Source organism: Oncorhynchus gorbuscha, linkage group LG21, assembly GCF_021184085.1.
Source record: "Oncorhynchus gorbuscha isolate QuinsamMale2020 ecotype Even-year linkage group LG21, OgorEven_v1.0, whole genome shotgun sequence".
NCBI classification, from domain to species: domain Eukaryota; kingdom Metazoa; phylum Chordata; class Actinopteri; order Salmoniformes; family Salmonidae; genus Oncorhynchus; species Oncorhynchus gorbuscha.
In genome coordinates this window covers 24,768,541-24,896,958 of record NC_060193.1, presented here as the reverse complement: position 1 = coordinate 24,896,958, position 128,418 = coordinate 24,768,541, and the positions used below count along the sequence as shown (strand labels likewise).

General features: G+C 44.8%; 1 protein-coding gene and 2 long non-coding RNA genes across 11 annotated transcripts; 2 read left to right on the top strand and 1 right to left on the bottom strand.

Annotated features, from left to right (window-relative positions):
* Nucleotides 1-6,965: 6,965 nt before the first annotated feature.
* LOC124008107 lies at nucleotides 6,966-70,952 on the bottom strand. Of its 2 annotated transcripts, none has more exons than XR_006834054.1 (3): nucleotides 70,745-70,952; nucleotides 59,518-59,624; nucleotides 6,966-7,054 (listed from the first exon to the last, which is right to left on the bottom strand). It is a non-coding gene; the product is annotated as an uncharacterized LOC124008107 (long non-coding RNA). The 2 variants fall into 2 exon arrangements; XR_006834055.1 differs by having other exon boundaries at nucleotides 70,761-70,952.
* LOC124008106 lies at nucleotides 53,494-54,474 on the top strand. Its single transcript, XR_006834053.1, has 3 exons — nucleotides 53,494-53,710; nucleotides 54,076-54,157; nucleotides 54,305-54,474. It is a non-coding gene; the product is annotated as an uncharacterized LOC124008106 (long non-coding RNA).
* On the top strand, nucleotides 67,328-116,259 carry ppargc1a (peroxisome proliferator-activated receptor gamma, coactivator 1 alpha). Of its 8 annotated transcripts, none has more exons than XM_046319087.1 (13): nucleotides 67,328-67,516; nucleotides 70,813-70,992; nucleotides 91,122-91,313; nucleotides 92,291-92,413; nucleotides 93,234-93,567; nucleotides 95,418-95,463; nucleotides 95,653-95,726; nucleotides 99,625-100,849; nucleotides 102,961-103,065; nucleotides 103,727-103,847; nucleotides 111,478-111,599; nucleotides 111,954-112,105; nucleotides 115,432-116,259. In XM_046319087.1, exons 1-13 carry the CDS (start codon nucleotides 67,469-67,471, stop codon nucleotides 115,533-115,535), a joined length of 2,826 nt encoding a protein of 941 aa, XP_046175043.1. In that variant the 5' UTR covers nucleotides 67,328-67,468; the 3' UTR covers nucleotides 115,536-116,259. The 8 variants fall into 8 exon arrangements, with proteins under 8 accessions (XP_046175043.1, XP_046175042.1, XP_046175038.1 ...); XM_046319086.1 differs by having other exon boundaries at nucleotides 111,475-111,599; XM_046319082.1 differs by having other exon boundaries at nucleotides 93,234-94,557; nucleotides 111,475-111,599.
* The last annotated feature ends 12,159 nt before the right edge of the window (nucleotides 116,260-128,418 follow it).

Genomic DNA, 128,418 nt, shown 5'->3' with positions numbered 1-128,418 from the left:
TTGAACTACCTACTCTGCGGCCATGAACGCCGAGTTCATCTCATCCTATGCTGCTCTTCAGTCCATAGACAGTCCCTAGTGTTCTCTGAGGAGACATGATCACCCCAGAGAACACTGCTACTCCAGCTGCTCTCTCTACATCTGACCTCGTTTTCTCTCATAGTCCAAGAGCATCTGGTCATCGCATTGGTGGCATAGGTCTGTCCATCTCCTCAATTGAATTCGATAATGTCACTGACACTTGTCCACTCACTGCTTAACATTGTTGTCATGCCTTCAGAGAGGTCCTCAATTTGCATGACACCTTGATAAGCTAATTTCCACGGTGGCTCACCTTCAACCGCCTGACTTCTGCCTTCAATTAATGTCTTTCCCACTTTCTATCCACTGCGTACCTCTTTTTACCATTCCCAGTCCCCTCCCACTCACAAGGCTGGCAATACACTTGACCTCATCTTTACTAGGGGCAGTTTGCCTACTAATCTCCCGGCAACCTCCCCCCTCCAAGTCTCTAATCACTACTTTCTTTCCTTTTCTGTCTGCCTCTCCTCCAAACCTAGCCACTCAGCCCCTACCCAGATGGCAACGCGTTGTCGCAATCTTCGCTCTCTCTCTCTCCCACTATTCTCTCCTCTTCTATCCTATCATCTCTCCCTTCTGCTAAATCTTTCTCTTTCCCGATTGTGCCTCTTCTACCCTACTATCTGCCCTTTACGCATCCTATGACTCACACTGCCCCCTTTCTTCACGGCCGGCTCGGCCCTCCCATCCTGCTTCGTGGCTTAGTGACTCATTGCGAGCTTACAGAACTGGGCTGCGGGCAGCTGAGCGAAAATAGAGGAAAACTAAACTTCCTGAGGACCTATCATCCTTTCACTTTCTCCTCTCTAACTTCTTTTTTCTCTGTATCTGCTGCTAAAGCCTCTTTCTATCACCCTAATTTTCAAGCTTCTGCCTTTCACCCAAGGAAAATCTTAATCTTCCACCCCTCTTCCTCCCTCCTCTCTCTTCGCGGATGACTTTGTCAACCAATTTGAAGAAGGTTGGCGACATCCGCTCCTCATTCACTCAGCCTATTGAATCCTCTAGTCCCACTCACAGAGAACTACCCCACGCCTTAACCTTTGTCTCCCCTCTCTCCAAATAAAATCCTGCGACTAGTGAGGTCTGGCCACCCGACAACCTGCTGGCTCAATCCAATCCCTCCTTCCTTGTTCAGACCATTTCTGGAGACCTTCTCCCATTCCTCACTTCCCTCATTAATTTATCCCTGACCACTGGCTGCCTCTCCCCTGACTTCAAAATGGGCCGAGTTGCTCCCCTCCTCAAGAAACCAAGGAAAAAAAAAAAGAAAAAAAATTTTGTTCTTCCTCCCTGGGAAGTCTGCTCCAAGACCTCTCCATCACGGTTGACAACTTCACAGTGTTCTCCTCCCAGAGTGCGAAGAACCTTGGCGTGACTCTGGACAACATAATATTCTCCTCTGCAAGCATCAAAGCAGTGACTCGCTCCTGAAGGTTCATGGTCTACAACATCCGTAGGGTACAACCCTACCTCACGCAGGAAGCGGTGCAGGTCCTACTCCGTCAGTTGGCTGGACTCCCGCTTATGCCATCAAACCCCTGAAATGTATCCAGAACGCTGCATCCTACCTGGTGGTCAACCTTCCCAAATTCTCCCATGTCCCCCTGCTCCTCTGCACACTCCACTGGCTTCCAGTCAAAGCTCACATCCACTACAAGACCATGGTACTTGCCTATGGAACTGCCCCTCTCTACCTTCAGGCTCTGCTCAAACCCTACACCCCAAACAGAGTACTCCATTCTGCCACCTCTGATCTCTTGGCCCTCCCACCCCTACGGGAGGACAGCTCCCGCTCACCCCAGTACAAAGTTCTTGTCTGTGCTGGCACCCCAATGGCGGAGCCAGTTTCCCCTTGAAGCTAGGAGAACAGAGTCCCTGCCCATCTTCCAGAAACATCTGAAACCCTACCTATCTTAAGTAATCCAACCCCGCACAATAGCTATCTTAAGATGAATGCACTAACTGTAAGTCACTCTGGATAAGAGTGTCTGATAAATTACAAAAATGTATATGTGTGTGTGCATGCTGGATATACAGTTGAAGTCAGAAGTTTACATACACTTAGGTTGGAGTCATTAAAACTCGTTTTTCAACCACTCCACAAATTTCTTGTTTACAAACTATAGTTTTGGCAAGTCGGTTAGGACATCTACTGTGTTCATGACACAAGCATTTTTCCAACAGTTGTTTACAGACAGATTATTTAACTTATAATTCATTGTTTCACAATTTCAGTGGGTCATAGGTTTACATACACTAAGTTGACTATCCCTTTAAACAGGTTGGAAAATTCCAGAAAATTATGTCAGAAGCTTCTGATAGGCTAATTGACAGAATTTGAGTCAGTTGGAGGTGTACCTGTGGATGTATTTCAAGGCCTACCTTCAAACTCAGTGCCTCTTTGCTAGATTTTCATGGGAAAATCAAAGGAAATCAAGACCTCAGAAAATAAATTGTAGACCTCCACAAGTCTGTTCCATCCTTGGTAGCAATTTCCAAATGCCTGAAGGGACCACGTTCATCTCTACAAACAATAGTACGCAAGTATAAACACCATGGGACCATCTCCTACAGATGAACGAACGTTGGTCGAAAAGTGCAAATTAATCCCAGAACAACAGCAAAGGACCTTGTGAAGATGCTGGAGGAAACAGGTACAAAAGTATCTATATCCACAGTAAAACAAGTCCTATATCGACATATCCTGAACGTCCGCTCAGCAAGGAAGAAGCCACTGCTCCAAAACCGCCATAAAGAAGCCAGACTACAGTTTGCAACTGCACATGGGGACAAAGATCGTACTTTTTGGAGAAATGTCCTCTGGTCTGATGAAACAAAAATAGAACTGTTTGGCCAAAAAGACCATCGTTATGTTTGGAGGATAAAGGGGGAGGCTTGCAAGCTGAAGAACACCATCCCAACCGTGAAGCACGGGGGTGGCACCATCATGTTGTGGGGGTGGTTTGCTGCAGGAGGGACTGGTGCACTTCACAAAATAGATGGCATTGTGAGAAAGGAAAATTATGTGGATATATTGAAGCACCTGAAACATCTCAAGACATCAGTCAGGAAGTTAAAGCTTGGTTGCAAATTGTCTTCCAAATGGACAATGACCCCAAGCATACTTCCAAAGTTTTGGCAAAATGGTTTAAGGACAACAAAGTCAAGGTATTGGAGTGGCCATCACAAAGCCCTGACCTCAATCCTATAGAAATGTGTGGGCAGAACTGAAAAAGTGTTACACCAGCTCTGTCAAGAGGAATGGGCCAAAATTCACCCAACTTATTGTGGGAAGCTTGTGGTAGGCTACCCGAAACGTTTGACCCAAGTTAAACTATTTAAAGGCAACGCTACCAAATACTAATTGAGTGTTTGTAAACTTCTGACCCACTGGGAATGTGATGAAAGAAATAAAAGCTGAAATAAATCATTTTCTCTTCTATTATTCTGTCATGTCACATTCTTAAAATAAATTGGTGATCCTAAATGACCTAAAACATGGATATTTTACTTGGATTAAAAGGAATTGTGAAAAACTGAGTTTAAATGTATTTGGCTAAGGTGTATGTAAACTTCCGACTTCAACTGCATGTGCCTGTGTGGTTGGGGGGATGTGTGCAGGTGTGGATGAAAACTTTGATTCATCCATGTACTGTGGGTTATTATATGGACGGAATATAGTCCTTTCCCACCTCTTCCCATATCTCGTTCCTTCTCTCTCTCTTTAAACTGCGGGCAGATGAGAGAGTCAGTGAGAGCATTTAATCTTTCATGGTGCTGCAGTCTCGGGTCCTGTCCCGACCCACCCCTCCCACTCCCACAGAGTGAAAGAATAGCTTTTCTCTCTCTCCTCTCCTCTGTCATCCTGAATCATGGGAAGGGTGTGTGTGTGGAACTAATGTCTGTAAGCACGAGCAGCGCTGTGTGTCAGACAGAGAGATGGAAAAACTGTCTGTGGGAGGATGATACTACAGCACCTTAGTGTGGAGAGACTTCACACACATACACACACCATAGATCTTTCTCCTCACACACACTACAAGCTTTTCACTACAGTATACTAGTATGGGGAATTGTCACCTTGATATTCTGAGAATTCACCCTGATCTTTTTTAGCAAAGCAAAATATGTGCTGCTACTACCAATGAGGAAGGAATGCATCAGGGTTACATGTACATATTCCCACTCAGGAGTTCCACCGCAGGAGTTCCACCGCAGGAGTTCCACCATGAAACGAGATGTCAGAGCAGGTTTAACTAGTTAGAATGTCCAGTCGTTGTGCCTGCATGTGGTGCCAGTCCTGGATACACACACAGACACAAACTCATTTAGCACAAATGGAAACCCACACGCGCAAGCAGACAAACCCTTTAGCCCAGTTCCTCACTCATTCAAAGCCTCGTGACAGAGGGTCACTCCACTAACGCACACAGAGACACGTCGGCATGGGGGTTGCAGCAGGTGACAATGACGCTAGTGCCACCACTTCTCCCCTATTCCCCATTGGACTTGGCCAGACTACTCTGGCTAACCCCTTCTCTCTCGCACGCCCTCCCTCTCTCCTTCCCTCTCTCAGAGGAAAGAATGGTATGTGTGTGCCTGCCCCTCTCTCCCTCTACCCCTGGTGCTTTAGCACAACTAAGCCAAAGTTCAGCTGAAGGGCAAACTTTGACTTACAGTAGCTAGTCATGTGTCTTGGGTAGCTGGGCTGGCGGGTAGTGGAGGGTAGATGGTGGACGACAGTGGCAGACTTCACTCACTTGGCTCGGCTCTGGTTCCCCCCCCCCCATCTTATCTGATTCAATTCTCCCAAAGCTGCTGTTGACAGCTACAGGGGGTCAGGTTATGGGAACAGCACGTCCATTCTTCCCAGACGCCTTCTAATCACTGCAAGGCATTTCTCCTGTCGTGAGAGAGCGAGAGAGAGAGAGAGGGAGAGAGAGAGAGAGAGAGAGAGAGTGAGCAGGGAGGGAGATGGTTGGGGAGGAGGGACGGAGGGGGGAGATAGAGAGAAAGGAGTGACAGAAAAGTAGCAGAGAGGGAGCCTTCTCTTTTTAATATCCTTCACTTATTCAAGGATATAAAGGCGGCTTGGCTTTGGAGTGACTGTTTTCTATTTGCCCGTGTTGGTGAAGGGAAAACAATCAACCTCTGAGTGAATGGGCCTCTATCTCTCTCTCCCTATCTATCTCCCCTGCCTGGGTGTAAAACAAAACCCCAATCAATCAAAACAGAGAGCTGCAGGCCAAAACAGAGAGCCGAGGAGCCGACAGGAGGCACAACAAAGATCACGGCGAGACAACGCGAGACGGAGGCCCACGCGCCAGACAGCGGGAGGTGTGTCTGCTGAGACTCATGCACACACACAGAAGAGTGACACACGCACGTACTCATACTGACGTGCACATGCTACTGATGCATAAAACCACGCTGTTCAGTGGTATGTATACTGTACACAAACTCCTGCATGTTTGAAGGTGGTACCATAGAGAGACACTAAAACACACCTCTAATTGCACACTAATAATGCTTCCCCCTCCCCTTGTGTATTGATAGTGATACATAAACATGCCAACTAAAGTTAAATAAACACACATAATCACAGGCCAGATACAACATACGCATCTGCCTCCTCATCATCACCACCACAGACGCACATACTGGCACCCGGATGCTGCAAACCATCTTGACACAACCAACATACAGTAATATCTGTAAAAACAATATTTTTTTACAATTGTAATACTACAGTATTTTCTTTGCATCTACCCAGCCCATTCCCCTCCCCATATCTCAATTTGTGGCACGCATACAGTGCCTTCAGAAAGTATTCAAACCCCTTGACTTTTTCCACATTTTGTTATTTTACAGCCTGAATTTGAAATGGATTAAATGTAGTTTTTGTTGTCACTGGCATAGACACAATACCACATAATATCAAAGTGCAAGTATGTTTTTTTTTGTAATGTTTACAAATTAAAAGCTGAAATATCTTGAATCATAGAGTATTCAACCCCTTTGTTATGGCAAGCCTAAATAATTTCAGGAGTAAAAATGTGTATAACAAGTCACATAATAATAATAATAATGATTTTTGAATGACTACCTCATCTCTGGACCCCACACATACAATTATCTGTAAGGTCCCTCAGTCGAACACAGATTCATCCACAAAGACCTGGGAGGTTTTCCAATGCCTCGCAAAGAAGGGTACCTATTGGTGGATGAAAAAAATGATAAAGCAGACAGTGAATATCCCTTTGAGCATGGTGAAGTCACTACAAAGAAACAGGCATCCTTCCTAAATCAGTTGCCGGAGAGGAAGGAAACAGCTCAGGGATTTCACCATGAGGCCAATGGTGACTTTAAAACAGTTACAGAGTGTAATGGCTGTGATAGGAGAAAACTGAGGATTGATCAACAACAATACTAACCTAATTGACCGAGTGAAAATAAGGAAGCCTGTACAGAATAAAAAATATTCAGAAACATGCATTCTATTTGCAACCAGGCACTAAAGTAATACTGCAAAAAATGTGGCAAAGCAATTAACTTGTGTGTTAAGTTATGTTTAGGGCAAATCCAATACAACACATTGCGTATGGAGAGTTGCGTACATCTCTCCATATTTTCAAGCATAGTGGTAGCTGCACCATGTTGTGGATATTGCGTGTAATCATTAAGGATTGGGGGCTTTGCAGGATTAGAAGAAATGGAAGGGAGCTAAGTAAGCACAGGCAAAATCCTAGAGGAAAACCTGGTTCAGTCTGCTTTCCAGACACGAAAACTAAATAATATAAAACATAATTGAAATATAATAGAAATAAAAAATAAAATAGAAATGAAAAAACAACTATAATTACCTTGCAACTTATTCATGAGTGATTAAAGAAAAGCCGGGCGATGTGGCTTCTCTGTTCTCATTTGAAAGCATTGCGAGACAACAGCAAGTTAATTGAGATAAGAGGCCCTGTAAAGAAAGAGAGAGAGAGAGAGAGAGAGAGAGAGAGAGAGAGAGAGAGAGAGAGAGAGAGAGAGAGAGAGAGAGAGAGAGAGAGAGAGAGAGAGAGAGAGAGAGAGAGAGAGAGAGAGAGAGAGAGAGAGAGAGAGAGAGAGAGAGAGAGAGAGAGAGAGAGAGAGAGAGAGAGAGAGAGAGAGAGAGAGAGAGAGAGAGAGAGAGAGAGAGAGAGAGAGAGAGAGAGAGAGAGAGAGAGAGAGAGAGAGAGAGAGAGAGAGAGAGAGAGAGAGAGAGAGAGAGAGAGAGAGAGAGAGAGAGAGAGAGAGAGAGAGAGATGTAAAAAGACACAGATCACCATACAGTATCAAGACCCTTGATTGCACAGCGTGAAGTCATGAAATGGAGGGTTGCAGCAACTTTGACAACATTGACGATTACATCGGGGTATAGGATTACGCTACAAAGGATTGCGTTATGATTGACGGTTGCCACTGGAGATCAATATGACTGAAAATTATGAAACTATCACTAATGAACGCCAATATCTGTAAGAAAGCCGAGACAAAATCTGACTTTCTCCTCCCTAACAAGCCAGGCGTTACTTTGGCTGCCTATCTCACTGATTTAATCTCACTTCTATAAGTCTCATAATTGATTAGCTCGCCTAATAGCACACAGGCCTGTGTTTTTAGATATTAATCTCAAAGTTGACTGAATACATTATTAATAATATCTTAATATTGCATATAAAGCACTAATAACTGAGATACCAAGAGTAGAACTGAGGGAAATAAACAATATAAAATATGGTCTAATGTGGGCGGCTTGTTTGCTTGTGTGACCGCTCAGCCATCAATTATTCAAACGAACAAATGGCCTAGGGCCTCACCGTGTTTTGCCAATTACAAACAGGCAACATGGACCGTTTTTCGCCTCTGGATTCTCCCTCGCCACCTCACTCAGTATGACACCTTCAGGGCCTCAAACACAGGCATCGTGTCCACAGGTGGGGCTGCTGTGGTGTCGAAAACAACCAAATTAAATGACAGCCAAATGTCAGAGCTAGCTTGTCTGACCCATAGCATGTGCAGGCGTTGGATAACGTAACATTTCAGTAACAGGCATAGAGTTGTGAGTATTGTGTTCACTCAGTTATTTCTGTAGTGAAATGTCCCTCCTTCCCCCACGCCTACCCCGGAGAGCACCAACCTGCCACCTCACACACGTCATGTCAAAGATATTGTTGTTCGATCAGGATATTTTCAATACATCAGGGCTTGTATTTACATCGATGGCTGCTTTGTCTGACAAGGAAATTCCAATAGATCAAAACCATTGGCTCTCATATGCCGCAACAAACAGAGATGCCTAAAAAGTCCAGGTAGCAGATCATGAACTCTATCAGATGTCTATGTACTGTAGTCTATGTACTGTAGTATATTATATTGGGTTCGAACTTCAAAAATTCTTTGTCACTTTACAATTGTACAAGTTATGCTCCCTGAAAGTAAAAACCACGAAGACTGCCGGAAAGGCCCGAGCGCAAGATGGTAATGTTGATGACTCACACGGTGAGCCTAGCTTTGCCTACTGTACAAGCCGGTGCACACCAAGTTGTGTTTCACGTTTTAGTGTGGGCAACAGCTGTGAAGAGTTTTCTACACATTTTTACAACATATTGACAAAATTACAATCTTCATAGAATAAAAATCTAATTTAAACAATTACATGTGGGATAATGTATTTGAGTGAACATTCTCAAGCCAGCAGCAGATGAAACAGGAAGTGAATTCTCCCTCCCTCTCTTCCTGGTTTTAGCTAGCGGCTATCACTGCCTAGCAGGCTAGCTTCAGGATATTTACTAGCCATTACCTGTGACAAACTTGACTATATTATCGACATATGGCAGTACACCAACAAATTATAGCTCACTTATTTTGCCAGTTAGAAAGAGAAATGCAATCGCTAACTAGCTCCATACTACTAACCCACAAGTTATTATTATGATTATGTTATGACGGGTGAGCATGACATTTATTTCTTCACTGTGTGACAGTGACTGAGGGGCTTTGTGGGATTGTTTCTGAAGTTAGAACTGATTTGGAGAGAACCTCAAACCCAACTTTTAGAACAATATTACTGTATTATAAAAATGTATTTAAGAGTGTGTAATTTGGGAATGTTTTCTTGTGGTGCTCTAGGTTACTGGCATTGAGAAATAGCTACTACATGGCCTTTAAATAGAGTTAATATCCTATACTGTATCTTTTGCCCAATTATCCTGTCTTTGTCTCTAATGACATCGCCTCCCAGTTTACATCGGCCTGTCTTGCCCGGGGATGTCCTTGGGTGGGCTCGTGTGATAGGCCCATTGCATCGGTAATGTGTCGGCTGTGTGGACATGCAAATGACCAGGGGGCCGGATCAGTTTGCTAATTTGTGAAGGGACATTCTCATCATTTCAGACCCTGGGAATGAGAGGGAGATGGAGGGAGGGAGACTGGGGGGGGGTGAATGAGAGAGGGATAGAGGGAGAGAAAGAGAGGGATTCATCACTCATTCCGTGAGGTGTTGGAGTGTGTGAGCAGAGCTACTATGAATCACTTCACATTCGGATACATAACAGAGGGATGGGACTAAAACAGCTGGCCCTATGATCACTATTGATTTCCTGTGTGTGTGTGTGTGTGTGTGTGGGAGAGAGAAAGTGTGTGTCTGTGTTTGTTTATGCAGGTCATACGGTATATACTAGAGCAGTGGTAATGTCTGTGGGAGCCTCGTGCTCCAAGGAAAACGTATTTATGGAGTTCATACGGTACATACTAGAGCTGCTGTAACGTCTGTGCTCCAAGGCGAACTCAGTGTTTAGCCAATAGTCCCAGTCGGTATTAGATAGAAAGTCGTGGCCCCGCCCTCCTGTGGGGAAAATAACCTATGGTTACATAGGCTACCCCATTGGCTCAGCAAAAACATTTTTCAAGGCGCGAGTGAGTGCTACTGACCAGAACATTAAGCTAGCCAAGACCAAAAACACAGACTATACAGCTACAAGTAGTGAGGGGTTAAATGTTACATGTTTTACCTGTGCTAAAAGGTTTTCCACACATAACTACGTGTAGCCTACTTTGACACTGGGTCCCCACCGAATAGCTTGAAGTAACAGGGCTCTTCTCACAGGATCTATTTCCCTACGTGGGAGCATTACGAACCGTAGGTTGGGATTTTTGACAACACATTGAAAAACACAGCAGCTTTTTGGCATGTTTTGCTATTTCTGTATAAAAAAAATCTATAAAAAAGTTGGCTCTTTTGCACTGGAGATCAATGGGAAAGAATTTGTGGGCACGGTCGGGGGGAATTCCTTATTATTACGTGAATATCGGCTTGGACTACAACCCAGTCTTCTTTCATGGACTTTTACCAGGAGACAGACAGACACCCTCGCTTTACACATAAACATGACCACACAACTCAAATCATTGACACTTGGACTTCTAGTTAAACCCTTAGTTAGACCGTATTGTACAGTCCTTCATTCACTGGTACTAACTTAGAAAGCACATCATGACTTCATAGATCCTGATTTAACAATGGCTTTGTACCATTTGCCAGTTGTGTTGTATTTGTCCAGGTTAGCAGGCCACCAGTTAGTATTGTTAATCAACATTATTTTCCTTAGTCAATTCTCGTTTAGTAGAACAGGTCAGTAAAGTAAAGCCTTTGTCGGAGGCTCAACCTACTGCTTCCGGGTCAGGTCTGACTACTGACTCGAGTAGTGGGATAGGGGTGCGCAGGCTGGTGGAGATGCAGTGCAGGCTTTTGTTTCCTGCCAAGCAATAACACACAAGATGACTAAGTGGTAGAATCAAAGATGATTAGTTGTAGATTAGTTAGTAGAACCAGGTGTGTCACTGCTGGGCTGGAGCAAAAGCCTCCACCCACACCAGCCCACCCCTGTCCTAGACCAGAGGTTCCCAAACTTTTTCTCTCAGGCCCCCCTTCCATCATTGGGGAACACCCCGCACCCCTGTGCCCGCCACGTCTATATCTAAAGGGCACAAGCACTGTTCATGACACAAACTGTTCACACCCCTCTTGTTGCCGGAGAGAAACATTTGCGGGTTTAAAGCTAATCACCTGCAATTCTATACATATTGCCATGTCTCGTGTATTCATGTGATATTTGAGTGACTCAAACGTCGCAACAAAATCTACGGGCTAAAAAAAACTAGCAAAAAAATGTTAGCTGACATGGGCTAATTGATCTGTACAAGTTATAAATAGCTCTCTATTATGAAGAAAACGGATGATGCACGACCAAATTTCGAAATTGCACCTTGTACATTCCACTATTACAACATTCAAGGGTAAGGGGTCGACCCCCCCCCCCCGTGTTTAGTCTTTGTCACGTTCCATACATACTCTTGTCTTAATGATGGTGTTACTGCTTTTAAGTGAAGTGTGTGTTTTAAGGGAACACACAGATCAGGCAGACAACCCGGATGTTTTTTTTTGTAGAACCAGTGTAGGTTAAGCTGAGTGAACGAACGCGACACAGCTACGGCTGGAAATAAGATGGACCTCCTGCCTTCAGGGGACAGCTGATCTGTTGAACAGAATAGCAATGGGCTCTTGATAATGCCACTGCACCCAGGCCTACGGCACAGGCACATTAGTGGCTGCTATTGCACTGCCAAGTGGCACATTCTCTTCCCAGCCTCCTCAATGGCTTTCTATGGGCCCTTCCACTACAATGGCCGCTGTTGTCATGGGAGCATCTGACCAGGGGCGATCTCCAACGCAGTCCGAACGTTCCGAGTCACAGCGAGAGCCTTTGAACCGGCGACCTCCGAATTCAAGAGCTGTGAGTGGGCCGAGATAGCGACAACTAAAAAGCCAAAGACCAAGCCATTATTGTTAGCCGTCCGTTTTTTGATCACTTTTATGTTTTTTTTCCCCCTCAGTTCGTTTGTTTTTCTGCCTACGCGCCCAAACATTTCCAGATATTTCTCTGATAAAACGGCTCAATCTTGTGGCTTATCTCCCTCTTCCGATAAAGAGCTTCGACACACTTCAAGATGCTTCAATCTGATGGAGTACTTTTCTCACCCTCTCTTCTTTTTTTTCTTCAAACAAATCAATAGCCAGCCCATAGTTTAGCCTTTCATAGGAAAGATTACAGAGAAATAGCTATTAGGGGCTTAGCGCTATCAATTCTTATATCGCAAAGCCACTTAAGGGCCTTGGCACTCTTGGTTGGGATTCTGGACCTGGTGCGCCACTGCACTGCAGAGAGGCAATGTTATCAAGTCCAGAGATTCACCGTGCATCACACATCCGAGAGCATTGCTCCGAGCGCCCCTATAGAAGGAGACTTCCTTGAAACAACAATGCGGCTAGACAAGAAAAGGACAGAAAAACAACCAGCCCCAAAAAGCACTCCAATTGGCTTTTCACTGTTATTACAGCCCATCATCAAGACAATGGCCGCCTCTCTTGATACCTTCCCAGATTGAAGCTTCCTTCAAAATGGCCTCTTATGTCGGAGCATATGTGTGTGATTGGAGCGAGCAGCAGGATGCCTGGCTCGGGCACCCGAGGAATCAAAATAGCCAGTGTAATCAGTGAAATATAAAAAGCAAGCCACCGCCGCTGCTCCCTTTTTAAAGACACCACACTGTGGGGATGGAATTCAGGCAGGCAGCCCCATGACCCGAGCACCACATAGCTAATGCTAAGAGGCTAAGCGCTCACGTTGTCAAGGGTCACACCATTGGCTTTCAACTCGGCTGCTCAGCTATGCAGCTTTTCAGCACAGCACACATGACTGCTAGCGCTCGTAGCAGGGGTGGCAATAGAGGCACAGCGAGTCATTATGTGGAACACATGCATTGGCAAAGCTTGTTGCTATCCCTAGCACAATTATCTGCCCAGCGAAATGGCCACCTCAGCTTTCATTAGCTTGCAGAGTGATGAAAGGAAACCTGAATAGCATATATTGGGGGAATATTGGCATCAGTTCCTCCCTCTTTAAAGAGTTTTCTTTTGTCAACTATTTGGTAGACTTAAAACCGTAAGTTCATTAGGATGCTTGTTGTTGTTATTCTGAGGAACTATTTACCAAGGCTTATTTGTTCTGTATTTCAGGCACTGAAGCTTTGAATAGAATAGACTTCAAGTATTGGGATAGGTTTTCTGTCTCTCTCTCTCTCTCTCTCTCTCTCTCTCTCTCTCTCTCTCTCTCTCTCTCTCTCTCTCGTTTTAAAATGATGTTGAGTTAAATATTAGACCAAAACGATCACCAAGAAAAACAAATTGTGAGGGGTGAAATGAGGTTCCCTGAACCGCACGGTGGGCGGGATTACCATGCACTGTCAATCATTTACAGATTTACCCCAATGAACACTCTCCCAACATGGACGAAGTAGAGCCTCTATTGGTTTAAACAGATCAATAACTTGCCACGCGTGGTAATCCTACTGAAGGAAGGTTTCATACAAAAGGCAAGTGAAACGATCATCAAACGTAGCCCTGCATTTCTACCTCAATACCCGTGTGTTCCTCTTCCTTTGGCTGATATCTCATTCAATTACTGTATTCTCACATTCTTCACTCATGTTGATTGTCGTCAAAGTCTTTGGCACTCAGGTGGTGATTGGCTGTACTGATCACCTCATCCGCTGGCCCGTTGACTTGCTCACTTGCTCTCATGTGGGCAGGGGGACGATGACTTCCTGCTGACAGGGAGACCGCGTCGGCACTCGGATGGGGGTCATGGTTGTGTGGTCGACAAAACGAGGTCGTCACCCCATCCCCTCTCTCATAAACACATACGGTGACAGGTCATGCTGTTGCTGGGTAGGATTTCTATCTAGCTATGCACAGTATTCCCCTCACTATTTGATTTTTATTTCACCTTTATTTAACCAGGTAGGCTAGTTGAGAACAAGTTCTCATTTGCAACTGCGACCTGGCCAAGATAAAGCATAGCAGTGTGAATGACAACACAGAGTTACACATGGAGTAAACAATTAACAAGTCAATAACACAGTAGAAAAAAAGGGGAGTCTATATACAATGTGTGCAAAAGGCATGAGGAGGTAGGCGAATAATTACAATTTAGCAGATTAACACTGGAGTGATAAATGATCAGATGGTCATGTACAGGTAGAGATATAGGTGTGCAAAAGAGCAGAAAAGTAAATCAATAAAAACAGTGTGGGGATGAGGTAGGTGAAAATGGGTGGGCTATTTACCAATAGACTATGTACAGCTGCAGCGATCGGTTAGCTGCTCAGATAGCTGATGTTTGAAGTTGGTGAGGGAGATAAAAGTCTCCAACTTCAGCGATTTTTGCAATTCGTTCCAGTCACAGGCAGCAGAGTACTGGAATGAAAGGCGGCCAAATGAGGTGTTGGCTTTAGGGATGATCAGTGTGATACACCTGCTGGTGCACGTGCTACGGATGGGTGTTGCCATCGTGACCAGTGAAATGCGATAAGGCGGAGCTTTACCTAGCATGGACTTGTAGATGACCTGGAGCCAGTGGGTCTGGCGACGAATATGTAGCGAGGGCCAGCCGACTAGAGCATACAAGTCGCAGTGGTGGGTGGTATAAGGTGCTTTAGTGACAAAACGGATGGCACTGTGATAAACTGCATCCAGTTTGCTGAGTAGATGACATTGCCGAAGTCGAGGATCGGTAGGATAGTCAGTTTTACTAGGGTAAGCTTGGCGGCGTGACTATGCCCCTTTGAGAAAATAAGTGCAGATTATACTTCAGTTACTTTGTCTTACTTCCGAAGGCAGCCACAATATGGTACTCAGCAGGAACTCCATGGTCTCAGGTACAGAATACATTGACAGAGGAGCAATAATAAAGACCAGTATAGGCCTTGTTACTCTAAAATGAATAGGCTACTCAGACAGTAGCCACCAACTTGTGCCATCAGTGAGCTCTCTGGATAGCAATATTCCAGGTTTGCAATTTAAATCTCTCCGTTTTGATAGAGCTCTCATTATACAGTAGAGAATGGCAATATCAAGGAAGTCTATGGAAAATGATGCCCTAGAGCAATATACCACGCTAGCATCATGGCACTGGCACAAGATTGGTGTGTTTGGTGTAGGGGGAGAAGGGAAGAAAAAAGCCCAGTCTTTTCCCAACAGGTCTATAAATGAAATTAGATGTTTGAAAGACTTCAAAGGGGTGTCGAGGTGTTGTGATCCATGATATTGGGAGATTTAATGCTATCTCTGGGATGCTTAGGCTGCTGCATTCTGCAATCCTGGCTGAACTGACCCCTCGGGAGCAACCATGGCATGTGTGTGCGTGTGTGTGCTTGTGGTCTTACTGGACTATCATACACTCCACTGCCCAGTGGACAGTGAACCTGGCTATAGCTGCACATTTTCTTTCCCCTCCCACCCCCATCACCCACCCACCCATCCTCTCATCACACCCACCTCCCTCCCCCAAGAGACTACCCCGTTGAAGGAGCTTTTTGGATTTTGAAGCAGGCATCCAGCTGGCCGGCCCTCTCTTTCTCTCATTCCGCCCGCCTGCCCATCACTTTCTCTGGCTGGGGATAGACAGCAACACCCGTGCTGTGATAAGGACAGCTGGTCCGCGCTCTCTCAAGGCTCCAGAAGGTGAGAAATCTGCGATACCTTTCATAGCACATTAGCCTCATTTTGGTGGCAGAGAGAAAGGGGGAGGCGGAAAAGGAGGCCATTATTTTCATTAGGTTGAGGTGATCTCCCTCCTCTCCAAGTCTTCCAACCCAACCCCCCTTTTTTGGTTTCTTATTCCCATTGATGGAGGGGGCGTGCAAATATTTGTCACTGCGATATGTCAATTACAGTGATGGGGTTGTCCACTCGAGCCTTCCCTCTGTCAATAGATGACAGTAAATCTGTGGCCAAGTGATTAGGCTGTATTTCTACTTCTCTTATTCGGGGGAATGCACCCACAAACACTGCCATCGGTGTACGATACTGTGCATTTCTATGCAGTAGCGTGCAGTAGCATCTGTTCACTGTTGACGATCCATCTCTCCTTTAGAAGTCTCAATGTTTACCCCCATATCCCTACTTTATCTCTGGATTGATGTATTTCACATGATCCACGCAAACACAGAGAGTCAAAGCAGATGTTGTTCCATATACAATAGCAGGCAATCAAACTGTGTCCTTATCCCAACACCCACTGGCTCCAAGCAGCACCAACGGCTTTCAATGCAGAGCAAAACGCAGTCTAATACAGACACATTCAGCAGGGGGGAGGGGAACGATGAAGTCCATTGCAAATACAGATGACATATTTCTCTCAGCGTTTAGTTGCTTGTTCCGTCCAGCAAGATGTCACAGAGACAGCAGTCGGAGACAGCTAAATGGGGAAACCGAGGGCTATAGCAAGGTCTGCTGATGTGAAGAATGAAAAAAAAACAGATCAACTTGGGCGAGGAAAACGACAACTTTCTTATCTGACGGCAAGACTTTTTAAAACGTTGTCGACAAGGAGACCGGTCAATGGCTCGCCGTTTGAGTGAATCACTGTGAGTTTCTCCCGTCAATATCGTGTCAAAGCTCATTTGATTATCCTCCTGACGCCGGTAGCATCACAGCTAATCCCTTCACCATGTCTCCGCCGGCGCCGGGCCCTTGGCATTCCAACGACGGTTGTCAGTATGCGCAGGACGTCTCGGATCAGTGTTGATTGAATCATTTTCCAAACGGGAAATGATAATTACAAGAACTGGTGGCTTTGCACATTACACAAGTGCTGCTTCATGACTTCGGAGCCAAACGGGTGGTGCCATTATTTAAGCAGGCTGGCCAGCTCTTAATCTATTTCCAGGATTTCCGAGGCTTCAGCAATCCAGGGATTAGACGTTTTTGCACAGATTTAGCCCCCCAAACCCTTCACGCGCGCACACACACACACACACACACACACACACACACACACACACACACACACACACACACACACACACACACACACACACACACACACACACACACACACACACACACACACACACACACACACACACACACACACACACACACACACACACTGTACCACTATAACACACTACTAACAGTATGGGACTGGTGCAAGCACAGAGATGCACATATACACATACGAACACACTCAGAGGTTACACTATGTGGCAAACACAACTTTGTGTGTCAGAGGCATGTGCCTTTTGCTAACTGTTTTTCGGGGTTTTAAAATGGTTGGTTTAGTCTCTAGACGCACATGCATATTGTTAAATGCTGTATATAGTGTGTTTTTGGTAAACAACAACGGGATTAACCAAACAGTTCAGTCCAGACTTGGAGACTCCCCACAGGCTTTCTCGCCTTCTCACACACCCTCTCACACACACACCCCGTGTCCGTGAGGCCGTGTCCATGTTCCTTGAAAACCCACTGTTGAGCTCCACCAGTTTTCTGGCTCGGATAACGAGATGTTTCGATCCATAGTTCTTCCTTGCTAACTGGAAGAAAATGCAAGTCCAATTGTAAAAGATCAACAATTAGTGCAAAAGGAGATATCATAGCGTGGCCAAGATTCCCAATGTTATCAGACCATGACAATCCAAGATGCTTTGGTGTTATTTCTAGACAGGGTAAAAAAAATGTTTTAAATAAAAATATTTAACCTTTATTTAACCAGGTAAGCTTGTTGAGAACAAGCTCTCATTTACAACTGCGACCTGGCCAAGATAAAGCAAAGCGGTGCGACAGAAACAACAGCACAGAGTTAGACATGGAATAAACAAGCGTACAGTCAATAACACAATAGGAAAAAAAGAAAGTCTATATACAGTGTGTATATGGATAAAATCCCATATAGTTGATCACCAAACACTGCACCAATACCCACAATCACCTTGTTTAAGATATTAGATGTTGAGACATCCCCTTAATGGTATTTTTCGAAGCAGGATTTCAGGGGGATGATGTAGGTGTCAATACGCGGTCTATTACACAGGAATATATGGGGGTTTATGAGCCAACAGCTGCCATGACTAGGGGCAGTGCTAGGGGTCAGGGGTCAGGGAATGTGACATATCCATGAGGGTGACAACAGGCCTTAAGGCTGTATGCCATAAAGAGGACAGAAGAGGAAGGCTGAATACGCTTTGTACTAGAGGTTGACAATGGAACAGGACTCCTGTGTGTCTTGCAGGTCCCGCGGGATTCTTGCAGGAATGGGAGGGAAATTCGAGAGTCAAGTTCACGACAGGATGGGACAAGAATAAAATGTCCACATTTCTTTGTGTGTTATAAGCAGTTTCAGAAGGACACATTGTTTTTAATGTTTTTTTTCGCCCTGCCCCTCCTCCCAACAGAAATACATGTTCTTCAGTATTCATTTACTATTCAAAAAAAAGCTGGGCAGGCAACGAAAGGTAGCTAGCTAATGTGAGAATGCAGCCCAAAATGGGGTCGTTGCTATAGAAACTCAACGCAGCAGAGTGCATGAAGCGGGGACAGACAGACGAGCGGCTGACGGAAGAAGTTATTTCAGATTTCTGCGCTTTAAAATGAACAAGGGACCGGAGTTATTTTTATCAGGGCAGGACAGGAAAGTTGTCGGGGTTGTAGAACTTTTGCAGTATCGGGACAGTACAGGAAAATAATTGCCAGGACAAGACAGGACAACCTCTGCTTTGTACTATCTGTAATTACCTGCTCTGGCCCTACCGCCACCCCAAACCATCACCTTGAGCGCTACAGATCTGCTATCTTAATATGACCCTGTTTCTCACAACCGGAAAATAATCCTGCAGAAACAGGAAATGGGAATTATTATGTGAATTATAATTAATCAACATTTTTGTAGGGGTTGATACTTTTTTCGTTCGGGGCAAATCAAGTCTGACATTTTAAAGTTGAAATTACAATCTTTAGAAGCCTTTTTTAAACCTTAAATACACTACCATTAGAAAACATTAAGAACACCTGCTCTTTCCATCACATAGACTGACCAGGTGAATCCAGGTGAAAGCTATGATCCCCTATCGATGTCACTTGTTAAATACACTTCAATCAGTGGATTTTTAAGCCTTGAGACAATTGAAACATGGCTGGGGGGGGGGCAGCATGTAAATGCACTCATTTACACTCGGTTGCCCTCAATCTCTCTCTCTTTCATTCTCTTTTTCGCTCTCACTCTCCTTCTCATCACACACACACACACATATATATATATATATATATATATATATATATATATATATATATACACACACACACACACACACACACACACACACACACACACACACACACACACACACACACACACACACACACACACACACACACACACACACACACACACACACACACACGCGCACATGCACACGTACACGTTGGTGGTACATTTAAGTGCCAGGTGGATCAGATTTCCAGTCGGGCAGCTTTCTGGGCAGTCCTCACCTCTGGGGGTTCACACAACACTGTCAACAAGGTCAGGGTGTCCAAAACATAATTACACCTTGCCAGGGGGACAGGGACAGGACTGCCATAACCTTCCCTCTCCAAGCTAATCATGGAACAGCTCATGCTTGTGGCTGTCCCCTCTCTGAGAGATATCCTCTCAGCCGGCCGCAGAGACACCGAAGGCCTTGGAGGGGTCATCAACATCAGAGCCAGACGCATGAAAAGGACTCTCTTCTGTTGGCTCTGGAGGGTGGACGGTGGAGTGTTCGATGTCACATTTGCGCCCGTATAGGAATCATCACTCAGGGATGTGGAGATTCAAAATGGAAGGGGACATAATTGTGTTGCACTGAACAGAGATAAAGTAGCTAGGATGTTGAATTCAAAAGAGTCTGTCCCTCGAATCAAGTCGAAACCACAATGCTCCGTTTTTTTCTCAATAAAACAATTGAATAAAACAAGCATTTACATGGGGCAGTGTTGAGGGATTCAATACTTATCACACACTGATATTGTGTATACTTGAATTAAACCTCCAGGGAAGCAAATTTAATGCAAACCGATAATACAGTGAAAATCCTTGTCGAATCAAACCTCTGTATCCGGCAAGCTCAAATGGGAGGCGATCTCTATCTGAACATGTAATGACTTGCCTGATGGGATCCTCAGAGTGGAATAATGTGCTCCGACAAAGAGTCCCCCAGCAACACTCCTATTTCCCATGTCTCCAGACCTACCTGGTGGTGAACAGGGAAAGTTTGAGTTTGACCGTGATCTGTTCGGGCTGGGGCACGTGCCCGAGAAAAAGTGAAGAAGCGCCAAAGGCGTGGTTATCAGGGCATTAAACCAAGATTTAGATAAGCTTATGCGATTAAAAGGGGAAGAAAGACGGCATCAATTAACAAATCCCTTCCGGCTTCTTTTGCCAATATTTGTTTAAGTATGTTGTGTTTGGGAGGTAAGCCGCTTGGTACCATTTGCAAATATTTGCACTTTCGTCATTGTAATTTCTCATTGAGGAATATTGCATGTTCTATCACTAAGGGTGGCATGTGTTTACATGTATTAAATATTTGAAGTCATTTGAATTTTACAGTTGAAGTCAGAAGTTTACATACTCTTAGGTTGGAGTCATTAAAACTTGTATTTCAACCACTCCAAAAAAATCTCGTTAACAAACTAGAGTTTTGGCAAGTCGATCAGGACATTGTGCAAGTAATTTTTTCAACAATTATTTCACTTATAATTCACTGTATCACAATTCCAGTGGGTTACATACACTAAATTGACCATGCCTCTAAACAGTTTGGAAAATTCCAGAACATGATGTCATGGCTTTAGAAGCTTCTGATAGGCTAATTGACATCATTTGAGTCAATTGGAGGTGTACCTGTGGATGTATTTCAAGGCCTACCTTCAAACTCAGTGCCTCTTTGCTTGACATCATGGGACAATCTAATGAAAATAGCCAAGACCTCAGAAAAAAAATTATAGACCTCCACAAGCCTGGTTCATCCTTGGGAGCCATTTCCAAACACCTGAAGGTACCACGTTCATCTGTACAAACCATAGTAAGCAAGTATAAACACCATGGGACCATGCAGCCGTCATACTGCTCAGGAAGGAGTCGTGTTCTGTCTCCTAGAGATGAACGAACTTTGGTGCGAAAAGTGCAAATCAATCCCAGAACAACAGCAAAGGACCCTGTGAAGATGCTGGAGGAAACAGGTACAAAAGTATCTATATCCACAGTAAAACGAGTCCTACATTGACATAACCTCAAAGGCCACTCAGCAAGGAAGAAGCCACTGCTCCAAAACTGGCATAAAAAAGTCAGACTACTGTTTGCAACTGCACATGGGGACAAAGATCGTACTTTTAGGAGAAATGTCCACTGGTCTGATGAAACAAAAATAGAACTGCTTGGCCATAATGACCATCATTATGTTTGGAGGAAAAAGGGGGAGGCTCGCAAGCTGAAGAACACCATCGCAACCGTGAAGCGCGGGGGTGACAGCATCATGTTGTGGGGGTCCTTTGCTGCAGGAGGGACTGGTGCACTTCACAAAATAGATGGCATCATGAGGGGGGAAAATTATGTGGATATATTGAAGACAATATATAGTAGACAAACGACACGGGCTTTCCCGCTTTGCCTCTTTAGAAAGTTGAGGGAAAATACGAACCACGGATACATTTTGTTTATGTCTTAGGCATGTAATGTTCCAATAAGTTCAATATATTTAGTTGATTTCCTACTAAGTTCCAATAAAAAAATATAATATTATTGAATTCTGTTTTAATGTCTGGATTTCACGATTCCGTTTACGTTCTCCACATTGTGGATTTTATAGGATAATAGTGTTTCTCCAAGCACAATGAATTGTCTGATTAGTGATACCACAAATCATTCTAAAGCTTTAAATTGCTTTCAGAAACCACAAAGACAGTTATTTCATGCTAATATTCTTTAGAAGGTGAGCTAATGTGAACGAGCTAGCCATCCTCTATCACCTCAATATGACCCGTGCTGAAATGTCACCCAAGGCCACCCCGAGCTATCAGTCTGAAATGAGTTTACAACACTTTTGTGTACAGTGCGTCGGTATCTTATTAGCCTGCCAATATGGTGATGCTCAGTCTCCTGGGGCTATGCTTCTCCCACAGACGTTTGTAATCTCCACTGACACAGTCCCTGTCCATTGTTTTCTCCCAGCATTGTTTGGCTGCCACATCATCGATGAGATAGACCATGGACATGCCACTTACAATGGGCCTCTCCTGATTAGCCTAGCACAACACTACCCGCATGCACCCTTCCCCGACACACACACACACACACACACACACACACACACACACACACACACACACACACACACACACACACACACACACACACACACACACACACACACACACACACACACACACACACACACACACACACACACACACACACACAAAGAATAGTGGGCCATATACCCCAGCCTACAGTCTCGCTGCCTGCCTTGCTTTAGGAGTGCATCTCAAGAGTTGCTTTTCAGACTATTAAAGCCTAATTAACTGGCCTGCTGTTGAAGGGTGATAACCACTAAACAGCAATCATCGGCTAGCGTGACACTCAATAAAGGGCCACTCTACACTATAGCCTCCTCTCACACTGACCATAGATCATAGACACAGAGATAGAGAGAGACAGACAGAGGGGGACACTCATCCTTGTCCCCGAGTCAGGCCTGGACTTGAGAGGACCCCAGTCAGAAGATCAGAAGACCCTGTCTGTTTTCATGGGGTACCAGTGAGTGTCTCCAAAGCAGGGCACACAGAGGCCCCTCGGCGTATCCTGGAAGTGAGATGTTAGAGAAACAGGTTTTTGGCACCGGCCTAAAAGCACTGAGCCTCCGCCAACAAGCCTTTGTGATGGCTTTCTCTCTCTCTTTCCCCCTTTCTCTTTCCATCCATCCCTCACGATGAATAAAGGCTAGAGGCTCAGTGGCAGAGTGGTGGCGGGTGCCGTGATTCCAATCCATTTAGGATTGATCGGTTGTCTGTTCCTTTGTTGAGCTGGAGGGAAGAGAGGTGTCGATATCGGCAGCCCTTTTTAATCGCGTTGAGGGTTCGCCCTTAAGTGAACCGCCACACAAAAGGGACAAAACAACAATCATTGTCACTGTTACATTTTGCCCGGATCACAATAGCAGCAAGTTACTTTTCTCTGGCAATTTCATGCATCGCGGGTTTCATTCTAGTTGTTTAATCGCGAACCATGTGTAGGCATGCATAGATCTTCGTTTGCGTTTACCACACTTATCCGCCATAACCCTGTGTCTTACGCAATAACATACCAGGGTGTGTACGCCAGTGAAAAAGAGAATGTCAGTTACTGCAGGCTACTGCCACGTCATAGTTGTTGTATTTGTAATACACAGATACACCGGCATTATGTTTTAGTTGAGTTTATTAGTATCCCCATTAGCAACTGCAGTAGCAGAAACGACTCTTTCTGGGGTCCACATAAAACGTAATAAATACATGACAAGGTACAAAACAGTTATAGACAAGGATATAAAAATATATACACTCCCGTTCAAAAGTTTGGGGTCACTTAGAAATGCCCTTGATTTTGAAAGAAAAGCACATTTTTTTGTCCATTAAAATAACATAAAATTGATCAGAAATACAGTGTAGACATTGTTAATGTTGTAAATGACTATTGAAGCTGGAAATGGCAGATTTTTTATGGAATATCTACATAGGCGTGCAGAGGAACACACTCCTGTGGAACACACTCTTGTGTTCCAATGGCACGTTGTGTTAGCTAATCCAAGTTTATCATTTTAAAAGGCTAATTGGTCATTAGAAAACCCTTTTGCAATTATGTTAGCACAGCTGAAAACTGTTCTGATAAAAGCAATAAAGCTGTCCTTAAGCAATACAACTGGCCTTCTTTAGACTAGTTGAGTATCTGGAGCATCAGCATTTGTGGGTTCAATTACAGGCTCAAAATGTACAACGCTGTGTACTACTCCATTCACAGAACAGAATACAAAGAGGTGTGGGAGGCCCTGGTGCACAACTGAGCAAGAGGACAAGTACATTAGTGTCTAGTTTGAGAAACAGACGCCTCACAAGTCCTCAACTGGCAGCTTCATTAAATAGTACCTGCAAAACACCAGTCTCAACGTCAACAGTGAAGAGGCGACTCTGGGATGCTGGCCTTCTAGGCAGAGTTGCAAAGAAAAAGCCATATCTCTGTCCAGTCACTGTGTTATTTTGCCCATCTTAATCTTTTCAGTTTATTGGCTAGTCTGAGATTTGTATTTTTCTTTGCAACTCTGCCGAGAAGGCCAGGATCCCGGAGTTGCCTCTTCACTGTTGACGTCGAGACTTGTGTTTTGCAGGTACGATTTAATTAAGCTGCAAAGTACAGAGAGATCCTTGATGAAAACCTGCTTTTTCAATTCATCATCGATCCAGGGGGCTCTAACAGTTCTCACAGTTAGTTTCTTAACAGGTGCATGCTTGTCAACAATTGGCTAAAATAATTTAACAAATTCTCCAACGTGCTGAATCTGGATTCTCCTCCTTATACACATCAGATCAACATACATTTTTTAAACATTTTCAATAAAAGAGTCCTGAGAAAACATTTTGTATGATCTCTTATAAATAACTTTAGGCCCCACTTTTGGTACTTTGGCTGTCCTTGTTATTGCCACAATGGGAACTGATATAGCGTTGGAGCAAAGCTCTGCAGCATTAGTGATGATATTATCAATACAAGTGAATGTCACAGATCCAACTCCATTGGTATACACTGTAGTTGGTTGACTGATAACCTGCGTCATGTTACAGGCATTACATTACATGACAACTAGATGATAACCAGTCAATGGTCAGGCCACCAAGAAAATACATGTCTCTGTTAGCATCAGAGACCTTATCTAACACCACACACATATTCTCCAGATACTGCCATTTTGCACTTGGTGGCCCATAGCAGCACCCAAAAGAAGAGGCTTCAGATGAGGCAGGTGATGTTAGAAGATCTTTAGTTGGATCCCTGCCACGTTCTGTTTACATCTCAAGCCAGGGCATTGTAATCTTCCTAAAGTGTGAAAATTAGGACGCAACAACTGAAATTAGCCTCATGAGAGAGAGGTTCCTATCCATCTGAGAGGGTCATTAGTAAGGGGAGGATCTGCCGATTGGGGATGTCACACTTTACTGCCAACCAGAAGTGACACCTGATGAGGCCTATAGTGGAGGATGCTTAGAGGGGGGGGGGGGGGATCCTACAGGCAGGGCCCTGTCAAGTTTGTGGTCCCGGGGGATATGGATCTTTCATCTTCCCCTCTCAGAGTAGGGGGCCCACAGATCTCCATGTGAGACTTCCTTGCCATTTTGTTTGGCTAAAATGTGCTTTGTACTTTGGGACCTGTGAAATAGGTTTGGTGTTGTCACATTCAGAGTAATCTTGCTAACCCTGTTAATGTTGAGATCCTACTCTCACTTTGTGGCATTCATGTTTGGTGAAGGGCGTTTGTACACATTTGTGCATCATGGGCTGCGTTTACACAGGTAAAAAATACCAATTAGTGGAACAAATATCACTATTTGGGCTGCATGTGTAAATGCAGCCTAAGCTGTGTGGAGTTAATCAAATTTCAGATTTCTCTCTTTCTGATGTAGACATTGGGGGGACTGATATGCGCCTAAATAGGAACGCAGTGGCTGTTATAGTAACATGCTATAAATGACTTTAGAGCTCAGCTCAGTATGGGTTTTGACTTACAGCTGTTCTGAACTTCAGCACCACACGCTAAAGAAGCTTCCCCATCCCTCCCTTTAATTTGGCAACTTTTGCAAATGTTTTGATGTCTGAGAGAGGGAAATGTTGTAAATTACGAGAATATATTATGAAAGATGAGAGGTTGAGGATTATATTAAATAATGCTTTGATGTCATACAGGCAAACCCATTAGTCCAAATGTGCACTTCACATTTTCATATCATTAAACACCTCAATTTGCTTACCGCCCCAATAGATCCACAGACTATGCAATCACCATCGTACTGCACACTGGCCTATCCCATCTGGACAAGAGGAATACCTATGTAAGAATACTCTTCATTGACTATAGCTCAGCATTCAACACCAGAGTACCCTCCAAGCTAATCATTAAGCTTGAGGCCCTGGGTCTGAACTTCGCCCTGTGCAACTGGGTCCTGGACTTCCTGAAAGGCCGCCCCAGCTAGTGAAGGTAGGTAACAACATCTCCACTTCGCTGATCCTCAACACAGGGGCCCCGCAAGGGTGTGTGCTCAGTCCCCTCCTGTATTCCCTGTTCACTCATGACTGTGTGGCCACGCACGCCTCCAACTCAATCATTAGGTTTGCAGACGACACAACAGCCTACAGGGAGCCTACAGGGAGGAGGTGAGGGCCCTGGGAAATTGGTGCCAGGAAAAGAACCTTGCACTCAACATCAACAAAGCTGATTGTAGACTTCAAGAAACAGCAAAAGGAGCACACCCCTATCTACATCGACGTGACCGCATTGGAGTAGGTGAAAAGATTCAAGTTCCTCAGCGTACACATAACTGACGATCTGAAAATGGTTCACACAGTGTGGGTGGAGGCAACAGCGCCTCTTCAACATCAGGAGCCTGAAGAAATTTGCATTGGCCCCTAAAACCCTCACAAACTTTTACAGATGCACAATTGAGAGCATCCAGTCGGGCTGTTTCACCAGCTGGTATGGAAACTTCACCGCCCACAACCGCAGAGCTCTCCAGAGGGTGATGTGGTCTGCCCAACGCATCACTTGGAGCAAACTATCTGCCCTCCAGGACACCTACAGCATCCGATGTCACAGGAAGGCCAAAAAGGATATCAACCACCCGAGCCGTGGCCTGTTCACCATGCAGTCATCCAGAAGGTGAGGTCAGTACAGGTGCATCAAAGCTGGGACTGAGAGACTGAAAAACAGCTTCTATCTTAAGGCCATCAGACTGTTAAACAGCCATCTCTAGCCGGCTTCCACCCGGTTACCCAGCCCTGCACCTTAGAGTCTGCTGTACTATACACAGTTGAAGTCGGAAGTTTACATACACCTTAGTCAAATACATTTAAACTCAGTTTTTCACAATTCCTGACATTTAATCTGAGTAAAAATTCCCTGTCTTAGGGCTGTTAGGATCACCACTTTATTTTAAGAATGTGAAATGTCAGAATAATAGTAGAGAGAATGATTTCTTTCAGCTTTTATTTCTTTCATCACATGGTCAGAAGTTTACATACAATCAATTAGTCAGAAGTTTGGTCAGAAGTTTACATACACTCAATTAGTATTTGGTAACATTGCCTGTAAATGGTTTAACTTGGGTCAAATGTTTCGGGTAGCCTTCCACAAGCTTCCCACATTAAGTTGGATACATTTTTGCCCATTCCTCCTGACAGAGCTGGTGTAACTGAGTCAGGTTTATAGGCCTCCTTGCTCGCACACACTTTTTCAGTTCTGCCCACAACTTTTTTATAGGATTGAGGTCAGGGCTTTGCGATGGCCACTCCAATACCTTGACTTTGTTGTCCTTAAGCCATTTTGCCACAACTTTGGAAGTATGCTTTGGTTATTTGTCCATTTGGAAGACCCATTTGCGACCAAGCTTTAACTTCCTGACTGATGTCTTGAGATGTTGCTTCAATATATCCACATAATTTCCCCTCCTCGTTATGCCATCTATTTTGTGAAGTGCACCAGTCCATCCTGCAGCAAAGCACCCCCACAACATGATGCTGCCATCCCCGTGCTTCACGTTTGGGATAGTGTTTTTCAGCTTGCAAGCCTCCCCCTTTTTCCTCCAAACATAATGATGGTCATTATGGCCAAGCAGTTCTATTTTGGTTTCATCAGACTATGGACATTTCTCCAAAAAGTATGATCTTTGTCCCTATATGCAGTTGCAAACCGTAGTCTGTTTTTTTTATGGCGGTTTTGGAGCAGTGGCTTCTTCCTTGCTGAGCGGCCTTTCAGGTTATGTCGATATGGGGCTTGTTTTACTGTGGATATCGATACTTTTGTACCTGTTTCCTCCAGCATCTTCACATGGTCCTTTGCTGATGTTCTGTGATTGATTTGCACTTTTCGCACCAAAGTACGTTCATCTCTAGGAGACAGAACACGACTCCTTCCTGAGCGATATGACGGCTGCGTGGTCCCATGGTGTTTATACTTGCATACTATTGTTTGTACAGCTGAACGTGGTACCTTCAGGCATTTGGAAATTTCTACCTGTAACGGCGTTCGTCTGTTGAATGAAGAGAGTCGGACCGAAGCGCAGCGTGTAGGTTACTCATGACTTTAATGAAAGATATGACGGTACATGAAATAACTGAAGTTCGAAAACAACAAACGAAACGTGAAACTAATGTAAGTCGCTCTGGATAAGAGCGTCTGCTAAATGACTTAAATGTAAATGTAAATTACAGCCTATCTGGTGAATACTACACAAAGACAGGAACAAACACCCACAAATTACAAAGTGAACTCAGGCTACCTAAATACGGTTCCCAATCCGAGACAATGAGAATCACCTGACTCCAATTGAGAACCGCCTCAGGCAGCCAAGCCTAACTAGACACACCCCTAATCATACACAATCCCAATGCTAATAAAACCCCAATACGAACCCAACACATAAACCCATGTCACACCCTGGCCTGACCAAAATATATAACGAAAAACACAAATTACAATGACCAAGGCGTGACACTACCAATGATGTACCAGGCTTGTGGAGGTGTAAAAAAAATCTGATATTTTGGCTGATTTCTTTTGATTTTCCCATGATGTCAAGCAAAGGGACACTGAGTTGGAAGGTTGGCTTTGAAATACATCCACAGGTACACCTCCAATTGAATCAAATTATGTCAATTAGTCTATCAGAAGCTTCTAAAGCCATGACATCATGTTCTGGAGTTTTCCAAGCTGTTTAAAGGCACAGTCAACTTAGTGTATGTAAACTTCTGACCCACTGGAATTGTGATACAATTGTCGGAAAAATGACTTGTGTCATGCACAAAGTAGATGTCCTAACAGACTTGCCAAAACTTTAGTTTGTTAAAAAGACATTTGTGGAGTGGTTGAAAATCAAGTTTTAATGACTCCAACCTAAATGTATGTAAACTTCTGACTTCAACTGTATACAGACTTGGAATCACTGGCCACTGTAATAATGTTTACACACTGCTTTAGTCATCTCATATGTATATACTGTATTCTGTTCTACTGTATTTTAGTCAATGCCACTCCAGCATTGCCCAATCTAATATTTATATATTTCTTAATTCCCTTATTTAATTTTTTATATTTGTGTGTATTGTTTTTAGATACTACTGCACTGTTGGAGCTAGGAACACAAGCATTTCGCTACACCCACAATAACATCTGCTAAATATGTGAATGTGACCAATACAATTAGATTTAATTGAAATGGATTTGATCGTGACTCCTTTCTATGTGCACCAAAATGATGATATCTTTTTCTGAACTGCCTTGTGAAAGCTGAACACTGTAAGATCCTATTTAATAACTTAGCATTTCAATTGATCCCTATCCACATTGGCAAATTCCCACAAGTTAACATATATACCTATTTGACTATATTAATAATAACTTAGTGAAATTACCTCTACACAGCAATTAATGATTTACAAAACAATGTAGCTGACATTTCCTGGTTCAGAGGGGGGCTGTGCATTTTGCCCAATGGGCTCCAGCCTTGTAGTCTTGGTTGCCGGTGGTTGATAACATGCTCATTGCAGCCTAAATCAATGTTAACTCTCACATGACGTCCGGGGTCCCCTATCAGCAAAAAGCACGGTCCTTGCCAATGCAAGTTCCCAGTTCCCCTCTAGCATCCCTGGGTTAAAGCTATGTCCGACAGTGTCGTTACCCTGTCCTGTATTTATTATTTCTGATGTGCGCGAGCCTGTGTGCCACACGACCAGCCGGCCACTAGCGTGGTGGACGCAAACCATGCTCGACGTCGCCATCTCACGTGGAAGGTGAGGGTAGATAAGATTCCAGTGGGGAGAAAAACACACAATCATTACCTCGGAGCCAGGTTGTCATGAGAATCCATGCAAACTCAAGCCTGCTCTGGCTCTCGCTGTCTATGAAGGTTGAGATACCACCGGCTGGCTGGTTAACCATTCACAGTGTTTAGGTTTCTCTCTGTTTTCTCCCCCTGGTCTAAGAACTGACTGTATGAAGGTGTGGGCCCCCTTTAGCACTAGGCTTGGGTTAGTTTACGGCATTACAGTTTATGCATGAGAATCCACACAATCCACCTTCCTCCTTTATCAATGTCGATCCCCTGCATGTCTTTTCCCGTACAGAAATGCTACACTTCCTTCCGAGTCCTTCCAGGGAGAGAGACATAGTACAGGGAAAACACACTTATCAATAAAGAAGCCCTGTGTTATTATACTACTGTGTGGTGCTCAAGTACACAGGGATAACATCATCTTCATGAGAGCAAATCATGTTTGGGGATGAGTGGGATTTGTTTTTTTTGCATGTGTGAATAGTGATTTTAATAGGGACTTAAAATGAGGTTACTTGATATTGGACAAGTCTGCAAATCCGGTTTCCCAGAAATCAAGCATGCATGGACTTAAAATAGCCACCTGGAGGGAGCCAATCATAATACTTTATTTTGAGAATGTAATTTTCTCATACCTAGCCAGTAATTAACCTTGGGTACATAAAGGTATTGGAAACTGCCACAGAGAAATTACACAGCTATAGTTTGTTAAAGGACTGGCTATATGATAGGGGGGAAGGAATGAGAAGGAATGGAGGAAAAAAAGAGACTATATTCAACTTTATCGAGCGCCAGCGAGCGTCTCCTTAGACTTTCTTTGCATTCTCTTCCCCGTCTTATTTAAAACTGCTGTTTCTTCATTTTTTGCTGAATTGGGTTTTGTTCTGAGCTAATTCAAGCCGGCTCATTCCCGGGTCCTGTGGGAACCGACAGCATCGCTTACAACCACGGCCGTCCAACACCTGGGAGATAATTGACTGTGCCACGGTCAAACTTGTTTTTCCAAAAGTCCTCACAATGTAGACAAAGAGCACAGCAGAACACACATACAAAAAGACATATTGGAATCTCAGAATTCATATCCAGGCTGAACTGTACTGAACAGACGAACCATGGCTCCAAATACATTTGCTGCAGTGTGTGGAGACATTGTCAGTTGGTTTGGGAACAGTGGTTTGATTCTTACTTGGGTTTCAAGCAGCTATAATGTTCCGGTCTGTGATAGATGAAGGCAAATGGATACGTCTAGTGTCTTTCTCAGACTAGAATGAATGCTATCTTCGACTCCAGACTGATATCTGAAGGTTGTACTTCGAAGAAGACACTTGTAGTGAGAATTTCATTCATAAGATACGGTGGACATCTTTACAGGCCTTTATGAATCAATAATATAGCCACCATTCCTGACTAAAAGGGGATGTCAAACAACCTAAACCTCCATTTCTCGACACACAAAGTTAACAACCAATTTACAGCACCTTGATGTTAGGAAATAAGTAGGTAGCTCATTGGCTGTAATTGTATTTCAGTAATTCTTAGCTGAAGTCAACACTTCCCTTAGTAATTAACAAGAAGGTGTGAAATACTTTTCCTGAGCTTTCCGAGTAAACCCGGAAACATTCCCAGGACATTAGATAACATTCCCATTAAGTTCTAGTTATGGTACATTCAAGTAATGTTTTTGATAACATTTTATGTTCTTCAGAATGAAAAAAAAGGTAAAAATAACTTTGAATGTTCTCCAAACATTCACTAACATTTTGTGCACAACATCTGTAAAATAAAACACAACAGTGGACATGTCTGTATATAGTGAGCGCCCGTGTTTCTGAAGGTCATGCTAGGCAGTTGTTATAATATATTTAGAATATTATTTTTATTTGGTATCAATGTGTCAGTCTCCTGCTGAGACATCACCTACAATATTTTTAGCATGCCCGTGGTCATGTCTATGACCTGTTTACAATGAGCTATACTGAAGGTAAATTAAGGGCAAATGGGTGGGATTATTGAAGGGTTACAGGCCTGGCATACATTCACTCACACACCTGCATGCACACATGCGAACGCACACACACACACACACACACACACACACACACACACACACACACACACACACACACACACACACACACACACACACACACACACACACACACACACACACACACACACACACACACACACACACACACACACACACACACACACACACACACACACACACACACACACACACACACACCTCTGTTTATGTGGAGGAGTGCTTCAACTGAGATTGAGGTCTCTGGAGCGATTTCACGAGATTTTGGAAGCCTGCCTCCCTCCCTCCTTCCCTTCATCTCTCCTCCCCGCTCGGACCACAGCGCTGCCTCGTGAAACACGCGTCCCATTAAAAACCCAAGCTCTCTCATCATTATGTATGCATTTCGCCAACATTGTTAACCAGCGTGACTCACCACGACCATGAAACATGAATAGCTTGTAGGTTATTGTGACATTACCCCTGGCTGTGACATGTTACACATATGGCTTCGCTAGTATGCCACTCCTCTGTAATACTAGCTCTGGTATACATAAATCTATACCACGTCAATCTCTCCCTGGTCTAGATGGAAGGCGTGCCGGCATGTGCTATTGGAAGGTTATGCCCGGACTTTTCCCATGCGGTCGCTAGCTCTTAGTGTCCTAACAGGTGGGCTTGGGGAAAAGGGCACTGGATAGGGTGTTGTCAATTGCACCACCGCCCCCCCCCCCTTGTGACCGACATAGCTTTGAAAATCTTTAGAAACATCGACTGCCCCCACCCCCCGCCCCTGTGTGGGCGCCTTCAGGGGACGGTTGCTGTAAAGGAGTGTTAGGGGTGTGTGAGAAAAGGGTTTGTTGCTAGGGACCGAAAGGAATGTGCCATTCTGCCTGAACCTATGGGTCAGTCTGATCTTCAGAACTTTCCCGTTCGAGTTGCCGTTTGTGTGTGATAACCGACTCGAGATAAAAACATGCCTTAATACAAACCTCATCCCATGCTAATGTGGTTGGCACTTGACTTACATAAAGCTGTCATGATGATGCCATAACAGATGTCATAACAGGTGAAATCAGCCTATGACACCTGATGTTATACAAATCCATGAATGTGGATGAGCTCGATTGCTAACAGCTAGCAGTTTGTGTCACAGCTGTGGATTAAGCTTCACCTTTATCAGTCGTCATGACTGTATGGCACCTTGCATGTCATCGTTTTGACAGCGTTGAGTAGCCATCGTGTCAAAGGGTTCTACTCAAGCATTACCCGAACGTGTTAGCATTATCATGGAGGTCCAATGCCCTCGCATATTGCTGATATGCTACTTTCATCCCGATAGCGCGACGCCTCATATTCTAATACACATTTGGATGATTGATGTCTCAAAAATAGGAAGTGAATTCAGAATGGATTATCTGCAGCATTGTAGATATGACATTAACATATAGCTACTCTTCTTTCCATTGTCAAGACTTGACCAAAAATCTTTTGAATGAATCAAATCATGCCATCATCCAATTTCATATCTTGCCTCTTCTATAGGCCACACACTGTCCTCGGTTTTTAGCCACATTGGCTATCTATAAAATGTAATATTCTAAATCCTACGTTTAGAACACAGTGTGCTTGGCTGAAGCCCCACAAAGCCAGAAGTACGCCTGTTTAATTGCTCTGTTTTATAGACTGTACACAAGGCTACCCATACTAAATGCAGGCAGGGCTAGATTAATGGAAGCGTGCAGCGTTAGTGCATTTTTAATGAGCGCTGGAGGCTGCCAGGCTACATTTCTATATGATGTGGCTCCATTTCGTTTCTCCTGCTCGCCGTTTGTGACACTGGCATGGGGCGAAACGGTGCCCGTGCCCAGCCAGCTGGCACCCACGTGAAGCCAGCTAGGCTGGCTGGTGTGCCCAGCTAAGTGTGCCCTGCTACAAACCCCAAACAAACAAACAGACAAATGTATATCTCTGACTCGTCGTTTGTTGTCAGGCAAGCACAGACTGGTAAACAGACAGACAGACATATTTGGGCCAGCGCGATAAATTGTGCACATGGATAAGCTGGCATTCGCCACCTCTGCACAGAGCGCTGCTCCTGTTGGAGGTGTGAAGAAATGCACACAAACACACAGAGAGAGAGAGCTTATCGAAGAAAAACAAGAGTTTACAAGATGATACGGAGGGGCAGAAGGTGTGACCCTATTCTGCATTTGCATATTGAGTGCAACAGAGTACAGATGGCAGACATGGCAGCCAGGCAGCAGAGAAGATAACCCCACATGCCTGGGTCTCATCTCTTCTATCTGAATGAATACCTCAATCTGTGTGTGTGTGTGCCTTTCACTTTCTTGGTGTCTGTGTGTGTGTGTGTGTGTGTGTGTGTGTGTGTGTGTGTGTGTGTGTGTGTGTGTGTGTGTGTGTGTGTGTGTGTGTGTGTGTGTGTGTGTGTGTGTGTGTGTGTGTGTGTGTGTGTGTGTGTGTGTGTGTGTGTCTCACACTGTATTCAAGTTAACACTGTTTCAGTAGTTGATTTGGAATTGAATTTGTCCATAGTCTTAGATACTGCACCCATTGCCATTTCAATATTCTCCCCATTCAAAGAGTCAAACCAATAGTACCCATCAGTTCTGCTGTCTGTGCATTTCTTTTTCACTGAGGAATGGCTAGTATTCTTTAATGGAAGATTACGTTTAGATTCAAGGTTAAAGATTATGCTCTTTCATATATGTCTCTGTGGGCCATTATTTGATGCCACTTTGTATAGAATAGAGTGAACCCTCTCCCTCACTTCCTCCATCCCTCCTATCTATTTCTCTCTCAATTCTTAACTAATTGATCAGTCTATCTTTAATTCAGGCTATTCAAACACAGTGTAAGCCCACCACCCACCACTATGCATGTATTGTCAGTTGACACTTTTCACCAAAAGTGTCAAACACGTGACTTTTAATGGTGGCCATATTTGATCCATGCAGCTTACTTTACATGCAATAGCACCAGCGCATCCCATCCGCTGACAGGCCACATACATAATTTAATCCTTTATAATATGAAAAATCTAATCTATGCAGGGGGAATATTCATTTTATATCCCCCCTCCACTGTTGGTACCATCTGACTCGTTGCTTTATGAATTATTCCAGAGATTGGTCCTGATGTCCTGTGTTGGTAGGCCATTACAGGAGGGGGAACTTAATTCGCCCATCGCTAATTGCTTGTATACTTACCGGGAGTAATAAAAATGCTATTAAGTAAAATACCTCTATCATTAACCTAACTCTGTTAATATGGGAATCAGCGGGGCACGATAAACAAAAGCTGTAGTGGCCCTTTGTCGCATGGGGGCAATTAAAAAAGCGCTGTCATTAATTATGTCAAAGCGAGAGATCATCCAATGAGTTATGGGCACATCGCTGGTTTAGTTTTACCCATTGGTTGCGACACAGCGAGAGAACTAAGTGTTTCGAGTCACAATATGGTTCGACCGCCTTATAGTTTCCAGTTTCCGTATGCTAGTCTTTGTCTGCCGTTGGTCTTTAGAATGCCAAGGTTAGCCCCAAAGCATCCCTATTTCTGAAGGTCCACTAAGTCCCTCTTTGTCATTGAGAAATCTGTGAAGATAGAAGTTACCTTTTTGCCAAAGTTATAATTGATCTTGAATGCAATTGATTTCCGTGGGGTTAAAAAGTTCATCGTCAAACATAATGTCTTAGCACCTCAAAGCTAACATTGCGAAGTATCTGAACACGTTTGGACAAAATGACGTCAACGCTCATTGACAGGTCACGTTGCTTTATTAGGATGAATCTGTGTGTATAAATTCCAAAGCTCACAACAAGATAACCACTCTTTACAGAAAGTCTTGTTCACCAATTGTTGATCCAGGGTCCAATAAAACACCTTCAGGTCAAGAACGAATAAAACGTAGTCAGGTTAAATATTCCCCATTTTGCAAACATAATGGTGCTCTTAGATCGTGGTAGTGATATTAATCTTTGTGCAAACAAGCCGATCGCCAGTTAACTGTGCCATTCACAAAGAGTCAGTGAAAGGGATTTTTTTTTGTGGCAATAAGCTTCCCTTGAAGACAGAAATGGCAACTAAGATATTCCTTCAGATATGAAATACCTATGCAACAACTGAAATCTGAGGAAATATGCCCTCATGTGAAAGAACGTTTCTTTCCATACTATCAAGGCATTACTGTGTTTTTTCACACACCAAAATGTTCATGTATAAAAATGATTCTCAAGCTAATTCTGAGAATACCTAAAGCTTGTTTTACATAAGAATGCAGGTAAAACCCTCACCTACTTTATGCAGTCCATATGTAGATACATTCCCACTGTGTACACACCCACACCTCCTGTGCACACACACACACACCTCCTGTGCACACACACACACACACACACACACACACACACACACACACACACACACACACACACACACACACACACACACACACACACACACACACACACACACACACACACACACACACACACACACACACACACACACACACACACACACACCTCCAAAGAGCCACTAAAAGGACCACTTCTATCTCGCTCTCCATTTCTTCCTTTAATCTCCTTTCTCTCTCTCTCTCTCTCTCTCTCTCTCCGTCTGTCTGTCCTCACCTTGTCACGTTCCTCAGAAACCCGGCGGCGCCGGTGTGAAATTGATGTGATGAAAAAACAACTGGGATATCTCTATGAGCCATTTGCTTTGCCATTATGGCAGCCCTCTCTCCCCTCAGCATGACACCGGGGCGTCCGCTGTGATAGGGAACACACAGAAAATTACCCAGCAGCTATCTCAGGTTATCAGGCCTGCCCACCGCCGACCCCCTCCCGGCAAACTTCTCCCCCATCTGGTAACCAGCGGACGCTCCGGCTGTGGCTGCAGCTCCAGCAGAACTTCACTAGAAGGCTGAGCTGTCCTGCTCCTTCCTCTCAGAATGCTTTGGCATCCATTGACTGGCTCGGTGGAGAGTAGTGGATAGCATTGGTTTGATTGCTAACGATACCAAAGCGTATGATTGATTGAGTTTGGTGGTTGTTACTGTGGTTGTTTTTAGTACCGAGACATTACATTGGGATAAAGGGTCTCTTTGTGAGATCAGAATCTGATTCATTAAAACACAGACCGTGATCAAATCAAAACCTCCACCGATTACTTTATAAAACACTGAAACATGACTCTGTGATGCATGAGCTCACAGTACCACCGGGGGCGGCAGGTAGCCTAGTGGCCACTTTGTTTACTTTGTCTACATACTCATCTCATATGTATATACTGTACTCGATAACATCTACTGTATGCTGCCCCGTACCATCACTCATTCATATATCCTTATGTACATATTCTTTATCCCCTTACACTGTGTATAAGACAGTAGTTTTGGAATTGTTAGTTAGATTACTTGTTGGTTATTACTGCATTGTCGGAACTAGAAGCACAAGCATTTCGCTAAACTCGCATTAACATCTGCTAACCATGTGTATGTGACAAATAAAATTTGATTTGATTTGGCTAGAGCATTGGGCTAGTAACCGAAAGGTTGCTGGATCGAATCTCAGAGCTGACAAGGGAAAAATCTGTCTTTCTGCCCCTGAGCAAGGCAGTTAACCCACTGTTCACTGAAGACATGGATGTCGATTAAGTCAGCCCCCCCGCACCTTTCTGGTTCAGAGGGTTTGAGTTAAATGCGCGGAGACACATTTCATTTGAAGGCATTCAGTTGTGCAACTGACTAGGTATCCCCCATTCCCTAGAACACAGCAATACCATTGTCCTTTAAACCCCCAGCCATACAGCTAGTTAGAAGATGTCCCATTAGAACATTACATCATTCAGGCCATCTCCATTTTGAAGTAGTCCAAACTGAAATGGTGCATACTGCCACCTGGAATGTGTTGTTTGAATCGTTATCAAGCCAAGGTTGGCGATTAACTGGGACCTGCAGTTATGGAATGTTTGCTCATGAGTATAATTCATTGGCTGATCCCTCCTGATAACCTGGATTAAATTATGTGATCCTTCCTTAACCCATAGGAAGTCCCACCCAATATACCACTTGAAAATGGTGAAAGTCCACAATGGCACTGCCCATATTAAAACAGGATTTTGGGCACTACAGTCTGCTATGTATCTCTATGGTTTCACCCTGTCATCTCCTAGCTGAGCCATGCAATGGGGCCCTGACATTATCCCGCGGCTCCAAGTTTAGAAGCAGATATAAGAGCAGAGCAGCCCAATGTGTTGGCCAGAGTAACCCCAAACATCGAAGCGCATCTCAACCATCTCACATTGTGGTGCGACAGTATATTGAGCCATTTAAAACCCTCTTCTTTGTGTCTAAAAGAAAAAACAGGTCGAAGCAATGAAGCGAGCATGAATGCGAGTGACTTCCATAAATGAATACGCAAAGCGACCGACTGTGTCATCTCGGGATGTGGATAAATGAATAAGTTAGAAAATTAGTGCGTAAGCGAGTTAGTGGGGAAATAAATGAATCAGTGAGCGAATTACAATGCCACGGAGTGAGTTAGTCGAGTAAATAAAGACATTGGAGAAGTGTTCCTCAGTAAAAAGGAAGTAGGAAGTTAGGCTCTTCAGTGGGCTCCCGAGTGGTGCAGTGGTCTAAGGCACTGCGTCTCAGTGCTTGAGGCGTCACTACAGACCCTGGTTCGATTCCAGGCTGTATCACAACCGGCTGTGATTGGGAGACCCAGCGTCGTCCGGGTTAGTTTTTGACCGGGGCAGGCCGTTATTGTAAGTAAGAATTTGTTCTTGACTGACTTGCCTCGTTAAATAAATAATAAAATCATTAAAGTGGAGTGGTTATGGCCACCGCCGCTGCCAGTTGCCAGTTTTCCACTCATGTCATCTTTCCTCATTTACAGATGACGTGACAATTATTCCGTAATTACACACGTCATCTGGACCAGAGTGCCTGTCGCCAGCGCTGATTAATCCTGTTTACAGTGGCGACGGCAACGAGTCCCTGTTGTTACGGCTGGCCACCAGAGAGACAGACGGGCTACGGGTGTGCTGGTAATGAAGGTGCAAATAGGTGTAACTGACTAGCCACCAGTAAACAGATAGCTGACACACAGTGGTGTCGTCTCAACGGTTGGCGACCTTTAAGGCATTGACGGATTGATGCTATGATGATTCAAAGTGGTTTCATGTCAATCATTTGACCCTTCCACCATGGGAATCGCACTAGGGGGTGAGGCAACAGAGGCTAGAGAAAACCACCAAAGTGTCAGTGCCAACGACTCTGAGGTTGCCCACTCACGGGGAAAGGGCCAAACATCGATGCTTAGACACACACAAAGCGGCGGGACGCTTGCCAAGGCATTTGAATACTATGTACAGTAGTCTAGGTCTTACCACCTCTGTCAGCATCGGACGCCAACCCCGATGTGCCATCCATGAATAAGACTCTCAATTCATTACCTAGTGCCAGTAGATATTAACAAAGGAGATGGCAAGACTGCAAATGAGAATTGTATTTTCCTCATTGGGCAGTGAGGTCATGTGAGCGTTGGAAGCGGAGGGGCGTGTGAATCACTCTGCAGGCTGTGTTTGTGTGTATGCGCGTGCGCATGTTTGTTGTGCACATGCATGGAAATATAGATTTTCCTGTAAATGAATACACAGCACATGTGAGCCAGAAACCCAGTAAACAGGAAGATCTTGTCCCATGACGGGAATGTGGGGAGGGGATGGGAGAGGCGTGGATGGCAGTCTGGCTGGTCCTCGGTCGGTGGGGGCCTGAGTCAGGCCCTTGGAGGGGTGAGGGTGGGCAGACAGGGGTTTATCTGAAGATGAGGTATGGGGGCAATGGGTTGGAGGGGGGTTGTGAAGCACTCTGTCATCTCAGGTTTATTCAGTTGGGGGGGGGTTCTCTATCCATCCATTACCATCACCTTTTCTTTCTTTCTCTTTCTCTCTGTGACAGTGGAATGCCTCAGTGAGAATGTGAATCGACTGTGCCTTCTTTTCCCAGTAGTCCCCACACTCCCCCCCCCTTCTTTTCCTTAACAGTGTGCTCATTTAGGGAGCGGGTAAAAAGAGTCGAGTAGAAATGTACCCTGTAAGGGGAAAAAAGGTGATGATACAATCAGTTTTATTGTGCTGTAAGGATTTTCATGCACTTGTGGTTACACACCCCGTATACATGCTCTATGCAGGCCACAATGAAAGAATTGCAATTCACATGCTTTTCCCCCCTCCTTCCAACTTTTCATTGCTCCAAATAATCAGGCCAGTGTTTGGACTCATGGGCGGAACTTCTCTGCTCACGTTTCTGTGAAACGCGACGAAAAGAAGAAAATAATGTGGCCAATTTGTGCTGCTCTAGAAATTGATACCTGTGTGTGACACCTCCTCTCCTCCCCTGGTGTGGTTTTAGCATGGAGATGCACAAGGTACACTGCACTTCGTCTGACCTAATTCTTGTCTGGCACACTTCCAATGCTACGAGTGCATAAGGAGCACGAGACTCGCTGTCAAGGTATTCCAAGAGGTGCCGTTCTAGTATTTGGCAATTAAATGACATCTGTTATGTTTTTGGGCAATTATAGTGATCCCGTAGAATTGAAGTCTGAAACTATTCTACAAAATTCATAGAGATTGCCTACATTTTCCAGACGTCTTTGTAACAGTCTGGAGAGACAACAGTCTGGAGAGGCAGTTTGAATCTCTATTTTGCTCTTTCAAGCAAATTATTTTGGTCAGCCATTGTCACATTTGAGGTATGTTGCATCATTTGACATCTGCCGGAATTTTACAACCGTCTTAAAATGTAAGTTTATGGAAATGTATTCGTGTGTGTGTGTGTGTTTGTGCACGTGTGTGTGTGTGTCAGTCCCACCCCTTATGGTCCATCAGTTTTAGCATTCCTCTCAAGTCCCACCAAGGCAAAACCCAAAGCTCCCATACGGGTGCCTGCCCAGAGAGTTAGCTTACCACAGCTCTCTATAACCAGAGCATTACACGCCATGCCTGCGTTGGCTCCTTGCCCTCTTCCTCTGCTGCCACTTTCTCCCATGCATCTTTCATGACTCGCGGTGGTTTTAAACAGGTCCAATAACAGCCCTTACAACAGGGAGCACCGACGGGGGACAACAACTCGATTCGCCGAGCGACCATGATATTATTCGTCGGCGGGAGAGCAAGGCTCGCCGCTGCGCCCTCCGCTCCTCGAAAGCAAGGACGGGGGGTAGGGGGGGGGGGGTATGGGGCGCCCTGCCGCGTCCCTTTTGTGTTTACCCGCCTCTGCGTGGGACTGATGTTATTTTCAATTTCAAGGCACAGACCCGGCTAACTCGGCCCCAGCCCCCGTCATGCCATTTGCCTTAATAACGTGTGCTGGACTCTCAACGGGGAGAATCGCCGCCACCCTGATACCTGCTTTATGCCACATTGAAGTTCATTGATGGAAAGGATTACATGCTTTTGCACGCAGGGCGCGTGGCGAAGTGACCCTCTTCATATTTCTCTCTCTCTCTCTCTACCACACCTGTCTCGACCTCCGAATGCTCAGCTATGAAAAGCCAACTGACATTTACTCCTGAGGTACTGACCTGTTGCACCCTGAACAACCACCGTGATTATTATTTGACCCTGCTGGTCATCTATAAACGTTTGAACATCTCGAAGAACGATTTGGCCTTAATGGCCGTACACTCTTATAATATCCGTCCCGCACAGCCAGAAGAGGATAGCCCCCCCTCCCGGAGCATGGTTCCTCTCTAGGTTTCTTCCCAGGTTCCTGCCTTTCTAGACAGATTTTCTGAGCCACTGTGCTTCTACGTCTGCACTGCTTGCTCCCTGGGGTGTTAGGCTGGGTTTCTATATAAGCGCTTTGTGACATCTGCTGATGTAAATAAAAATGGCTTTATAACTGCATTGGACTGATTGATTGACTTGTTCTATGAAGGGCACTAAACAAAGGTGATGGATCGTGTTTGAAGGGAAGAGGCGGCTCACCGAGATGTCAAAGAGAGTGAGCTGATTTACTTATCCATGTGTAATGCGCTCCTTATGTAGTGCTCCTCACAGAAAAAGCCTATGGGAGCCTATGGGATCCCATGGGAGGTTGGTCACCTGCCCTCTCACTTATTTTTGAATTCATTCCATTTTGTAGGTTATGTGTTCCATCCTTTCAATAACACGTGTATGATGGATTGCTTGTCATGCTTTGATAGGTATTACAATCTTGTGTCCAAAATATGACATACCACATCATGCACAGCCGATATAGAATGTGGTGGTCTCTACATTGGTAGCGTTGCCTCATTGTGATTTCTCCATGGTGTATCTTACGTCTAAGGAAGCCATGTGCTATCGACACAATTGTCTTGCGCGTTCAGAGCACATGTATCCCTTTACATTTCCTGTGGTCAACGCTGTGTCGAAGCGTGGCATTGCCAGGGACGCGACCCATCCTGAAACGTGAGGCACTCTCTTACTTTGTCCCCCAATCTTTGCTCCGGAGCGGACGACACATTTATCAAAGGAAAAATGACCGGGGCTCTGGAGCGTCTGAAAGGACGTCAAACGATGATCAAATGAAGAGATAGTGTATCTTATTGTGTTCCTGTGCAATACGCGGATAGATATTTATTCTCCTGCCAACACTGCTCGCGATTAATTCATATAAATGCATCTGTTATGCCTCAAACTGGCCAGATGCTTGGATAGATTCTGTTGGGAGGGTGTGACATACGACAAAGTGATATGAATCACCTTCCAAAAGCGTGAGCCCCATGAAACATATTCTCATAGGCTCCTATTTTCTGGATTAATGGTCACTTTTGCCAAAATGATTAACATAGTACTTAAACTTCCCTAAAGGGACTGTTTCCTGTAACAAATGATGATGAAAAGGGTAGCAATAGTCTCAAACTAAGCCTCCTGATCATAGGGGGTGCAGAACATTGGATTAGAACAACTTTCCAGTTCAGAATATATGAGCAATTCAGGGGTAAACAATTTGCCTGGGTTTCCTGTCATGTAATAGCTGTAAGTGGGGCAGGGCACCAAGTACTGTGGGACCAGGCCAACCTCTATGCAGCTAATTCATCAAGGGTAAACATTTTATATAGGCATATTTGACTATAACTGCCTCCTCAGATGAAGGCTTAAATGCAGTAATAGATTCAAAGTTCAAAGTTCATAACTGAGATGAATGTGGATTTTCGCATTTCGGTTATGAGAAATCCAGATGACACCCCTGTCCGCTAATTCTCAGACAAATCACTCAACCATTTAGGGCATTCCATTTCTGGGAAATGCCATCAGCGGAGTAAAATCCTGGTAAAGGATTTAAACAATGGCGCTAGCGAGTGACGAGTTTGCCATGAAAACTGACAATCTACTAATCTACTTGAATAATCTACTAAATGACGTACAAATGCCGAACTACGAATGGAGGCTTCACAACCATCTAATTGTCGGATTGGGGTCATCATCATGCGGGGTAAATCAATGCTCAAAGCTTCTGCTTCGTAGTGACCAAGTCCATCACACCAAATGAACAAATGTTCACACATCTCCCACTATCGGTTGATCCTTTGGAAGCATGATGTATGTCCATGAGGAGGCCTTAATGTAAAGACTGTGTGAAAGCAAGACTTGTGGCCATCTTTTTATATAAGAGTAGCTGTGATATTGCCACAAGCATTGCTTTCAGTGCGCCGCCCACCAATGTCCCTTCCAATGTTGGCCAATACATGTTTCAAATGCATTAGTCACCCTGTGAGTGGGATAGTCCTACACACAGACCACTGATAGGCCACTTCATTAAATAGACTACCTATACCTTGAACACAATACCCAATAGTACTTTAAATAAGGCTGGACAGACTCCATCTTCAAAGATTAGCCTTAAATCTGTCAACCACCGCGATACTAAACAAAACAAAAATCTATATGCTGCATCTACCAGACAAAAAGGGTAGAAAAACCAACCAATCAGAAACAAAAGCAATCCAAAATTCAAATCACAACACAGTCTATTTTTAAGCTCGGCCGTCTTAATTGGCATGAAGAACACAATCAGATAAGCCTGGGTATGTGAATCAGACGCTACCCAGGAGCCTGGGTATGCTTCCAGAGCCCCTACTATCGTGTTCTGTGTCACTTCCATAGGTCCCCTGCTCTATGTGTGTGTATGTATGTGTGTGGGGGGGGGTCCATCTGGGCCCAGTGAGGTCATTGCACACCGGCTGCTCGAGTAAGGTTTCACCATGGCTTCTGGGTAGCGTCTGTGGCCACTGGGCATGCATGGCGAAGCAGATGTGTAGGTTTACTGGTAGAAAAGGCCCTGGGATGGCAATAATCATCAAGCAGACACAATGTCACCACCGCTTACAAAGCATGTCCCCAGCTCCAGGTTTCAGAAGCCTTTTTACAGGTTTCTGTGCAATTTCATGTTTAATGAGACCTATGTGGCTTGCTAATTTAGGGAGACAATTGCTCCTTGCATGCTCAGGTGGAGTTAATAGGCCCTTGAAAACTGGACTGAGCCCAGTTTATTCCATAGAGTGAAATGTTATTCCTTGTTTGGGTTGTGTGTGTTGTGTTGTATGTAGTTATCTATGTGTACCTCTAAAGAATACATTGGTAAAACTTAACATTACGTTTCTCTTATACTTGTGTACTAATGGTGCATTTATATTAACAACAAATGTATGAATTTTGTTACATTGTAATTTAATAGTGGTATTACACAATACAAAATCTTCCTTGAATTATTCTAACAGATGTTTAATACCATCACAACCCATTGGGCACAAACTGGTTGAATAAACGTTCAATCAACAATTGTCAACGTATTTTGATGAGGAATCTACATAGAAAATGCACTAGATTTGAAAAAAGTAATCAACTGTTGTTTTGAGGGTGAAACTTCAACCACAGGTTTATTTCGTCATGTTAACCAAATTTCAATTTAGACCAACCATGTATAAAATATGTTGAATTTGAACCTTTAAAACAGCGTTATATCAACTATCAGACGAACAAAAAACAATAGGCTGGGGAATTGACATCTCTACAACTACCCTTTGGTCTCCGATACAGGGTTTTAACCAAGCCCAGCCCTGCTTAGGTATGATATTTGTCACTGACTATTACCAATGTGCTATCGTGAGAATGAAGGTTGAGAGATCTTCACTTAAAAATGAAATACATTCACTGTTGCTATCAAAGTCATTCCAACGGGTAGGTTTAACAGAGCAAACAAATTGGGACCATACTTTCTCACTCATACATAATTAATGATGCTATTTAGGACTATATACAGTTGAAGTCGGAGGTTTACATACACTTAGAAGTCATTAAAACTTGTTTTTTAACCACTCTACAAATGTATTGTTAACAAACTATAGTTTTGGCAAGTCGGTTAGGACATCTACTTTGTGCATGACACAAGTAATTTTTCCAACAGTTGTTTACAGACAGATTATTTCACTTATAATTCACTGTATCACAATTCCAGTGGGTCAGAAGTTTACATACGCTAAGTTGACTGTGCCTTTAAACAGCTTGGAAAAGTCCAGAAAATTATGTCATGGCTTTAGAAGTGTCTGATGGCCTAATTGACATCATTTGAGTCAATTGGAGGTGTACATATGGATGTATTTCATGGCCTACCTTCAAAGTCAGTGCCTCTTTGCTTGATATCATGGGAAAATCCAAGACCTCAGCCAAGACCTCAGAAAAAAAATTGTAGACCTCCACAAGTCTGGTTCATCCTTGGGAGCAATTTCCAAACGCCTGAAGGTACCACGTTCATCTGTACAAACAATAGTACGCAAGTATAAACTCCATGGGACCACACAGCTCAGGAAGGAGACGCGTTCTGTCTACTAGAGATCAACGTACTTTGGTGCAAACAGTGCAAATCAATCCCAGAACAGCAGCAAAGGACCTTGTGAAGATGCTGGAGGAAACAGGTACAAAAGTATCTATATCCACAGTAAAACGAGTCCTATATTGACATAACATGAAAGGCTGCTCAGCAAGGAAGAAGCCACTGCTCCAAAACCGGCATAAAAAAGCCAGACTACGGTTTGCAACTGCACATTAGGACAAAGATTGTACTTTTTCGATAAATGTCCTCTAGTCTGATGAAACCAAAATAGAACTGTTTGGCCATAATGACCATCGTTATGTTTGGAGGAAAAAGGGGAGGCTTGCAAGCCAAAGAACACCATCCCAACCCTGAAGCGCTGGGGTGGCAGCATCATGTTGTGGGGGTGCTTTCCTGAAGGAGGGACTGGTGCAAAATAGATGGCATCATGAGGTAGGAAAATTATGTGAATATATTAAATCAACATCTCAAGATATCAGTCAGAAAGTTAAAGCTTGGTCGCAAATGGGTCTTCCAAATGGACAATGACCCCAAGCATACTTCCAAAGTTGTGGCAAAATGACTTAAGGACAACAAAGTCCAGGTATTGGAGTGGCCATCACAAAGCCCTGACCTCAATCCTATAGAAAATGTGTGGGCAGTACTGAAAAAGTGTGTGAGAGCAAGGAGGCCTACATACCTTACTCAGTTACACCAGCTCTGTCAGGAGGAATGAGCCAAAATTCACCCAACTTATTGTGGGAAGTTTGTGAAACGCTACCCGAAACATTTGAGCCAAGATAAACCATTTAAAGGCAATGCTACCAAATAATATGTAATCTTCTGACCCACTGGGAATGTGATGAAGGAAATAAAATTCTGACATTTCACATTCTTAAAATAAAGTGGTGATCCTAGCTTCCCTAAAACAGTTAATATTTACTCAGTTTAAATGTCAGGAATTGTGAAAAACTGAGTTTGAATGTATTTGGCTAAGGTGTATGTAAACTTCCGACTTCAACTGTAGCATTTGCAAAATGATCAACAGCTATTGTTTAATCTCAACCCAGGGGTTCCCAAACATTTTTGGCCCGCGACCCAGTTTTGATATAAAAAAACTCCACCGTGTAAAAAAAGTTATAATTTTTTGGGCCTTCCTCTGACACTGCCTAGTATATAGGTCCTGGATGTCAGGGAGCTTGGCCCCGTGATGTACTGGGCCGTACGCACTACCCTTTGTAGCACCTTACGCTCAGATGCAGAGCAGTTGCCATACCAGGCAGTGATGCAACCGGTAAGGATGCTCTCGATCGTGCAGCTGTATAACTTTTTGAGGATCTGGGGACCCATGCCAAATCCTTTCAGTCTCCTGAGGGGGAAAAGGTGCTGTCGTGCCCTCTTCACAACTGTCTCAATGTGTTTGGACCATGATAGTTTGTTGGTGATGTGGACACCAAGGAACTTGAAACTCTTGACCTGTTCCACTTCAGCCCTGTTGATGTTAATGGGACCTGTTCGGTCCTCCTTTTCCTATAGTCTACGATCAGCTACTTTGTCTTGCTCACATTGAGTGAGAGGTTGTTGTCCTGGCACCACACAGCCAGGTCTCTGACCTCCTCCCTGTAGGCTGTCTCATCGTTGTTGGTGATCAGGCCTACCACTGTGGTGTCGTCAGCAAACTTAATGTTGGTGTTGATGTCGTGCTTGGCCACGCAGTCGTGGGTGATCAGGGAGTTACGGAGGGGACTAAGCACGCACCCCTGAGGGGTCCCAGTGTTGAGGATCAGCATGGCAGATGTGTTGTTGCCTACCTTCATTACCTGGGGGTGGTCCGTCAGGAAGTCCAGGATCCAGTTGCAGGGGGAGGTGTTTAGTCCCAGGTTCCTTAGCTTAGTGATGAGCTTTGTGGGCACTATGGTGTTGAACGCTGAGCTGTAGTCAACAAACAGCATTTCCAAATAGGTGTTCCTTTTGTCCAGGTGGGAAAGGGCAGTGTGGAGTGCCCTTCAAAGCACTCCATGGCTATCGACATGAGTGCTACGGGGCAGTAATCATTTAGGCAGGTTACCTCTGCTTTCTTGGGCACAGGGCCAATGGTGGTCTGTTTGAAACATGTAGGTATTACAGACTCGTTCAGGGGGAGGTTGAAAATGTCAGTGAATACCCTTTCCAGTTGGTCCGCCCGTGCTTTGAGTACATGTCCTGGTAATCCGTCTGGCCCTGCGGCTTTGTGAATGTTGACCTGTTTAAAGGTCTTGCTAGCAATGGCTACAGAGAGTGTGATTACACAGTCGTCTGGAACAGCTGGTGCTCTTGTTCATGGTTCAGTGTTGCTTGGCTCGAAGCGAGCATAAAAGGCATTTAGCTCGTTTGGGCAACTCGCGTCACTGGGCAGCTGACAGCTGGGTTTCCCTTTGTAGGCCATAATATTTTTCAAACCCTGCCACATCTGACGAGCGTCAGAGCCGGTGTCGTAGGATTCAATCGTAGTCCTGTATTGGCACTTTACCTGTTTGATGTTTCGTCTGAGGGTATAGCGGGATTTCTTATAAGTGTCCGGATTAGTGTCCCGTTCCTTGAAAGCGGCAGCTCTAGCCTTTAGCTTTCTGCGGACATTGCATGTAATCCATGGCTTCTGGTTAGGGAAATGTACATATGGTCACTGTGGGGAAGACGTCGTCGATTAACTTATTGATGAATCCGGTGACTGAGGTGGTGTACTCCTCAATGCCATTGGATGAATCCCGGAACATATTCCAGTCTGTGCTAGCAAAACAGTCCTGTAGCGTAGCATCCATGTAATTTGTCCACTTCCGTATTGATAGAGTCACTGGTACTTCCTGCCTTAGTTTTTGATTGTAAGCAGGAATCAGGAGGACAGAATTATGGTCAGATTTGCTAAATGGTTTAGAGTTTTTTTCCCTCTGGTTGCACATGTGACATGCTGGTAGATAGTGTGGTCTACAGCTTATCAGAGGGTATTCTACCTCAGGTGAGCAATACCTCGAGACTTCTTTAATATTAGACTTTGCACACTTGCAGTTATTGACAAATAGACACACTCCCCCGCCCTCGGCTTACCAGATGTAGCTGCTCTGTCCTGCTGATTCATGGAGAAGCCAGCCAGCTCTATATTATCTGTGTCATCGTTCAGCCACGTCTCGTGGAACTTAAGACATTACAGTTTTCCAATGATTGCAAGTTGGCCAATAATATGGAGGGAAGTGGTGGTTTACCTACTCGTCGACAAATTCTTACAATGCACCCCGCCCTCCTCCCCCTTTTCCTCCGTCTTTTCTTCACGCTGGTAACCATTCCTGATGATGGGGATTTGGGCCTTGTCTTGACAAAGCAGTAAATCCTTTGAGTCGGATTCATTAAAGAAAATATCTTCATCCAGTTCGAGGTGAGTAATAGCTGTTCTGATGTCCAAAAGCTATTTTCGGTCATAAGAAACAGTAGCAGCAACATTATGTACAAAATGTGTTACAAACAATGCGGAAAAAACAAAAAACAAAGTAGCACAGTTGGTTAGGAGCTCATAAAGCGACAGCTCTCCCCTCCGGTGCCATTATCTCAGTTTCTCTCATAACCCCTAGTTTGGGAAAAGCTACCCTAGAGTTTCAAGCTCTGTTTGATTTAAAATGTGATTATATTTAGTGATAATGAATTGTGTTTGGTTGTCAACGTAACCAAATATCAACATTTGAAGGAGATGTACAGTGCATTCAGAAAGTATTCAGACCCCTTGACTTTTTTCAAATTTTGTTACAATTATTCTAAAATTGATTAAATATATATTTTGTTCTCATCCACCTACATACAATACCCCATAATGACAAAGCAAAAACAGGTTTTTAGAAATGTTTGTGAAAACTGAAATAGTACATTTACATTAGTATTCAGACCCTTTACTCAGTACTTTGTTGAAACACGTTTGGCAGTGATTACAGCCTCGAGTCTTCTTGGTTATGACGCTACAAGCTTGGCACACCTGTACTTGTGGACTTTCTCCCATTCTTCTCTGCAGATCCTCTCAAGCTCTGTCAGGTTGGAGGGGAGCGTCGCTGCACAGCTATTTTCAGGTCTCGGGTTCAAGTCCGGGCTTTAGCTGGGCCACGCAAGGACATTCAGAGACTTTTCTTGAAGCCACTCCTGCATTGTCTTGGCTGTGTGCATAGGGTCATTGTCCTGTTGGAAGGTGAACCTTCGCCCCAGTCTGAGGTCCTGAGCGCTCTGGAGGTTTTCATCTAGGATCTCTCTGTACTTTGCACCACTCATCTTTCCTTCGATTCTGATTAGTTTCCCAGGTCCTGCTGCTGAAACGTCCCCACAGCATGATGCTGCCACCACCTTGCTTCACCGTAGTGATGGTGCCAGGTTTCCTCCAGACGTGACGCTTGGCATTCAGGCCAAAGAGTTCAATCGTGTTTTCATTAGACCAGAGAATCTTGTTTCTCATGGCTCTGAGAGTCAAATCAAATCAAAGTTTATTTGTCACGTGCGCCTAATACAACAGGTGAAATGCTTACTTACAGGCTCTAACCAATGGTGCGAAAAAAAGGTATGTGTGTGTGTGTAGGTAAGTAAAGAAATAAAACAACAGTAAAAATACATTTGAAAAAAGAGTAGCAAGCTATATACAGACACCTGTTAGTCAGGCTTATTGAGGTAGTATGTACGTTAAAGTGACTATGCATATATGATGAACAGAGAGTAGCAGAAGCGTAGAAAGAGGGGTTGGCTGGTGGTGGGACACAATCCAGATAGCCCGGTTAGCCAATGTGCGGGAGCGCTGGTTGGTCAGGCCATTTAGGTAGTATGTACATAAATGTATAGTTGAAGTGACTATGCATATAAGATAAACACAGAATAGCAGCAGCATAAAAGAGGGGTTGGGTGGGGCACACGGTGCAAATAGTCCGGGTAACCATTTGATTACCTGTTCAGGAGTCTTATGGCTTGGGGGTAAAAACTGTCGAGAAGCCTTTTTATCCTAGACTTGGTACTCCGGTACCGCTTGCCATGCGGTAGTAGAGAGAGCAGTCTATGACGGGTGGCTTGGGTCTTTGACAATTTTTAGGGCCTTCCTCTGACACTGCCTGGCATAGAGGTCCTGGAAGGCAGGCAGCTTAGCCCCAGTGATGTACTGGGCCGTACACACTACCCTATGAAGTCCCTTGCGGTCGGAGGCCGAGCAATTGCCGTACCAGGCAGTGATGCAACCGGTCAGGATGCTCTCGATGTTGCAGCTGTAGAACCCTTTGAGGATCTCAGGACCCATGTCAAATCTTTTTAGTTTCCTAAGGGGGAATAGGCTTTGTCGTGCCCTCTTCACGACTGTCTTGGAGTGTTTGGACCAATCTAGTTTGTTGTTGATGTGGACACCAAGGAATTTGAAGCTCTCAACCTGCTCCACTACAGCTCCGTCGATGAGACTGGGGACATGCTCGGTGCTCCTTTGTCTGTAGTCCACAATCATCTCCTTAGTCTTGGTTACGTTGAAGGATAGGTTGTTATTCTGGCACCACCCGGCCAGGTGTCTGACCGCCTCCCTATAGGCTCATCGTTGTCGGTGATCAGGCCTACCACTGTTGTGTCGTCAGCAAACTTAATGATGGTGTTGGAGTCGTGCCTGGCCATGCAGTCGTGGGTGAACAGGGAGTACAGGAGGGGACTGAGCACGCACCCCTGGGGAGCTTCAGTGTTGACAATCTTCAAGACAGATGTGTTGCTACCTACCCTCACCACCTGGGGGCGGCATGTCAGGAAGTCCAGGATCCAGTTGCAGAGGGAGGTGTTTAGTCCCAGGATCCTTAGCTTGGTGATGAGCTTTGAGGGTTCTATGGTGTTGAACGCTGAGCTGTGGTCAATGAACAGCATTCTCACATAGGTGTTCCTTTTATCCAGGTGGGAAAAGGCAGTGTGGAGTGCAATAGAGATTGCATCATCTGTGGATCTGTTTGGGAGGTATGCAAATTGGAGTGGGTCTAGGGTTTCTGGGATAATGGTGTTGATGTGAGCCATTACCAGCCTTTCAAAGCACTTCATGGCTACGGACGTGAGTGCTACGGGTCAGTAGTCATTTAGGCAGGTTGCGTTCTTGGGCACAGGGACTATGGTGGTCTACTTGAAGCATGTTGATATTACAGACTCAATCAGGGACATATTGAAAATGTCAGTGAAGACACCTGCCAGTTGGTCAGCACATGTCCGGAGCACATGTCCTGGTAATCAGTCTGGCCCCGCAGCCTTTTGTATGTTGACCTGTTTAAATGTCTTACTCACGTCGGCTACGGAGAGTGTGATCACACAGTCGTCTGGAACAGCTGATGCTCTCATGCATGTCTCAGTGTTGCTTGCCTAGAAGCGAGCATAGAAGTGATTTAGTTTGTCTGGTAGGCTCATGTCACTGGGCAGCTCGCGGCTGTGCTTCCCTTTGTAGTCTGTAATAGTTTGCAAGCACTGCCACATCCGACGAGCATAGTATGATTCAATCTTAGCCCTGTATTGACGCTTGCCTGTTTGATGGTTCGTCGCAGGGCATAGCGGGATTTCTTGTATGCTTCCGGGTTAGAGTCCCGCACCTTGAAAGCAGCAGCTCTACCCTTTAGCTCAGTGCGAATGTTGCCTGTAATCCATGGCTCCTGGTTGGGGTATGTACGTACAGTCACTGTGGGGACGACGTCCTCAATGCACTTATTGATAAAGCCAGTGACTGATGTGGTGTACTCCTCAATGCCATCGGAGGAATCCCGGAACATGATCCAGTCTGTGATAGCAAAGCAGTCCTGTAGTGTAGCATCTGCTTCATCTGACCATTTTTTTATAGACTGAATCACTGGTGCTTCCTGCGTTAATTTTTGCTTGTAAGCAGGAATCAGGAGGATAGAGTTGTGGTCGGATTTACCAAATGGAGTGTGATGGTGAGCTTTGTACGCGTCACTGTGTGTGGAGTACAGGTGATCTAGATTTTTTCCCTCTGGTTGCACATTTAACATGTTGATAGATTTGGTAGAACTAATTTAAGTTTCCCTGCATTAAAGTCTCCGGCCACTAGGAGCGCCACCTCTGGGTGAGTGGTTTCCTGTTTTCTTATTTCCTTATACAGTTGACTGAGTGCGGTCTTAGTGTCAGCATCTGCCTGTGGTGGTAAATAAACAGCCACAAAAAGTATAGCTGAGAACTCTCTAGGCAAGTAGTGTGGCCTGCAGTTTATCACAATATACTCTACTTCAGGCGAGCAAAATCTAGAGACTTCCTTAGATTTCATGCACCAGCTGTTGATTACAAATATGCACAGACCCCCCCCCCCCCTGTCTTACCGGAGTGTGTTGTTCTGTCCTGCCGGTGCAGGGTGTATCCCCCTAGCTGAATATCCATGTCGTCATTCAGCCACGATTCCGTGAAGCATAGGATATTACAGTTTTTGATGTCCCATTGATATTCGTGATCGTACCTCGTCTAGTTTATTGTCCAATGATTGCACGTTGGCGAGAAATATTGACGGTAACAGCAGCTTTCCTAGTTGTCTTCTGCGGATCCGGATGAGGCATCCAGCTCTTCATCCTCTGCGTCGCTTCCTTTTGCGAATAATTGGGATGTCTGCCCTGTGGGGTGTTTGGAGAATATAGTGTGAGTCCTGCTTGTTGTTGTTGAAGAAATCTTCGTCTAATCCGAGGTGAGTGATCGCTGTCCTGATATCCAGAAGCTCTTTTCTTCCGTAAGACATGGTTGCAGAAACATTATGTACAAAATCATTTACAAATATCGCGAAAAAACCCCCCACATAATAGCACAATTGGTTAGGAGACCGTAAAATGGCGGCCATCTCCTCCGGCGGCGCGGAGTCCTTTAGATTCCTTTTGGCAAACTCCAAGCGGGCTGTCATGTGCCTTTTACTGAGGTTGCGTTGAACACCAAACACAATTCAATATCACTTTATAAATCAAATAAAAAGCCTAGTAACTTGTCAGGAAGTTAACAAATTATATGTTGTATTCACGTCTCCAACTCAACCTAAAATTCCTACTTCCTACTCTGAAGACGCGTTGTGAAATCCTGCCCTGGAATAAAGCTTGTTGTCCAATAACTTGCACAGTGGTCGTTTGACCACAGGACTCTAGAGGTATTATAGTCAATGCTTATGAACTGAATATAAGTGAATTTCCATATATCAATGACACTAAAAAATATGTTGAATTTTTCAGCAACTTGAAGTAAATGCTAGCATGGCTTTGGTGATGAAATGTGTTTATTGTTGTCTCCCTATCAGGCCACTACATGCTGTGACAAGGGCCTGGATGGTGACACATTTTCTTCAAGCTACCTGACTAAATACTGGGGACTTCAGTGCTACTGGAAGCAAGGGCCTTACCTGGGAGCACAGGAACAGTCTCTCTCTCTCTCTCTCTCTCTCTCTCTCTCTCTCTCTCTCTCTCTCTCTCTCTCTCTCTCTGTGTCTTGCGCTCTGTCTCACACAGCCATTCTGTCAACATGTCAGTGCTTTCAGAAATTATTCATACCACTTGACTTATTCCACATTTTGTTGTGTTAAGGCCTGAATTCAAAATTGATCAAATTTATACTTTTTCTCATCTATCTACACACAATACCCCCAATACCCCATAAAACTGAAAACATGTTTTTAGAAATCTTGGCAAATATATTGAAAATAAAATAGACAAATATATAATTTACATAAATGTTAACACCCCTGAGTCAATACATGTCAGAATCACATTTGGCAGTGTTTACAGCTGTGAGTTTTCTGGGTAAGTCTCTAAGAGCTTTGCACACTTGGATTGTACAATATTTTCCAAGTTCTGTCAACTTGGTTGTTGCTAGACAACCATTTTCAAGACTTGCCATAGGTTTTCAAGCAGATTTAAGTCAAAACTGTAACTTGGCCACTCAAGAACATTCACTTTCTTCTTGATAAGCAACTCCAGTGTAGATTTGGCCTTGTGTTTTATGTTTATTGTCCTGCTGAAAGGTGAATTAATCTGCCAGTGTCTGGTGGAAAGCAGACTGAACCAGGTTTTCCTCTAGGATTTTGCCTGTACCTAGCTCCATTCCGTTTATTTATTGTCCTGAAAAACTCCCTGGTTTTAACAATTACATGCATACCCAAAACATGATGCAGCGACCACTGTGCTTGAAAATATGGAGAGTGGTACTCAGTAATGTGTTGCCCCAAACATAACACTTTGTATTCAGGACAAATGGTTAATTGCTTTGCCACATTTTTTGCAGTATTACTTTAGTGCCTTGATGCAAACAGGATGCATGTTTTGGAATGTTTTTATTCTGTATAGGCTTCTTCTTTTTTGCTCATTCAATTGGTTATTATTGTGGAGTAATTACAACATTCTTCATACATCTTCCGTTTTCTTCTGTCACAGCCATTAAACATTGTAACTGTTTTAAAGTCACCAATCCCTGAGCGGTTTCCTTCCTCTCCGGCAACTGAGTTAGGAAGGACGCCTGTATCTTTGTAGTTACTGTGTTTATTTATACACCATCGAAAGCGTAAATAATAACTTCACCATGCTCAAAGGGATATTCAATTTCATCTTTTTTTTGACCCATGTACCAATAGGTGCCCTACTTTGGAGTCATTGGAAAACCTCCCTGGTCTTTGTGGTTGAATCTGTGTTTGAAATTCACTGCTCGACTGAGGGACCTTACAGATCATTGTATGTGTTGTGTACAGAGATGAGGTATTCATTAAAAAAATCATGTTGAACACTATTATTGTACAGAGAGTGAGTCCATTCAAGTTATTATCTGGCTTGTTAGGCACATTTTTACTCCTGAATTAAATACTTATTGACTCAAGACATTTCAGCTTTTCATTTCTAATTCATTCGTTAAAAAAACTCCAAGAACATAATTCTATTTTGTCATTATGGGGTATTGTGTGTAGGCGAGTGACAAAACAAATCTCAATTTAATTCATTTCAAATCCAGCCTGTAACACAACAAAATGTGGAAAATGTCAAGGGATGTGAATACTTTCTGAAGGCACTGTATTGTATGTATCCACTCAAATTCATACGAAGTAATACGGGCAAAAGCACTGACTTGTATTCACTACTTGTCCCATTCTTTAATCTTGACTGGGATATATATTTTAGTTGACTGACCTGTGTGATATACAGTACCAGTGAAACGTTTGGACACACCTACTCATTCCAGGCTTTTTCTGTATTTTTACTATTTTCTAAATTGTAGAATAATAGTGAAGACATCAAAACTATGAAATAACAAATCAAAATATATTTGATGTTTGAGATTTCTCAAAGTAGCCACCGTTCGACTTGATGACAGCTTTGCACACTCTTGGCATTCTCTCAACCAGGTTCATGAGGTAGTAACCTGGAATGCATTTCAGTTTACAGGAGTGCCTTGATAGGGGGCAGTATTCGGAAGTTCAGATGACTGAGGTGCCCAAAGTAAACTGCCTGTTACTCAGGCCCAGAAGCTATGATATGCATATGATTGGTAGTATTGGATAGAAAATACTCTGAAGTTTCTAAAACTGTTAAAATAATGTCTGTGAGTATAACCGAACTGATATGGCAGGCGGAAATCCGTGGAGAATCCATCCAGGATTTTTTTTTGAGGTCTCCTGCCCATTGAAATGGCTGTCTATGGGAAAATCAAAGGAAATCCTCCCAGATTGCAGTTCCTATGGCTTCCACTAGATGTCAACAGTCTTTAGAAAGGGTTTCAGGCTTGTTTTTTGAAAAATTAGCTATAATTTGTAGTTTTTCTAGGTGGCTCTCATTTTGACTGTAGTCTTGTGGAGTGAGTGGATGAGGGCACACACTTCGTTATTTATCTCCGGTAATGAACATACTATTCTCAGTCTTAAATTTGATTGTTTATTTACATATTAGGGTACCTGAAGATTGATTAGAAATGTTGTTTGACTTGTTTGGACGAAGTTTATTGATAACTTTAGGAATTCCTTTGTATTCATTTTGAATGAGGGGAACAGGTAGTATACTGAATCAAGCGCGCCAACTAAACTGACTTTTTGGGCTATAAAGAAGGACTTTATCGAACAAAACGACCATTTGTTATATAGCTGAGACCCTTGGGATTGCAAACAGAGGACGATCTTCAAAGGTAAATGATTTATGTGATCACTATTTCTGACGTTCGTGACACCTCTGCTGGTTTGGAAAATGTTTTTAATGCTTTTGTATGCAGGGCGCTGTCCTCAGATAATCACATGGTGTAATTTCGCCATAAAGCCTTTTTGAAATCTGGATTAACAAGAAGTGAAGCTTTTAAACGATGTAAGACAATTGTATTTTCTTGAATATTTAATATTACGATTCTTGTATTTTGAATTTCGCGCTCTGCAATTTCACCGGATGTTGTCGAGGTGTGCCGCTAGCAGCACGTCTAGCCCAAAGTGGTTTTAACCCTTTCAATGGCCACATTTTGTGGATGACCAAATGCACTTTTTTTCCTGTGGTAAAGTCATTGAGACAGCACTTATGATTCAAAAGGTCTAAAATCAGGGCAAGTCTCATGTCCAGGTGAATACTACTTTATTAATGTACAGTACCAGTCAAAAGTTTAGACACACCTATTCATTCAAGTTTGTTTTAATTTTTACTATTTTCTACATTATAGAATAATAGTGAAGACATCAAAACCATTAAATAACACATATGGAATCAAGTAGTAACTCAAAATAGTGTTATACAAGTTCAAATATATTTTAGATTCTTCAAAGTATCCAACCTTTGCTTTGATAACAGCTTTGCACACGCATGGCGTTCTCTCAACCAGTTTCATGAGATAGTCACATGGAATGATATTCCAACAGTCTTGAAGGAGTTCCCACATATGCTGAACACTTATTGGCGTATTTTTCTTCACTCCGCGGTCCAACTCATCCCAAACCATCTCAATTGGGTTGTGGTCAGATGATTGTGGAGGCCAGGTCATCTGATGCAGCACTCCATCACTCTCCTTCTTGGTCAAATAGCCCTTACACTGCCTGGAGGTGTGTTTTGGGTCATTGTCCTGTTGAAAAACAAATGATAGTCCCACTAAGCGCAAACCAAATGGGATGGCATATTGCTGCAGAATGCTGTTTTAGTCATGCAGGTTAACTTTGCCTTGAATACCAATTAAATCACTGAGAGTGTCACTAGCAAAGCACCCCCACACCATCACACCTCCTCCTCCATGCTTCACGGTGGGAACCACACATGCGGAGATCATCCGTTCACCTATTCTGCGTCTCACAAAGACACAGCGGTTGGAAACAAAAATCTCAAATTTGGACTCATCAGACCAAATGACAGATTTCCACTGGTCTAATGTCCATTGCTTGTGTTTCTTGGCCCAAGCAAATCTCTTCTTATTATTGGTGTCCTTTAGTAGTGGTTTCTTTGCGGCAATTCGACCATGAAGGCCTGACTCACGCAGTCTCCTCTGAACAGTTGATGTTGAGATGTGTCTGTTTACTTGAACTCTGTGAAGCATTTATTTGGGCTGCAATCTGAGGTGCAGTTAATTGCTGATTTCCAAGGCTGGAAACTCTGGGTCTTCCTTTCCTGTGGCGGTCCTCATGAGAGCCAGTTTCATCATAGTGCTTGATGTTTTTTGCGATTGCACTTGAAGAAACTTTCAAAGTTCTTGAAATTTTCCGGATTGACTGACATTCATGTCTTAAAGTAATGATGGACTCTCATTTCTCTTTGCCTATTTGAGCTGTTCTTGCCATAATATGGACTTGGTCTTTTACCAAATAGGGCTATATTCTGTATACCACCCCTAAATTGTCACAACACAACTAATTGGCTCGAATGCATTAACAAGGAAAAAAATCCACAAATTAACATTTAGTTAGTTAGTTGCATCTTTCCTCAGGGAACTGTCTGCAGATAGCTGACAACAGAGTGGCAGGTTTTTTTTTAATGCGCTGTTCTTGAGTTCCATAACCCAGAAGACTCACCTGCAGATAGGGGGATGGACACGTTACTTTTTATAATAGTCTGGGAGACCATAAATTTTAGTGAGTACATTAAATCCAATCCAACCAGTGGCCCTGGATAATATGCTATGCAATCACACAGGCAGACTGCCATAGTAAAATACATTTTACAGAGTGCATCAAGTGTACTATTATGAGTGGAGCTTACTTCTCTGTGCTCTGGAGAGATTGCAGGAAGTTGGTCAGAAGGCTCTGGAGGTCATTGAACCATTCTGTCTCTGTAGCACGTGGAGAGACTGATAGACGTAGTGAGTGTGCTTGAAATAGAACCCTCACCCCTGACCTCCCCATTGGCCTCCTGCCTAATCCTCTAATCACAGTCTCACTGACAGTGAGTTACTCTAGGATTATACAGGTGTATGGTGCCTAGCGCTTCTCCACCCATATGAGTGGAGTATTAGTACTCTTGATACTATTGTAATAGTACCATGCGATGTAAAGAAAACAATAACATCATGACTTACTGACACAGAGTGCTGCATGTTCCTGCTGGGAGCAAGCCTCCACCTGGATGCCTTGTAGACTGGTGGCATCTATCTCTACCAGGCTCCCAAGAAATCAGATGACAAACCTGAAGAGATTAACAAAGGTAAATGGTACCTGTATTTAGGATTCATCTGTCAGTTGGCCTATTTCATGACTAACGTCTGTAAATGACAACAATAGAGCTGATAAAAAAAATGTGACATGCCATCCAAGTGAATTATATTATGGCACCACGTCTCATCTCACTAATTGCTACCTCCATCATGACAACATCATGCTCCTCCTTATTTTACTGTAGTTAGCAGGCTTACAACTTAGATTCCTGTGATTGTTGAGGCCTAATTTAGCATCCAAACAGCTTCATAGACGATGTCTGAAAAATGAGTAACACTTTACTTGACACCCAGCGTCATAACATGTCACGTCATAACAGCTGACATAACCTGTCATAATATGGTCAGAACACTGTCATGATATATATTTAGACCTGTTGTGGCATATATTGCGTTATTTTATAGCTGGTTTTGACACCTACATAAGTGTCAAAACCCACTAAACCTACCACAGTAGTTATTTTATGGTTGGATTTGGTCTGCACATTAGAGTATCAAAACCCACTAAACCTACCACATTAGTTATTTTATGGTTGGATATGGTCTGCACATTAGAGTGTCAAAACCCACTAAACCTACCACATTAGTTATTTTATGGTTGATATGGTCTGCACATTAGAGTATCAAAACCCACTAAACCTACCACAGTAGTTATTTTATGGTTTGATATGGTCTGTACATTAGAGTGTTCAAACCCACCACAGTAGTTATTTTATGGTTGGATTTGATCCATACATAAGTGTCAAAACCCACTAAACCTACCACAGTAGTTATTTTATGGTTGGATATGGTCCATACATAAGAGTGTCAAACCCCACTAAACCTACCACAGTAGTTATTTTATGGTTGGATATGGTCCATACATAAGAGTGTCAAAACCCACTAAACCTACCACAGAAGGCAAAACATTCCATTACACCATAGCCTACTTGTCAATTGTATGTTTATGTCAAATGAAAGTTTCTGAAATTATAATTGTAATTGCGCACACATCAATGTCCGGCTTGCACCTACCCCAATGCTCTGTTTCTGATGACTGGGATGAATGCAGGATCAGATTTCAGGAGCAGGACAAGACACCCTCTTTGTGACTGATGTCTGACATAAGGGCATGTATGTGATATGTATATGATTATGATGGTCATAATGCTTCATAACAGTGCCATAAAGTGTACTTTCTTAGTCCAAATAAAGTGACAGGATAGTCATAATGCTTCATGACAGTGCCATAAAGTGAACTTTCTTAGTCCAAATAAAGTGACAGGATGGTCATAATGCTTCATGACAGTGTCATAAAGTGTACTTTCTTCTTCCAAATAATGTGATAGGATGGTCATAATGCTTCATGACAGCGCCATAGTGTATTTTCTTTGTCCAAGTAAAGTGACACAGGATGGTATTAATATTTTATGACAGTGTCGTAAAGTGTATTTTCTATAAGTTATTTTCTATTTTCTACAACAATTCATTACAACAACAACAAAGAACTTAAGAACCAAACTTTCAAATGAAAGGAAACTTCTTGGCAGGGAAAAACACATTTGAATAAATGGGAGTTTTGACACTTATGTAGGTGTCATAACCAGCCATTAAAACATAATAATATATGTCACAACAGGTGTAAATATATGGGTCATGACAGTGTTATGACCATATTATGACAGGTTATGACAAGTTATGTCAGCTGTTATGACATATTATACAATGGGTTGGTCTAATCCTGAATGCTGATTGGTTAAAACCGCATTCCAGCCGGTGTCTATTCCACGAGTTACCACCGGCAAAATCTATGACGTTAAAATGCCTATTTACGCTGTTCCATCTGACTGCGAAATCCACTATCTCATCAGCCCAGCCAGGCAATTTATGAACTTGATCTCGATAAAGCATATAGAGCATATAGACATTATCTCACATTTCTTTTAGACTAACATTTAGTTTTCAACAGTGGAGATTTATTATAAACCGTGCTGTCTGTCTCACCGACATTTGCAACACTTTCAATATTCAAATTCGATCTCCAGCTATCGCATAGTAAGGAACGTGTCAGGAGTCGGGATGAAACAGACAGGCAAATCAGCCTGGATTTATACAAAGAAATATCAATAGAAAAAGGTAAACTTAAATGAAGTGCAGCAAGTTTGCAGTTTTTCCAACTTCAGTTTGAAGTGATTGTGTTAGCTGTTGGCTTGCTTCTCTGAACAACAGTGTCCTGACGAGAAAGCACATTTTCTATGCCAGGTGAAATCACACATCATTAACTCATTGATATGAATGTATCCAAATAAATGTAACTATAAAACAGCATAAACAAATGCAAACACAGATACTTTGTTGTTATTCTAGCTGCACTGTTTGACGTGACTGTAAGTTAGCCAAAGTTGGCTAACTAGCAAGGGATAAGAACGTTACCAGCCTGTCACGCCCTGGTCTTAGTATTTTGTGTTTTCTTTATTATTTTGGTCAGGCCAGGGTGTGACATGGGTTATTTATCTTGGTTTTTTTTTATAGGTTATGGGATTGTGGTGTAGTATAGTAGTCTAGGAAAGTCTATGGTTGCCTGGAGTCGTTCTCAATCAGAGGCAGGTGTTTATCGTTGTCTCTGATTGGGAACCATATTTAGGCAGCCATATTCTTTGAGTGTTTTGTGGGTGATTGTTCCTGTCTCTGTGTTTGTTTGCACCAGATAGGGCTGTTTCGGTTTTTCACGTTACGTTTAGTGTTTTTGTATTGTTCGTTTTTCATCTTTATTAAATAACCACGCTGCATTTTGGTCCTCCTCTCATTCGACAGAAGAAAACCGTAACACAGCCAGTATGGCAATAAAACATTTAGAACGAACGACTAGACGAACGATTTAGAACGAATGTCCATAGATACAGAACAAAAAGACTTAATGACTGGGACGCGTCTCTGGCAACCGAAACCGATAAAACGAATGAATAGCCGGCTTGGGTAGCAAGCCTAGATTTGTCTTGGACTATAACTTGTAAAATGATGAAATAGTATCAATAAATTAATCAAAGTAATGTTTTTAATTAAAATATGTAAATCATTATTTGAATATGTTGGTAACCCGTTGTATAAAAGGGATAATGTTTCCAGACCTCGACTTCATCTCAGGCCTAACAACAGCTGTGCCAATATATCCTCCAAACACCTGCTTCTCTGGCATTACCACTTAAGTATGACATGTAAAACACAGCTAGTTAGCTAGCTAGCTTGACACACTGTAAGGTTAGCTTATCATGCTTTTCAGGACAACTCGACATTCCTCTTGCCAATCTTGGTCGACTGTCACGCCCTGACAATAGTCTTTTTATTCTCTATTTTGATTAGGTCGGGGTGTGACTAGGATGGGTAATCTAGGTTGTTTTATTTCTATGTTGGCCTGGTATGGTTCCCAATCAGAGGCAGCTATTTATCTGATTGGGGATCATATTTAGGCAGCCATTTCCCACTGGTTTTTTGTGGGATCTTGTTTTGAGTTAGTGCATGTGGCACCTCTGATGTCACGGTTTGTTGTTTGGTTCTTTTTTTGTTTGGAAGTTTCGAGTAAATAAATTATGTGGAACTTTAATCATGCTGCACCTTGGTCAGTCTCTCCACACAACCGTGACACGAAGACCTCCTATGAAGGTCCACAGTCCGGAACCTCCTATGAAGGTCCACAGTCCGGAACCTCCTACGACGGTCCACAGTCCAGAACCTCCTGCGATGGTCCACGGTCCGGAGCTTCTAGGCAAGGCATCCAGTCCTGCTACATGGCAGGAGCCTCCCTCTGCGCCAGTGCCCAGTCCAGGCACGGCGTCCAGTCCCGCTCCAAGGCAGGGGCATTCCTCTGCGCCTGTGCCCAGTCCAGGCATGGTGTCCAGTCCTGCTCCATGGCCGGAGCCTTCTTCTGCGCCGGGGCCCAGTCCAGGCATGACGTCCAGTCCCGTTCCATGGCAGGGGCCTCCCTCTGTGCCGGTGCCCAGTCCAGGCACGGTGTCCAGTCCAGCTCCAAGGCCGGAGCCTTCCTCTGCACCGGTTTCTGGTCCAGGCACAACGTCCAGTCCCACGCCAAGGCCGGAGACTTCCTCTGCACCGGTTCCCGTTCCAGGCACGGTGTCCAGTCCCGCTCCTTGGCAGGAGCCATCATCTGTGCCAATGTCCAGTCCAGGCACGGTGTCCAGTCCCGCTCCAAGGCCCGGAGCCTTACTCTGCGCCGGTTCCCGTTCCAGGCACGGTGTCCAGTCCCACTCCTTGGCAGGAGCCTTCGTCTGCGCCAATGTCCAGTCCAGGCACGGCGTCCAGTCCTGCTTCATGGCCGAAGCCTTCCTCTGTGCCGGTGCCCAATCCGGGTGCGGCATTCAACCCAGCTCCATGGCTGGGGTCCTCCTCTGCGCCGAGGCCCAGTCCGGGCACGGTGTTCTACCCGGCTCCATGGCTGGACCCGTGGTCTGGGCAGGGGCAAATTCCCACACCAGAGCCGCCACCGATGCTGGAGCCGTGGGATGAGCGGGTTCTTTGACCCGCACCAGAGCCGCCACCGATGCTGGTGGATCCGTGAGCGAAGTGGGTACTTCGCCCCGCACCGGCGCCGCCACCAAAGCTAGATGCCCACCCGGACCCTCCCCTATAGAGTCAGGTACTCTAAAGGGGGGCGGGGGCTTTTTATAGTCTTTTTATTCTCTATTTTGATTAGGTCGGGTGTGACTAGGATGGGTAATCTAGGTTGTTTTATTTCTATGTTGACCTGGTATGGTTCCCAATCAGAGGCAGTTGTTTAGCGTTGTCTCTGATTGGGGATCATATTTAGGCAGCCATTTTCCCACTGTTTTTTTGGATCTTGTTTTGAGTTAGTGCATGTGGCACCTCTGATGTCACAGTTCGTTGTTTGTTTCTTTTTTTGTTTGGAGGTTTCGGGTAAATAAATTATGTGGAGCTTTAATCACACTGCGACCTGGTCCGTCTCTCCACACAACCGTGACATCGACTCCTTCTTGCCTACTCCCGTCTCTCGGTCTTCTTCTAGATTCAAAACGTTATGACTGTAGACAGTCTGGTGCCTTATTGTCAAAAAGCAACCCACTGACACAGCATCACTTTTATCTCAAATTTCCAATGTTGAATGAAAAAACAAAGTGACAAATCATATTGATGCATACACTGTGTATACATAACATTAAGAACACCTGCTCTTTCCATGACATAGACTGACCAGGTGAATCCAGGTTAAAGCTATGATCCCTTATTGATGTCACTTACATCAGTGTAAATCTACTTCAATCAGCGTGGATGAAGGGCTGGAGGCAGGTTAAAGGATTTTTAAAAATCCTTGAGACAATTGAGACATGGATTGTGTATGTGTGCCATTCAGAGGGTGAATGGGCAAGACAAAAGATTGAAGTGCCTTTGAACGGGGTGTGGTTGTAGGTGCCAGGCACAACGGTTCGTGTCAAGAACTGCAACACTGCTGTTTTTTTTTAACGCTCAACAGTTTCCCATGTGCATCAAGAATGGTCCAACACCCAAAGACATCCAGCCAACTTGACAACTGTGGGAGGCATTGAAGTCAACATGGGCCAGCATCCCTGTAGAATGTTTTCGACATCTTGTAGAGTCCACGCCCTGTTGAATTGAGGCTGTTCTTAGGGCAAGGGGGGGGGGGGTGCAACTCAATATTAAGAAGGTATTCCTAATGTTTGGTATACTCAGTGTTTTTGCACTACACATACTTTTTTTGGGGGGGTGCTATTGTGAGACATGGTATTTAATGAAAATATAAATGTAGAATGAACGGTCCACCTTTAGTGTTTCCACTGGGGTACAATAACTACTGCGCTCGCACATGGCTTGAAATCACCTCCCCAGTTTAAGCACCTCCTTCCACGTTGAAATGACATAGTGTGCCCAGTGAGAAGGGCCCTTTAAACTTGAAAAAGATTCAACTTGAAAAATACTATCACTGACGCCTCAGAGGCTACATTCACATTTGGTTTAGTTTTTTACCTGATAAAATATCTTAATTAAATTGTTGGAATTATATCAGATTTATCCTAGGTAATAACGTTAATTTGTATTTGTGAATTTAGCAAAAATGGGACTAGATTAATTTCCTTAGATGAGAATTGTATCTCTTTTCATACCTATAGGGTTTTACATCAAGTGGATTTTCTGTGGAAAGGAATACCACGACCAAAAGGTGTGTGTGCCCAGGCACAACCCACTGATGACCTGCTTGTTTGAAATGTCTACACAGAGCTTGTGTTTTTGGTTGTCTGTGCTGCTGTTTCGTATACATGCACTGTTGACACTGTACACATGGTTGATACTTGTCACCTGCTGCACCATGTCTTCTAAAATGTAAATCTCCAGTTTTGAAACAGATAGAAACCTAATGGGGGGGGGGTAGGTATTAGGTTTTTGTCTTGTAATTATAATTACAGCCTAGGCTAAAATGTCTAAAGCTGTAATGTACTTTGAGATGGGGGGGACTAATCATGTCCAAACTTGCACAATTTCCTTTCATTCTGCTGTTATTAGGAAATAATAATGGAAATTCAAAAGTGTCTAACATTAGTTTTGGAGTAGCCTAGCATGCAGGCAGGCTGTCAGCGTGGACATGGCGCCTTATGTCAACCAGATGCATCAAACGCATCAAGTGGAAGTCATTCATTGTCAATGGAGCAGTCTGCAACGCTACGTTGGGGATAACGCACTAGGATAACGCACTAGGCTGTAGTGCCTTCTGTGTACCACGTGCATTTAATATCTTCAACTAGTGCGGTTGCTTTACTGTGCACTGGTACATGGAAGTACACAGACTCCAACTAGCTAGCTTTTAGCAACTTGAAAAGCGAAGCACGTGCATCAAGTACGAAAAATGCGGGCTACACATCCAACAAACAAAACGCATACACATATGGTGGAGATTGAGCGTTATGTAAACGGTATAGACTTTATACACAAGCCTCGCGTCGCCCAGGCGATTCTGAAACCTATACCCCAGTTGGAAATGCAGTAGCCTAGCCTTGAGATATTGGAAAACTTCACAGTAACATAGTTGGAACATCTGGGAAATGTTATTGAAGTCAGACCAATAGGCTACACTTTGTTTGTATAACCTTATGTTTTGTTTCTCGCCATGTTCTTCACATGATCCGTTATTTCCTTATAATATATGGGAACTCACAGCGCACCCCTTCACTAGATGAGCATCAGTAATTGTCTACTATGTGTTTAACTAAACAGGGTGCGTGGTGTCATAGTAGCCTACCGTGTTACTATATTTAATAGGTTACGGGAAATAATATGCTTATGGCGCAATGTGCAACGTAGACACGTTCAACAAGACAGAGATGTTTCATTGATATCACTGTGCATTTTGATATCTTGAAATGCTGCATGCATGGTGGTGATTCGAGTGTCAAACGTGTGTAGGCCTATAGACCAGTGAGCGGTCTGGGCATAGCAGTGACTTGATAAGCAAAGCAACAATAGATGTGGGCTGCGCTAGAAATATATTTTATTTCTCCGTGTCATTAGAATTGACCGATTTTTTTAGTTGGAACATATTTGACAATGCGCGTTCCAGACCCCGCCTGCTTCATAGCACGTCATTGGCGAGTAGTAGGGAGGGGGCGAAGGGACTCACTTCCCTGCCTACTTTTAATAGCTTTGTCATGTGATGGAAGCAGTTGTAAGACAGGTACCCTCAGTTCATTCTCGGTAAGGGGCAGTAGCCTGTGCGAGAGCGAGTGGAGCGCGAGTGGAATTCTTTTTGCCTGATTTCTTTTTTTTTGTTTCTTTCGGACCGTCATTCAGTGCCTGGATGGCGTGGGACAGGTGTAACCAGGACTCGGTCTGGAGAGAATTAGAGGTGAGCAGTTCTAAAATATCCAACTTATTGTCAACTGTACCGTTCTGGAACGTTGTGGGTGATGGACCTCACAGAACATCCAAACACGGTGATATCCGATAACGGCTTTTCCTTTGCTGGTGTTGGCACGGGATGCGTAATATCGCCGCTATTGCGCTGAGGATACGATAATATCGCCGCTATTGCGCTGAGGATACGATACGGGGAAATGCACTGGAATACGTGACAAGTGGAGGGGATAAAGCAAAATTGGTGCTTTTACTTCATAGTGTCGCGTTTAAGTCGTTGTATGTAATGTTGTAGGCTGCATGAGCGGTGCGTCTCTTGCAGCCCTGGAGTTTGCTGCTGGTCGCGTCTCCCTAGGATGTCGTGCAGTCGGAAAGAATGTTTACATGCGTATGGAGATCTTTCCAGTCAAAGTCTGTATTCGCTCTTGTGCTGATGTGAGAAGGGTCCGCTCTTGAAGTCCGAATGACAGAAATGTTTCTAAGTCAGGTATTGTACAGTGACAAAGAACACTCACGACGATATACGTGTCTTTTTATCGGGATTTTACGTGATTTGTTCAGTGGGATTTGTTCAGTGGAAAGTGCAGGGGTGATAACAGACACGGAGGGTTCGATATTACGGAGGAGCATCTTCTCTTACATGTATCGGGCGCGTCTTGACATTTCTGCCAACAACATCCGTTTGGAGGAGTAAACACATATCTGTAGCCTAGTTGCATATTACAAAATAGGCTATGAGAATGTTTTGACCGGTTAATGAAAATATTTGCGTAATTGCCATCGGTAATGTTTTTCCCACAGCATACTTTGTAAGCTCTTGGTTTAAAACGCACGGGGTATATTGTCGACTCAATGCAATGATTTTTACTTGAATAACTGGAAATAATGCAAATAGTGATTTGGAGATGGACGATAGACTAGAACTCTGATATTAGTGTTATGCATGTCTATGCAGTTTGTTTTAGGCATTGAGCTGTAGGCTATAGTCTGCAGTTACCGTCGACTTTAACGCATTCATGGGATAGAAGCTCATCTTCGATATGAAGCTGCTGTCGGTTTATCAGCTTTTCTCCATCTGTCTATTATCACCACTCGAGGCAAGATTGAATGACAATTATTCGCTTGACAAAACGCCTTGAAATGTCAGTTTAACCCACTACTTATTGACCAAGACCATTGACCTACGCATGTATTTGCTTTCCTTGACAGCCTGACAGCGAATTATTTTATGCACCAGTAACACTTCTTTACACTTTAACTTCAATTATTCATATCGATAGATGGATGCTCGGTCGTCTGGGCCAGCCTGTCAAATTATTATAATAAAAATAAAAATATATATATATTTTTTTCGTATCGGTATTTTCGAGTGTATCAACGTAGTGATATCTGCTGCCTATCTATTGTGTTGTCCCCCCCCCCTCCATTAAAAAGGTGCGTGTATTTCAAGAACCTGTCCTGCTTGTGACAGACATGCTAACTTTATTCTTTATTTTCTAAGTGTGTCAATTCATTCTGAGTTGAGTATAAATCATGCCGTGAAATTTCCAAAGACCGCCCCTTTACAACCAGGGAATTTCACTCAACATTCCCAGTCATATTCCTAATAATCTCACCATAGCAGGTGCTTGTATGTGTTCTGTGTGTGTAAATCACGTTGGCTCGCAGTGGCGGTTAGCGCACTCCCCCCTCGCTCTGTCTGGCGGCGCTATTTCATTAACACCCTTGGAAGTCGATGAGAAGATTGAGAGGAAATGTCAGATCTCTCTTTGATTTCTTTTTTTCGTATATCTTGATAAAGTGGGGCATTTTACAGGGCTAGGAGGGATAGAGACTATGATGAATTTGCATATTTATCCTAGTTTATGGGCAAAGGAGAGGGAGTTGTGTCGTAAATATAGCCTATGACCATGTCATCTCATGAGCGCAACCAGAGGCCGGATCGACTATGGCACGTGTTAGCCGGGGCGTTTTTCTTTTTTTGAAGCCTACCTCCCACATGGTATAGTAGGCTATCTGTCTCTCTGTTGCCCTGAGTCGAACCCTAGGCTCATCTCTCTCCATTCAGACGCCCTCTCCCTCTCTCTGGCTCCTGGGTATCACCATTAACTCTCCCTTAAGTCTGCATACATTGAATCCTGACAACTCTCTAGCCAACATTTATGACATTTGCCAAACTTAAGACGCCTGTTTATCTATGCATAACGAGGGTGTCAGTGAGAAGACGCGAGAGTAAATTTGGGATAAAAAAAAATACCTGCATTTGGCTCACTCGAGCTGATATCTCCTTGCTTGCCTAGGGGTTTCTCTCGCTGTCGAGTAGAAGTGACTGCCATGTTCCAGAACAAGATGCATTGCGTGCAGTGCTGGCATAACCTTGCCTCAAAGCAAGCACGGGCCGCTGAAGCAATTAACATTTGTAACATATTGGCACCTGAATAAGAAATGTAGGTTAGCAAAGCGCCTTCCTGGAACGTGTTTACATTGAGCTTGCAACCGTTGGCGCAGAGTCAAACTTCATTGCCCCATCTTCCTCCTCTCTTCACACCACACGTATTTAAAAGTCTGTGGATCCCCTCAACGCAGTTCGATGAAGCGATGATTTGTGTCTGGAGAGCGGCGGAGCAGCTGTCGCATAGGCCCCTATATAAAAGCGGACAGTGACGAATGAAATGGCAGCATTTAGCATCACCGCGGCCCGCTGTATCACATGTACGGGGTGGAAAACGACTGTTGGGTCAGAGTGAAATTTGTGCCATGGCTACCGCTGCCATTGTGTTAACGCGCCCAGGTCAGCCAGTCAGGTGGCAAGTCTAGCCATGCTGTCATTCAAATGAGGTTGACCCCGAGAGTTCAGCCTATCAGTGACATGGACATAAAACCATAGGAAGAATACCCATGGAACACGATGTTGACTGAATTATCAGGCTTTATGAATGTCTGACCTATTAGGCCAATAGGCCTAGCAGGATTTCCTAGTCTACTAAAATGAACCATGCAGTATGAGAAATGTAAAAAGGTAGGCCTATCAATAAAGATAACTTGTTATCATCAAATACATAATGAATGTCCTCAAGGCCAGGATGTAGTGTACAGATATTGCATAATAACCATAAAATAATACCTGTGGGGGTAACGGCTTGTGAATTAATGTGAAAAAGTAGCTTCCATCATTTGCCTCAGTGTGCGTGTGTGTTTGTGTGTGTGCGTTGGTACGTACGTGTGTGTCTGCGCACCTTTGTGTGTGTTGATGGGTTTTTGACACCTTCCGTCTTCTCGTCTCCCCAGTGTGCTGCCTTGGTTGGCGAAGACCAACCCCTCTGTCCGGACCTCCCGGAACTCGACCTCTCAGAGCTTGATGTCAGTGACCTGGATGCGGACAGCTTCCTGGGCGGGCTCAAGTGGTACAGTGACCAATCAGAGATCATTTCCAGTCAATATGGCAACGAGGCTTCCAACCTCTTTGAGGTAAGAGAGCATATCATACTACAGCTTGTTTTTATTTCCCCAAGTCTCTCTGCTCCCCTTTGCCCCAGTATCACACAATTTATGACACGGTCGTTAACTATTTACGGATATTTTGGTAGCCTGGACTCTTGTTCAGTATGTATTTTTCCATCTAGGAAGTGGATGCGAGGTAAATGAACTCTTCAGAGGTCACCAGCCTGAGCTCAGTCAGCGATAGAAACAGACGCGTCACACATGCTGAGTTTGCTATCTGTTGAAAGCCTTCCAGGTACATGATAAAAACCCCCGCCTCGTACAGTATGTAGTAGTACCGACTGTATTGAGAGAGGGACTTTATATCCCCCTGAAAAGTACGAAGTCAAGATAACAGGGGTTTGGCGATAAGCCTGGAGACCTTTGTACTGTCCTTTGGCTTCTCTCCCTGACAGTACCTTATCAATCCCCCAAGTCATTTATTACAGTCCAGCCACTGCTCTACTCTGCTGCGGCAGGCATCTAAAGGAGCAGAGGAAATTAAACCCAGCTCTTGGCCCTTTGGCCCCCATATTATGGCCATATTGCGAAAGCCCCCTTTTCCAAAAGGTTTGGGAGGGAAGTGTTCAACTTTCAACCTGCGGCACTCTCTCTCTCATTCAGGGAGGCAAAGTCCACTGAAAGTAGCATGCTGGGGGGAAGTAAAGTCATTTGGGACAAGTAAGCTAGGAGAGACAGTTCATTACTGGTTTATCAGTGGGGAGATAGGCGAGGAACATGGAGATTGGTGCTGGCTTGGCTGGAGAGAGGAGAATGCTGGAGGGGAATGCCACTGTTGGTCTGTGGCTTGTCATGCTGTCACGTTTTCGGAGGCGGAAAGTGTGTGTCTCAATGGCCCCAGTAGGGGAGAGGTTGATAGCGGACAGAATTCTTTCCACACACACACACACACACACACACACACACACACACACACACACACACACACACACACACACACACACACACACACACACACACACACACACACACACACACACACACACACACACACACACACACACACACACACACACACACACGCACGCCTCCCTCCCTCCCTCCCTCTGGTCCTTCAACCTAGTGCCAGTGAGGGGCCCCGAGACAGTCCCTTGTGCTCCGGGGTCCTAAAGTGCTAGTCGTGTGACTCCGGACCCTCAGAGTGATATGGCCTGCGGCCGATGAGGGGATGGATAAAAATACAAGCTAGCATGTCTGTCAAGTGTGTGTGTGTCACATTTTAAAACACAATGCACTCTTTGAGGTAGCCAGCATAGAGAAACCAGCACTGTACGAAGTGTGTGTGTAGGATACTACATTATTTCAACACACATACTACACAGCTACGATCAGAAAACAGCTGTAACGTTCGAAAAACATCTGAGCACTAATGAATGTGATGCATTTCAAATGAGCTGGCTTTACAGTCAATGAATGTATTCCTTGTGCTTGTGGTTGCCATCTGGAATTGGAAAGTGGAAAGTTTTCAAGTTGCCATACGAAGTGCTCAGTACATCATACTGCAACGCTGGGAGTTGGCTCGTGTTATTAGTAATCCTTACTAATCTGACAGGGGAAAAATGGTTGGTTCTCTCTCTGTGTTTGTGTGTGTGTGCGTGCACGCTCACAGATCAGAGGCTTGGGGCTGGGGGTTGCCGCACAAACTTTCTGCGCTTCCCTGATTGGCCTGTGTGGGGCACTGCAGTGCCCAATCACAACGTCAGGTTTTAGAACTGGTTAATGATTGGCCAGCTGTTATGTGAAACAAGTTGGCACAGGGGACTTTGTGTTCTTCCTCTCTCACAATCTACTGCCAATGTTTTCTTAAACTACCTGACTAGAGGTTAATGGGTGTTCGTGGTAGGTCGTCTCTACCCTAACCTTAACCTTAAACAATGCACAAACGAATGAATACACACGCACACACACAAACCTCATAGACATACAAATCCACACACATACTTACATAACTACTGCACACACAAATGCGCATAGTCTCTCTCTCAGTCTCTCTCACTAATACTCTCTCTTTTTCCACACACACACACACACACACACACACACACACACACACACACACACACACACACACACACACACACACACACACACACACACACACACACACACACACACACACACACACACACACACACACACACACACACACACACACACACACACACACACACACACACACACACACACAGAGTGCTGAAGGGCCCGTTGCTCAGTTTTTTTTTATCCCGCATGTGTGATTTGCCATGGAGTTCTTCTAGTGTGCACAGAACAAAACAGGCCCTGGCTGGCAGGCAGATGAGCAGAGAGATCGAAAGCGAGACAGAGAGATAGGATCGGGGAGCAGTAGCAGGAAAGGCACAGTGGATTGTTGTGAACTTGACGGTTGATGCCCTTCAGTGTCAGTTCGCTTGGCCATGATTCATCTGGAGCATCTCCGGGGCTAAAATGGTGGAGTTGAGTCTGGAGGTGGTAGGGGAGTGGAGGCCGCTTCCCAGGGAGGGTGCCTGGAAGCTGGGTGCAGCTGTCACCGTGGGGCCCCGCTCTGGAGGGTGGGCGGTAGGGAGGGGGAACCAAGACGGGGAGATGTGTGCTAGGCTGGGCTCCCTCTGGCTACTGCACACAACTGGAGGGAGGGGGAGGGCGTGAGAGATAAAGAGAGAGATAAAGAGAGAGAGAAACAGATATAAAGAGACAGAGTGAGAGTGATAGAGGCAGAGTGAGAGTGATAGAGGCAGAGAGAGACTGAGACCGCAAGAGAGAGACACCCTCTGATGCCAGAGAAAGAAAGCTTTGTCTTTCCTTCTTTAAGAACAGCCTCTGAGAATCCTTCCTAAAATGGACCCCCTACCCTGGTTGTGTTTTAATGAACTTCAGTCTCGGTCCAACGCTACTTGGGGAAGAAGAACAAGTCTTGTTTTTGTAGCGTTGGCACTGATGTAGATGCTGCCGGCCGCGTGACTGGCGGTGGCAAATGTGTAAGCAGCTTTATTATTATACACCCAGAATTTTGTTTTTTTTAAAGTCGCTGGCTGTCGATAATGTGAACATCTAGCGTGAAGTTGGTTTGATCATTAATGGACCAGGGTGATTGTTCACATCCTGCACATGGGCTATTCGTGTGTGTGTTTGGTGTGTGCGACTACTATCAAGTGTTTGATATAGAGTGTGTGTGTGTGTGTGTGTGTGACTGTCTGCTTGTGGGTGCACGTTTTTGTGTGTGTGTGTGTGTGTGTGTGTGTGTGTGTGTGTGTGTGTGTGTGTGTGTGTGTGTGTGTGTGTGTGTGTGTGTGTGTGTGTGTGTGTGTGTGTGTGTGTGTGTGTGTGTGTGTGTGTGTGTGTGTGTGCTTGTCCATGTGCATTGTGTGTGTTCTTTCCCTTGGATGGCCTATTTTACAGTACTCTGCCAGTGTTCTTCAGCGGGATCCGGACAACACTGAGAGTGGCACACAGCCTCTTACAAGGCCAGCTATCAGTCTGGACCACAGTGTGCTCTCACACCTCTTCAACACGCCCCGGCTACTAAGCCAACACTTTCTATATCGGGCTGTGGTTGTTGGGTCTGCCAGTGAGATTATGTCCAGAACTCCCCAACCGGTTGCCAATGTGGACTCAGAATCACTCCAGGATACTCAAACAACATATCTCGATTCAGATTACGCTGTCTTCAATCCCTACCATAAACCTTATGCAGATTAAGCGAGATCTAATCCTAAATCAGTGGTTAGGAGCAACTTTATCCCCACTCCATCAAATATGGCTGCCGTCTCCTTGTAAGGAACGAGTGGAAATGACATTTGCCCAATGACAGCCGGTCCTCAAACACTCTGATCAAGCCATTTATAATAATAATAATAATAATATATGCCATTTAGCAGACGCTTTTATCCAAAGCGACTTACAGTCATGTGTGCATACATTCTACGTATGGGTGGTCCCGGGGATCGAACCCACTACCCTGGCGTTACAAGCACCATGCTCTACCAACTGAGCTAAAGGACCACATTTAAAGATGACTCTATCCCCAGCTGTCAATCTCTCAACATTACGCAGTAAAGATATCAGACCATTAACAGAGTCTCTTATTAACAAAGATAGTGAGGTAGTTAACATCGCTAGAGGTAAAACAAGATGTCGATTGCGTGCCTCTGTCTGAAACAAGTCGCTGATCCCGCGGATTGAGTGATTGGCGTCATTTTCGCGGCGAGGATAGAATCCCGCCGTGGAGTGCCAGCGGAAATCCCCCAACTGATGAATTAAAAACAAGAGAGTCTGGTGAGAGAGGGAGTGGAGGATTTAGGGCATTAGCCAGGTACTGTATATGCAATGGCTTTTTCTGTGTTGGTCGCACACAAACACACGCTAGATTAGTCATCGGAGGTGGGCGATCTTGCTTACGGCGGGTTTGGGATTGTTAAAGGAAGAAGGTATTATGCCTCCGAGACAGAGGTCCCTCCTCTGTTTGTTTCATTTTTGTTTGTTTATGTGTTGTTCAAATGTTTCCCTGGGCAGATGCAGTGCTTACGCATAGCGGGCCGAGGAAGAGGAAGACAGCCCGGATTGATTAGGGGGGTGTGTGTGTGTGTGTACGTTTGGAAGTGCTGAATGTGTCGCGATCAAAATGTTTGTTTAATAGTCTCCCCTCCCTCACCCTAGACACTCACAAGTAGTAAATTTACACACACACACACACACACACACACACACACACACACACACACACACACACACACACACACACACACACACACACACACACACACACACACACACACACACACACACACACACACACACACACACACACACACACACACACACACACACACACACACACCTTCATCACCCCCTTTTACCAGTCCCCGCTGAACGCTGGCTGCGTTTACTTTGCAAATTTATGCTGACATTTGAGAGCACAGCACACGCACCCTTTCTGCAGTTCAGCAAGGGTGGCTAAATTATCATACTGTTCTGTATAATATGATTCTCTCAAGTGAGCCCTATTAAAATAAAACACACTTCCCATAATTGTTAGGACCCCTACTTTGTGCACAAACAATGTAGTTTGATAAAAGCTAGGCTCCCCTTCTTCTGATAAACAGAGGCAATCTCTGTAACAGTGTAACAGACTCACAGATCTGCCATTCTGGCTGTAATGTAGTCTTGTGGTTTTTTGGGGGGAGGGGTGTTGCAAGTGTGCTGATCAAAATGTTATGTTCCAATACCCCTTTCTTCCAACACACACAGGCACACTCAAGTGTACACGTATAGGCACTCACTCACACGTGAACACACACACGTCAGCACACACACACGGTTGAGTCGGAGCGTTATCTCTGAGCGTCTGTCAGATTCATTCCACAGCAAAGAGATACTCTCACTCTATCTCTCTCCTTCTCTCTATCTCTCTCTCCCCTCCACAATACTCCATTGGCTCTCACACAGACACACACACACAGAAACACACAGACAGACACACACACACAGACACACACACATAGACACTCTCCCCAAAGGATGTCCACAAACAGCCCCGTTACATTTCATATCCAGTGGGCATAAAGAAATGGATTCACCCGCAGACTGAGGGATGGGGAGGAGGGGGGAGGGAGTGAGGGAACGAGGTGAGCGAGGCAGCCAAGAAAATAGTACCCTCAGGGCATGTTTGGAAAAGAGCAAGAGGGAATATCTTTTGGTGGTCGCTTGGCAGGCTGGCTGGCTGACTGTTGTATGTCTTCCTAAAGAGATACACTGCTGATTGAGGGCTGGGTTGGAGCAAGTAAGTGCCCCAGCCGAGTGTCCTCGAACGTATTAGCTGATTGTATCTGCTTAACAAGACACCTGCACACACACACACACACACACACACACACACACACACACACACACACACACACACACACACACACACACACACACACACACACACACACACACACACACACACACACACACACACACACACACACACACACACACACACACACACACACACACTTCTATTCAATCAGACGTCACCGGTACGGCCAAGAGTTTAATGGGTTTTGTGTGTGCAAGCGCTAGCTGGACTGTCTGTCTAATGTTTCGGGGTCTGTGTATCTAATGATGAAAAGCTTTGGGTCCCACCTCACACAGAGAACCGTACTGGACTGGGCATGGATGGAAAACACACTAACTGTATCATCTGACAACACCATAGACACTGCATTCGGAAAGTATTCAGACCCCTTGACTTTTTCCACATTTTGTTACGTTACAGCCTTATTCTAAAATGGATTCAATGTTTTTTTTCCTCATCGATCTACACACAATACCACATAATGTTTGAAAATGTATTACAAATTAAACCCAGATATATCACATTTACATAAGTATTCAGACCCTTTACTCAGTACTTTGTTGAAGCACCTTTGGCAATGATTACAGCCTCGAGTCTTCTTGGGTATGACGCTACAATCTTGGCACACCTGTATTTGGGGAGATTCTCCCATTCTTCTCTGCAGATCCTTTCAAGCTCTGTCAGGTTGAATGGGGAGTGTTGCTGCACAGATATTTCCAGGTCTCTACAGATATTTTTGATTGCGTTCAAGTCCGGGCTCTGGCTGGGCCACTCAAGGACATTCAGAGATTTGTCCCGAAGACACTCCTGCGTTGTCTTGGCTGTATGATTAGGATCGTTTTCCTGTTGTAAACTGAAACTTCGTCCCAGTCTGAAGTCCTTAGCGCTGTGGAGCAGGTTTTCATCAAGGATGAAAACTCTGTACTTTGCTCCATGCACCTTTGCCTCGATCCTGACTAGTCTCCAAGTTCCTACCGCTGAAAAACATCCACCTTACATGCTGACCAGAACGCTAGTGTGCGTACATCCGTCATCGCGTGCATGTTGATTTTATCCACCCACACCAGGTCACACAGGTTGAAATATCAAAACAAACTCTGAACTAACTATATCCATTTGAGGACGGGTCGAAAAGCATTGAACATTTATGGTAATTTAACTAGCTAGCTTACTGTTGCCGGCTAATTTATCCCGGGATATTAACATTGGGTTGCTATTTTACCTGAAATGCACAAGGTCCTCTACTCAGACAGTTAATCCACAGATAAAAGGTTCAAGTTTGTTTCTAGTAATCTCTCTTCCTTCAGGCTTCTTCTTCTTCGGACTCTATATGGCGGTTGGCAACCAACTTTAAGGTGCATTACCACTACCAACTGGACACCCATGTGGGTATATGCACCTAAAAACCAATGAGGAGATGGGAGAGGCGGGACTTGCAGCACATCAAGCTTCACAAATAGAACCAAGTTCTATTTTAGCGCCTGGCTACGCAGACGCTCGTTGACGCTCGCAAGCAGTGTGGGTGCAATGATTGAATAACACGTATGTGTACATTTACTTTGCAACGTGAGCGGTGTGGTCAGCATGTTTGGTGATGGTGCCAGGTTTTCTCCAGAAATGACTCTTGGCATTCAGGCCAAAGAGTTCAATCTTGGTTTCATCAGACCAGAGAATCTTGTTTCTCATGGTCTGAGAGTCTTTAGGTGCCTTGTTAAATGGTGGGTGCCATTTACTGAGGAGTGAGTTCTGACTGGCCACTCTACCATAAAGGCCTGATTGGTGGAGTTCTGCAGAGATGGTTGTCTGGAAGGTTCTCCCATCTCCACAGAGGAGCTCTTTCAGAGTGACCATCGGGTTCTTGGCCAAGGACCTTCTCCCCCGATTCCTCAGTTTGGCTGGGAGGCCAGCTCTAGAAAGAGTCTTGGTGGTTCTACATTTTTTTCATTTAAGAATGATGGTGGCCACTGCGTTCCTGTGGACCTTGAATGCTGCAGAGATTCTTTTGGTAACCCTACACAGATCTGTGCCTTGACACAATCCTGTCTCTGAGCTCTACAGACAATTCCTTTGACCTCATGGCTTGTTTTTTTATCTGACATGCACTGTCAACTGTGGGACCTTTATATAGACAGGTGTGTGCCTTTCAATATCATGTCCAGTCAATTGAATTGACCACAGGTGGACTCCAATCAAGTTGTAGAAACATCTCAAGGATGAGTAATGGTAACAGGATACACCTGAGCTCAATTTCGAGTCTCATAGCAAATGGTCTGAATACTTATGTAAATAAGTTATTTCTGTTTTAAATGTTTTATAAATGAGCATACATTTCTAAAAACCTGTTTTCGCTTTGTCATTATGGGGTGTTGTGTGTAGATTACTGAGAAGAAAAAAAATATTTGATCAATTGTAGAATAAGGCTGTAACGTAGCAAAATGTGAAAAAATTCAAGGGGCTGAGTACCTTCCGAAGGCACTGTATAAGGTCCCAACACGGGTGGGGTCAGCTATGTGACCTAGTGTTCTGTATGTCTCCCTCCTGAACCCCCTAATGAGGACATGGGGGTAAAGGTTAACCATGAAGAGGCCACATCCACCTCGCATTTCCGTCAAAGTAGAATCTGACTGCCAGCCACAGGAGTGAAGTCCTCATGACAGGTTTATTGTATATTGTTTTTCCTTTGAGGTTGTAATGTGTGTTGGGTGTGTATGTTGTTTGCTTGTTTGTGTGTTTGTGTGTTGTTGTTGTTCTTAGAGTGAGAGTAAGGTGTAAAGTTGTCATGCCGTTGCTGCAATAAGTAGGCACCCACACTTCCTCAAGCTATACTAGTAGCTTGTGTGTGTGTGTGTTGAGTGTGTGGTGTGTATATGTGCGCACGGGCACACACAAGAGAGTGAGACAACTTATAAAAATACCAGGTGGTGACGTTTGCATGTGATGAATGGCTAGTCGCTGCACTTCCATAGCATTCCTGTCTGTGTGTGTGTGTGTGTGTGTGTGTGTGTGTGGCTATTTTTAGTGCGAGAGCGTAATCTGTACTAAGAGCCTTTCAGGACCGCTTCTCTTTACCCTGGCCGGAAATGCTAAGCCAATAAGCCCCCTGCACGCACACACACACACACACACACACACACACACACACACACACACACACACACACACACACACACACACACACACACACACACACACACACACACACACACACACACACACACACACACACACACACACACACACACACACACACACACACACACACACACATACAAATACACGCAGGAACCCAAACCGCAAGCCAAGCCTTCCTGTATTATTTAATAATGTATACTTTCAAGCGGGTGGGAGTTAAAAACACTTGCTTTTTAGAGAGGGATAGAGCGAGAAAGAGTAACAGAATGAGTGAGAGCGAGGCAGAGTAAGAGAGAGAGAGAGAGAGAGAGAGAATAGAGTGAAGAGAAAGGAGAGAAAGTGAATTGAAGAGAGAGTGAGAGCAAGTGAACGATAGAAAGAAGGAGAGAGGCCCTCAATCCGTGGGTTCAGTGATTAGATGTGAAGTGCTATCAGTCCTGTGTGATCCTCCTCTCCAGGAGAGGCATATCGATCAGAGGTGTGCAGCCCTCCCCATCCCGGCAGCCCTGCCTTGCTACAACTAGCATTTCTGCACTAGCGCCTCTCTCTTTCCTAGACCTACTCATAGAATAGGATGGAATAAACTAAAAAATTGTCGTGATAGAAAAAAATGTTCTCTTACAAAGTAGCTTGTCTTGGTTGTTTGTACTTCCGAAAGAGTGTGCAGTGTTTCTTTTTCTTGTATGCCTTCTGATGTGGAAGTCAAACTCACAACCCTGGTCATTCCGGAACTACGTTCAAGACCAATTGAGCTACGCGAACTGCATGCTTATGGTTCAAGCTTGTGTTTTCTATTGGAACATTTGGGCTCAGGCAGGGCCTTGAATAGTTGTAAAAGCTCTTGAAGTAACTCCTTGTGCTTGAGTGAGTGGCTGCTGGGATGACGCACATTGGCTTGACAATCATTACCACTGACAGACAGTAGGCTAAGCAGAAAGCTGTGGCATGGACATTGACGGTGTGTGTGTATGTGTGTGTATGTGTGTGTGTGTTTGTGGGAAAGGGAGGGGGAAGTGTGTGTGTGGGGGGGGGGGCCTGTCTGCCTGTCTGCCTGTGTGTGTGTGTGTTTGTGGGAGGGGGTTTGTCTGCCTGCCTGTGTGTTTGTGGGAAAGGGGGGTGTCTACCTGCCTGTCTGCCTGCCTCTGTGTGTTTGTGGGAAAGGGAGGGGGTTTGTCTGCCTGCCTGTGTGTGTGTGTGTTTGTGGGAAAGGGAGGGGGGTTTGTCTGCCTGCCTGTGTGTGTGTGTGTTTGTGGGAAAGGGAGTGGGGTTTGTCTGCCTGCCTGTGTGTGTGTAAGTCGCTCTGGATAAGAGCGTCTGCTAAATGACTTAAATGTAAATGTAAATGTGTGTCTTTGTGGGAAAGGGAGTGGGGTTTGTCTGTCTGCCCCTGTGTGTGTGTTTGTGGGAAAGGGAGTGGGATTTGTCTGCCTGCCTGTGTGTGTGTCTTTGTGGGAAAGGGAGTGGGGTTTGTCTGCCTGCCTGTGTGTGTGTCTTTGTGGGAAAGGGAGTGGGGTTTGTCTGTCTGCCCCTGTGTGTGTGTTTGTGGGGATGGGATGGGGGGGTTGTCTGCCTGCCTGTGTGTGTGTCTTTGTGGGGATGGGATGGGGGGGTTGTCTGCCTGCCTGTGTGTGTGTCTTTGTGGGAAAGGGAGTGGGGTTTGTCTGTCTGCCCCTGTGTGTGTGTTTGTGGGAAAGGGAGTGGGGTTTGTCTGCCTGCCTGTGTGTGTGTCTTTGTGGGAAAGGGAGTGGGGTTTGTCTGTCTGCCCCTGTGTGTGTGTTTGTGGGAATGGGATGGGGGGGTTGTCTGCCTGCGTCTGTGTGTGTGTCTTTGTGGGAAAGGGAGTGGGGTTTGTCTGTCTGCCCCTGTGTGTGTGTTTGTGGGAATGGGATGGGGGGGTTGTCTGCCTGCCTGTGTGTGTGTCTTTGTGGGAAAGGGAGTGGGGTTTGTCTGTCTGCCCCTGTGTGTGTGTTTGTGGGAATGGGATGGGGGGGTTGTCTGCCTGCGTCTGTGTGTGTGTGTTTGTGGGAATGGGATGAGGGGGTTGTCTGCCTGCGTCTGTGTGTGTGTGTGTGTGTTTGTGGGAAAGCGAGGGGGTTTGTCTGTCTGCCCCTGTGTGTGTCTCTGCTGTGTTTATGGGAAAGATTAGGTGGTTCATTCTCACTGGAAGGATGTACACACATTTGTTATGAAGCACATTTGGGAAAAGTGTGTGTCCTCCGATGGGGCTGTTGACCTAATTTTAACGAGCTCTAGCTCGAAGTCCCTCTATTCCTCCATCCCTGTCTGTGTCCATTACCACGTTAGTGTTGTTATTACTTATATTAACTGGCAGACTGAGTAGGCTTTGTACCCAGACAATTTTGTCTAGTAGCCTAGTGGTTAGAGTGTTGGGCCAGTAACCGAAAGGTTGGTGGATCAAATCTCTTAGCTGACAAGGTAAAGATCTGTCGTTCTGCCTCTGAACAAGGCAGTTAACCCACTGTTCCTAAGCCGTCATTGTAAATAAGAATTTGTTCTTTAACTGACTTGCCTAGTTAAATGAAGGTACAATTTTTTTTTTTATAAATGCTGGCCAATTCCGAGCAGAATAAACAAGGCCTATATCAATGGGCAACGTCATATCAAAACATCCTCTTCTTCTTGCTGAAGTGTGCTCTTGTTCACTCCTCCCCACAAAAAGAAAAGCATTGGATTGGTGTAGGCGTGGGATAGAGAGCTTTTCCATGTACCAGTAATTGTCCTTCAAATCCATGAAGGTATGTGGATAGGTGCTTAGGGAGAAAGTACAAGCATTGGAGAGTTCATAAACGATGGTGTTAGGTTACCTGGCCGATGCCCTCCCCCATTTATGAGACAGAGACGGTGATATCATAATACATATCAGCAGTAACCTTCACACCCTTAACACCATCCTCCATTTAAAGAAACTGAAGCACTTGAGGCAGGAGGCCACAGGTGTGTCAGTAATGCAATTAGTGAAATAACAAGGCTTGCAAGCGGTCAGCTGACAATTACAGGGACATTCCACTCAATCGAACATTCAAACAAACAGGATAAAGGTTGAGCCGATTGGAAAAGATCAATTTCCCGGGATTTACATGTGGTAATGACATTTTATGATCCCTAGATAAACATGCAATAAACACATTCATATAAATTTCAGCGAAGGCTACTCCTTGACAGGTATTTCAACGAAGGGTATTTCAATGAATTTAAGTCCCATCTATGAAATCTTTCCTAACACCCATCTGTATTGATGCAGAGGACTTAGACTTTCTCTCGTTAGTTTGCTCTATGTGTATCTCCACAGTTGTAGAGACGTAGTATTACTCAATAGTCCCACTCAGACCGTTGAAGGGTTTTGGGCGCCCTCTTATGTTTACCTGCTGGCGAGTGTGTCGCCACCCCAGAAAGGCCATCAGATAGCCAAGTGGATGAAACGTGACTCTTGATAACCTGCTCACAAAGTCAAGGCACGGACAAGGCCTACCTGCTGCAGCGCCCGGACCAGATACAACTGGGGGGGGGATGGAACACACACACATGCACAGGAGTCAAGGTAAAAGATAATGCATTTATTTAGTAATCAGCAAATAGCTTTTATGCAGTAGGTAAGTGCCGAGGTCTCTCGGCTTGATAGGATCATTTGCTTTCAGGTGTTTTCTGCTCTCCTTGTTGTACTCGGCATAGAGTGTAAATTGAATAGGGTGACCTTTTGCCACAGAATCAAATTGACTATATTTTCCGAAAAGATTTCTGTGGTTTCAATTACCATATATTTGTGATATTGGGTCCATACCCTCCCCAACACCGCGCACACACATAGACACACACGCGTGCTTACATAGAAGCACACCCGCATGCACACGCGCACACGCTCCCAATCGACGCAGAAGTGTGCTTCCCTGCATACAAAATGTTTCCCGTTTGCGTCCCGGTACACAACACCACTGTGTGATACAGTATCTGTCCACCCTCATCCTCGCCCTCTCCTTTCTAAGGAATGGATCCTCCTTTAGATATTACTGCGACAAATGAAAAGGCCCGCAGCCCTTGATGAGCTTGGCAGGGTCTGAAAGGTCAGGAGGGGTAAGGGGGGGGGGGGGGGGGCAGCGGATATTATCCTTGGCATGTCTGTGAGAAAAGGAGAAGCTTTGGATGTTTTCTCTCTGTGAAAATGTCATGACAACACAGCCTCAAACTAACACCACACATTGTTTTTGTTTTGCTACACGCACGGTAACGGTAACGGTTACCGATGCTTTGGTGGAGGAAATGTGACAATGTCCATTTAACAGGGTTTGCACTTCAGAGCCCCCCCCCCCCCCTCCCCACTCTCCCATCTACTGACCACCATTGTTTACACGCCGACACATACCGAGGGATGCTTAGCACTGCAGCTTCATAGCTGTCTACTAAAGCAAACGGCTAGTTGCATGCCATTAGAAAAAATGCATAGAAAATATTCCCCATCTCTTACTCTGTATCTAGTGGGACTTCTGATGCAAGCAATGATTTTTGATACAAGCAATGATTTTTGATACAAGCAATCAAAGTCCCATTTCAACTAAGTGGGAATGCAAGAACCTCCATTTCTTGCGTCAACCTGGATAATACAGAAGAACCCCAACCCAAATCACCACACGAAAGAGCGTCCAAACGTTTTGATGGTGTGTAATTACGTTGGAGTAATAAAAAGAAAGAATTAAACAGGCTCTGACCACTCTGACCATCTGTTAGAAGGAGAGGGACGAAAAACTACAGCAGTTCTGCGTTAGGCCTTAGATGTGGATTCTCTAATCACACTGTTAATATAAACCCTCCTCATGGTCTGGCTTCAGCTGTCTGGTGACCGGCGGCTCTCCTGGGCCTGTAACGCTTCTGACTAAGCCACTCCTCAGAGTAAGTCTAGTCACTGGAGAGCTCCAGTTGTCTTCAGCAGTGGAGATGGCCAGACTAGTCCAAACCTCCTGGGGGAGGGGCGGATTGCTTTAGGTGTTCGGTCCACCCCCCCCCACCCCCCTTTGCTAGAGGCATATGGAACCAACCATTGGCCTTCTCTTCATTTGTTGGTGTCCATCTCCTCATTTGTTGGTGTCCATCTCCTCATTTGTTGGTGTCCATCTCCTCATTTGTTGGTGTCCATCTCCTCATTTGTTGGTGTCCATCTCCTCATTTGTTGGTGTCCATCTCCTCATTTGTTGGTGTCCATCTCCTCATTTGTTGGTGTCCATCTCCTCATTTGTTGGCGTCCATCTCCTCATTTGTTGGTGTCCATCTCCTCATTTGTTGGTGTCCATCTCCTCATTTGTCGGCGTCCAACAGTCTGATCTCCTTAGAGATCCACCGTTGGCGTAGTGCGAGCTGCTATGTCTGCCTGTTTCTGTTATGTGTACACCTGCTTAGAGAATCCTGAGCAAGGATTCTAGCTTGTTTCATGGCTGCTGATGATGTTGTGGTGGTAGTGCAACTTTTGCTGACTCCCATGACTTTTGACCCAGGGGTACTGTACAACCGGTAAGGCTGAAGTCTAAAAATTGCCGTAGGACAAGGATGGCGTCAGCAGATTTTCGAGACCTGGGCATGTTTTGTGTCAGAGTTTCGGTCAAGAGTTGTGGTGGGACAGCCGGAGCTGTCGGTCAAAGACTGGGCCCATCACCCTTTTACAAACCAGAATAAAGAGACGTTTCCTTATAAACACATTTGGGTTACTCTCAGAATCAGAGTGAGTTGTGTCTGGTATGACGGTCTTTGACAGAGAATCGGTCATAAGGATTTTCTTTTGCTCTTGCGCTCCCCCCTCTCGCTCTCTCGCTCTCTCCGTTCTCATCTCATAGCGCTCTAACGGTTGAAATGGCTCCCAGGAGACACATCATCAGTGCTGGCCTCGGGGCATACACTTCTCCCTCACACAGTCCAAGGCTTCACCGACCGGCCGGAATGTAGTTTCCACTGTTTAAAAGTCATACTGGTTGTCAATGGGAGTGACACGTGACAGTGATATCCTGCCTTGACATCACTCCTGATATCACTGAGAAACTGTGTGTAGGGCCAAGATTTCTGGCTTGGATCAAACGGTCAATGGTCATAATCCTGCACCCTAGTAGTACATTGCTAAGATGTTAGGCAAGCTAGGATATGAGCCCTCTTACGGCGTTAGCTCAGCAGAGAGGGAAATGGTCTGATTTGAGCTGAGTGGACGACCCACAGTTTTGACCACTCTTATCTGTATGTAAAACCCAGACGGTCAAGAAATTAGACTTTTATTGCTGGGTAAATGGGCTGTATACGTGTGTTTTATTTTTCTATGTGTGTGTGTTTTTTGCGTGTGTCTTGGCTCATAAACATTTTCAGGTGTTGACCGATGCCACCTGGTGAGCCTTGTGTCCAAAGCAAGCAGACCCCGTTCTCTTGCTTGGGATCGTTTGCTTGGGAAATGGACTTTGAATAATCCGATGCACCGTTGACTCCAGTAGCCAGACGGTTAAACGAGACTGGCCTTCAGCGCTGACATCTGTTACCGGGCCAATCATGGCCTTGACAAATTTGACAGTTTTAATATTTTGTTTTATGACTCGTAACACTGAGAAAGACAGTGCAGCCTGACACACACACACACACACACACACACACACACACACACACACACACACACACACACACACACACACACACACACACACACACACACACACACACACACACACACACACACACACACACACACACACACACACACACACACACACACACACACACACACACACACACACACAATAAAGATATATACAGCACTTATGTATTGTGTCGTTCCTTTAGGTTACGATCACCTTCTCTCTCCCTGCGCTAAATGACTGGCCGTCTCTGTTGGCTGCACGATTTGTCTCTTCAGTGCATCGTGCTGCACCTTAAAGCCGATTCATGGTCCAACCGGCGTCTGCAGTGGCCGTACAGCATTTGCGGCGATGCGGCCTCCGCAGAGCAGAGTGTGGCATCCGATGAATTGGTCTGCACCACTTAAAATGCACCGGTCGCACTGATTCAGGGCTAACCTCTATAGCCAGCCAGAAAATTACAAGCAGCCGGCTGAAATTAAAAGACAAGACCTTACCTCTTCTGAGATATTGGAGTCGGTTTCCCGGTGCTTGACATAGGAGCTCAGCTAAGACAGCATGAAGTCAAATGGCACCGTTTTCTCACCTGCATCTCCACTTCAAACATTTAAAACATTTTGTTTTCCGAACTTGTCCTGCAACTGCCTCCACTTCTTGTGGCAAGCGTCCCCTTCCATCGCCACTACCTCCCCGATCTCTCTTCCCCTAATTTTTGTGTCTTTGAAATCCCTACACACAGTATCATGAAGATGTTTACGTTTGCAAACTTGTTCTTATAGCCTTTTGTCAAGGTTCTCCATGTTTATTGTCATGGAAGTTGTCAAGGAAGTGAGTTTGTGTTTATAAAGGACCTACTGCCCCCACCTACCATCAACCAATCATGTAAATGCAGAGCTATACAGAGGCCTCCGCATTGTTACAACATTTGGGAGGTCCATGGCATCACCGTACAGAGCTTGATTTGGCCTCCGCAATCCTCCGCAATTGTGTCATACTCTCCGTACGGAGCCTCCGCACCGTATTGCCGGACCAAGCATAAAATTGCCCCCCCCCCCCCCCTCCTGCCTGTGTGACCAGCTGACTTGTCAGCTCGACTAACGCCTTAGTGGCTTCTGACTTGGATTTATTTCCTCTGAAATCTGGGGCAATAATACAGAATGACATTATTTGTTCATCAAATCTAACGCTGCTTTCTTGGTGGAGTTGTGACGTTGAAGCGGCTCACCTCTCCTCCTCTCCACTCCTAGCCTGGTTTCCCTTCCGTTTCTGATTGTGCTTTGATTAGGTCTGGCTAGTCGTTTAACCTCGTCCGAGAGAACGCCTTTGAGTTTATGAGGGGGCAGAGGGAGAGAGAAATATCTAGACGAAGCAGCGCAATTAAATTGTCAAGGCGCGATATTTAACCCCGAGCAATTCGCAGGCCAATTTATTAAGAAATGTTTTCTGTCTGTGTAGACTGACTTTTTAACATTTATTTCTCCCCTTATTTGCAGTCTCCCCTTATAAACAGTACTTTCAATAACAGATGACCCATTTAGAATGAGAGGATTTTCTTCTCCCTGAGTGGTTGTTGTAACAGTCTCTTTCCTTTTAAGATAACAGCAGTGTGTATAAAATGAATCTCTGTCTTATTGAATGATCAGGTTTGCAATTGCGTAAACTTTTACAGTGGATTTTTTGATTCCCCTCCTTCAAAGATGGAAAGATGCATTGCCAAATGCCTACTTGAAGTTTGATCCCTGGCGCATTGCTCGGAGGCTTCAAATCTTCAAGAAGCAATTAGTCCATTTAATTTGGCTATTTAACTCAGAGTTCAAAAGTGTTTATTTATTTTTTTAAACATGCACACCCCGTTATCAGTGGCACGAATAATACCTCTGGAACACAATGGCTCGGCGGAACTCAATAACAGACTTAAAGCAAGGACGATTTCAAAGACAGCCTGTCTGATAACAAAGAACCTCGCCTGATAATGAAGGACTGGTGTGGGAGGGGAGGGGGGAGGAGGTGGAAGAGAGATGGAAACAGTCCTACCGGCGCTTGCCAGCATGTTTTATGGCTAATTGAAGCGCTTGGAGTAAAACAGCCATGAATGGCACCCTTTAGAATTGAAGCGGGTTAATATATTGTGATCCCACAATTAGCCTTGGATGGTTAAGATCTCTTTAATTCAGTGAGGTCCATTAACCAGGATGGGAGAGATGGTGCTCCCACTGAGGCCATTCCTTTTTCTTTTCTTCTGCCAACCCTATTTCATTCTCTCAACAGCCGCTGTGGTAATCGATAAAAGAGGACGCCAGGTTAGCCCCGATGGTTGAGTATCTCAACCCAATCGGTCCAAGTGAAAGATTTCCCCCAGCAGGGTTCTTTTGGCTGGTGAAGAGTCAAGGGGTTAGTGGATTGACTTTGGTCCAGTAAAGCAACGAGAGGAGGGTCCTAAGCTGGCATGGCAAAGCTGGGCTTTGCTGGACAGGGGCTCTCTCAAGAGGAGAACTACTTTCTCAGGTCTCTTCTTTTCCCCCAAGCCCCTGAAAATCCCCTGACTGGCCTGGGACTCTTACCAGCTGGAGCTTTAGCAAGGCCTGTAGCATGACCGTCACGACTTGAGCTTTTACAAGTGTCCCTTTCACAGCATTACAGTCCCCCAGGGGGTTATCTTGAGGAACATGGCCTACCTCTCAAGTCTAGCAAACCGGATTGTAGTGGCCACGTACCTCGAGTGAAACTCGACCAGAGCCTTGTCAAACAATTCCTGAGACCCCTCCTTTTCCGAAAAGGCTCGGTGGCCTTTTGACCTTCTACTGGCACTCGGTCAAACAGTGGTCTTGATTTCACGTGCAAAGCACATGCATACTGGGTAAGACGAAACTGGAAAGGAGGTTAAGAAAACGCCACCCAAGCCTTCAGTGAAAAGTTGGTTATGTTGAATCCAAACAGATGGTTCTCCATTAAAGCCTCATTTAAGATCATCCGAAATGATCCCCAGTTACAATTTTCTAGCTGAGGAGCGAGTGTTAGGTTCTGAGAAAAGGATCTGGCTGTATCAACTGTTATTACCCACCCGCTTAGTGCACGGCTAATAAAGTGGGATGTTGGAAAACTGGGAACGGCAACATAGGTTCCGGCACGCTGAATTGAAGCTCTTTTGCAAGTAATTAAACAGCATGGTACCACTTCGGGAGCAATTTCCTGCTAACCGTTTACTGCCAGTGCTGGCGTGGCCCCAGTCACCGTTTTGTTATCTCTGTGAAATTATGGCCCTTTTTATAATGTTCTAATAATGACTGAGAGCACATGTTGTTAGAGGGTGAATGTTGTCTGAATGGGCATTGGATACACATTCTCCTCACTGTCAGCTAGCTAACGCAAATGCTTAGGCTATCTGTGCCATCTTCCCAAAAAAATGGAGGAGAAAAAAAAAGATTAAATAGCCGCTATCTCGGAAGCTCTAAAGCTTCTTCTCCCGTGAAGAGCTATCCACGGTGGTGTGTAATCGTGGGAAACTCAGAGGGGTTGAATGGGAGCAAGCGGCCTGGGGTAATTGTGTGCACGAGAGAGCCAAGCCAGAGTAGGCAAGTGGCTCTATCTGAAGGGATGGTTCCCCCTCGGCGGGATGATCGGCGCACGCTATCGGCGAGAGATGCTAATCCTGCTGTGTGGCATAAAGGGATTTGTTCTTATTCTTATTGGGCTCGCCATGGAGCATCCCGGGGCGATTGCTGTTTATCTTTTCCTGTCTTTTCGGTTCCCCTGGGTTTTGTCCTGGAACTTCCAGTGCCTGTTGTCTCCCCCCCCTCCCTCCTCCATACCCCTCTCTCTCACACACCTCCCCTGTCGATGCTAGGCAGCTCACATCTCTCCGTCTCTTTCGCTCTCTCTCTTCACCCCTTTAACTGTGGAAACAGCTGCAGCTAACTCACAACATCCACTTCAAAGGGGAACAAGAGGCGAGAACAGGACTTTATTTAGAAATGTTGACGGCAACTTTCCCCTCACACACGCTTCTCGATGGACATCAGTTGTCTTTTCTTGCCGCTTTAAAAAAAAACACATTCATTTAGCATTAACAGGCAGTAATTCGCCTTATCAGAGGATTGCTCGAAAACATATTTTTGACAAGCCTATCGCTCCCTTTCCGGCAACTCAACATCCCTCCTTCTCTATCTACTCCCCCCCTAGATATTTTGCCCGCGTGTCACCCTTGTTAATGGATTTTTTTGGGGGGGGGGGGGGATATTATTTTGGTGCTGTAAGCTGCATGCTTAAAATATGAGTGACAGGCCTGACTCATGTGTGCAGAGAGAGAATTGTGTTTTTAAAAGGAATAGGACTCCAGAACAAAGCCGTTCTGCTGCAAAACTGGCCTACTCTATTAACAACATAAGCATGTTACCACCCACCCTCCCAACCCCTTCTGCAAATAAATACACATGCTGGTAAAGCAAGTTCTCTAAACTAAAATGTCCTATTTCTCTCTCCATCCCTCTTCCCTCTTCTCTTCTCCTCCTAAGAAGATAGATGAGGAAAATGAGGCCAACTTGCTGGCAGTGCTTACAGAAACGCTGGACAGCATCCCAGTGGACGAGGACGGATTGCCTTCGTTCGAGGCCCTGGCAGATGGGGACGTGACCAATGCCAGCGACCAGAGCTGTCCCTGCACCCCCGACGGTTCGCCGCGCACCCCCGAACCAGAGGAGCCCTCCTTGGTAAGACCCTGTTCCGCCCCCTCCCCCAGCACACACCCTTCCCTTCACTCCCTTCGCCAGAGCCTCATCCGACACCAGATAAGGCACTATGAGCGAAGCCAGCCGGTGACCAAAAATGGCTGTGTGCCTTGCAGGCCTTCAGCTTTGGCAGCCCAGCCGCCAACCCACATGCCCCCCCCACCCCCCCTTGTGCATGTCTGTCTGTGGGCTGAGATGAGCCATGATTCAGATGCATGGATGAAAGAGCAAATCGAATTGATCAGTGTTAGCTGTGAGGTGCTAATTACATTGTAGCGTACTAGCTGCGCCAATGTAATGATACATGCACAGTGGTGGGTCTGGAATGGGTGACACTATGCCACAGGCCTGAAAATCAAGCTAGGGATGTAATGAGGAAAGGAAATCCATCTCATCTAATGTCAGTGGGCCATACTAATCCCAAAACCATCATTGGTTTCCTGATGAAGGTTGGTCATACTGGTGTATTTGTTGCGAAACACAAAACATGACTACAATAACCCTTTTGATTTGGCCTTTCCTGAGGGGGTTTGACCTGGAATATAGTTTATTTTGTTCAGTTATAGTCCATTGTATTTTGCACTGGCTTCTGCTTGACCAACCTATCCACACTAGTAAAGCACGGCCGTTGTGTACCCCAAAACACCTGCCCCGGCAATATAGTTTCTCATTGACTTGTCCTCTTAACACTGTAAATAAACAGAAAGAAGACCTGCTTGATAGATAGTAATGAGCTTTGTCTTCATGAGGGCTTCTGTGTTGTTACAACTACACCAAGATAAATCAAACATCCTCAGTCACACATTTACAAAAGCTTTGACTATCTACGATCGTTTATTTGAGTGAAATGTTGAAATTTCAGAGGCAACGGCAGTTTGCGTAATCTCTACTCACCCCTTTTTCTTCTCTATTCTCTCTTCCCCCCCCTTTCTTCTCTGTTCTGTGTGGGGGTTTTTCAGCTGAAGAAGCTCCTTCTGGCACCCGCAAACTCCCAGCTCAGCTATAATCAATACATAGGCGACAAGGCACAAAACCATGCAGCCAGCAACCACCGGATCAGACCAACACCTGCTGTTGTCAAGGTAGCTACCCAGTCGCACCGTTCGCTCACTTCAAAGGCACCGCTTCCGAGGGCCCCTCCATGTTTGTTTATCATCCCTGCTCTCAGATTTCTTTTCATTGCCGGCCTTGGAATGTGTTCAACTTCTGCTCCACTGCAGCCTCGTAATAAAAGCAGGCTGATTGCCTGTTCAGCTTTCCAGGCGAGGCAACGGGACTGTTGTCTTATTTAACCCCCCCCCCCGTAGAGGGAATGGGTTTTCCATTTAGATGAATGTATTATTTTAGTGGGTGTATAATGGGCACAGGAATACAAATTAAGTGAAGTCGGTGATTCCAGTATTTTGCTGTTTGCCGCATTTCATTGGAACATGATGAATGCTCTTGAAGATTCGATTTTTATTTAGTACGATAGCACATAAATAATACATTCGTTTACTCCCGCTTGTTCGGAGAAACTACTGAAAAAGGTGAACTACTGAAAAAAAGAACAAATAATTTGGAATGCATTGGTAGCGTTGTTGTCTAGTAAACAGCGCATATGGGAGCTGTTGTGTTGTGCACACACAGAGCTAACACATCCCTGAAAAGTCTATTTTTAAACTGTTCCTTTGACTCACCCACTTCTGGAGCATGGAGCTATGAGGGCTCCCCCAGGACAGGGGATGAGCGCACAGAGCTGCTGCGGTGCCGCTCGGGGGCCACGCAATTAAGATGATGGGCGGGCGGCGCTCCCACCACCGCCTCCCAAACAGTTGGGCCGACCCGTTGTGCTGAGCCTCACTCTCTCTTCCTTATTCTCTTTTAACTCTTTTCTTTCTTTCGTTCTACCTCCCCCTGCAGACGGAGATCTCCTGGAACAGCAAGCCGAGGGGGGGCTGTCCGCAGCAGAGCCGTCTAGTGAGGCGCCCGTGCACCGAGCTGCTCAAGTACCTGACTGCCACCGACGACATCCTCCTCCAGACCAAAGCCAGCGACGCCAAGAGCGCCTGGGGGGGTGGTGGCAAAGAGAAGGGCGGCCTGCTGGGCGCCTCCTCCTCCACCTCCTCGTCGCCGTCCTCCTCCTCCACCTCCTCCTTCTCCTCCCTCTCCTCCTCCTCCTCTATCGCCTCCAAGAAGAAGTCGTCCTCGTCGTCCGTCGTGTCGCAACAGCAGCAGCAGCAGCATCACCAGCGAGGTGAGAGCCGGGCTGCTGGCGAGTGTAGTGTGGCTGGTGTGGGGGCTGGGAAGTGGCGTCGTTGCGCTCATGGGGCTGGTGGCACTGAGGGACAGTCCGAACCCGCGGCGGCACCCGCTCCTGTCCCCCCAACACGTAGGAACGGCAGTGGCCATGCCCGCCCCAAACTGGAGCGCAGGCCGTCCAGTGAAGAAGGAAGGCCGCCAGGTCCGCAGCCTGCGGTGGACGCGGGGCGCCTGGCAGCCGCTAGGTTCATTAGGTACATGCATTCTTATTCTCTCCTTCCTAGAGAGACGGGTCAGACAGGCAGCTGTGGGCGTTGCCCTGAGGTGGGCACTGCCACTCAGGCTAGCGAGTGCTGGGGCGGGCATGGCCGTGGTGCGGCAGCGCGTAGGCACATCACAGTGACCATAAAGAAAAGAGAGGAGGAGCCGGGGCATCCGTTGCTTAGCCAGTTGCTGACCTCCAAGCAGAGGCCCGCCAGCTATCGGGCCCTCTTGCTCCTGCCCGCTACTACCCCTCAACCCCACAAGAGCAGTTCATCAAGAATGAGCTCTGGAGTCCTGGAGAGGGATCAGTGTCCCAGCCAGGCTATTGAGGTGGAGGAGAAGTACAGAGGCACTGTCAATATCAATCCCGGCAGCTGGGGTCTCAGACAGGCCAAGGAGCCTGATTCGGACCCCCTGTTGGCCGAGAACTTAAGCCTAGGCAGCTGGGTTAGCCAGTCAGACCAGGGGCTAGATTTGGGGCTGGAGCTGGGCTTGGGTTGGCCGGAGGTTGGCCTGGTGGAGCAGGCTGGCTGTTTCGGGGAGGAGGTCCGCGATGATGATGCCATGGGCAGACCCATGGCGCTCTCACTGGGCCTGCCATGCCCACTCTTCCCAGATTCTAGAATTCCAGACCCCACTCCCTCCGTCACACAAGGGCAGCAGCACCTACACATGCAGGCAGTCTGCAGGCACCCCGATGACCAGGGCCTCCTGTTGTTAGGTAATCATCGCTGCATCCCCGCCCTCTCTCTCTTTTCTCCCTCTCCTGCTCTAACCACTTTCCAGTTTGACTACACACTAACCCCTATGCTAATTTGACGCTAGCTATCACTCCGAGAACAGCAAATACATTTCTAGATGTACCATCTATTCCAAAAGGCATTCTTTCGAATTGGTACAGACCATTGTCTCAAGATTGACATAAGGGGAGGTGGGAGAGGGGTGTTACGTGTTGATACATTATGGCATCTGTTAAATCAACCACTATCTGGCTGGATCAAGCTGAGTGTTCTGAATGTCTACCTAGCTAGTCTCGGCAGAGTACTGCTCTAATGTCTAACTGAGCTTCAATCTTTAGCTGCAGTTGGAGACAGCCAGAGCCTCAGGCAACTGCACATGCTTCTTCGACTCTCCTTTCTTCCTCTGCTTTCGGTTCCAAATGCATGCGACAATTACTTAATGGGGGGAGGGAGGGGGAGGGGATCACCACCTCCCATTGCCATGTGTACTGTTTGTGCCGTTTTCTATTTCGTTTTTCGTAGTTTAGATTTTTTGTATTGAATGGGATATCTGGGTCGAACGGTGTACTCTGAACACATGTGCCAATGCCATCACTTCATCCTGCCTCACAGAGTGAACAGTCAACCAAAACAAACGGACAGGGTCAATAGAGAAAGCCTATTGGTTATTTGCTCTTCTAAACCAAGAGCAAGAGAGCATATTTCTAATCGTACTAGGTTGGGTTTTGTAACATAATGCCCGATTCTGAGATCAATTTGCAGATTTGGACCTGATCTCTCCTGCCTCAACTTGTTATCTAATCTAGTTAAATAATTACCCATGCTCCTTTGTGTTCTGCAGCCAAACCAACCACCTTGCCACTTCCTTTGACCCCAGAGTCTCCAAAGTAAGTGCAAGAGTTTTTCAACATTCTACATAGACCAGAAAACAACAACAAAGACAAAAGAATTAGCACCAAGAATGAGGCATTTTGTTAACTCTCATTTCCATTTCTAAGATCACAAAGCCCTTTTATTAAAGTCACATTTTCCTGTGTGGTGTAAAATGGTGTGTTCAATCTCGTTTTGTCTCTCAGTGACCACAAGGGATCACCGTTTGAGAGCAAATCCATTGAACGCACATTGAGTGTGGAGATCTCTGGAACCCCAGGTAAGCATCTCATGTGTTTTCAGGAAATGTATGAATGAAGACCTTTCATATATGAAGGAGTGGGGATTGATGCAAATATTCACAAAAATGACAGAGAAGCTCGCCCTGCTTTGTAGTGGTATAATGGAAAACCCCAGTTCTCTCACTAAGCCAGTTAGGGGTTCAATTGCAGTCACTGCCTCAAGGCTTTTCACACCATCTTGATAGTTTCATAAAAGTTTAGAGTTCAAGGTGAAGGACTAGGACACACGGTGACATTTTTTATATGCCTCGCTATTGATTAAGCTTTCCAATCTCCTTTGGGTTTATTAGGCAGATCCCCCTTCTTTCTGTGAAGAGTTAATATACTGCCTCTCTCTCTCTCTCTCTCGTTTCGATCTTAATGCTCTTTGACTGTGATGCTCACCAATACATCACAGACAATTGATGTCATTATTATTATTTTAATTGGTTTTGCCACGTAATTCAGTTTCGACCGATATTATCTGTGTCTCTTTTTTTTCCGTCAGACAGTCTGGTAATTTGATTAGAGACATGGGAAGGTAATGTCCAATGTTAAGGCTTGGTATTTATGGGAAGGATGACATTTTCCAAACGGGGTCAACGCGGGGTGATTTTTAGTAGTATTATTGTCATTATCCCTGTGTATTCTATACTTATTCATTAAGTGTGTCGGTGAGAAGCTACAGACAAAAGGTAATTAAAAGCCAGACGAAGAGAATGTCAGCCAAAGCTAAAACACCAGGCTTCAGCAGTTCTTCTCTCTCCCTCTGTCTCCCTCTGTCTCTCTCTCTCTGTCTGTCTCTCTCTGTTTCTCTCTGTGTATGAATGTGAATTATGCAGGTAATTATTTCAGTACCCCCCCCCCCCCTTCCTTCCCTGAGATTAATCATCCCAGGTCAATAAAAACAAAATGGATGCCCTTTTCTTCTTCTTCACAATGTATTGCCTTTTGGTATTCATTTACCAGATTGGAAAATAAAGGGCCCACGATGTAAACACACCAGACACGCCCCGACGCGCAAGGTGACGTTTTGTTTTGGAACGAGGACCAATAGGAATTATCTGCCATCTCCTTAAGTGTTGCAGAGGGGGTACATTTGTGGGACACCAATGCACCAAGGGGGTGATTCTCCAATTGACCTCGATCCACTTGCCATTTAACCCTGTGTGTATATGAGCATCAGAGGTCAGAGGGGACACCCAATGGGAATTAAGAGCTGTGGAGCAATCAAACCGTTCATATTTCTTGATTTTTACTGCGTGTGGGTGTGCCTCTGACAGCAGACCTAAACCCTGTCCCATTCTCCTCGTGTCCCTGTGCTCCAGCTCCAGGCATAGTTAATAAAGACAAACTCTGACCCCACTGACCTTTGCAGATTTGGGATTAGATATTAGGGAAAAGCAATTAGAAGGGAAAAACTCGTGGATATTGAGCCCCTTCCGCTTTAGGATTAGTCTAGTCCCGTGCGGTAAGCGACTCGGGAGCGCTGGATATGGAGAAACGGGGGGGTATGAAATCTCTGTGATCCCTTGAGTTAATGTCTGCTCAATGGCCCCCGCTTGAGTAGATCTGGAGATTATGCTTCTTTAATTGATAACCGAAAGGAGATAAGCCAAAGGGGGAGGGGCCACCTTCAGGACAGGGAATGTTCCGTGGCAAGGAGAGACGTTTTTATATCTTTATTAGGAGTTGTAATAGTAGGCCAGTAGTAGATAAACATTTCAGCTGGAAACTTTTCCATGACATGGGGTGAAAAATGTTTTCTTTATTATCAGTAGTGATGATAGTAGTAGGCGTAGTAGTGCTAGTAGTAGTACTAGTAATAATACAAGGAGAAGCCTGAGTTGTCGTCATAGTATGATTATAAACCGCTAACCGTACACTCTAGCATCTTTTTGCTATGGCCTAGGCTCTTGGTTGTTATTGTTTTGTCACTGAGGTAAACCTGAGGCAACCCCACTACTCCGAACGAGCCCACAGATTTGACTGGAAGGACTAATCTCCTCTCACTAATAGATTTACTCTGCACTGTGTTGTCTTTAATTACAGTATCTCATGACACTGGGGTTTGGGTCTATGTGTTGCTATTTGCATGGCTTACCGCAGGATCAACTCTTTAAGCCCCGAGTCAGAGTCATTCGGTTGGAAGTCTCTTCGCAATTTACAGTCCGGACAGAAACAGATTAGGGGGGAAAAAATAAGAAAGAGACAACAACAAAAAATGGCTATATGTTAAGTGTTTGTGTCTGCCGAGCATCCATCACCAACCGGTTTGACTGAGAGGCACATATTTATCGAATTCTGATTTATTTTCGACAGCGCTAATGTCTCCTAGTTTAGGACCCTAGTGCGCATTGGCGAAACAGAAGTTCCTCAGGCACCACCCTTCCCTTTTCATCGCTCATTTCTGGTGGCGTAATGATAAACATAAGCCCTCTTTCTCAGTTCTCTCTCTGAAATGCTGCATCAAGTCTCTGTGTCTCTATCGACGTTGCACGTCTGACTGTTACAGTGGGACGGCGGTTTGCGGTTCGGTTTAATGTCAAATCCAGATAATAATTCTAGATGATAAGCTGGTCGGATTAGACGGCCCAAACTCAGGAAATGGCCCCGAAACTGAACTTGTTTACGTATCAGTCTCGCTCTTTCTCTCTCTCATTCTTGCTCTCTCTTTGTGTCTTTCTCCCGCTCTCTCTTTTCTGACTCCGAGCCGTCCCATCAAATACTCTTACACTGGATTTGAAACTAATAGCTGTCACTTGGTCCAATTCACTGCGATGGAGAGTAATGTGCGTTCATGAAAATGTGCAAAGACAGGGAGCGTAGGTGTTCAAAGTGCCTAATATACATTCCAGAGAGGGAGACCGTTCTCAGTTATTGTGTGCCTGTGTCCGTGTGAACGTGCATGTGTGGCTGTCTGTCTGTGTATTAGTCTGGAAGAGAAAGACAGGCGGTGAGAGAAAGCGAGATGATGAGAGACAGAGAGAGACAGAAAGATTGATCCAGAGAGGACGACCGGCAGGGAGAAAGGAAGGGGAAGAGACAAGAGAGAGGGAAAGGGACTGCCTACCTAGCGCTGGTTGTTTGTGTGTGTGCATTAACAGTGCCATAAAGCAGACCCATCTCAGGAAGTCCCATATAACTGCCATCTGTCGGCCTGTAAATCTGTCAGGAGGGGTCAGGTTCGGCACGAGTCACGGAGAGGCAGGCGGGATCTGAGAAGAATGACAACCCATTACCCCGGCAGACAGTGAGCCTCCATTACCAGTCAGACATCTCCCTCGCGCCAAGCCGACACTATCGTATGACAGCACAGTGGCACGCCATAGCAACATGTACCTCCGAATACTGACATATCTCGCTACCTTGACTGGCAGTAGAAAGAGGGAGCCTGAGCTATAGGAGACTTGTGATAGATTTTCAAAACTGAAGCCAAAGGTCTTTGCTATTTTTAGGCTGCATTCGAGGGTTCAAGTCGAGATGCTATATATTTTCGAAAGGATGATGTGTTCTAGTTTTCCGCTGCAGATGTGTGGCTTTCTCTTCTTCCTGAACAAGGGATTGTCCAAGGTCAGGGAGGGAGGGAGAGATGGCGGAGGTAACCGAGCCATGTAGCAGCTCCACCATATTAAGTTACACAGAGCATTACATGAATCTGTCAAGATTGCAATAAAATACAGATCAGGATGAGGAGCGGGAATGAAAGTGAATATTTTAATCAAGCCCCTGTGTTTATCCCACTGTCTATAAACAGGTTGTGGGGAGTGGAAATGGGGGGGGGGGTAGGTGGAGAGGTAGAATGCATTATAATTCCATTCTCTTATCAATCCTTTCTCTTTTTCTCTCCTTCCTCTCGCTCTTCCTCTCTCTGTCTCTTCCTCTCTCTCTCTCCAGGTCTGACACCACCTACCACGCCCCCCCACAAAGCCAGTCAAGAGAACCCTTTCAAAGCATCACTCAAAACCAAGTTGTCTTCATGCTCCTCGTCTGCCCTGGCGTGCAAGAGGGTTCGGCTGAGCGAGGCGGGCCCCTGCGGCCCCCCAGCCCTAACCCCGAACCTAGGTGGGGGTCCCTCCAGGAAGGGCCCCGAGCAGACTGAACTGTATGCCCAGCTGAGCAAAGCGTCCACTGCCCTCCCCAACTCGGTGGTCACCGCAACGACAGGGGGTTGCCAGGAGGAGCCCCGCGGCTTCAGCGACCACGACTATTGTCAGTCGCCGGCGGCCAGCACAAAACGGGACGCTGACGCTAATGCGGCTAACGCAGCTTATGCTACTGTTACCATGACGACTACTACGACAACCCCTCTGATGCCCAATCCGGTCATGGCGGAGGACAGGCATGTGAAATGTAAGGACTCAGCCATGCCACCCTCCTCCTTTTCTTCTTCCTCCTCCTCTTCTACATCTTCTCCTACATCTTCATCCTCTTTGGCCAAGCAGCTGCAGCAGAGCTCTTACCCTGTGGCTACGGAGGCTCGGGGGCAGGGCACTCGGGGACAGGATCGGACCCCCACCACCCAGACAAGAACACCCCCACCACAGACCCTAGATGGGGACCAGCATTCCACCTGCAGGAAGCAGCCCCTGCGAGACCAGGAGATCCGGGCGGAGCTCAACAAGCACTTTGGCCGCCCCCAGCAAGCCATTTACAGCCAGGATGAGAAGGGGGGGGAGTTGGTGGTGGAGGAGGGGGGGCAGGGAGGAGGGGAGAAGGTTGTCGCCCCGCAGGCGTCCGAGGAGAACCCTGCTGGGGATGAGTACTACTGCAAGCTCCCTGGTCCTGGTTCTACTGGGTACCTGCACCCGGGTCCCCCGCCCTTCCACGAGGAACTTGAGCTCCAGGACCGTGGCGTGGAGGGGCGCTACCTCTACCCCTGGGAGGGCACCCCCCTGGAAATGCTTTTCGAGTCCTGCTCGCCGTCCTGCTCGCCGTCCAGCTGCTCCCCCTCACGGGGCTCCGTCTCACCCCTCTCCTCCCTCCTCCTCTCCCCCAGACACTTTGTCTGGCCCCGTTCGGGCTCCCCCTCCTCCCGTTCTCGCTCCCGGTCCCGCAGTTCCTCCTCCCACCACCGGAGGCGCTCCCTCTCCAGCTCACCCGACGGACGCCCCTCCTCCAGGTGATTAAAGCCTCAATCTCTTCTCACCGTGTCTAGGTTCCCATGTCCATACTACGTCTTGCCCAATATGTCTACTACTTAGTTTCATTCTATGTAGTATGCCAGTGTGGATATCGGAACACAGCCAACTCATTCCCTCCTGCTGGTTGCCATTTCCCCTCTGTTGTTCGAACGTTGTTTGAGCGTTGCCTAAAGGTTGTGGGCGGCTCTGACAGTGTTCCCGGCAGGGGGTGGACAGCTCAGTCGTGTCAACAGGCCTCCTCAGCTGTCAGAGACGTGTCAGTAGAGGATAGGCCCTGTGCTCTGAGTCTCTTCAGTCTCCCAGTATGGGGCCTCCTTCAGCTTCAGCTGCTTCAGCATTCCCAGCTTGAGCTAAAAACATTGGGGAGACTCATTATATTCCACAGGAAATAGGCTTTAACAATAGGAGAGTGTGGCAGGGTCAGGGAGAATCCTTACTGGCTTGACTACTGGACAGTGGATTGCAATTGGCTGGTGTAATGAGGCTAGCCAAGCTCAACTCTCTCTATAGACTTTACTATAGAGCAGAGGCTGTATGTATCACTCTTCTTAGAGTAGAAGTGCTGATCTCAGAGCAGGTCCCTCATGTACATAATCTTATTCACTATGCTCGAAAAGGCTAAACTGATCCGTGATCAGCACTCCTACTATGAGAAGCTTGATACTTACAGACTGACAGTTCCACTGGGAAATACCAGACAAGGAGGTTTGGTGTGTTAGTCATGTGCTATCAAAATGGTATATCTGAGAAAGAGGCAACTAGGAAAATGATGAAGCGACTGAGGCGCTGGGCTTTGGTTGCTTCAACGTTGTCAAAGCCTCATTTCCCATGGCAAGGTTTTGTCTCTCTCATCTCCTCCTCTGTTTTCCTGGGATCTCTGTTTGATGCAGTGCATGTTGTTTTAAGCTGCAGCTGTTGTTTTTGCTGAGCGCCAGGCGAACCCCCCCTTTGTCCCGGAAGATGAAAGCCAAATCTGGGGAAGTGAGTTTAGTTCTGGACCCCCCCCCCCCTCCTCTGAAAACAGTGTGTATTATCACAGCAGCTCGAGAGAACTACATTTCCCATGGTTCCCTTTGATCGGAGCAGAGTGGGTACTGTATGTTTTTTTTTTTTAAGGGTTATAGGTACCGAGTAGGACTACACATATAAGGAGACTTTATCAGCGAGTTTGCATTGAGTGCCTTGCAAACTGGATAGACTCTTCGTTCACCTCCCTCAAGCTCATAAGTGAGTTTAAGTTTGTTTGCTGGGTTAATGAAAGGTCTCAATGGAGGTTAGCTTTGCCCTCTGTTTTGAAGTCCTTTACCCTTGATAAATCACTCACTCGGATGACTATCACCAACCTCGTGATACAGTACACAGAGAAAGTCACAAGGTTTATAAGGATGTCAGGGTTGGTACTTGAAAGAAGAAAAACGGGGGGAAAAATAACCACATAAAAGGTGGGGTAAAAGTACCTCAATCTCAAGAGCTCAAAGGGAAACAATTTCAACAAATCCATTTTTTTCTCTCTCAAATCCTCTCGACTCCCCATCTCTCTTTCCAAACTCTCGTCTTCCTTAACTCTGTGGACGTTTGACCGTTGCCTAGCCTCTGTCCCTCTATCATCCAAGTCTGCCTTCTTCAGCATCTGCATAATTAAGCAATGAGAGCGTGTACTCTGTGTAGGGCTACTAGCTTTAGAGTTAGGCCACAGGGCCTAAGGACCTTCCCCTCATTTAACATAGATACGAGGAGCATGTATATACTGGCCCTGATGGGGGGAAAAGGTGAGAACATCTCCCAGCTGCACTGTGCAGAAGCAGAGTCTAGCAAGTCAAATTCAGTAGAACTAGGAAAATGTGTTAAGAACAATTAGCAGAATATATTTGGACTTTTGCTTATGTGTTTTTTTTTATGGTTAGATTTTACACTGTGACTGTCTGTCATCTTGCAAGAAAAGGCTATGATTTAGGGATGCCAAGGTACAGTGACTGGCATGTCTAGACAACATTATCGGTTTTTCGAGATACGCATTTCAGATATGCACACATTTTTTAAATATCCTGGATGATATCTTGATGATTAATGTGCATTCCGTTTTTTGCAGGCCTCGTTACAACATGGACTCCAGCACTTACCGATCCAGGACCCACAAAAGCCCTCACTCGCAGTCTCGATCTCAGTCCAGATCCCCCCTCAGCCGCAGGCCAAGGTAAGGGTCCACCACATTCCCTTACAATAAACCAGGGGTAAACAGCTCTGGTCTGATGATCCAGTGCCTGCAGTTAATGCTTGTTTTCATCATTGCCTTTTAACCAACAACATGAATTGATTGAAAACCAGCAGGATTGTGGAACCCCTGTACAATGTCCTTATGCACAAACACAGGGAGTGTAAAATGTTGACAGTCACTCCTCGCTCCAAAATGATTTGCTATTGATGAGCCTAACGATACCAGGAAATCCCCAACTCTTCCCAACTCTCCAATGCACGGACAAATCTTGACGGGGAAGTTGAGAGAGAAAAGTTGCACTTCTTTCCCCCCCAGACGAAGCCCTAACTAAGCAGAAAGTAATGACGTCAAGTAGTGCTGACAGTGGCAGCTGCCCAACTCCCAACTGTATGCCTCTACCGCTATCCACCATCTCCCGCGGGCCTCCTGTGGGATCCATAACCTTAACAGCGGGGAGGAGGCATCTTCTTATTAATGTGTTTGTTTGTTTCCCGACCCCTCTGAGAAATTTAGCCCATCTCGTTGGTGTTTTCTTTTCGGCCGATACGCTTCATAACTGCTGGCGTCAAATTGAAGGGCGGATGTTGGAAGGGCGGTGGAGGACAGTGAAAGTGATGGTTTTCGTTTGGTCCCTCCGCAGGTACGACAGCTACGAGGAATACCAACACGAGCGTCTGAAGCGGGAGGAGTATCGCCAGGACTACCAGAAGAGGGAGTCCCAGAGGGCCGAGCAGAGGGAGAGGCAAAGTGAAAAAGCAATAGTGAGTTCCCCTGTCATTCTTCTTATATTCTCTCTTTTCTGATCTTTCTCTCTCTCCCTCTGCTTATCTCCTTACGTTCCCACCCACCCACCCTCGCTCTCTCTTCACCTCTCTCTCTCTCTCTCTCTCTCGCTGCCTTTCTCTACACTCCCAACCACTCTCTCGCTCTCCCTCCCTCTCTCTCTCTCCCTCTCTCTCTCTCTCTCTCTCTCTCTCTCTCTCTCTCTCTCTCTCTCTCTCTCTCTCTCTCTCTCTCTCTCTCTCTCTCTCTCTCTCTCTCTCTCTCTCTCTCTCTCTCTCTCTCTCTCTCTCTCTCTCTCTCTCATCCATCCTTCTAACAGCAGCCTGGCATTAATATCTCCCAGCTGTACCCATCGCTGTCTCACTACCTAGACAGGGCAGACAGTTGTGGGCCCGTGGCCGTGCCTCCTGCCTACTGTTCCTCTCTAATGAATGAATACATGCAAAGTGAGTCACTGAATGTTTCAGGGCTCCACTCGTTTCCTCTTTATCTCCAGGTTGTGTATTTTTAAAAGTCTCCGGCATCTGGGAACGGTGTCAGTTCTAATTAATCACACCACAGGGGCACATGTTAGAAACGGCAAGAGTGGGAGGAGGGATAAAAAGGGACATTCACCGCCAAGGCAATGTACACTTCAAATGAGGAATCTTTCTAGTGATCTAGTTTTGAATTTAATCAAAGTGTGATGAATATCAATTCTCAACCCCTCTCTCTGTTTAGTATTGCACTCGTTTGGAACATGCTAACAGAGACGGATAAAGGCACACGTCAAGTAATGCACACACGCACAGCTTTAGCCTGCATACATTTTAGACGAGACGGTTATGGGCAGCAAAGCCAAGCTGTCAGTAGAGGTTTGGATGGCAAGCGGATGTGAGGGCCACACACACGTACACTGACTGCCAGCCTTGGGGTGGCGTCCTGCACAGGGCAGTTTTTGTTGAGCCGCACCCGCCCCACGCCGGCCACATCAATTCTGAGCTTCACCCGATACCCGTCATCAGAACAGATTTTCTGTCATGCAGGTGAAAGAGGACCCAAAAGCGACTTAACAGAAACAGAGTTTATTTAAGTCCAAACAGGGAATAACAAAAATCCTCTAGTCTGTAGAGGGGAATAACTGGAGAAGCGGCCACAGACTGCAGGTCGCTTCGGGTAGGCGCAGGCCGTAGTTGATAGAGACACCTGCTCACACGCAGCATCTGATGAAGGCAAAAAACACGACAGGACAGGGCGATACACAATCACAGCAAAAACACGACAGGACAGGGCGAAACGCAATCACAGCATGGTGAATACTAAACAAGGAACCGACGGGACAGGAACGGAACACAAAGGAATAAATAGGGACTCTAATCAGGGGAAAGGATCGGGAACAGGTGTGGGAAGACTAAATGATGATTAGGGGAATAGGAACAGCTGGGAGCAGGAACGGAACGATAGAGAGAGGAGAGAGAGGGAGGGGGAGAGAGAGGGATAGAAAAAGGGAACGAACCTAATAAGACCAGCAGGGGGAAACGAACAGAAGGAAAAGCAAAATGACAAGATGATATAAGACAAAACATGACAGTACCCCCCACTCACCGAGCGCCTCCTGGCGCTCTCGAGGAGGAACACTGGCGGCAACGGAGGAAATCATAGATCAAACGGTCCAGCACGTCCCGAGAAAGAACCCAACTCCTCTCCTCAGGACCGTAACGAAAACGATAAAAAGGGAAACTAGGGTACTACTCTAAAAAAAAAAAATGAGAACTAGGGACAGACTGAGACACAGCAAGGGCAGGAACAAGAACAGGAGAGATGCGATGGCAGGGAACAGACTGAGACCCAGCAAGACCAGGGGCAGAAGCAGAAAAAAATTACCAGACTTCTTCTGCGCGCAGTCTGAACACGCAGCCACGAAACGGCGCGTGTCACGCTCCTGAGTCGGCCACCAAAAGCGCTGGCGAATAGACGCAAGAGTGCCTCGAACACCGGGATGACCAGCTAACTTGGCAGAGTGAGCCCACTGAAGAACAGCCAGACGAGTGGAAACAGGAACGAAAAGGAGGTTACTAGGACAAGCGCGCGGCGACGCAGTGTGCGTGAGTGCTTGCTTAACCTGTCTTTCAATTCCCCAGACTGTCAACCCGACAACACGCCCATAAGGAAGAATCCCCTCGAGATCAGTAGAAGCCACAGAAGAACTAAACAGACGGGATAAGGCATCAGGCTTGGTGTTCTTGCTACCCGGACGGTAAGAAATCACAAACTCGAAACGAGCGAAAAACAACGCCCAACGAGCTTGACGGGCATTAAGTCGTTTGGCAGAACGGATGTACTCAAGGTTCTTATGGTCTGTCCAAACGACAAAAGGAACGGTCGCCCCCTCCAACCACTGTCGCCATTCGCCTAGGGCTAAGCGGATGGCGAGCAGTTCACGGTTACCCACATCATAGTTGCGCTCAGATGGCGACAGGCGATGAGAAAAATAAGCGCAAGGATGAACCTTATCGTCAGACTGGAAGCGCTGGGATAGAATGGCTCCCACGCCTACCTCTGAAGCGTCAACCTCGACAATGAATTGTCTAGTGACGTCAGGAGTAACGAGGATAGGAGCGGACGTAAAACGTTCTTTTAGAAGATCAAAAGCTCCCTGGGCGGAACCGGACCACTTAAAACACGTCTTGACAGAAGTAAGAGCTGTGAGAGGGGCAGCAACTTGACCGAAATTACGAATGAAACGCCGATAGAAATTAGCGAAACCTAAAAAGCGCTGCAACTCGACACGTGACCTTGGAACGGGCCAATCACTGACAGCTTGGACCTTAGCGGAATCCATCTGAATGCCTTCAGCGGAAATAACGGAACCGAGAAAAGTAACGGAGGAGACATGAAAAGAGCACTTCTCAGCCTTTACGTAGAGACAATTCTCTAAAAGGCGCTGTAGAACACGTCGAACGTGCTGAACATGAATCTCGAGTGACGGAGAAAAAATCAGGATATCGTCAAGATAGACAAAAACAAAAATGTTCAGCATGTCTCTCAGAACATCATTAACTAATGCCTGAAAAACAGCTGGCGCATTGGCGAGACCGAACGGCAGAACCCGGTACTCAAAATGCCCTAACGGAGTGTTAAACGCCGTTTTCCACTCGTCCCCCTCTCTGATGCGCACGAGATGGTAAGCGTTACGAAGGTCCAACTTAGTAAAGCACCTGGCTCCCTGCAGAATCTCGAAGGCTGATGACATAAGGGGAAGCGGATAACGATTCTTAACCGTTATGTCATTCAGCCCTCGATAATCCACGCAGGGGCGCAGAGTACCGTCCTTCTTCTTAACAAAAAGAACCCCGCCCCGGCCGGAGAAGAAGAAGGCACTATGGTACCGGCGTCAAGAGACACAGACAAATAATCCTCGAGAGCCTTACGTTCGGGAGCCGACAGAGAGTATAGTCTACCTCGAGGAGGAGTGGTCCCCGGAAGGAGATCAATACTACAATCATACGACCGGTGAGGAGGAAGGGAGTTGGCTCGGGACCGACTGAAGACCGTGCGCAGATCATGATATTCCTCCGGCACTCCTGTCAAATCGCCAGGTTCCTCCTGGGAAGTAGGGACAGAAGAAACGGGAGGGATGGCAGACATTAAACACTTCACATGACAAGAAACGTTCCAGGATAGGATAGAATTACTAGACCAATTAATAGAAGGATTATGACATACTAGCCAGGGATGACCCAAAACAACAGGTGTAAACGGTGAACGGAAAATCAAAAAAGAAATAGTCTCACTGTGGTTACCAGATACTGTGAGGGTTAAAGGTAGTGTCTCAAATCTGATACTGGGAAGATGACTACCATCTAAGGCAAACATGGGCGTAGGCTTGTCTAACGGTCTGAAAGGAATGTTATGTTTCCGAACCCATGCTTCGTCCATGAAACAACCCTCAGCCCCAGAGTCAATCAAGGCACTGCATGTAGCACCCGAACCGGTCCAGCGTAGATGGACCGACATAGTAGTACAAGATCTAGATGAAGAGACCAGAGTAGTAGCGCTCACCAGTAGCCCTCCGCTTACTGATGGGCTCTGGCCTCTTACTGGACATGAATTAACAAAATGTCCAGCAACTCCGCAATAGAGGCACAGGCGGTTGGTGATCCTCCGTTCCCTCTCCTTAGTCGAGATGCGAATCCCTCCCAGCTGCATGGGCTCAGTCTCAAAGCCAGAGGAGGGAGATGGTTGCGATGCGGAGCAGGGAAACACCGTTGATGCGAGCTCTCTTCCACGAGCCCGGTGACGAAGATCTACCCGTCGTTCTATGCGGATGGCGAGAGCAATCAAAGAGTCCACATCTGAAGGAACCTCCCGGGAGAGAATCTCATCCTTAACCACTGCGTGGAGTCCCTCCAGAAAACGAGCGAGCAGCGCCGGCTCGTTCCACTCACTAGAGGCAGCAAGAGTGCGAAACTCAATAGAATAATCCGTTATGGACCGTTCACCTTGGCATAAGGAAGCCAGGGCCCTAGAAGCCTCCCTACCAAAAACTGAACGGTCAAAAACCCGAATCATCTCCTCTTTAAAGTTCTGGAACTTGTTAGAGCAATCAGCCCTTGCCTCCCAGATAGCTGTGCCCCATTCTCGAGCCCGGCCAGTAAGGAGTGAAATGACGTAAGCAACCCGAGCTCTCTCTCTAGAGTATGTGTTGGGTTGGAGAGAGAACACAATCTCACACTGCGTGAGAAAGGAGCGGCACTCAGTGGGCTGCCCGGAGTAGCAAGGTGGGTTATTAACCCTAGGTTCTGGAGGCTCGGCAGGCCAGGAAGTAACAGGTGGCACGAGACGTAGACTCTGGAACTGTCCAGAGAGGTCGGAAACCTGAGCGGCCAGGTTCTCCACGGCATGGCGAGCAGCAGACAATTCCTGCTCGTGTCTGCCGAGCATGGCTCCTTGGATCTCGACGGCAGTGTAACGAGCGTCTGAAGTCGCTGGGTCCATTACTTGGTCGGTTCCTTCTGTCATGCAGGTGAAAGAGGACCCAAAAGCGACTTAACAGAAACAGAGTTTATTTAAGTCCAAACAGGGAATAACAAAAATCCTCTAGTCTGTAGAGGGGAATAACTGGAGAAGCGGCCACAGACTGCAGGTCGCTTCGGGTAGGCGCAGGCCGTAGTTGATAGAGACACCTGCTCACACGCAGCATCTGATGAAGGCAAAAACACGACAGGACAGGGCGATACACAATCACAGCAAAAACACGACAGGACAGGGCGAAACGCAATCACAGCATGGTGAATACTAAACAAGGAACCGACGGGACAGGAACGGAACACAAAGGAATAAATAGGGACTCTAATCAGGGGAAAGGATCGGGAACAGGTGTGGGAAGACTAAATGATGATTAGGGGAATAGGAACAGCTGGGAGCAGGAACGGAACGATAGAGAGAGGAGAGAGAGGGAGGGGGAGAGAGAGGGATAGAAAAAGGGAACGAACCTAATAAGACCAGCAGGGGGAAACGAACAGAAGGAAAAGCAAAATGACAAGATGATATAAGACAAAACATGACATTTTCCTCCACAACCCAACCCATCGGCATAGAATTGTTCTGAGAGCCGATCCGTGACCCGACAAATATCAACTTCAAAAAGAAATATGATGACTTCATTTGTCTGGTGTCTATTCAACATTTGGATAAAAGAAAACCATGCCATTAGTAAAGAGCAATGTATTTTATTTTCACAATGAGATGCGGCATATTGACAACTCAATCGTTCTGAAGAAAAGGGCATTTTCATTAGCCATCTTACTTCCTGAAAGTCTATAACCGACATAACAAAACCTTTGCATTCAATTTTGTTTAGATATTCAAAAAGTTTAATTGAAACTTAAATCAACAATTCCCAGAATCGAATATAGGCTGCAAAAATAGATTTATTTAGTATGCTATACTCAAACTTTTAACAGCCACACAGGTTTAAACTTGATATGGTCTAAATGAACGAAAGCCTGAATTAACATTATAAGATGATTTATATATATATTTTTAAGTTAGTTAGTTCAGAACTATTTTGTTTTTACAATGACGGCCTACCCAGGGCAAACCCGGACGAAGCTGGGGCAATTGTGCGCCGGCATATGGGACTCCCAATCACTGCCGGATGTGATGCAGCCTGGATTATTAACTGACAATCAACTGAATTAGCCTATCGTAAACAAATATGCTTTGCAGGCTGTGTATCCATCTACCGGTTTTGTGTTTCAGCACCACACATATAATGGACAGTTCCCTGATTCGCTGCATGTGTGGCCGGGTAGCCTGTCTGCCTTACCATTCACCAAACAACATGGTCATGGGTTCGTAAAAAAAAAACCTTGATTGTTTCCTACCTGCAGTATAATTGTTCTGAACCGCAAGCCGACCCGCGGGTTGAAAGACTATTTTCATTCCACCCGGCAGCTTCTTTTGCTGGTCAAACATAGGGACCTGTGGACATCAGACCCGATGCAGGACTCTACCTTGGGTGCCATCTTGGAAAGCCGGCATATTTATCAGCTGTCAGGAATTAAATGACTAGTTCCACAAACTGTATGTGAAGAAGAGCCAGAGAAAAATAACACTTATGTCTTGCCATTGAGGATGCATCCCAAATGGCACTCTGTTCCCTATATAGTGCACTACCTTTGACCAGGGCCCATAGCGCTCTGGTCAAAAGTAGTGCATTACATAGGGAACAGGGTGCTATTTGGGACAGAGCCTTAGTTTAGCTTCTTTGCGGAGGTGAACTTTAAGTTTTATTACCAGGCAACTGATTTACATGTATAAGTTACCAGTGGCCTGAGGTAGCTTTCAAAATTTGAATGGATCCCAATAGACTTGCCCCAGTAATGGCAAGTAAATGAGTGAATAAGTAAATAATACCAGTGATACAACGTAGCCCAAAGCTGGCTCTGCATTATATGATTAGCAGACGCAATTAAATTGCTCCCAAAAACATGATTGCAGCCTCATGCTTTAGGTCCAAAATTATGCCGCTGTGACCTTTGTGTCCTTTGTGGTTCGAGGAACATTGTGTGACCCCCCCCCACCCTCCTCCCCGGCCTCCTGTTGCTCCTGATGGTGTTTCGTACAGGTTTCTCTAAATGGCATATTAACTGGAGCCTACTGTATGGCATAAACAACTCATTAACTCATGTTCAGACGAGCTATGGAAAGAGGAGGAGCTATGGAAAGAGGAGGGGCTATGGAAAGAGGAGGAGCTATGGAAAGAGAAAAGGCTTCCTTCTGATATTTTTCACTGGATTGAAAAAATATATATGGTTCAATATGGGCCAGAAACAAAGACAGAAAAGACAAGTGAATGAACAGGTAGATCTAAGACGATCGCTAAAGCCTCTCTGTCCTATCGGATAAGAGGAGGTATTTAGCACATTCCAACCAATCAAGGAGGAACAAAACAAGACGGGAGCAACAAAAGGCTGGCCTCACGTCAGCGCTCGCCACCGGGTGTTCCGAGTAGTTCATTACGGCCACCGAGTGAACCTGAAGGGAAGGAAACAGGATGAACGAGAGGGAAGTACTCCTCCTTTATATCTCTCCCTCTCTCTCTTTCTATCCTTTAATGAGCAGGAGGAGAGACGGGTGGTGTACGTGGGGAGACTGAGGTCCGACAGCACGCGAACCGAGCTAAAGCGGCGTTTTGAAGTCTTCGGCGAGATCGAAGAGTGTGCCGTGAACCTGAGAGATGACGGGTAAGGCCCCGGGACGGTGTTCGCGTGTGACGTGCGTGCATGCGTGTGTGTTGGCTATATAGGGAGGTAATAGGATTCATTGTGATACATTGTGTCCATTCATTCCTACCGTCTGGGTTAGGTGGAACACGGAAAAGCATCATCTCTTTCAGGGCTTTGCATCGACTTCTATGTCAAAGTCGAGTGGAGACGCAGGGCGGGATGGAGCTGTATGCATTCCGATCATGTTTTATTCATCTTATCTGTCCCTAGCCTACAAAGAGCCCTACAGATACATTTTACTGTATAAATAAATAGTGTGGATGTCCACTAACAGAGGAGGCCCTGACGTCGTTTTTTTATTCCCGACTGCAGGGACAATTTTGGTTTCATCACCTACCGCTACACTTGTGACGCCTTCGCTGCCCTTGAAAACGGACACACCTTGCGCCGGTCAAACGAGCCCCAGTTCGAGCTGTGCTTCGGTGGACAAAAGCAGTTCTGCAAATCGAATTATACAGACTTGGGTAAGTTCTGCTTTGTTGTTGCTCGGGAGAACCCCGGAGCCACGGCCAATACAGGCGGACTGTCAAAGGGAGGGATGGAGGGGGAAGCTGGGAAAGAAATAGGCTCAAGTGACGCCTTTTAAAATGAAAGAGCATATATTTACCCTTACCCCCCCCACCCCCAAGCTTTACAATTCACCTTCGAGGCATCACGGTTCTATGTACCAGTCCAGGAATAGAACTGCTCTTTTACCACCACCCATATAGGAGTATATCTCGAGGAATCGGGAGGCCTTCTTCCATTCCATTGCTCAAAGCCTATATCGTTCTACTTAGTCAATGCGCAAGTAATTGGAAAGATGAGCGCAAGATTCTTTAAAAGCTTATCTGTGATTTGTTTTGATACCCTATATACAGTGAAGTATAGTTTATGCTCTGGTCCTCTTGGAGGGTAAAGAGAGGTAGATGGAAGGCGAGAGGGAGGGGGGGAGTGGGGTGGAGGGGGGCAAGGTTAAGTCCCATCAGCCCATCCCTCCTGGGTGAGCCTCCATCTGTTGCCAGCTGTTGTGGCGTTCAACAGAGGAAAGACCTCGCTGTGGTTCCTAGCAGCGTGTCATCCACTGAGAGAAGGATGAAGGGTTGACGGGAGGGAAGGGGGGGATGAAGAAACGAGCCTGACAGCGGAGGCCTGATTGACTAATAGTCAGCCATCGCTTCCTCGTGCGACACTTATAGACAAAGACAGACACAGGCTCGGGTTCTTAAGACGGCAGCCCTACAAAGTGCCATCGACATAAAAGCATGGGTAGAGCTAGTCGATTCATCTGAGGAAAAGGTACACAACTTACACATGCATGCACCGAAAAAGAAACCTCATCCGCATGAAAGACTGGACTCGATGTTCAGATGGAACTGGTGCCGGATGACGAATATGACAATTGATAAAAAATATCTCTGCTTCTCCCTCGACAGACGGCGATGTTGAAAACAAGAATAGAAAATGGCTGGTCCATCCTTCTCTTTCTCATCCTCTACCTATACTATTGTCCCAGTATCAATAAGAGGGTAGACATTTTGGCATCGATGTTTAAATTGTCAGTCAGTCCACCAAGGTGTATGCTGTCCTGTGTGGCCATAAGAGGTCATTTGCTCCATTTGATGATGGAGGTTAGGATGCAGAGTGGGGCTTGTACAGTTGCTCCCATATTCCACTCGCCATTCATCCCTTGACAGAGAGTGAAATGGGGAATGTTTAATTTAAATTATTTTTATTTATTTAACCTTTATTTAACCAGGTAGGCTAGTTGAGAACAAGTTCTCATTTGCAACTGCGACCTGGCCAAGATAAAGCATAGCAGTGTGAACAGACAACACAGAGTTACACATGGAGTAAACAATTAACAAGTCAATAACACAGTAGAAAAAAAGGGGAGTCTATATACAATGTGTGCAAAAGGCATGAGGAGGTAGGCGAATAATTACAATTTAGCAGATTAACACTGGAGTGATAAATGATCAGATGGTCATGTACAGGTAGAGATATTGGTGTGCAAAAGAACAGAAAAGTAAATAAATAAAAAACAGTATGGGGATGAGGTAGGTGAAAATGGGTGGGCTATTTACCAATAGACTATGTACAGCTGCAGCGATCGGTTAGCTGCTCAGATAGCTGATGTTTGAAGTTGGTGAGGGAGATAAAAGTCTCCAACTTCAGCGATTTTTGCAATTCGTTCCAGTCACAGGCAGCAGAGTACTGGAACGAAAGGCGGCCAAATGAGGTGTTGGCTTTAGGGATGATCAGTGAGATACACCTGCTGGAGCGCGTGCTACGGATGGGTGTTGCCATCGTGACCAGTGAACTGAGATAAGGCGGAGCTTTACCTAGCATGGACTTGTAGATGACCTGGAGCCAGTGGGTCTGGCGACGAATATGTAGCGAGGGCCAGCCGACTAGAGCATACAAGTCGCAGTGGTGGGTGGTATAAGGTGCTTTAGTGACAAAACGGATGGCACTGTGATAAACTGCATCCAGTTTGCTGAGTAGAGTGTTGGAAGCCATTTTGTAGATGACATCGCCGAAGTCGAGGATCGGTAGGATAGTCAGTTTTACTAGAGTAAGCTTGGCGGCGTGAGTGAAGGAGGCTTTTTTGTGGAATAGAAAGCCGACTTTTGATTTGATTTTCGATTGGAGATGTTTGATATGAGTCTGGAAGGAGAGTTTACATTCTAGCCAGACACCTAGGTACTTATAGATGTCCACATATTCAAGGTCGGAACCATCCAGGGTGGTGATGCTAGTCGGGCATGCGGGTGCAGGCAGCGATCGGTTGAAAAGCATGCATTTGGTTTTACTAGCGTAATGCAGGGCCACTGGGAGGTCAGTAGGTCATGGCAGAGGGAAAAAATAACATGTTCTTCAAAGGAATGAAGGCATTATTGTATATTTCCGAGGTCCTTGAGAAAAGACATGGAGCGCTAAGACAGCTAATCAGTCTCTCGGAATGAAAAGAAAGACCTTCGTTCTGCTTCCTCTCTTTTTTTGTGGGAGAAAAACTAGTTCAGGCTATCGCAAACTGCCCCGTGACGGGAGTAGGAGAAAAAAGGGAAGGCGAATAGAAAGAGAAGAGAAAAGCGTAGTGTCCAAAGCGAGGGAACTTGAATAATGTCATGCGGTAGCGACCTCAGTCCCTCCTCTCAATCTTGCCCGGCGCGCTCGTCTCGATTTTTTTTTTATTGTTGTTTTCCGAGACACTGTCCATTAGTTCTAATAGTGTGCATGGGTATTTTTCATCCGTCAAGGTGTGCGGCATGACACAATCCACCCCTTGGCCATAGCATTAGATCACGACTGGCATCTCCAGCTTGCCATGGTCATTCCCATTTCTCAAGCTCTCAAAGTTTGCCGCAGTCTGTGTGTGGGGGCCCCATTTGTGAAGCTGTCTGCCACGAGAGATAAGACACTTGTTTATTATCGCGCTGACCATTCAAAATAGATGCCTCCGACCACTCGCTCAGTTTGGGATTTTTTTTGCTCACTCGGTGTCAGGAAAAGCTTTATTTTCCACCCTGAGCATTTTAATCATGTAAACATTGTGTCTAAAGACCTCATTTCAGGAGAGACTTTGGGACTTATTGAAAAGTAACAAATGCAGATGGGCTCTTTGAGATTGATGTAGAGGTGCCACTTGCCTTGATCTGTGAGACAGGTATTTTGTGTCCAGCGACATTTTGTGTCCAGACATTTACAATACACTTTAGTCGTTTGGCAGACGCTCTTATCCGGAGCGACTTACAGGAGACCACTTAGGTTGCTTAACACTGATGTCAAAATGAATCTCTGGTTTCAGATTCCCATTCTGACGACTTTGATCCAGCCTCCACTAAAAGCAAGTATGACTCCATGGATTTTGACAGCTTGCTGAGAGAGGCCCAGCGCTGCTTGAGAAGGTAACATGTGCTCCAGCAGCCGCTGTCTACCAAGAGGGATGTCTTGATACCTCACTAATGCTTCTGTCCTTTGACTACGAGAAGTTTTACACTCTATGTAAGAGAGTATATAAAGAGGAATCTATATATATATATAGACCTATATATATATATATATATATATATATAACAAAAAGTATATTAAAAACAACGTTTACATGAACATAGCTGCTGAAGAAGCTGGGAAGCGACAGTACCTGGAAAGCCAGTGAATCCTCATAACCCTGTACACAGATGTGTGTGCTTTACTGCTGTACAACAGTCAGTGAAAGACAAAAACATTCATGAGATTTTTTTTCTCTCCAAGCACTACAAAAACCCAACTATGCTTTGAGTGGTGAAACATGTGCAGCTCGTTCAGTCTTTTTTTCTTTTTGTCCTTGATTATTATTATTTTTTTAAATCTGGTGTTTGGGATGTGGTGTTACGTTATTAACGAGAGTATAGGGAAGCGTATCTCGGAGGCTCAAGATAACGTTGCTGTCTAGATTTTCAGGACAAAAAAAATGTAGCCCTGTATATACAGATATTATCAAAAGGAATATTTTTATTTTGTGTACATATCAAACAAAGTTCTTTATTTGTTACAGCTATGCACTGTAAAATGCAGCCTTTTTAAAATGATGAAGACATTTTCTCAATTAAGAATGTCGATCTGTAGTTATTACAATGATGTAAGACATATTGTACACCTACATGAAGTTTAGAGGACATGACATGATTGTAAAAATGTGTAGGAGGCTCATTTTGATGGAGCATGTGAACAAATTTCCTTTTAAGAATTATTTTGTTGGGGGAAAAAAGTTAACCATGTATAGTTTTATCTGTTTATAAAGTTTCTCAATCAGTGTTTTTCCGTATACAACAAGTATAAAATGCATTTTTAACGTGTTTTTTCATGATTGTAATGAAACAAACCCCATTTTTAATAATATTTCTGAAACAATCAGTATATATATATATATCAATTCATTTTGATTTCAATGCTTTTTATGGTTCTCGTTTTGATAATTTTACTCTCAGTGAGAAAAGACTACTACTAATGTTTAATCTGTTTAATCAGGATAAACCGTGCATATTTATCTATTTATTTTAATATTTGAATCAAAAATATTTATCCTCTCCATCTCACATGGTGTACCTCACACATTTTTGCTATTTATATTTTTATTTGATTTTTGTTATTTCACTTACAATCAGTGGGTAAGGTGTACAATAATGTGGGAATATTACATTCTATGCCTTTCAGAAACAATAAAAAATCAATTATAATCTCCTCGACAGTGGCCCATCATGAGATATGCTGCTCATTGTCCAAGTGATTTCTGTCTCCACAACAGTGGTTTGCAGCCATGACAAAATGTCTACCACATTATTTTCCTTTATACACCGTAGAACATGAAGCAATAAAATGATTTTCCAGGTATTTTTGTTGTACCACACTGTAAAAATCTGTTTCGTTGCTCCACACGCTTGATTATGTGAATGCCAAACAAAAGTTTACAATTTTCTTTCCTGAATTTAAAAAAATATTGTATTTGATGTACAAACTATATATATATATATATATATATATATATATATATATGATGATAATAATAATATTGACATTATTCACAATAATTACAAAAATAATAATAATATAAATGAAAGAAAAAGTATATAAAAAAGCAATAAATTATTTTTCAAAGTTGTATTTTAGCTCATATTGTTGTGTGGTTTTGGACCCTGACCCATTACCCAATCGCTGGCAACATACAGGGATTCCATTCCAGTGTCTTAGCATGGTCACATGACCCTTATCACCCAATAGAGAACACTTACAGAATGTTTTGCTCAACACTCGTGTTTGCCCATTTAGTGTACGTTCAGGTCTGTGTGTTTGTGTAGAACATTGTGGCAACTGTACAAATGTAAACTAATACCATGGAAAACACACTGTTAAAACTGTAGTGTTCAACAACAAGCATCCTAGCATCAAAACATTTGTCTGTGTCGCGCATGGCTATTAAATGATGACAGCCGATACAGCGCATAGTACTTTGAATATCAGGCTCTCCTTTCTAAATGGCACTACTTGAATGACATCTTATAAGCCTAGAGAAACTACTCAATACTGCATGGAGCCGCACCATTTTCTATTAGGCGCTGCTGCCACACAGTCCAGATACCACAGCACCTTCAACGTGACATTAAAGGTAACCTTGTGCTTTCTGGTGCAATGAATATCCTGTTTATAGTGCGAGCTAAGTAACAAGAAAAACCAGCCTACATTGCAAGAGGTAGAACTCTTTTGTATGAAAGCTTTGCTGATCACAGGCCACCTTTCATGAAGTTTGACTTGTGTAGATGAAAACGAGCTAATTTCCTTGATGCAGAGGCAAAATCAGTGGTGGGGAAATCTCCCCGTCCACCTGTATTTCAACATATTTTTTATTTTATGTACAGCGCTTGGGTAATGGTGTCGCGTCCCATTTGATAGATGTGGCTTTAATCATTGTAATAAAATAAAAAAAAATCTGCTTTGTAAATCGCCTAGAGTAGTAATATATTATAACACCTTATGGTCCTCAAAATGTCAACTGTGTCAGACTTTTTAACAATGTGAACTACTGAGGAATTTGCCACTGCTTAAACGTTTGTTGGGTGATCATGTTTCTTTTGGAAGGACAATGGTGTGAGCGTGTGTGTGTGTGTGAGCATGTGTGTGTTTATAGGCAGGTGTGTGTGTGTGTGTGTGTGTGTTGGGCAGAGGGGGGGGGTGGGAGGGGGCGGGGGTATTGCTTTGGGTTGTTACCTGTTTGTGTCCTATCCACGTTGCCTTCTGCCGAGTCCTTACCGATGCCTTTGTGGTTCTACCTATTGTATGACTTTCTTGTGAATTTAGTTTTTATGTGCAATTCTCATCAGCCTCACCATGCCAATAAAGGGAAATGTGTTTGAAAGAAACTCACCCGGAACCCTCCTTTCATGTGCCTCTTTTCTTTGCCGTCTCGTCCCTCCTGCTTCCTCTCTCATTGTCCTGGTAAGACTGTGTTATTCAAGCATCATTGTGAGCAATTGAAAAATCGGCACTGCGTGACTGTAGTGGCGTATCCTTGAAGTCTACCCCTCCATGCGAACACTGACGATTGAAATGCAGGGCCTTCAGAAAGTGTTCACACCCCTTGACGTATGCCACATTTTGTTGCGTTAGAGCCTGAATTCAACATTTATTAAATCGTTTTGTCCCCCTCACCCATCTACACTACCTCAAACTAGCAAAGTGAACACATGTTCTTTGCCAATGGCAAGCATACCCATAACATGATGCAGCCACCACCATGCTTGAAAATATGAAGAGTGGTACTAAGTGATGTGTTGAATTTGCTCCAAACATAGTGCTTTGTATTCCGGATATAAAAATAATTTGCCACAAATGTTAGAATTAGTTTTTTGTCTTATTGCAAACAGGATGCATGTTTTGGAATATGTTTATTCTGTACAGGCTTTCTTCTTTTCACTGGCATTTAGGTTAGTATTGTGGACTAATTATATACAATGTTGTTGATCCATTCCCAGTTTTCTTCTATCACAGCTATTAAAGTCTAACTGTTTTCAAGTCACCATTGGCCTCATGGTAAAATCCCTGAGTGGGTTTCTTCCTCTCCGGCAACTGAGTTAGGAAGGACACCTGTATCTTTGTAGTGACTGTGTATATTGATACACCATCCAAAGTGTAATTCAATGTCTGTTCATTTTTTTTAGAAAAAACAATATATGCTCTTCTTTGCGAGGCATTGGGAAACATCCCAGATATTTGTGGTTGAATCTGTGTTTGAAATTCACTGCTCAACTGAGGGACCTTACAGATAATTGTATGTGTGGGGTAGAGATGAGTTAGTCATTAAAAAAATCATGTTAAACACTATTATTGCACACAGAGTGAGTCCATGCAACTTATCATGTGATTTAAGCACATTTTTACTCCTGAAGTTATTCAGGCCATAACAAAAGGTTGAATACGTATTGACTCAAGACATTGCAGCTTTTAATTTTTAATACGTTTGTTAAAATGTCTAAAAACGTAATTCCACGTTGCGTGGCATTATGGTGTATTGTTTGTAGGCCAGTGACACAAAATCTCTATTTAATCAGACGAACAACAAAATGTGGAAAAGGTCAAGGGGTGTGACTACTCTCTGAAGCCACTGCACCTGTGTTACTGGGTGCAATGTTGTAAATCAAATGTACTTGTCACATACACATGGTTAGCAGATGGTAATGCAGTAATAACCAGTAATGCAGTAATAACCAACGAGTAATCTAACCTAACAATTCCAAAAACGACTACCTTGTACACACAAGTGTAAAGGGATAAAGAATATGTACATACAGATATAGGAATGAGTGATGGTACAGAACGGCATAGGCAAGATGGAGTAGATGGTATAGAGTACAGTATATACATATGAGATGAGTAATGTAGACATGACACCATGCTGCCGGTAGTAGTATGCATTTACCTTAGGTTTCCCAAAGCTACATCTATCTGCATTAGGTTACTGAAACTGTATGAAACGAAAGACTACGCATATAACATATCAATGTCTTCATGTGTAGCTACAAGTCTCGACCAAGAACTTAATTAGACCTAAGCTTTCCCCTCTTTGATATTCCTATCACCTGAAAATGCTATATATTGTCCTTGTTGTCAGTGTCCACAACTTTAGCCCTGCGTACCATGACTCTGCAAGTTAATTAATAATGTTGAGGGGACAAATTGATTTTGAAGTCCACAAATTGGCAGACGGAGTACTTAAAGACGGTGATGACTGCATCGTTGTATCGGCCACCGGTTGGCCTTGTGGCTGGACGTCTCGCTGGGAGCCCCCAAACCTTTCCTCTGTAGGTGTGACGGGAAATATGGGAGGAATGTGCATTAAACTTTAAGACTGGGGGTCTGATTGTGTTTTTATTTATTAAGGGCTGCCATTTAGCCCCCGGAGGAAAAGAGAGGCGGCCGGCTTCATTTCGGCTCAGCATTCCAGCAGGAGGTCTCTCCCTGCTTGCCCTTTCCACAGAATGAAACTGTCCCAGGAAATCTCAATTCCCTTTCTTTTCCCTGTCCCTCCTTCCCTTTCCCGTCATGATAGGATGGCCGACTTTATCTGTTATGTGTTTTTTATTTAAATTATTAACCAGTAAGATAAGCACCTATCTGGACTGTGGTTGAAGGTAAGTGGAAATCTTGCAGATAATGGGCTTTGATCGGCTTTGGTTCCCTCTGACAAATAACAGGTGATATTATTTAGAGTTGCAGGGTAGCCATCTTCAAGGGCTCTGTGGATAGACTAATTCAACGTGGGCATAAATTGAAGTCTAATCACAGTCACATTGAAAATGTATAACAATAACATGTTCAAGACATGAATACCTTTTTAAAGGCAGTATCATTTTTGACAAACAACATCTAGATGATTTAGATTCTCTTCAAATAAAAATACAACACTTGACCTTTTCTCACGCATTTCTCACACATTTGTACCTCTCCCATACGGTGTCAGGGTGGAAGAAGACAAATCTGTGAAAATAAGATAAGGCTACACACGACTAGATAATTAAAGGCTCTGGGGTGGAACATGTAATGCTACCCGTAATGTTGTATCAGGAACAGTTTATTCTCAGGGAAGCACATGATTCATTTGAAAAAATCCATCTCAGAAGGAACTTTTTTTCTTCTTGTGAATAGTGTGAAACTGGCATTCCAGTTATATCATTTGCCTGTATAATTCTATGAAAAATAACTTAAGTGATAACATTAGGACTGGGGAGTAGGGGTCAATTTTGTGTGTGTGTGTGTGTGTGTGATATGAAGCAGGATTTTGCAAACTGTTAGTGGATGATGGAATGCCATCAGAGAGAGAAGTGGGCGAGGTGAGGTCCCTGGATTCCGTAGTTCTCTCTCCTGTTTTATTTCAAAGCTTCCTCAGCTTGAGCCCCCAACCTCCACTCTCCTCCCTATGTTTTATTTTTAGAAGATTTGATAAGCAGTGCTGTTCCCTCTTTGTCACCAGGCAAAGTCTACACTCTTTGACCTCTAGCCACGCGTAACCCGTGCTTGCCAGTACCAACGAGTCTTGCCAAAATGGGTGGAAGGAGCTAAATATTGTCTTCGCCTGAAATATCATGTCATCGTGATGATTCCCATAGCCGATGGCAAAGAGTTGCAACTCCCATCGGTTGACATAAAAAGAGAGTGACAGTTTCTTTAATCCGGCCTGTGGCATGGTGCCGTGATGGTCATGTGAGCTAACAACTGGGATTCCCACCTCATATGGCTCTCATTGGATCATACCAAAGGATCATTCTGGTGGAGTATATTGTTATGTTTTTGGCCTCTACCACATCGCTGCCCTTGAAGTAATCAATTTGAGAAGTATATTAAGACGAGCCTTCAACCGTGGATTTGAACCTTCTAACCTTATGTCACAAGACTAGCACTGACAGGGTTATATACAGTATCTCCATGAATCCCTGAAGGCTCCAGAACTGTCTCAGTAGCAACAGTGCCTTTATATGTCATCGAGACTGTTGTCTATTGTATGGCGAGTAATGGGGAGATGATCATGACGGAGCTATTACGATCACACGCTCCCTATTCCAACTGTTGTGTTGCAGCACTTTGTGCTTTTAAAGAGTAATGAGCAACAGATGGACAGTATTCTTCTTCCTCCCAAACTATCAACATTGGGGACCATGAACATATACTTCTCCTAGATAATTAATGGCTACAGACAAATGGTGGCTGATTGAGCTACTCATCCCTATTTTCAATCACCATCTGCTGTGTGTCGCCTGCTAAAAACAATGCTAATTACCGCAAGTGTGCCCAAGACGTACCATATTAATTAGAACAGCATAAAAGGGAAAGTTGAGATAGAATGAATCAGATGTGGCCCAACTGTATGTGGAGAGGAAGGGAAAAGAGCAAGCATAAACCGATTAACGATTGGCGAAAAGCCCCAGACGGGGCTAGAACCCTCGCTTGTTGATAGGCCTCCAGTTGTGGCCACTGTCTGAATGGTAGAGGAGGAGCCGGTTGCACAACGAGACGCATCTGCGCTGTGCATGGTACCACAGCGTTAGCGTGCCTCCGGGCAACGGCAGGCCTTTTAGAATGCTGGGGCTGGCAACTCCTCCACACCGGGACGTCAGCAGAAAGATGAGTCGCCGCGGCCACCGTGGGGACAGCCGGCTGACAGAGGACATTAGGGTTCTGGCCGCAGATGGGTGTGCTTTTTGTGCGCGCATCACCTGAGAAAGGAACAGAGTGAGAAAGGAATTGACTCGACTTGACAGGCCTGTGCTTTTTGGGGCTGCCTGGCTGTACGGTCCAAAGCAATGTAGCCTAGCCACCTCGCGGATACTTTAAATTTGAAATGCCCGTAGCAGGCGAGAGAGGCGAATGATATTGATAGCGAGGCATTTTACCAGCATACACTTAGTGTGATGGTTGATGAGCTAACGTTGAATAAAATATGCAAATGAGGTGATGTGAGTGCATTTATATCATCTAATTATTTGGTAATCATCAAGTGGCATCAATAGCTATTAGCATAATTTCCGTGACTCACCCTGTTCTTAATGACTTTAGTCAAGAATCTGACAAATCAAATATGTTCATTTCCTCTAGCAAATAGACAGTTTAGAGGCAATTAAACACTGAATGATGCACTATCCTGCTCCAGCAATACATAGTATTATTGGACCTCATCTCCAGCTGAGGCCTCATGCACCTTCTTTTTTTAGAAATGTACAGACAGCCAAATTCAAAGAGTATGACTGACTGACTGACTGACTGACTGACTGACTGACTGACTGACTGACTGACTGACTGACTGACTGACTTCTCTCCCCCTCTCTCTCTCTCCCCCCTGCCTACCCCTCTCTACTCTCTTCTAGTGAAGCAAATACCCTCACACACTGTCTCAGATGGAGCTGAGCACATCACATGACTAGACGTCACTTTACTATAGAATGGGAAGTGGACAAAAACTATTTGTTTGCACAATTTACCTTAAATACAGTATATGTAAGCTTTATAGAGGATACATCACATCTTGGGAACATGTCCCAGGGCATTAAAATGGTTGCCATTTTGTTGGATATGTTGTCAGGGGCGGATTGGCGATTTGGCATTCGGGGAAAATGCCAGACGGGTTGGTCCATTTTTAGCACAGTCGACCTATCTATCTATCTTTTTTTTTTTGTACGAATAATGGCTAATAATTGGGGCCTTAAGGAAATGCATTGGCCGGTGTGGGGGACTCAAGGGAAAAAATGGGGCAGTGTGTTAGCAGGTAAGGGACACAAACGGATACAGTAAGAGCAGCGAAAGGATTTTCCTAAAGCTTTCTGAAAAATAAAAACATAATTATGAATAGTGTTCTGGTCCCTGTAGGTGGGTTTGAGGTCCTTTAGGCTATCGTGTAATTCTATTGTTGACCACTTGGGGGCCAATTTCCTGTGTTGATGTGTATTGTTCGTTTAATGTGCTAAATCCTGTAGAAAAAGAATAGTTCACATTACAAAATGGTGAAAGTCAAATTGTGGAGCTGCAGACGTTATCAAACTCCATCCTTGCTATCATTTTGAAGCATTGTCTATGTAAAATTAATCATAACATATTTGGCTTTCAATTTATGATGATATTTTGTACAAATTATCATTTTAATGACATTTATGAATAGATAACTGTCGAGTGCATTTGATCTTGTCATGTTTTTGGGAATTAGTTTAATCTGATTTAATGCATAATGCTGCATATTTCTGTGTTCATGAACATGTATACAAATACATACTGTGTTATTATAGAGAATTAAGCCTAGTATTCTAGCCAGCATACAATAAGTCATACTCATTGCTCTTTTCTTTCTATATTTCAGTTTCTCATTTCAGTCACTATTACTGTATCTACGAAGAAGCGGCAATAAATCAACCTTCAACACAACCGTAACTGTGCCGGGTTTATCTATCTGTTAAGCTTATGAAGAATATTTTGTGAGTAACCAAAAAACTGTTAAACAAATCTAAATATATTTTAGATTTTAGCTTCTTCAAAGTAGCCACCCTTTGCCTTGATGACAGCTGTGCACACTCTTGGTATTCTCTCAACCAGCTTCACCTGGAATGCTTTTCCAACGGTCTTGAAGGAGTTCCCACATATGCTGAGCACTTGTTGGCTGCTTTTCTGCCGTCCAACTCATCCCAAACCATCTCAATTGGGTTGCGGTCGAGTGATTGTGGAGGCCAGGTCATCTGATGCAGTGCTCCATCACTCTCCTTCTTGGTCAAATAGCCCTACACAGCCTGGTCGTGTGTTCGATCATTGTCCTATTGAAAAATAAATGATAGTCCCAATAACTCTCCAATGGGCCTGAGTCACACCGTGTCACAGACACCAGTAATCTTCCATTTCAGTAGGTCCTCCTCGACACTTAACGCCACTCCAGTTATCACTCCTTTCAATGGCGCCCTGCTCCGGACAGCAGAGCAAGTCACAGGTCTTGTCCCAAAAGGGGCATATTGCAGAGCGCCCTATCCCTCTGGACGGAAGACGCATAAACAAATCATCGCAAGTCTTCAACTAACTTTGACAAACACAGCTAAACGGTGTTATCAGGGAACGTGTACCCTTCCCTGTCCTCCAGTGCGGAATCAATGCTCACTCCATGAGAGTGCCCCTTCAGTATTTATTTACATTGCTCACCTCATCTCATACAAAGCCACAAGAATGGCAAACTTTGTTACCAAACCTACTATTCTCTGACCAAAATGGAAGACTGAACACATAAATGCTGTTTGGGCACACAGCAGTAACAACTTTTGAGAATAATACTGTCCTGTAGGCTCTGGTGTTGCTAATAGTATGAAACCAAGGCTAACAACGCATTAATAACTCATTAACACCACATATCCATTTAATCCAGGGATATTGAGAGGGTACATTTACAATTAACACAGAAATGTCATTATTCCAAAGCATCATGGAGGCTGTTTATTTTGGAATAGAACTTCTCTTAATGTTTGGATCGTTAGAAATGCAGACCAAAACCAATGTGTCTAAACTGCATTAAAATGCATGGACAGTGTGACTCTAATTACTGGTTAAAAATACTCCACGCCTTAATCCACATGGTAATAACGTAATTAAAGTGGTGTTTCATGGGCTTCATAATCTTCTGTGACAAGGCTTAAAATTCAATTAACCCCATTTTAACACTTTGTTTCAACTTACTCCGGAAGGCTAATTTGCTTAAAACCTATTTTACTCACTATAATTACGTCTTGAGAATTCTTCTGTAATCTAGAAATATCAGTTGTTTGTCTTGTCAGACCATTGATTCGCTACAGACGTCATCCTATCTGTCGTTAAATATAAATTACTTTTGTAAAAACTGTTAAATAACGTGCACATGATTTGAAATATTTGGTCATTCTCTTGTGAGAAAAATTATAGAAACGTAGTATAAGCACTCGGAAGCCGGCTTTAGCATAATTAGCATTCTCGTACACGTAACATGGGCGGGACAGCTAGTTAGCTTTGTGGCACAACAGATAAAACATATCCTAATGTTATATACATTTGTTTTTTTTACATCGGCACCATTTCTGACCTTTGTCATTAATATTCTGTGTCAAACAACAGTTCTCTTTCAAGTATTGATCTTTGATTGAAAAGGGACACAGCCTGTATGGATAATGACCAATAGATAGCATGTTATAACAACTAGCTAAACCACGTGCTAATTATGCTAACGCCGACATCCGAGTGCTTATACTTTGTAAAAACGCATGTTAAAATGTTTTCAATCATTTTCCTCAACAGAGAATTAACACATCTTAAAAATGTTGTGCGCTTTATTTTGTAGTTTTGACAAATTGTATTCATATTTAAGAATGGTTTTGCTTGTTTGCCAATGGGCCGGAAGTTGACACATTAACCCCACCCAATGAGATGGCTGGAAGGTGTTCATGTGGCTCTGGAAATAGACGTGTTGCATTGAAGTGATTTTAATGACCTAGCAGAACATTGTCATTGTCACACAGTTTAAATTCCAAATAATTTTTCTCATCATTTATTTTTTGACAAAATCTTGATATGTTTGTTCTCAGATATATTTTACACATTTCCATTGTGTATTATATGACAAAAATATGATCAAATTAACAAATTATACATCTGCCATGAGCAACTCGTTCTTAGTTACTACACTACTTCAATCATGTCTACCACAAATGTTAGCGACAGCTTCAACCCATGTTATATTTCCTCTCTCTGAGCATGTGCTGGCTGTGACATATAGAGCCAGCAAACTTTCTATGTTTTCAGTGAGAAGGTCGTTGGACCAGCCCAAATCTAGCCCTTTGAAACAGTGCCAAGATTTCCACTGGTGTCTTTCAGATTAGCATAAGATGTGAGAGCCTTAGCTAAGCAAATCAGACAGTGTGAAGGACAGAGACTTCACACTTTGAGTACGCTTCTCATTTGTTACAGATACTGGACAGGAAATATCTGAATACTAGAAGAAAGCTCATGTACAGTAGGAGTCTTTCAGTGATTAAATATCTTATGAGAAGCCATGTTGTGCCACTAGCAAGACAACATGCACAGTATTTGAGCCCCCTACAGTAGCCTAGCTCAAAACAAAAAAAGCACAATTGACATTGTCATATTTTTATAGCACTCCATCACTCTCCTTCTTGGTCAAATAGCCATTACACAGCCTGGAGGCGTGTTGAGTCATTGTCCTGTTGAAAAACAAATGATAGTCCCACTAAGCGCAAACCAGAAGGGATGGCGTATCGCTGCAGAATGCGGTGGTAGCCATGCTGGTTATGTGTGCCTTGTATACTAAATAAATCACTGACAGTGTTACCAGCAAAGCACCCCCACACCATCACACCTCCTCCTCCATGCTTCACGGTGGGAACCACACATGCGGAGATCATCCGTTCACCTACTCTTCATTTCACAAAAACACGGAGGTTGGAACCAACAATCTCAATCTTCAGGACAGATTTCCACCAGTCTAATGTCCATTGCTTGTGTTTCTTGGCCCAAGCAAGTCTCTTCTTATTATTGGTGTCCTTTAGTAGTGGTTTCTTTGCAGCAATTCAACCATGAAGGCCTGATTCACGCAGTCTCCTCTGAACAGTTCATGTTGAGGTGTCTGTTACTTGAACTCTGTGAAGCATTTATTTGGGCTGCAATTTCTGAGGCTGGTAACTCGAATGAATTTATCCTCTGCAGCAGAGGTAACTCTGAGTCTTCCTTTCCTGTTTCGGTCCTCATGAGAGCCAGCTTCATTATAGCTCTTGATGGCTTTTGCAACTGCTCTTGAAGAAACTTTCAAAGTTCTTGAAATTTTCCGAATTGACTGACCTTCAAGTCTTAAAGTAATGATGGACTTTGCTAATTTGAGCTGGTCTTAATATCGACTTCATCTTTTACCAAATATCTTCTGTATACTGTACCACCCTTACCTTGTCACAACACAACTGATTGGCTCAAACGCATTAAGAAGGAAACTAATTCCACAAATGAACTTTTAACAAGGCACGCCTGTTAATTGAAATGCATTCCAGGTGACTACTTCATGAAGCTGGTTGAGAGAATGCCACAAGTGTGCAAAGCTGTCTTCAAGACAAAGCGTGGCTACTTCTTTGAATGTCAAATCCAAAATATATTTGGATTTATTTAACACTTTTTTGGATACTACATGACTCCGTATGTGTTGTTTCATAGTTTTGATGTCTTTGCTATTATTCTACAATGTAGAAGATAATAAAAATAAAGAAAAACC

Bases quoted from the DNA above. Each gene is read 5' to 3' on its own strand.
- ppargc1a (XM_046319080.1), top strand. From the start codon at position 67,469: ATGGCGTGGGACAGGTGTAACCAGGACTCGGTCTGGAGAGAATTAGAG. The intron at 94,558-95,417 runs GTAATCATCGCT...TGTGTTCTGCAG, and splicing joins CCAGGGCCTCCTGTTGTTAG to CCAAACCAACCACCTTGCCA. The intron at 103,848-111,474 runs GTGAGTTCCCCT...TCCTTTAATGAG, and splicing joins GGCAAAGTGAAAAAGCAATA to CAGGAGGAGAGACGGGTGGT.